Source organism: Culicoides brevitarsis, chromosome 3 (genome assembly GCF_036172545.1).
Source record: "Culicoides brevitarsis isolate CSIRO-B50_1 chromosome 3, AGI_CSIRO_Cbre_v1, whole genome shotgun sequence".
NCBI lineage: Eukaryota > Metazoa > Arthropoda > Insecta > Diptera > Ceratopogonidae > Culicoides > Culicoides brevitarsis.
The window spans coordinates 17,596,503-17,707,313 of record NC_087087.1 but is presented as its reverse complement, the minus strand read 5'-3'; the positions used below and the strand labels follow the sequence as shown (position 1 = coordinate 17,707,313).

Here is a 110,811-nt window from a genome sequence, read left to right as displayed (position 1 = left end):
TGTTTTTTTTTAATTTGAGAGAAGAAAATGTTTATTTATTGCGTCACACGAGTTAAATAGCAACAATTAGAGAATTATTTTGCATTAGATATGATTTCTCCTTGAGTTAATGCGAAATGATTTGATTTTGTGCAATATTTGATGTGCTTTGGAAGGTAACAATAAGAAAATCGATTTGAATATGAGAGTTTTTTAAAACTAAAAATGTTCTATTAATTATTAATTTGACATAGGCGGAGGAGAAAAAAATTCAGGAGGGGCAAACATTATGCAGGTAAGAAATATTACAAATTAAATTTTTTACAGTTATTGTTATTCTAAATTTAAGGTTTTTTTGTAGCTTTAAAGGCATTTGGTCACTTTTCTAATTTATACCACTGTAGGTAAGAAAAATCTAAAACAAACTGAAACTTTTGAATTTTACTTTTTAAATTTCACAGTCCAATAATGGTTTTCATCATGAAGTTAAAAGTGGATGTAGCTGGAAATTAAACTTTACACAAATAAACATTCATCATGGTTTAAGTCTGAATACATCCAATAAATGAAATTTTATCAAAGGAAGATTTGATTACTTTAAGTCAGTCCCAAATGTGTCAGTTAAATGTGTCGTTTGTTTGTCCTCTATGCAAGGACACAATTCACCCCTACTTTGCATTCCAAAGAGAAAAAACAATTTTCTCTAGATCTTCTGTAACATGCCATGTTAATCGAAAACATTGATTTTAAATAAAAATTTTGCTTTTCTGATCTTTATTTTGTGATTAAAGTGAGTATACCAAGATGTTCCAGAAATTTTTTGCAAACATATTCGATCAAGTTATTTAAAGTGGTTCCAAGGAATCAGCCTACACCACAGAGCGTAAGGTACTGTAGACCATTTACAATTGCGCTAGAGAACGAAAACAACATCAAAAAAGCGCACCAAAAACATTTACTTAGGATATATGTGAACAACGAGAAACAGTTGTACGCATTTTTTTATTTGACTTTATTGGATCTAATTAAGAGATTTAAGAAGACAAAAGACTTTAAATTTGCCTTTTAGACTTTTAATAAAATCATTCATACGAATCCTGTGTTTAAAGAAAGTAAGCAGTTATCATCCAATAGTTCTGATCTCGATTTGAGTGTTCTCACAAATAGATTGTCTTTACATAATGTGGTGCTTGCATCTCATTGTCAAGATGATTCTCGTTATGGGGAATACAGAAACAAGCAATGTACAGCAAATTCATGCGCTGCTATTATAAAATCACTTTTAACCCCATTAAATGCCTGGACAACGTCTGTAATGGACGAGGTTCTAGAATCTGGCAATCTGTTGTATATGCAAACATGTGAAAAACTGTGAAGCAACTCTTTTAATTCTGTTATATTTTTTTTGCCATACAAAAATTTATCAAACTGAATGTTGGCAACGGACACAGCCAGTGTCTTCAAGTTCTTAACTCTATGTATTATGTTATTTTAAATTCAAAGGTACACTTAAGCTAAAGCTCAACGACAAATAGTATAAAGTGAGATAACTAATTTCAGCACAAAATAATATATTTTTGATAAAAAAAAAATTATCAAATCACGTTTGACCCCCTTAGAATTTCTGTTCTTACTACGCCCATGAGTTCAGTTTTAAATTTACTTGAACTTTATTTTTTGTGAGTGGAACTCAAATAGATATTTAATCTGATTCTTTTTAAAATATATTTATAAGAGGAATTCGGAAGATGCAATAAAATTGTTTCAAAAACTCACCTCTCCTTCAACTTCTTTGCTGCCACCAATTGTCCATAACCCAATTTCGCATCGTTATCATGTTCATCATCGACTGGCGCCGAAAACTTTGCAAGCAACGCTCCCGGACTCTGATCATTCAAAACATTTCCTTTTTGAATGATTTCCTTCTCTTTCTTTTCATACAAATCGACAATTGCATTCAAACCTTCTTCTGCTGCTTTTCTCACAGCGAGTCTCATCTTCGTATTCTGTTGTTTCTTCTTATTGTTACTGCTGAGAGATTCATTTTTCTTCTTGTCCAAAAACCCACCCAAAAGCGTCTGTTTGATGTCAATAAAACGCGGTTGATCATCTCTGTTGTTGTTGTTGTTAATACTTGCATCTATTGGTGGGTTGTTAACTTGAACAACATCATTCGAAGTTGTTATTGTTGTTGTAAAATTAAGTAGAAAATAAATAATAAATATAATAATAGGTTGAATCATTCTGAAAAGAAATGAATATAAAAAAAAGTGAAATAAAAGGCGGTTATGAATTAATTTTTTTTTTGTTCGAAAGAAAGTAAAAGGAAAGAAAGTCTATCCATCTGCGATTAGCTCGATAGTATTTTTTTAAAACAACTTCATTAATGACCTAAATAATTTCAAGCTCACCTTTTCGAATGTTGTTGGACCATTGTTGGAACATGTAGTTTAACACCAATAACTTTCTATGTTTGATTAACTTTTAATTATCAATTTTCACTGAAAATATTACAACATACGGAAATAATTTTTATTTTTTTCTGATCTAATGCTACTTGTAATTAATTGGTGCAATGTAAGGCAAGTTGTAACAAGAATTTTTGAGTTATCCAACAACAAATTTTTTCATGCAATAAATTCCCTGAACTGAATCGCGATTTGTAGTGTAATTGACCCATTTTTCCCTAATCAGAAGAAAAAATTCGTAATTCATGTAAATGAAGTGCAAGAACTACTCGAGCGTTGCAATCAAAACCGGTCTGAATCTGAATCTCATGTATGAAGTGCACGAAAGAAAAACACAATTTTCTTAGTAGGTCACTTTGATTTACTTTCTGCGGCCATTTTATCAAATAAAACAAAAACAATGCCATTAATTGAACATTGAACGAAGACACAAATTGGGTTATCTAACGCAAATTTACGTGATCTAAAGTTCCATTATATTGCTTAATTAGCATGACATGACGCCAAAAAAAATTTTTGTTGTTCCTCGCACAACACTGGATGTTACAAAATGCTTTTCATTGCACATGCATGTGAACATGAACAATTGTAAATATATGAATGATTACAATTCAAAACAATAGAAATTAAAATAAAATTTCGCGCACTTTTCTGTTTGCTTCTTCTTCTTCACTCTGTTTTATTATTTATGTTTTTTTTTCACAAAATAATTGTGTCAACTGAATACTTGTTGTTATTATTATGAAACTCCACAAAAAATTAAACTTAGTGCTTAAAATTTAAAATAAATAAAAATAAATAAATAAATATGAGATTATCACAAAAATCGTTCTTATTTGTTTTGATGTTGAATCACAACTGAAACTGACCCAGTCTTCTAGTTTTCTTTCTTTCACCTTGACCGTCGCTCGATCGCGGTACAATGTACACTTTTACATATATGGAAGAAAGTATCTGCACCATCATCATGTTAGCGAGTGTGTGCGATGTTTTGTATCGATAGAAGTTCTTTCTTTTTTTCTTTTTACAATCAAACAGTTACAGTTTGTGATGTGAATGAATAAAGAGGAAATCGATTTTTTTTTGCATGCACAGTAAAATATGGTCAGTGTTTGATCAGTTTGATCTGTGGATACTTAAACTTATATAACTTGTGGATAAGAAGTGGATTGGACAAGTCATTGGTTGGCTTGAGATGCAAGAGGAGCTACTACTACTTAGTACTATTTAGCAAAGAGAATTGAAAAACTTGTTCTTTGGCTGAACATTATGGAATTTTCGAGATTTAGAAATACTTCTCTTGTGCAAAAAATAGGTTTTCGATATTTAAAATTTTTAGTTTATTTTTTAAGAAGGTGAAAATAGTAAATATAGTTGTAAAAATACCTTTACTCAACCTTAATAGCCTTTACTATCAATTCAAGATGAACTTTAGAAAACATAAACATTATTGGCTGTGCATTTTCCGAGTCTTTTCACAAATTTTTAAATAATGATTTTGCTCGGATTTTGCACAACTTTAAAAAAATTTTTTGTAATTCATTTGAAGATATAAATGTGTAACTTATTTTACTTACCAACTTACCAATAAATAATTACAATCATATATTTTTGACACCACATAAAATGTTAAATTCACAACTTTATAATAAATAAGTAATAATCGCCAACTATTTGAAGGAAAACCCGAAAACTATTTAATGTCGTCCCAAAAATTTTTATGTATTTGTTCTCGTCCTGTATCTAGACCAATTATGCCTTCCGCGAAAATGTTGATGTAAAAAATTCATTTTTTTTTATGAATAAGGCCGCTCCAAATTTTTTTTTAACTTTTTGTCCCATTTCAAAGCCGAAAATCCAATGGGGCAAAATAAAAAAAAATTAAAATTTCATCAAAAATTACCGTTTTTTGGTCTATTTTTATAATTTTTCAAAAAATTTAAAAAAAAATTTTTTTTTAATTAATAATTTTTTTAAACTTTTGTACTAAAAATTATATTTTTACAAGAATTTTCTTCTGTATTTTTTTTTCTAAAATCGTTTAATTTATTTTCTCAATTTTTTTTATTATTTTTCAATTTTTTAGGTCAATTGCTCTTAAATGAATTTTAAATAAAAAAATTCTCAATGTGAATTGCAAATTCATTAAAAATAACAAATATATTGATTAACGGTTCAAAATTCATTGAGTATTTGACATTTTGTATTAAAAAGTATTTCAAATCTTTTTTTTTACCCTCCCCCCCATTTTGAAAAAAAGTTTTTGGAACAAAAAGTTCGAAAAAAATTTGGAGCGGCCTAAAAAAGAAAAAAAAAATAAATAAAAAATAATAAATCTCCAAGTGTGAAACTTAAAATTATTGTTAAAAAAATTATTTATTATTTTTAAAATATTTTTTCAAAACCAATTTTTAACAAAAAACATGAAAAATAATTTTGAACGTTAAATTGAGCCCATTTTTTTTATTTAAAAATCTAAATAATTTTAGGTAATTATTTTTTTAAATAAAAGTAAAATTGAAGTTTATTTTTAAATGAATTTAATTATAACATTTTTAAATAATATAAACTTTAAATAAATTAAAAACTGTGAAATTTTACGGTTATCTTCAATTTAACGAGGTTTTAGGAAAAATCATACTTACCTTAGATTTTCATTTCAAGGAATATTAAAAACTATTTCTACACAACAAAAGATCGATTTATCAAGTAAAATATGACTTTAAAAAATAATTTTCCAAAATTAAAATAAAAATTTGATGATCTTTCTAAAATACATATTTAACGAAATAAAATAGAACATTATTTTTATTGAGATAAATATTTAACATCGAATAGTATTTAAAAAAATATTTTCAGTAAAATATCTAAAAAATAAAAAAAATCATCAAATTTCTCGAAAATAGCAAAAATTAAAAACAAAATAATTTCCCTTTTGAAACGAAACTCTCTGAAAAATTGTTGGCATGAAAAGCAAATGACCAAGTAACGCAACGACCATTTCTTTTATTTTATTCGGCACTAAAAATAAATGAAACACATCAAATTTCAAAATAAAATAATCACAATTACACTTTTATTCATATATAATAATAAAAAATATACTTTATAAATTGCTTACATTTTTTTCTTGTATTTAACTTTAAAGCTAATATAATTTGTTCATCTTCATTAAAATGTCATAAAAAATATTAATTAAAAAAATTACATAACATTTTTTTTGTTGTCTTAATATTTATTTATTTTTTTTCCAAAATTATGTATATTTAATTTTTTTTTATTTAAATATATATTTAATTCCTAAATTTTTTTTAATTATTTTTTTTTCTTAAAAATAATTGATTCAATTTTTTTTTGTTAATTTTTTTACGTATAAAAACTGTACTTATCATTCATATAATTTTTCTTTTAAAAATAATAAAAAAATATAACAAAACGTAATCAATAAATAAGAACCAAGCATAACCAATGAGTAACATATATATGACCGAAGAAGGCAATAAACTTTATTTTTTTATTTACTTAATTATCACATAATATAATAAAAATAATAATATAACCGGCAAAAACATGGAAAGTAAGTTCATTCACTGCACTTGTTCATTCCGAGAGCTTTCGTGTTATACATTGAACTTTTATAGCGGAATATTTTTTATAGCAAAGCTTTGTTCGAAACGAAGCGCGAGCGAGACAGCGAACATTCGTATTTTCATGAATGAAAAACTTTCACAACCGCACCAACAACGTAAAAAAGGTGTCTTGTGTGGCGAACATATGATCGCGCATTTCGAGTTCACGTACGTGTTGCATAGCGCGCGCTGCCACGGGAACGCTATTATGGGAGCGAATCTGATGTAAATTTGACTATTTTCTCAAATATTTATCGTACGAAAAAAAAAACTTTGATAGTTGTTGGCAATTCTCGATGAATTTTTTTTATGCAGGTGTGTGTGTGTCTTTTTTTTTATTTCGTAGTAGAAATAAAATAAAAATATAGGTTGAATAAATTAATAACACACAAAAAAAAGAGTTGATTTCAAGAGTTGAATACGTTTTGAAAGAAAAAAAAAGAGATAATTTGTGAAGTATGCGCGTGTCGTGGCAAAATATTTGTATTTTTTTTTTATGTTTTTAGGCCCGTTAGAGATGATTTTTTTTATTTTTGTGTTGTTCAGTGATCTTTCCGCGAATTTTGATTGGGCATCCGCTTCTTGTCGGCCTGCTCCTTTTCACGTAGCTCACTGATTGCACCCACGGTGCCCCACATGACCTTCGCGGTGCACGTTACGTTGATGCCATTGCTGCTGCTGTTGTTGTTATTGCGATTCGCTGCCATCGGACTCCTGTTGTTATTGTTGCTGTTGTTGTTATTGTTGTGAATTAAATTCAAATTTGTACTGAGATAATTGTTATTACTGTCTCGCATGTCACAATTTTTGCACTGATTTGACATTTTTAATTTTTTTTTATTATTTAATTATTTTTAAATAATTTTTATTTTTTTTTAAATAATTTTTCCACTTTAAAAATTCTTTTTCAAATTAAAAATATTTTTTTTTAAATTTTTTTGCGAATAACAAAGACTTTTAATAAAAAAATAAAAACAAATTTCACAATATTTTCCGGGAAAAAATGCAAACTGACTCTAACTTTGTGTATTTCTCAATTTCTACTACACGAAATATTAATATTATTTCTCTATATCGTCACTAAATAAGAAGTTGTTGGTACGATATGTACATACGCGCGCGTCTCTTTGTGAGCATTGGAATGTTCATACAGCTGTGTAGCACTAGGGTGGCCTTTTTTTCGCAGATGTTCGGTTATTTTGTAGAAATATCGAAGATCATGGTAGAATATTCCCGAAAAATCTGTAAAAATTTTTTTAAAATGGTCATCCTCGTTGTATTTCACCTATACATTTATTTTTCTCACTCACCTCTCTCTGTAGACAGTCAGAACGTAAGGCAGTAACATTGTAGTAAAGTAAGCATTGTCGGTGTTTAACTAACTTTAAACTCTTTTTTTTTCATCGTTATTATTTTATTTGCTCATTAATACACTTTACAAGCGATTCACTTGGGTGTATTTAAAATTACTCTATTTACGAGAGATAGATATGAGTTAAACTACGCATCGTGGAATTTTTTACAATTTTTTTTTAATTTTTATATTGCAGTTGATGTTTGAAATTTGTCGGTCTTTGGTCAAATGAAGAGTTTTCGAGAATATTTTCTTTAATTTTTTTTTAAATTTTAAAATTTTTTATTTTTTAAAAAAAATTTTTTTTTTTTTTCTTTCAAAAGTTTTAGAAAAAAATTTTTTATGCCTTTTATGTTTAAAATTTGAATTGCATTAAAAATTAAGAAAAAAATAATGAAAAATTTTTTTAAATTCAATATAATTTTAAAAATATATTTTATTATGCTAAAATTAATGAACTAAAATATTATTTAAAAATTTTCTTTAAAAAAAGTATAAAAAGTTGATAATAAAATAAAAATTGAATAAATAAATAAAATTTTAACATAAAAAAAGAAAAATTCGGGACCAATATTAAGTTCAGTTTAAGTTTTGGTCTTTTATGCTTTTTTTTTTGCTAAATTTTGATTTTTTATTTATTTTTGTCTTTTTAGGGCCTTTTAAAAGAATTTTAAATTTTATACTTCTCATTTTTCAGGAAGTTTGTCGATCTTTCATTAATTTTTTAGAGCATTCCAAGCTTTTTTCTGAACATTAAACTCTGATTCTCTAACAAATTTTTAAATTCTGACCTAATGCCCATTTTATAATTTTGTCCCATAGCACATTCTAAAAATTATCTTTGTTTATATTCTAAAATGTTGTCAAAAAAATTTTTTGTCCCAATGCGCAATTAAAAATTTTTCCCCAATGAAAATTTTGAAATTTTGCTCATCAATTCTCATTTTAGGATTTTGTCCTAAAGCAAATTCTGAAAAGTTGTCCGTATTCATATTCTGAAATTTTGCCCCAATGCTAATTTTGAAAATTTTACCTGATGTACATTTTAAGATTTTATCCCAAGGCAAATTCTGAAAAGTTTAAATTCTAAAAATTGTCCTAAAACACATTTTGAAACTTTCACCCAATGTTTTTTTAAAATATATTTCGCCCCAATGCACATTCTAAAATTTTGCCCCAATGCAAATTTTGAAAATTTTACCCAAAGTACATTTTAAGATTTTGCCCCAGAGCACATTTTGAATATTCTACTAAGTGCAAATTCTCAAATTTTATCCCCATAAATATTTAAAAATCCCTATGCCAATTTTTTTCTTTCGATAAATGAATTTTTTCCTCACATTTCTTGTTTTATACTTTTTAGTTTTTTATTTATTTTTAAATATTTGTTTTATTTCAAAATTTAAAATTTATTTTAGAAGTTTAAAACATTTAATTTTTTTATTTTATTTTTTCTCAGTAGTAATTTTTTATTGCATTAAAGTGAAAGGAATGCGAGTGATCTCACAAATCAAAAGGATGGAATTATGCATGATTGAAGGACGTTAGTCGTGTCATGTAGTACATATGTCGTGCACGTTGCATTCGCATGGTTCTTGTCATAACTCGCTCATAACCTTTTCTGTTCGCAAAAATTTTTCGTCTCAACAGGTGATTTCTTGTTTCATTTAATTAAGTAACAATTTTTACCACAACTGCAGGTTCAGCAACAGCAACAAAAAAAAATGAATAAAAAAGGAGTCCACCAAAACCTGAATCATGAATACAACGGCGTTCGGTTGCTTTGTGTGAGTGACATGCACATATATTTAAGAGAAAAAAAAAGTGCAGTTTCAATTAGTTTCTTATTCACAATTTATTAATTTCCATGCAATTTTATTCTATTAGCTCGAACGACGACGATCAAAGTAGGCGAACTCGCAGCATTAGATAAATAAATACGAGAAGAAAAAAAAACACAACAGAAGAAAAGATCGTACATAATAAAATGTAGGTAAAAAGTTTAAATTCTACGTAGGTTTTCAATTTTATTTAATACGAATTCTCACTTCAGACAACGCGGCATGACACGACACACACAGAGCAAAATGTGTGCTAACTCATTCAAGAGAGACCTACTTTTGCATAAATTCTCGCGTCCGTATGCGGCATAAAGTAGTTTCTTCTTATTATTTTGTTCTTTTTTTTTCTTTTCTTGTCTTGCCTGCCATATAGAGAGAGAGCGAGGTTCGAGATCGCAGTGCGTGTGACGTAAAAGTAGTTGGATTTCTTATTTTGGTAATTTAACGCTATGTAAGGGCAGGCAATGTTCTTATTTCGTAAATATTTGTGTCTTTCTTCTTGCTGTTCGCTTTTGGAGTTGTTCTTTGAGAAACTGTTTCGTTTAATTGATTTACCGTTGGACCTTTGGTCACCTTTGTCGGAGAAACGAGAAGAGACATGCGAATTAATATGTGGGACTATTTGCAAAAAAAAAAATTAATTAATTTTTAGTTGGTCAATAAGTTTTTTAGCTAATAGAACATTTTTCTTAATAAATTTTTTTTTTGCATATTTTAATTTTTTTTTAATTCTCAAAAAGATTTTTAAATAAATAAAAATTACTTTATTTTAAAAAAATTTTTAAAATAAAGGATTTTTTAAAAAAATTCTTTTGATTTTTTTTGCATCGAATAAGAGCCACTAATTAATATCAACTCGTTAGCTACGTGATCATTTTAAAAACTTGCATAATTTACTCACGTGACTTTTATGATCATCTGCTTTTAAAATTAATATTATTGCTACTCATTAATAAAATATCATTAATTTTTATTGAATCAATTATTAATGAATTTATTTATTTTTTTTAAATTTAATTTATTTTTATAAAAACTTATTTTTTAAATTTATAATTAGATTAAAAATCATGATTTTTTTTTATTTTTGTGTCACTAATTTATAAAGTCAGTACATTTAATGGAGCAAAAAAAATTTACGAAAAATTACTTTTTATATTTTCTCTTAATTTGAAAAAAAAAAAATAATTCTGAAAAATTTTTGAAATGCAAATTAAATTTACGTAAGAATTTTTTTATGTTTTTTTATAGAATTGTCTTGATTTTAATTTTAAATTATCAAATAACAAATTAAATATTTGTAAACAAAAATAAAAACAAGGATCAAATATTTCATATATAAATAAAAATCTTTAAAAAAAACTAAATTTTTTATTTAAAGTCAACTTTTTGACCGTTGTTTTTTTTCTGGTTTAAGTTTTTTTTCTGTATTGATATTTGTTTAAGTTTATTTAGGTAAAACTGATTTAAGAAAATTTTAATTAAAATTAAAAGCTTTCAAAATTAAAAAAAAAAATTATAGCAATTTTCATAAAAAATATTCTTTAGAAGAAAATCCATGCTAAAATACAATTTTTAATAAAAATTTTTTAAAAATTAAAAAAAAAATAAATTTTTTTTCAAAATTTCTTTAAATAATATGAAATAAGACCAAAAAACGGTAATATTTGGTGAAATATTTAACTTTTTTATTTTTTTATTGAATTTTGATATTTAAAATGGGACAACAAAACTTTTATTTCATTTGTCTTACCTTACTTATTTTTCTTAATTTTTAATTAAAATGTTTAAAATTTAGTTTTAAATTATTAAAAAACAAATTAAATATTTAAAAACAAAAATAAGAATAAAATATTTAATATATAAATATAAACCGTATAAAAAATATTTTAATTTAGTATTTTCCCATTAGAATGTGATAAATGCATCGATATTTATAAAAGAAATGTCAAAAATTGATCTTTTATGACAAATTTAAGCATTATTATGTTAAATAATATTTTATATTTATTTACTTTCAAATATTAAGAACTTATTTTTGTAGATTTTTATAAATTAACTTTTTTTTACATATATTTTGTTGTATTTTTTTTGAAAAAAATCTTTTAAAAGTATCGAAAAAATTTACAAAAAAAATTTTTTATCATTTAAATAATTTTTATTTAATTTTTTTCATTAAATTATAATTTAATTTTTAATACCTACCTATAATTTTTTAATTTAATCATTTTAATTTTTATCCTGTATAAAGCTACAAAACTAAAACCATTTAAACTGAATTTAAATTTTACCTGATCTTCAACGTTTTTTTCAACAATTAATTTTCAAATCTTCCACTTCCAACAACTTAACTCGCTTTTTGTTATACAAACCTGTCCATGCCATTCCAATTAGACAAGAAAGATATAACAAAACAAACGCCGATTACATTCTTTGAGAAATTCTCACACAGATTTGCGCGTGTGTTTGTGTGAAAGTGTTAGAAACAAACCAGAAACCAACCACAATCGACGTAAGCAAATTCGTTCTGACAAGAAAAAAATCATTTAAAAATAGTTTATTAATGAAAAAATAGTGAAAAATACGCTAAAATGGCAAAACCACCGGCAACAGGCACAAAATCATCAAAAAAATCGGAAAAATCATCGGAAGAATCGTCGTAAGTGACTTAGAACTGCCAATGACTTGTCGCTACTCGGTCATTGAACGACGAACTTCAAGTTCAAATGAAAAACATTTTTATCTTGCATTTTTTGACAGGTATCGCTGGCTTGTGTTTAGCATCGTGCTTGCATTGACAATTGCAACGAGATTTTACAAAGTTACGGAACCCGATCATGTTTGGTAAGAAATTTTTAACTTTTGTGATTTTTTGAAAGCAAGACCGTGACCGAGTGTTATACGCTTGTCTATGAATGGTTTGTTGGTATTTGTGTTGCCTATTAATGGAATCATCTGTTTTGTTGCGTTAATGTGTGTGTGTTGTTTTGTTTACTATTTTTTTTTGTTCACCGGTGAATTTTAAATTTTTTTTTGTAGTTGGGATGAAACTCACTTTGGAAAAATGGGCAGTTGGTACATAAATCGGACATTTTTCTTCGATGTTCATCCGCCACTGGGAAAAATGTTGATTGGACTGTCGGGATTGTTGACTGGATACAATGGAACTTATCCGTTCGAGAAGCCGGGTGATAAATATAATGGCACGAAGTACGAAGGAATGCGAATCGTAAGTTTTAATATTTTAGATTTTTTATGTTCTTCATTAAAAACTCGATTTTTCCTGCATTTTAATTTGATTTCTGAAAAAAATGTGGTTTTATGATGAAATGCCGATAGTAGGTACTTTTAAGAAAATTTTATAAAAAATTTTAAATGAATCCGATTTTTCAAAGTTTTCCCAAATTTTTTTTAAAATATTTTTCATTTTATACTCATTTTCTTCTCGTGAAAATTTAATGAAAATTTTGGGAAAACTTTAGAAAATCGGAAACACTTGAAATTTTTTTATAAAATCATCTAAGAATGTACTCATAGTATTTTAGAATTTTGAAAAGCTAATCACCGTGGAAACTCACAAAAATCTTTGTGAAAACTCGGGAAATTCGTGAAAATCTTTTGGAAAATTAACAAAAAAAAAAATACTTGAAAATTTTGTTTATAAAATTTATTCTTAGCACCGTTAAAAGACAAAAATTATAGACAACTTGTGAAAAATTAAATGCAAATCAATTATTCATCAAAAACTTGGAAAATTCTTGAAAAACTTTTAAAAAATCCGGAAAATTTGTGGAAAATCAAAAATACTTAAAAAATTTCTTTGAAATATTTTTCTTTATATGTTTGTGAGCTTTGTCAAAATTGAAAAGTCATAGAATATTTTGAAAAATTGGTGGAAAATTCGGGAAACTTGTGGAAAATTCGGAAAATTTTGATAAAAATTCAAAAATATGAATTTTCACAAAAAAAACTTTGAAAATATAAGTATTCCTTTTGAGTCTCACGAGTCCCAGAAAAAGTGTAAACTTGGAAAATTTGTGGAAAACTCATAATAATTTACGGAAAATCGGAAAAACTTAAGAATTTTCTTTATAAATTTTTATTAAAACCTTGGTGATAGATTTTTGAGCCTTAAAAAAATAAAAAATTATGAAAACCTCGGAAAATCGTGAAAAATTTTGGAAAAGTTAATTAAATTTCTGGAAACTTCGGAAAATTTGTGAAAAATCGAAAAAAAAGTGCGGAAATTTGTCTTGACCTTTTTTAAAATGCTCGTAGCAGACTCTTGAGCCCTGTGAAAAATGAAAAATCATGGAAAATTTTGTGGAAAACTTCGGAAAATTTTGAAATTATTAACGAAAAAGAATGAGAAATACTTGAGATTTTTTTAAATTTTCTCAAAATTTTCGTAACAGATTTTTGAGACTTGTAAAAAAATAAATAAACAAAATTATATAAAAAAAAAACTTGGAAAATTCGTGGAAATCTTCGGATAAACTTATAAAATTCATAAAATAATAATTTTTACCTTTAAAAAAAAATTTCTTAGAAACCCCATTAAGTAAAACTTTTCTTTTCAATTAGTTTTTTTCTTTTAATTACAGTTCTGCACAACTTTGGGTGCTTTGATCATTCCCATGTCCTACGACATTGTTTATGATTTGACACGGTCCGTTCAAGCTGCCGTAATTGCTTCTTCGTACATTTTGTTTGATGTCGGCATGCTAACTTTAAATCAATACATTTTGCTGGATCCCTTGCTTTTGTTTTTCATGACGGCATCAACGCTGGGCATGGTGAAGGTAACGAAGCACACGGAAAACGGGAACTCGTTCACGGTCAAATGGTGGCTGTGGCTCGTGTTCACCGGAACAATGCTGGCAAGCACAATTAGTGTCAAATTTGTGGGACTTTTTGTGGTGCTGCTTGTCGGCTTGCACACCATTAACGACTTGTGGAACGTTTTGAGTGACCTGAGTTTGCCCGTCATGCATACCGTGAAGCAACTTATTGCGCGCGCCATCACCTTGATTCTTTGGCCGATTTTTCTGTATTTGCTCTTTTTCTACATCCATTTGGCAGTGCTGAATCGCAGTGGGAACGGCGACGGATTTTATAGTTCGGCGTTTCAGTCGCAGCTGATCGGAAATTCGCTTCATAATGCCAGCATGCCGCGCAAAATGGCCTATGGGGCGGTGGTGACGATAAAAAATCACAAAACGGGCGGCGGGTATTTGCATTCGCATTTTCACTTGTACCCGAAAGGTGTGGGTGCCAGGCAACAACAAATCACCACGTATACGCACAAGGACGACAATAATAGGTGAGACATGCATACAAATGACCTCATGTTCATTTTTCAAATTTTTTTGTGGTTTTTTCAATTTTTTTTTCTTTCTTCTTCGCAGATGGCTTGTTAAGCCCTACAATAAGGATCCCGCTCAAGACACTGTGCAAATAGTAAAGCATGGTGATTTAATTCGCTTGGAACATGTCCAAACACGTAGAAATTTGCATGCACATAGGGAAGTGGCACCATTAACCAAAAAACATTTTCAAGTTACCGGATATGGTGAGGTAGAGTATTTTTCTTTTTTTCTATCTTTTTCTATTGTCTTTCGAGCATCGTCATTGCCGGCTGCTTGCCCGTATGTTGGAAAATTGGTTATTCTTTACGTAGCTACCTCAAATATGTGCAACGGAAAATTTATTTGTTCGTCTTTAAAATTTAAATTAAAGATTTTTTAGGCATTAGGCTGAAGCATTAGAGATTTTTTCTCATTTTAGCTGCAAAATTTTGTAATCAATTTATTCCTTTTAATTTTTTTTTATTCAAATTTGAAAATAAATTAAATTTGCGAGGGATTTATTTTTGAATTTAAACAACATTTTTTAACTTTGTGGAATTTTTGGTGAAGAAAAAAATTAAAAAAGTTAATTTAAATTAGTGAATTATTTATTTTTTTAAATTAAAAGTCTAAAAAGATGTCAAAATTTTTATTTTTTTAATTTAAAAATGTTATTTTTTATTTAAAAAAAAAAAAAAATTATTTTTAAAGGTGTCTATTTTTTAATTAGATCCTTTATGTTCTGTTTTGACTAGTGAAAAATCAAAAATTTAAATTTAAAAATTTATTAAATTTATCAATTTACTTAAATAATTTTTTTTATTATTTAATTATAATTTTATTTTCGAAATTATTAATTATTTTTAATTCAATTTTTTATTTTTAAAATTTTATTTATTAAAAATTTTAATTAATTTTTTAAAAATTTATTTAACTTTAAAATTTATTTTTTTTTTTAATTTTTAATTTTTGAAATTATTTTTTTTTTTTTAATTTCAAAATTTTTTAATTTAATTTTTAAATTTTTTAATTAAAAATAATAATTAAATTATTTCAAAAAAATTATTCGAATAAAAAAATTTTTCATTTCATTTATTTTAATAAAATTAATTAATAGTTAATTTAGTTTAAAACTTTATCTAAATTTTCATATTTAGGTATCTAAAATTTTTTATTTTAAATTTTTATTTAATTTATGTTTTTTCATTTAAAAATTTATTTTTAAAATTTTTATTTGATTAAAAAAATTTTCTTCTATTAATAATAAAAATTTATTAAAAAAAAATATTTTAGGCAACGAAATAGTTTTTAACGAAATGTTTAATTTTTAATGGATGGTGTTTCAGGCTCCATTATAAATAAAAATTTTATATTTTTTTTTTCTAAAGTTTCACAAAATTAAAATTTTCCAAAAATACTTTGATTAAATTTAAATAAAAAAATCTCTTTTACTTAAAACAAATATTTGAGTAAAAGTAAACTTTACACGGAAATTTCTTTTTGTGTTTCAACCTTTTAAAATAATTGCTGCCACTGCTCTCTCTGCAAATAGCACAATTCATTCGCATCTTTTAATTCAATGTTGTTTTTTGCTCATTCATTCTCATTCCTTTGAATTTTGTTGTTTTTTTCTCACAGAACGGCACCGGTGACGCAAACGATATTTGGAAAATAATGCTGGCGAACGGCAAGGATGGCGACGAAGTTGAAACAGTCACGAGTAAATTTACATTAGTGCATTACTTGCAAAGTTGCGCGTTGGTAGCGAGCGGTAAACAATTACCAAAATGGGGATTTGAACAACAGGAGGTGTCGTGCAACCCAAATATACGTGACAAAAATGCATATTGGAACATCGAGGATAACATTTTCGAGAAACGTAAGTACGGGAGAAAAAAAATTGAAAAAGAAAGTTTGTTCGCAGTTGTAATTGCACTTGTGCGATGCGATGCGAGATGAAGACGAAGACGAACATTTTTCCATTAAAATTGAGTTTGGCTTGTAATGTTAACGGATCGATCCAATTTCCGGCGTAATGTCGGTTTGATTGCAAATATTGCATGATGCTCAAATGTGATAATAGCTTCGTTTACGACACCCTCGTTGCTTCTTGATTTCTTCTAAAGACGAAGAAAAAAAAAATCAATTTATTACATTTGGGTAATTTTACCGGAAATTGTGTAATAAAATTGGGTCAGGGGAATTTAAAGATGTGAAGATTGAATTAACAATTTTTTTTTCTCTTTTTTCTCTTTAAAAATTTAGTTCCCAATGTCAGTTTTCAACTTTATGCTCCCGGATTCTTCTCTCGTTTCCTGGAATCGCATGCCGTGATGTTCCAAGGAAATGCAGGTTTGAAGCCGAAAGAGGGGGAAGTGACTAGTAGACCATGGCAGTGGCCTATTAACTATCGAGTAAGTATTATTTTTCTTTTGAAACGCTTTAAATTTATCAAAATTAAAAAATAACATAAATTTTGATAAAAATTGTCGGTTTTTAATTTTTTTTTTAATTTAAACTAAATTTTACTGAGTAAAAACTTTTAATTTTAAATTATTTCTATGAAATTTTTGATTTTTTTTTATTTATTTTTGTTAATTAATTCATTTTTTTTTCATTATTTTGAATAACTAATTTATGTAAAAAACTTATTCAAAAATTTTTTTGTGCAAAAACTTTGAAATATATTATAATTTGGATCAAAAATCATAAATTTCTTGAAAAAAATCAAAATTAATACTTTTATACTTGAAATTAATGTGTGAAAAAAAATTTAAAAAAACCTCAATTTGATAAAAATCTTCCTTTTCATCCAATTTTAGGGTCAATTTTTCTCCGGAAACTCCTACCGCGTTTATTTACTCGGCAATCCGATCATCTGGTGGAGCAATTTAGTCTTCCTCGGACTATTTCTCATCACTTTCTTGATTCAGGCAATCCGAATTCAACGAGGATACATTGATCAAAGTGACAGTCGCACGAATTGGAGATCGATTAATGCTGGCGCTTGGCTTTTTGCGGGATGGTTGTTGCATTATTTGCCGTTTTGGGCCATGGGACGCGTACTTTACTTCCATCATTACTTCCCGGCATTGATTTACAACTCCATGCTTACCGGTAAGTATTGTGGGGAAAAGCAATAATCCCCGTTGCTTAACAACACTTGTATTAAATATTGCTAAACAGGGACGAAAAAAATATTTTATTCAATGAGATTTAAAAAAAAAAATTAAAATTTAGTGACAAAAATATTTTCTTTTAATTTTTTTTTGTCCAAAAATAAAAAAAAAAATTCGAAAATTGTCCAAAATTTTCAATTTTCGACATTTGATAATTTTTTGGTTAGTTTTATAATTTTTTTTCATTTAAATGATTTCTAATGTTTAAAAAATACGATTTTTTATGATAAAGTTTCCAATAACATAAAAAAATATTAAATATTTTTACATATTTTTTTATTCTTAAAGTTTTGAACATTTTAATGATTTTTTGATAAAAAAATACTTTCAATTTGAATTGAAAAAATTTAAATTTCAACAAACTTAAAAACTTTAAAAATTCATGTAAATTTTAGAAAAAATTAGAAAATTATAAAAAAATTGCTTAAATTTAGTAAAAAAATTACATTAATAAAAACCTTTTTAAAAAATTTGTAAAATTTTTTTTTTAATTAAAAAAAAAAAACTTTGAAAGTCAAGTTATGAAAAAAAAGTTCAAAATTCATTTAAAAAAAAAAAATAAAATTAAAAAAAATATTTATATATTTTTTTCGTCCCTGATTATATTAATAAAAAAAATATCCGACACGCAACCGGCAACTTTGAAACTTTTGCGAGAGAAAAGGGAATTTTTTTTTCAGATTAATTTCAAGTATTTCCTCGCTTTATTATTTCCTTCCCATTCTACTCAATAACGAAAAAGTAACGATAAAGCGCAGAAAAAGTATTTATTTATTCCATTGAGCTAGCGCTGTATGCGATTTTTCTCTATTTTATGTTATTTATAAAACTTTTGAAAGCTTATTAAAACATTTTAAAAACTTTTTCATTTGCAATTCGCTTCAGTTAACTCCCTTTACTACGGTGCGCCGCACATCGAGTGCTATTCGGAGTAACTGACGTGGATTTGCTTTATGCACGGCAATAAATCGATTGTCAGACAGTTTTACTTAGATACGGCTTCCTGACAATCACTTTGACACACAAAGCGACGACGATTAACCTCTGTCACGAATCCCTGCCACATAATCAGTCAAAAAAAAAAAATAATGTAAAAAAATAACAGAATAATGGAATAATTCCTTCATTAAGTTTTCATAAAACCAATTAAACATTTTTTGGCCGCTCACACTCATCATGATAATGAAAATAATAATAATAATTCACAAAAGGAAAAAAAAATTGCACATGAACAGCGAACGGAGTAAAATAATAATTTTGTAATATAATGAAGAGAATGGAAAATATTTATTTTAATCATCATCGTATTAATAATTTGTGAAATAAAATAATGAACAGAAAAACACGAGTCCACCACAAAATTACAAATTCTTTCGAATAATGCCGAGTATGTGGTGTTGGATATGTGGATGGGGATAATTATTATTACGATGTTGATGAGTAAATTGAAAAACGCAATTATTATTATTATTATGTTCAACCAATTACAGATGAAACTTTAATGAATGTGGAGGTCTTTTTTTGTAATTAAATATTTTTCCTTCAAAGATTTTTTTAATTTTAAAATTAATTATTTAAAAATATTGATTTATAAAAAAAATGATTTTAGGTTTCAAAAAAGTTACAGTTTTAAAAAATGTTCAGTAAACGTTATTTGAAGAATTCATTTGAAGTTCAAGAAAATTAAAAAAAAAATTCTTGACTTATTTTGGAATTAAATACAAAATATAAATTTTGTGTTGTATTTGAGTAATTAAAAAAAAAAATTAAATTTTTTGAAAAATATTTTTTTTTATAATTTCGAAGCATTATCAACTTTTCATGTAATCAACCCATCCAGCTTCCTTACTAAATCAACAGCAAGACGAAACAAAAGCGGAAATTAAATTAATTTTCGATACATTCTCTTCCTTACACGAAATTCTGCCGAAAACTTTGAATAAAGCTAATTAAACCATCTATTAAAATCGCAATAGCAATCATTATCACCACGAACCAAACATCTATCAATTATATTGTTCGAAAACTATGATAATTAAGCATACAATTTCTCTCGCTGCTGCTCATGTCACGCTGTTATGCAAATGAAATGCGTCCTCCTGGAGTCATTATCGCGAAATAATGCATCTCTGCCGCTACTAATAAATACATTTAGTCGGCAAGGAAATTTATATTTTGTTCGCAAAAAAGTAGGCAAAAAGAGATCAAAAAAGCTTAGAACTGGAATATTATTATATTTACCAAGCAAACCGACCGAAAATATCTGTAGCAGAACAAAACTGCAGTGCAAGAGAATGAGAGACGAATCGCATTGTTTTCATCTGTTCCGTGGGCGAAAAACGAGTCAGATTAACCTTTCGGGAGTATATATTAATCCCTCATGAGTTAATTTAAGCCCTCGGAAGTTATTTTATGCCCTTGGGAGTTATTTTAAGTTCTCGTTAGTTAATTTAAGCTCTCGGGAGTAAATTTAAGCTCTTGGTAGTTAATTTAAGCTCTTGAGAGTTAATTTGAGGCTTCGGGAGTTAAATAAAATCCTCGGGAGTTAATTTTAGCTCTCAGGAGTTAATTTAAGCTCTTATGAGTTAATTTGAGACTTCGGGAGTTAAATAAAATCCTCGGGAGTTAATTTTAGCTCTCAGGAGCTAATTTAAGCTCTCGGGAGTTAAATTAAGCCCTCGAGAGTTAATTTAAGCCCTCAAGCGTTATTTTAAGCCTTCGGGAGTTAACTTAAGCTCTCGGAAATTAATTTAAGCCCTCGAAAGGTAATTTAAGCCCTCAGGAGTTAATTTAAGCCCCTGGGAGTTAATTTAAATCCTCGGGACTTAATTTAAACTCTCGGGACTTATTTTAAGCCCTCGAGAATTAATTTGAAACCTCGGGAGTAAGTTTAAGCCCTCGAGAGTAAATTTATGCCCTCGAAAGTTAATTTGAAATTTTGGGAGTAAATTTAAACTCTCGGGAGTAAATTTAAACGCTGGAGAGTAAATTTAAACTCTTGGGTGTAAATATAAACCCTCGGGAGTAAATTTATGCTCTCGGGACTTAATTTACGCCCTCGAGAGTTAATTTAACTCCTTTAGTTGGTAATCTGGTCCGTTCTCGCGCCCATAGGGTACTACAATGCATACAAGTTATGCTTTTTTGGCTTTTGTCTCGAGAATTGTACTGTTTTTGGGGTTCACTTCTCATATTCCAAAAGTGCACAAACACACACAATACAACTAGACATAACTTTAAAATGAAAATACTGTTGTTTATGTGTGGTTTTTTGTTTCAAAGTGCTTATGTTGTTGAACTGCACGAAACGAGAAAATTTTCCTGTTTTAAACAGTTTTTGTTTAAACAACGAACTAATTTCTGTCGGTGTTGGTGTGCCACTGAGCCGGAGCGTTATTTAAGGAAATGTACGATAAATGTTCGCATTAGCCAATCTTTTAAATTAAAACCGCATGTCCGAAACCGACCCGACTCGACGTACGTATCTCTGAGTTAATGTGTTTGTCTGTCGCTTTAAATTCCCTCCTCGCAAATTTCCTTTCTTCAATAATGATATCAATATAACATAATGTCATCGTATCTCTTTCTCACAACAAAAGATGTCACAAAAATTATGATATGAGACCCTTTTTAAGCAAAAATTACTACATGCAAGATATCGGATCTGCCGTTACATTGTTTGTTCGTGTCATACGGAATGTTTACTTTATGCATAGAGTCATGGATAGAAATTTTGCAAAATTACTTTTTTTTGGCAACAAGTACGTCTCTGATACTCACTCTCACTGGTATCTTGTGAAATAAATCTAAAAGTGCAATATAATGTACTTTTGGAAAACTGAGCGAGAGACGACTAGCTAGCAACAATGTCATAATTTAAGAGTATCAGATTTCACTAATGTTTCCCAACAACAATAACAAGAGAATTGTACACTGTGAAAAATCTAATTTTTTGATCTCCAAATATTTTGAATTGTTAAAAAATATTTTTTAATTTTTTAAATAATTTTTGAATGTGAAAATTAATTTTTTAATTAATTATTTCTTAATTTAAAATTTAATTTTTATTATTTTCATTAAAAATTATTTACTTGATTAGTTTACTTTATTTTTTAAATTATTCCAAATTAATTTTAATTTTTTTCCAATTTTTTTTAAGGAAACTTTTCCTTTATTTATTAATTTAATAATTATTTCTTAATTTAAACTTAAATATTTATTGTTTTTTTTTTTAATTTTATTATTTAAAATTATTTTTATTTTTTTTGTTTTATTAATTTTTAATTAATTAATAATAATAATTTAATTTCTTTTTTATTATTTTATTTTAATTTTTTTTTTAAACTGAAACCTTACAAATTTTGTAATTTTTTTTGAAAATGTTTTTTTAAACCTTGATTAAAATTATTTTTTTTTATTTCAATATTTTTTAAAAATAATTCTGATTGAAATTCTAAATTAAAAACTAGATTTTACAGTGTACGACCATATCATATAGATAAACAAAAGTAGAGAATAGTGTCAGACACCTTAAAAGGTTAAAATTTTCCAGATTTTATAAATAAATATTGCACATAAGCCGCCCCCCATTTTCCACATACCTTCCCATTAAAACCCAACATTATTTTATTTTTGCACACAGCCATACTCACACAATCACTTTCTCATTGCAGGTATCATGTTTGACTATATAATGAAACGCTTACCATTTGCTTGGTTAAAACACGTTTTGCTGGGAGCAACAATTTCCATCCTTGTGTACAGCTTTAAATTATTCTCACCACTGGCATACGGAATGCACGATGGCCCCGCTACCGAACCGAATTCAACGATGCACTCGTTACTCTGGATGAAAACATGGGAATTTTGATAACTATTAAAATTTTATTGACAGTCTGATATTTTGCATTTTCTCGTATTGCTTACTGTTTCACACACATATAAATGCCACATAAAAATCAAAATCAAATAAAATGTTCACTCCTGGGGATATTTTATTTTTGAATCTAAATTAAATATTATTGAAAGTTGAATCAATGAAAAGCAAAAACTAGACAAATATTGAGTTGTTTATTTTTATTTCTAAAACAAAACAGATTTATAGGGGAGAAAACTTTTTTTTCAGAATTTAATTTTTTTTTTCTTCGATCCAAAGTTTGTTCATTCATGAAGAATTAACGAACCATTACTGCTACTGCTGCTGCTGCTGTAGTTCTTTTGCTCGCTCCTCGCAATATTTATCGAGTCACGTGCTTTGATGGAATCAAGACAACTTTCAAACAACAACAACAGCAGCAGCAGCAACACAAAAGAAAAGCAATAAAACTAAAACAACAGATTTTATTCAAAACTTTCCTATTGATTTCGGTTTGTTAAGCATTTTCGACAAAAAAAGGCAGCAAAAAAATCAGCACAAAAAAATCTTATAAAGCAATAAAAGTTTATTTATTGAATATTGGATATCAAAGCGCAAGATGCTGTCAAACTAAACCATGAAAATGTAATAAAAGTTTCTTCCTTCACGCTATCAGGCTTCATCAAGTGCTTGCTTTTGGTTAAATGAGGACACACAAAAAGTCTTCGATTTATAAAAATGAGCGAAAATGTGAATTCGGTGGACTACAGGTAATGTTTAAGTTAGATTTAAGGTAAAAATTTAAACAAAATTAAATTTAAATACAATCGGTATGAAAATACTTTTTTTAATATTTAGAGATTGCAAGTTTCGGTCCATTTTGAAGTTCGAGCCAATCATTCGCAGTTTTATATGGTTCGATGGGAAGATACATTTAGAATCGATTCAGTCGAGTTTGTTAATAAAGCAACGAAAAACTATATTTTCTTACAAAGGACTTGTCTTTATAAATGAAGCAACTTTATGCTAAAGTACGCAAAGAATTCAGAGTAAGCCTTACTTAATAAATACCGATCCCAGCACTTTTTAGTCCCTTTATAATAAAGTCGCTGATGATGTTATTCTTTTTCTGATATTTAATCCAATAGAAAACATTTACAACCAAAATCGAACTTTTACCAAATGTAACCGAAAATTTATTCACAAAGCCTTTTTATCTTCGCCGCTCTCGGACCCGCATTTTTTTCTTTTGACGCCATCGTGCTATGTTACGTCTTCGTCTCACTATCGAATTGTTGCAATTTTTTACGTGGTGGCACCTACCCGCTTTAAACGCCGGTCCGTTATGGATGATCACTCTCAATTCGCGTGATGGGGCTTTTGTGGCGATTCTCGCGCGGACTGGAGTTGAACGTAGAATCAAAACAACCTTTTTCAATTTATTCCAGTTGACGATTGTAGTTTTTTTTCCTATAATTTAAATATTTTAGTTTCACATAGTTATCATTTTCTCATGAATTTCCTTTCTCAGTCCCTTTTTGTATTTCTTTTTTCCTTTTCCTTACAATTTCTTGCTGACCACGTGTCCTTTTCCCATATGTAAACTTTTTATCATAAATTTATTCTCTTAATTATTGCGTTGATGCTTCTTTCCTCCATTATTTTCCGGAGCTCTTTGAGAACCGAGTACCAATTGATTTGCATAGACGGTACTTTTGCAGACACTGAGTTTCTGTTTCATAAAGCCAATCTGTGCTGCACTGGCTTGCTCGCCATGTTCCGCCTTTAAGCCATTAAACACTTGGACCTTGGCTTCGAAGGCAGCCTTTCGTTCTTGTTGTGCTTCGAGAGCCTGGAGGTTTGCCAAATAAAATGCATCCGCGGCATCCCGCTTTGCTGAAAGGTCGTTTCCTACGGCGGATTTTCATGGTAAAAAGCCCAATCGGAGCCAAATTTTTTGAAATCAAAATTGCTAATTCAAAAAATTCGGTACCCATTTTATTGAGCTACGTGAATTTTTATCAAGCACAATTTTTTTTAAAAGTCAAATAAAATTTTTGCAGTAAATAGGAGGATCTTGCAAAATTCGCAAAGCCTTTTTTTTTTGATAATTTTTAAAATATTCAGCTTTCTTTTTTCTACTGTAGAATGGAAAACGAACGTACTTTTTACATTTTTATTCAGAAAGTCGTTCATACCCCCTTTTATAAAAGAAAAACTTAGATTTTCATATAATCTTTGATAATGGCATCCAGTAACTTAGTTTCCAAAAACACAAATCAAAAACAAAATTATTCAATTTAAGATTTTGAATAGTTTGGTATTAGTTTAAGTTCGAAACTCGAGAATTTAAAGCCCCGAGCTTTTGCAATCTCTATTTTTTCAATTTCAAAATAATTTATTATTTTTTTGTAAATTAATCTTTGGAAGTGAACTGAGAAAAAAAGTAAAATTCTAGAGAAGTTTGACAAAAATTGGATACAGTTAAATTATATTGATAATTTTAAAAAAATCTATTTCTGAGCTTTAAGAATAATTTTTCCTTCAAATATTTTTGATATTAAAAATTGAGCAAACCTTACAACATTTTTTCCTCACTTAAATTCTCATAAATCGTCATTGAATGAGACGCAACTCAAAATGTAAATTCCTTTCATTTCAACATATTTTTTATTCGAGCATAATTTTCATAATGGCATCAACAGTAACATAACGCCACAACAACAACCTACGAACACCCAAAAATAAAAACTGTAATTCAATTTGGCGTTCGAAGCAAATTTTTCATTCAAGGTAGAAGATACGCAAAAATTTCACCTGAATATAATGTAATGTTATTTATAATAAAAAAAAGAGCACCATCATCAGTAAAAAGTATGAATAGCGTCTTCACTTTTATTACATATTTTCCTCCGTTTTTTAATAGCCTCCTATACGTCTCGGAAGCCGCACATTGCTAGCTGTGTCGCGAAAAATCCACCAAAACCCGTGTCGAAAGCAATGCCAATGAAAATTTTCGGTACATGGCTAACATAAAATATGACTGTCTACAAAATATGGCTTGTTAATACAATCACCGCAGATTTTTGTGTATGAGTCTATACACGAGACTTAATGTAAAATATAACAACAGTAACAACAAAAATAATAACAAAAAGCTGGAGGTATACGGGTATGTACGAGCAAACGACGAAGATTTATTGCATGTTTTCAATTTAGCTTATGCAACCAATTTTAAAAGCTTCTCAGCTTTTCACGTACCGACATCGTCATTACATTATTTCCTTCTGGCTCTTTTTTGCGTCTTTTCGTTTTTCTTTCTTTGTTTTCCATTTCTTGTGTCGGTCGGATAAAGAGGCACATCTAAGGCCACCAACAAAAAAATGTCCACTGAATTTAATTTACTTCGTTCGTTTTTCTAGCTAGTTTTGGTAATTGGGATGAAATTGAGCAAAAATTAAGATGAAGTTGAGGTATTAAACTGTTGAACAAAAAACTACATGCAATCAACTGTGATTTAATTTATTGCAATATAGTGGAAAACTGGCTTTATATTAGGATTTTAATGTAATTTTTACTTAATTTATAGAACATATTTTGAAAATTTTTGACCACGTGACCAATTTTCGATACCACATCACCCGATTTTAGCATTTCATCGATAAAAAAAGGCATGAGATTTTTTGATGGTTTTGTGTTAGTTAGTCCTAAAGTAGTCCAAAAAACCTAAATTTAAAATTCTAGAATGAGCTTAAGTGTTTCTATGCATTTTTAGTGACACCAGGTATGTCAAAGAGGTACTTGAACATACCCAAATGCACTAAAAAATGTCTAAATTCTCAATAGCTCATTCCAGAATTTTGAATTTAGGTTTTTTGGACTACTTTAGGACTAACTAACACAAAACCATCAAAAAATCGCATGGCATTTTTTCCATGAAATGCTGAAATCGGGTGATTTGGAATCAATAATTGGTCACGTGGTCAAAATTTTTGAAAATATGTTCTATAAATTAGGTTAAAATTACATTTAAATCCAAATAAAAAGTCAGTTTTCTAATGCCTCAGCGTCCTTAAGGGATGTCATCTCAACACATGAAAAAAATTCAATAGACTTACCCAAGTACTTTACTATTTTATTTTAGTTTTTTTTTGTTTAAATTTAAGTTGAGTCCCTTCAACTCCAATTAAAAGAGTAAATGAAAAACTTTTAATTTTTTTTCAGGAAAAAAGTTTGTTCTGTGGCTCAAACTTCATATGCTCACTCAAGCCAAAATTAAATCATGGTTAATAATAACAAGGCTGTGAAGGACAGCACGTAGTACTCGAAAACTACCTTGAACCTCTTCAACTGCACTGCTCTCGTTTTCTTAGTTCTGCCATATTGTCATCGTCATTCATCACAAAACGCATACCCACACACACATGGTGCACTAAACTAACACGAGCAACATTTTTTAAACGCTCAGCAAACACTTTAATCACGAGGATACTTGAAATTATAAAACTAAACATACGTACCATGAACGGTAGTCACTTGGAGAAGTAGGTAGGTAGTGCATGTTCTTGCTTTCCTCTTTCTCCTGTCGGTAAGCACGCATGTGGTTGAAAACTTGAAGGAGCGTGTGTGTGAGTTGCTAAGGACTCGAAATGGGATTATATAACAAAAGGTTTCAGTTTGCCTTTGGAAATAAAATATACATTGCAATTTTTGTCACACTGTAACTTTACTCTTGCTTCAGATTCACGCTGCCATTAACAGCATTCTAGTATGGTGAAATAATAGGCTCGATTGATCAAAGCTCGAGCTTTGATTGTTGAGACCTTTGATCGTTCAAGCTTTAAAAAAACAAGAGGTTTTATTTCAAAAAAAAAAAAAAATAGTTAAAATGCAATCGAAAAAAAAATTTGATTAAATTTTACTCAAAATTGTTTTGTACATAAATTTGCAAAAATTCGTATTAAAAAACGGTAAAATATATTTTAAAAAAAATCTTTAAATTTGAGCAGCGGAACGAACTATAAATTTTAGGTAGATTTTTTACAATTTTTTCTTAAATATTTTTCATTTTTATTTTTGTTGCTCAAATTTAAAAATATTTTCATTGATTTACTATGTTTTTAACAAACAAAAATTTAATTTAAATTATTTTTTTTATTTAATTTTAATTTTAATTTAATTTAAAAATTGATAATTTTTTTAGAATAACATTTTTAAATTTAATGTAAAATTAAAAAAAAAAATTAAATTTAAAAAAAAATTTAAAATAAAAATTTAAATTTAATTCAAAAAATATATTGATAAAATTTTATTAAAAACTAATAAAATAATTAAGTAATTAAAATTAATAATTAAAAAAAAAAATTTCTTTTTTTTTTAAATTATTTTTTTCTAAATTTTTTCACAAATTATCATTTTCTACGATGTTTCAAAATTTTCAAAAATATTTGAAGTATTTGAAATTCTCCAATTTTTTTTGTCTATGTGGATGGTGCCATAAATAGGTAACGTTCTAAATGAATGGCGCCATATTTTGAATTAGCAAAGGCAATTTTAAATGTCGTTACGGATAGATTGCACATAACAGACAGACATAATGCCGAATTATTTTCAATATAAATTTTGACTAAAAAAATTAAAATAGAATCTTATGAATTTAATTTTAAATCACAAAATGGATATTTATTTTTGGATAACAAAAAAATTGTTAGGATTTTAAAAAAATTAATTCAATTTTTTATATCAAGAGAAACTAAAAAGGCATTAAATATTTTTAATCAAAAATGATAAAAAAAAATCTATAGAAAAAATTTTTTTGAAGTTAAAATTTAAAACTTAAAATATCTCACAAAGCTCGAGTTTTTAGACACACTGCTTCATATGACTTTTTCACATGTAAAACAACGACGACACAAACAAAGAAGACAAAGAAAAAGTTCAACGGGATTCATCATAAAAGTCAACACATGTACATTAAATTATACTCACCATTCAAAAAACACCAGGCGTCTCCACACAAATCTTCAAAATCTCCAATTTTTGACTCCCCAACTCCCCCAAATTGCCGAAAACCGTTCGCATTGTAACTCCATCGACGACATCAACTCTTCGATTCAATAAATCTACTCACTGCAAGTCTCGCAGCGACGACAATGACGACGAAGACACAAACAGAAATCTAACGCCTGCGCACATTCATTAGCAATTGTTGAACATCGTGCACAGAATCATCTGTCTCGTCGTGTGTTATCGACACACGGCAAAGCAACTCACTGAACCGAGCTCCGCGATGTCGTACAATAAAAGGCAAACATTGTGATTTTCTACTTTAGTCGTTTCGTGGATGAGTAACGCACCGGACGAAAAAACTCCCAAAAGAACTTGTTTATGTCTGTAAAATTTTTTGACATTTAATTTTGATTCCTTTCTTCAAAAGAGTTTTTGTTTGTTTGACAAAAACGAAACAACGGAAAGCAGGCGAAATAAAGGATTGCGAGTCCGGGCAACTTCCGTCCATGCAACAAAAAAAATATTTAAGTGAATAATTTTTGTGTGAGAGCACAGCAAATACCGAGAAATCCTTGAAACTTGCAAGCAAACAAGGAAAAAATATTTTTAAATAAATAAAAACAGAGTTTTTCGTGTGTGTATTTTCCGTATGCGACGCACAGCACAGGAGAGAAAAGTTAGTTCATAAAAAATCGAAGCTTGTCGTTGTCATTGTCGTCGTCGTCGTCGTTGGCGGCAGGCAACAATATAATCATATAAATATAACTAGAAAAAAAAATAAAATAAAATTGTTTCAAAAAAAAAAAATCATCAACAAAACATTTTTACATTTAACGGAGTGAAGCAGCGTCAATGTCTGTCTAAATCGCCACAGCAGAAATTTTAAAGGTACTTTCTTTTTATATTTCTTTAACGTTCTTTTTTTTATTGTTACGTACTTTATTGATTTTTTTTCGGTGTTTTGTTTGGTTGCAAAAATTTACAACGGACGATTTTTAATGAATGTAGAATGTAGAATAACCAGCGGGAGATTGCCGATAACAATATTCTCGCACATAAATAAATTTATAGGCAAGTAAACAACAACAAACCATACTTACCTACAAACAATTATTAGACGTTATTTACTTATTAAACATACGCGTTGATATTGTTATCAGTGCCGGTCTTTGTATGTATGTCTGACTATCGTATGGTGCGTTCAAAATAGTAACCATCGTGCCTAAATTTAAATGTATGTGAATTTTGTGAGGCAGAAACATTCATTCAGTGTAATTTAAAAGTCAGTCATTCTGATGCCAATTGTAAAATTTTTGTGTCTCGCAAGTTTTTGGACTATAAAAAATTTAAAACATGAAAAATTGGATTGAACTGAATTTAGACTTTATTATTTAGATTTACTGGCATATACTAAGGGGAAGTCAAAAATATATTTAATTATTGTTTTCTCAAACGCTCAACAGGCAAGAGCCCTTGGCAGTCAAAATTTTTTTTTGGTAAAAAAAAACCATTGAAAAACGCCTTCCGGCATAAAAACCCATCTTTTCAAATAAAATACAATAATTCAATAAATTCTCGTAGTTCAGGAGTTCTGCTTCTTTGGCCCAGTTTGGTGATGCGATTTGAGTTACAGTTGACATCACATAAAACATAAAAAGATACAAAAAGAACAAAAATTCACCAGCGATTGATCCAGCCAAATTAAATTTTTTTTCCCTTTCCTCAAAGGCGGTGGGATTCTGCCATTTAATTAATTATTAAGTAATTAATTAAATTATAAAATTTTTTTTTTTCATTAAAAAAAATTAAGATTTCGTGTGAGATTTAAAAAAATGTCTTAAAAATTAAAAAAAAAATATATTTGGATGTGATCATTTTGGTTTATTTTGAAACCAAAGGAAAGGGAAGCCAACTTATTCCCCAAAATAATATTTAGTAAATATTATTTACCCCAAGATAATGAAAAATCCTAAATTAAGTCAATTTTATACGTTTTTTAAGTGATTATACAAATTTAATTTCTAAATTAAATAATTCTCCATTTTTCTTTTAAAAATTCAAAATTTCTGTATTTATGTAAAATGATTTTGATTTTTTACCTTTAGGCCGCTCCATTTTTACAATTTTTTGAACTTTTTGTCCCATGCCCCATTTCAAAAGCCGAAAATCCAATGGGGCAAAATAAAAACAAAAAAGTTAAAATTTCATCAAAATTGACCATTTTTAGCCTTTTTCCATATTTTTCAAGAAATTTTCAAAAATTTTATAAAATATTTTCAATTTTCAAGAATTTTTGTATTGAAAAACGAAATTTTTCATTAATTTTCTTCTCTAAAAATATTTTCAAAAAATTATTTTTAAAAATTTTTTGACAGTTATTTTCATGAAATTTTTCTGTTTAAATTTTTAATTGGAAATACTCTCAAAGTAGATATCATAAAAACAACTAAATTATACCGAAATTTGTTAAAATTTTGTCATTTTTTATGAAAAAGTATTTCAAAAATTTTTTTTTTATTTTGCCCCCCCCCCCATTTTGAAAAAATCTGTGAAGTTTGAAAAAATGGAGCGGCCTTACTAAGGAATTTTTGAATATTTTGAAGTTTTATTTTTGTTTTTTCAATAAATTAAACTAAAATTGACGGAATTTAAAGAAATAAGCGATATTTTATAAAATAAATTAATTTTTTCAATATTTCGCAAAAATGTTTTAAATATGTTAATTAAATAGCTAAAAAAGACATATGTATTAAAATCCCGACAAATCCCGAAAAATCAATATTTTATTTTTCTTTTTCATTTGTATTTTTTATTTTTCCTAAAAAAATTATTTGAATAAAATTTCCAATTCTCATGTCTCGCATTTTATTTCTTTTGCAACACACCAATTTTCGCGAATTTCTATTTTTGCCAGAATGTTGATGATGTTGTTGCTCACTTTTTTTTGCATCGCATTCGCAAAATCACTGAAATTTTTCCGTTGTTTGCTGCGGATTCCAGTGTGTTTGGGTGGCGTTTAGAATGTTTTGAATTTTGCATTTAAATGGGCAGGAAACGTTTAGAGCACACTCACAATAAATCACCATTATTGAGCTTTGAATTTTCGCAAAATGTTGGAAAATTCACACAGCATGCCGAGAAATTTAAATATAATTTGTTTATGTCATTATTGCCATTTATTTGATATAATTGCATCATATTGCATTGATTCCACCTCAAACACACACGGATGAGAGAAAGAGCGAGAAGGACACGATATAATTTGCAAAATGCATAAAATCGAAACCAATTAATTACGAGAGATTTGTTTATGCTCCAAAAAATTTATTGATTTAATTCTACCTTGGCCACTTTCCTACAACCTTTTGCGGAGTGCATGTACAATAAAATAGCGACATATAAACTCATAAAACATTGTGTTATTGTGATTTCATGGTGCAAGATGATTTTGAATTATGTATACACAAAAGAATTGATTGGACGAGGTTAAATTTGATGGTGCGCGTGTTTGTGTTTGTTTAGATAACTAATGAGTTTCTTTCGGCTCTCAGCGATAAAAATAAATAAAATTGTTTAAAAAAAAATTATAAAGGATTTTTCGTGTGACTTAATTTTTTTTTTGCTATTTTTGAAATTAAAAAAATAATTTAAACGATTTTTTTTTTCAAAAATTCAAAATTATTAAATATCAATTGATCTAAAATAAATCTAAAAAAAAATCAATTGAAAAAATTAAAATAATTATTATTATTTTTTTATTTTTAGATAAATTTTGAAAAAAATATTCTAAAAAATTAATACTTTACATTTTTTTTTAAATAAAATAAAAAATTATTTATCTTTTTATTTGCGAAAATGGTAAAAATAAAATAAGATTAAAAAATTTTAAATAATATAAATTTAAAAAAAAATTGTTTACATTCTAGAAAATTTAATTATATTTTTAGCTCTTATTATTTTTTGAATTATTTACAATTTATTTATAAAAGACTTATAAAAATTTATTAAATTTTTACCTTTATAAATAACGGATTTTACTTCCATTCCTCTATCAAAATTGAATATTGTGTCACTTAATCCCAACCTTATCGCATGCCGCTATCCAGAAACCACCTAAAATTCCGTGCAAAATTTCAATCAAGTAAAATATATTCCAGAGAACGAGAGTCCCAGATGTGCTTGCACGCATGTTGTTAAATGTATTTATATTAGAAATTATATCCCAACAAATAGAGGCGCACAAAGCAAATTACTTGCATTTATTTTCGCTGGAAATTAATAGAATAAACATCATTATCCGAGTGTTGAATGTCTGTCGAAATGTTGCGTTGTCATGACACAGACACATGGTTTTGCGAGGGATTGCGGTTACGGTCAGAGAGAAAAAAGGGACACACTGCAGGCTTATGGAAACAAAAAAAAATGGCGAGGGTTATTTCGAAATGCTATTACCTGGATGATTGCCCTACGGATTGAAAAGGGGTGAAATTAACGATTTAGCTTTAAGAAGCTACTTTAATCACTTGAGAGGTTAATTTAATCCCTTTTGAAGCACATAAGGGATTAGAATAACCTCTCAATGGGTTAAAATAACCTCTTAAAGGCTTTTATTCATCTCTTAAGGGTTTAAATTAACTTTCTAGGGGATCAAGAGACGAAAAATGGTGAGATTGATCCCTTAAGGCATCAGTTGGACCCTTCAAGAGCTAAATTGACTCTTAAGTGAATTTTTCAATTCCTTAAACGAAAAATTTTTTCCCTTAAAGAATCATTTTGATCTCTTAAGGGTTTTTTCGGGTACTATCAACATTAGATTTAAGACCCCTGGACTTGTTTTAAGGGATTAGACTGATTCTTAAAGAAACAAATTGTTCGCTTAAGGAATCAAGAAATTCACTTAAAGGGTTAATTTGACTGTCGAGGGGTCTAACTGATCTCATAAGGGATCAATAACACCTTTTATCGTCCTTCATCAAGTTAATTTAAACCCTTAAGAGATTAATTAAAGCCCTTAAGAGGTTATTTTAACTACAATTGGAAGTTTATATGAGACAAATAAAAAGTTACTAATAAACTAGTAAAATTCAATAAATTTCTCGTGGAGTGAAAGGGATTAAAATAATCTCTCAATGGGTTAAAATAACCTCTTAAAGGGCTCTGATTGATCTCTTAAGGAATCAGTTGGACCCTTTGAGAAAACAAATTGAACCTCACTAAAAATCTTTGATTAAAAAAAAAAAGCAAAAGTTAAAATTCCTCAAAATTAAAAAAAAAAACAAAAAAAAAAGATTTTTTTTTTGATTTTTCATTTTTAATTTTTTTTGTCACACTTTAAAAATTTTTGAATTCAATCGAAAAAAAATGAAAATTGTAAAAGGATTACTAACCTGACATCACCTTTATTGGTAACCAAGTTCGAGATGAATTTCCTCTAATTTTTAACTAATAAATAGTAAAGTGTATTTTAAATTTTAAGATGATTTTTTTAAGAGGTCAAATACTGATAACTCTTTTTTTTGCGTGTACATACCTTTAGAGTTACTCCTCTGCAGACCCGAGAAATTTAAGCCCTTTAAGAGGTCAATCTGATCCCTTAAGGTTAAGAAGTCATTTTTTAAGGAATTAATTTGAATTCTTAAGGCTCAAGGGATCAAATTGACCTCTTAAAGGGCTTAAATTTCTCGGGTCTGCAAATTATCAGCATTAGGTTGACCTTTTTAAAGGAATCAGATTGATTTTTTATAAGAACAAATTGTTTCCTTGAGGAACCAAGGGTTTCGCTTTAGAGGTCAATTTGACTCTCGATTCCTTAAGGCATCAATCTCTCACTTTTTCTTCTGTTGGTCCTCCAGGAGGTTAATGAATGCCCTTAAGTGGTTATTTTAACCAATTGAGAGGTTATTCTAATCCCTTATGAGCTTCAAAAGGGATTAAATTAACCTTTCAAGTGATTAAAGTAACATCCTAAGCTAAAGGGTCAACATCACCCCTTTCCAATCCGTAGGATAGTTAGCCATAAAAAGAGATGAAAAGGCAGCATCATGCTCAAAAAAACATTTCGTTCCTTTGTTGGAATTAATTAATTCTTTGTGCATGCAGGAACTTTTCGTGTTAGCACAAGTTCAAATGACGTCGGAACATATTAAATTCCCTGTTGAAAAAAGCTTTTAACATGATAACGAACTGTTCTCTTCTCACATGTTCCACTGTTTAATGAGTTTATTTTTACAGAAAAAAAAACTTTTTACGCTGTTGCACTTACTACCGTCGTCATTTAATGCTTAGACAAACATACAGAGAATGCAAAAAAAAAGTTCAGCATTTCACTTCCGCGTCAATAACTTCACATCACGTGAACAGAGGACATCAAACAAATGCATTAATGCAGTTTATCCCAAACGAGCTTAGCTACTTGATACACTCTCGGAAAGTGCAACATGGGAAGTTTTTATCGACATAATGAACACGAGACGTTGCCGTTATAAGAGAAAGCGAGAAAGAAGGATTAGCAAGGATTTCAAACTCTCACTCGTCGATTCAACTTGATTCCTTGCCTGTTTAAATCCTCTGACAATCAAACGTCAGGCAAACTTTTTGCCGTGCAAATTAAAATTCTGTCAAAACCGTATGACAGCGAGATCCGACAAACATTAATCTAACTTTGAATCCTTCTTTGGCACAATCATTAATGCATCATGATATTTTAATATCTGTAAAAAGTTTTTTTTTCTCATCTTGTTGTTTCTCGTACCTCTTGCCAATGCCATGGAACAACGAGCAAAAGTATCATCGTTGTCGTTCGCAGTGTTATTGTTGTCACGTAATAGTTGAAATTACTTAGACATGTTAGTGAAGTCGAAGTCGTAACGAAAAAGTTAGACAAATGTCATAAAAAGGGTTTTGTGTGACATGACACGTGAAAACTAATGTATTTTTAAAGATTTTCTGCCTCTTTTTCTCTGTGTCGTCGCTTGATGCGGGGATAATGGACATCACATGGGCCAAGAAGCAGAGAAAACGAAAAATGGAGGGACGGGATCTAACTTGATCCATTTGACTTACTTCCGTCGATACGATATTCATTGTCACCTTCACCGAACAATGCGTTTCGTGAAGCAGAATAATTTTTCCTACACATTTTTCTTTATCTCTCATCTCACAGGTCGTTCTCATTCTTCATCGTTAGGAAGAAAAAAAATGTGTTACTTTTAGGATGTTAAGAAAAAAAAATGGATTGACAAGATTTTTTTCTGTCTGTCTGAGAGTAAAAATTTTTTTTTTGAAAAATAAGTGAAAATCGTAAAATTTGATCGATTTTGAAAAATCTGTGAAAAATTGGTTTTAATTGGTAAAAATGGTAAAAAAAAGTGGTAAGAAAAAAATTTAATTTAAAAATATAATTTTATTCAGGAAAATTAAATTTTAAAGTTTTTTTTTCATGAAAAAAAATTCATTAAAGCTTACAGAAAAAAATATGAAAAAATTTAAAATTTTAATTTAAATAAAAATATTTTAATTTTTATTTAAATAGATCATTTTTGATCAAAATTATCAAAAAAAATTCTTAAAATTCTTCTAGCAAAATTTATGATGAAAAAAATATTTTTTAAGAAATTTTCAATTTTTTTTTAATTTTTAGTAATTTTTTTTTATTAAAAATGGAATTTCAACATGAATTTCCTTCTCTACAAATATTTTCAAAAAAATTATTTTTCAAAATTTTTTGACAGTTATTTTTATGAAATTTTTTTTAATTAAAATTTTTTAAACTTTTTAAATTTTTATTTTTTTTTATCGATTTTAAATGATCAAATCTCAACCTAAACACCATAAAAACATCTAAAATATACATTAAACACAGAAATTTTGTCATTTTGTATGAAAAAGTATTTCAAAACTTTTTTTTTATTTTGCCCCTATTTAACGAAAAAAATTTGGAGCGGCCTAATTAGGTTTTAATTTGAATTTTATTAATCTCATTTTCTTTTTATTTTTTTTTCTTTTAATTTTTTTTTTAAATTTCGCTTTAAGTAATTTTTACCAAAAATTCTAAATGCGCTCAAAAAGGTTCTCAACCTAAAATTTTCAAAAAAATCCCTTTTTTTAATGGAGAGAACTGAAAGAAAAATTCACTGTTGAATAAAATTTCATAAAGCAAATCTCATGCCCAATGAACTGAATAATTTCTATATTTTTTTTAGAGCTTTCTCCATACCTATAACCGATTATGAGCAATGATAAACTCTTTTTCCTCGTATTTTTCTTGGGTAACGTGTTGAAACGCGTTGCATGACCATGACATTTTTCCTCGCATTTAATGGGATGCCGTGCAAGTGGCACAACTACCATCGACCGCAATGAAGTACAACGAAACCCAATGAATTGCCAACCATCCAAGTAGAAAGTAAGACAAAAGTTTTACCTTTATTATTGATGTTGTACTTGAGAACAACGAACAATGAAACCTGCACTCAAATGCAATTTAGAGAAGAAAAGTTTTCCACTCCCACACACAAAAACTTTGCATCTCTCCGCAAAATGTGAAAAGATAGAGAAGAAAAGAAACTAAGAAGGTTATTACAGCAAGGATAAAAATTTTTACATGAGCCAATAATGATCGTTGTCTTTTCTTCTTTTTCTCATGCTTTTTAATATTAATAGTGATGCTCATATTCTTTATTATTTTTATGTATGTGGCAATGGAGGTGCGCGCCCCGAAGAGTGATGCAGAGAAAACTATTATTATTATAATATAATGTTATTATAGCTTCAGTGTCGAGTTGAGTCGAGGCACAGCGAAAAATACACAAGAAAAAGACTATGCAAGAACATTAAAACCAGACGTCGTTAAAGTATTCCAATTATTCTTCTTACATCACTTTTCTACGATGCTTGGCTGCCAGCGCATGGGAGCGAGGTGCATAAGAGAGCAATATTGTTTAAAAAAAGGAGTATTATGTTCCCGAAATTAGATTATCTTGTGTCATTTTGCGGTGTCATTCTTAGTCGTTTCTTGCACGAAAAAACTAATAATGGAAAAAGCGAGAGATGGAGTTGTTCATGAACGAAAAAAAGCTATTATTTTTAGAAGAAAATTGAGAAAAAAATTAATGAAAAAATAATAAAAGTGAAATATAGTGAATTGTTGTCCATTTAGGCATGTAAAAAATGTGCATGGAGGAAAAAAAGGGGAAATGACATGACACACCATTGATAAAGTTAAGGCGATTAAAGGATGTGTTAGCAAACAAGCCTGCAGTGACTGCCAACAGACGGAGGGGTGATTCATGCTATTATGTAAAAGTTTGTGAAACTTTTCAAATGAGATCGAGTTATGTTTTATTAGTTCTTGATTGCCTTACTGCTGACTGATGTCACAGAACGATATTTGTCGTAATCTAATTTGAGGACTTCTATTCGAAGGTTTCCAGTTTCATGGTAGTTTGAATGCTCGAGCATTAGTTTTCGGTATGTAGAAATAAAAAAAAAGTATTTTATTCAGCTAACATCATAATGAATAGTTCTTTTAAGGTGACATTGGATATTTAAAATTGAGCCTGAAATAAAAATTTACAAATTGAATAATATATAGCAACTAACTCACGAAAATCACGAAAACAAGCATCAGAAAAAGATGAAAAGTTTTCTTCGGCATTTTTGGTTAAGCATAAGAATGGTTAAAAACATCCACAAACTTTTGTTATTGTATTCTTATTTCTCATAAATTTTAAGAATCGAAAGAAGAAAATATCCAGCAAATGAATTCGGCTAAAAAATGAAATCGAGTTCGCTAGAAGTAATCCTGAAAGAAAAATATAACAAATAGATCGATGGAAAGGTACTGACAGAAGTGACAGAAGTTTTTACAAAAAATGTTTGTTGTGTAGCAGCATTACGCCGAAATATGTCAAAAAGGAAAAGAAAATTAAAAACAGGTATCCCGTTAAAAGAGAAAACTTTATTTTTGGAGACAAGTCCCTGCATACCACTCTTTGTCTATTCCGACTTGTAATTAAATTGGAAAGCCAGGCAATAATTTTACAATACACGGTAATAAAATTTAAAAAGTATTATCACTTAGGGTTCTGCTATTAATTTTTGAAACTGTTCAATGGTTAACAAATTGGTAAGCGCGAACAACAAAAGCTTGGATTCTAAGTCTAACACGTCATTTTTTAATAACAAAATATTATATGTTCGGGCATAATTATCTGGCAGATGGTAGTTAAGTTTATCGTCAGATGACTTGAAATATCAAACCTAACTGAACCTGATGGAATTATAGACCTTTCAGTTCTGTGTTATTTTATTCATATTAATACAAATTTATCTAATGATAAAAACTTTTGAAAGTAATCCAAATGTAACCAAAATTTGTTAGTTATACTAGTTTACTTATTATGATAAATTAACTATAAAAAATACTTAAATTGATCTCAATAGTTGTCAGATCACGATGATACCATCCTTAAACCGAATATCTTTCATAACACTTTAAAAAAATACTCGAGCTTCAGCCATAAACTTAAATCTAGAATCCCCATTATGAAACTATCATTGATACGATGGAAACGAAACACAAAAGTCATTTCACGAGAATGGATGTTGAAAGTAAATATCCAAATGAGAAGCCGTTAAAAGATCCATTTGGTAAATTACAGGAAAAATAATCATCATCATCACTACTCGTCCGCCATCCAGCCAGTGTAAAATACCTTTTTTTTCTGCCAATCAAACAAATTGTAACCTAGTTTGCATTAGAGGAGAGACCATTAGAGAGTGAATATTCAAGCAACCGGTTGCTTTATTACAACGATTACTTTTTCCCTCTAATATGAAGGTCTGAGCTAAACTGAGGTAGCTATCTACCAGCAGAACGACCATAAAATAAAATCAAAGTTGCTTGTTTGCCTTTTTCATCATTCACCGACATATTTCCCCATGGAACTGAGGCAAGGTATGCGGCTCTTTTGCCATGTACATTATTACCTTTTTTTCCGATTCACCACAATAAATTTCCCGTAGATCGAAGAAGAGGCAGAGTACCGAGTAGTAACGATGTAAGCAAGCAAAAAAGGATCGTCGGTGATTTTCTTGTTTATCATCAACGTTAACATGGAGAAAAAAGAGCTAAATTTACTCGAACATCAACTTTAAAAGTTTTCCCTTTTCAGTGGTTTATGTTTTTTTTGTCCCCTTTTTCTCTGTTTTTGTATTTGCGAGCTGTATCAACTTTTTTTGTTCTGTGCCTCAAATAGCTCATCAAGTATTAAATAATGATAAAGCATTATGTCTTTTAAATATAATAAAACAATGTCGAAGGGAGCAACATGTGTGTGTGATAAGTGTTGAAATTGCTCGATAACTGGATTAAGGTCGCTCGTTGTTACTGGGGAAAATTGATGTAAAGATAATTTTTATGACGAAAAATTTGTTGTTGATGGAGAAAAGTGTAAATAAGAGTGTTATTAAATCTTGGAGATTGATTGATATTCTTTGTTGAAGTAACTTTTTGCTTGACAGAACGTGCTTACACTGCTTTTTACTTAAACTCAATCTGCTTTTAACACAATTTATTCTGGAAGTGAAATATATAAGCAGCAAATGTCAACTTTTGATGGATTCCAAGGCTCAAAAATACTTTTTCTACGAATTTGTTAAAAAGGATCATCTTTAAAATTTGTTAAAATCAGCATTTTTCTCAAACTCGTCTCATCAAACTTAACTTATAAGAAACTGTAAATCCCATTTTTTGCATCTGCAAGACAAAATCAGAATTTACAGACATTTTTCATTGTTTACACATCATAAAAAGTAAGGCAAACATGCATATATAATACATTTCTCAAATAGATTTATGGAAAAGAAAAACAAAAAGAAGGCATAGAAAAAACATGCGGAGAAGAAAAAAATGAGGGAAAAATAAAATGATATGGAACGTGAATATATTTCAGATTGAGGCATCAACTTCATTCACGTCAAATCCGAAAATAAATGCAAAAAACTGATAATGCAAAAGTACAGAGCGAAAGCAAAGCGTCGAGAAAATCCTTTCCATTATAACGACACACACACACACAGCAAAAGAAAAAAAATGTTGAAAAATAAAGAAAAAAAAAAATAAATTTTATATAGTCTTTTCCAGCTATATATTTCACATATCTTACACTGCTTAGCATACATCAGACAGGTATGCAGAAAAAGTTTTTTGTTTGAAATGCAATCAAACTTAATCTGAGTAGCTGCAGAAGAGAAGACAGAGTGATATTATTATTAATTTTTTTCGTCCAGAAATTGAATATTTTATAAGTTTCTATAAAAGTAGAGTTACCAGTAAACTTCGTTCTACTTGTCGAATATTTCACTGCAAACACTTAACCTCGACTTAACCAAAATCTTAATCTTACAAGTCTTATCTGTGAAATTTTCTACATTTTGCACAATTTTTTTTCATATTGTTCTAATTTTTCTGTTCGTAAAAATTCTCTTAGTTGAATTTGGTACAGTAGAAAAAACCACAAGGAGTATCGTAGAGCAAAATTTAAGTTATCTCGTTACAAATTTTTTTATGGATTTCAAGTCATTTTTTAAAAATAGCTTGAAACTTAAAAATCCTTATGAATTTTAAAACGAAATAATGGGTTTTTTTTTACAATGTTTAAGTTTATGGCGCCATCCATTTACGGCGTCGGATAAAAAGGAACATTTCTTGACCCCCACCTCTCCTATAATCGGAAACCGTCGGATTTTTTTATATGAAAAAAATGCGGAGAAGAAAAAAATGAGTTTGGAACGACCTAAAGACCCCCCCTAATTTACGACGTACTTTTGAGTAAAATACCCCCCCCCCCCTTTTTCAAAAAAAAATGTTAAAAATTACTTCAAATTTATATGGAAAATTGTACATGTTTACTCAGTAAGTCAAAAAACAGATCAAAAAAGTTTGAAGTTCTTAAATATTTCTGACAAATTGAAACAAAAAAATCTTAACTATAGAAAATTTATACGTTGTCGTATTTTTCTTTTACATTTCCTCCCCCTACGTCGAAATTCATCGGAAATTCATGGACCCATACCCCCCCTCAAACTTCCGCCGCCCTAAATGGATGGCGCCTTATCTAAGAGAAGGTTTAAGAACAGAAAATATTGAATAATTATTGAAAAAATTCGTGAGTTTTTTTTATATGAATAAGTTATTGAAAATAGCGGACCCGTGAATTTCGTTCTACCCCTTGAATGTTTTTTAAATTAAAAAAAAAATTTGAAAATTAAAAAATATTTAAATTATTTGTGAAAAATTATTTTTGTCGACTTTGTAAAGTAATTTTTCACATATCTAAAGATTTTCTTAATTTTCAATTTATTTTTATTAAAAAAAAAACATTCACTGGGTAGAACGAAGTTCACGGGTCCGCTAGTTTCAACAAAATTTTTCTAAAAAAAATTCAATAATTTTATTCACGTCAGATTATATTTTTTCCATAAAATCCCTTGATGTAAATTGAATCAAAAATTGACAATAATAACAAGGTCGAACCAAAAAACCATAAATTTCAGCAAAGCGACTTTTTTTCTATCAATATTTGTGCAAAATGTCAAGGTTAGGGAAAAAAATCCTCTAAAAACCAGTAAAAAACGAAAATTGTGTGTTTCTGTAAGATAAGCGAGTGGCAAAATTGATGTGAATTTAAGATGCTGAGTTGATTGTCGAGCTAGCGAAAAAACATCTCTCACAAACACTTTGCTAGAAAACGGAGAAAAAAAATCCCATCATAATATTTTATACAAACACTGTCACATGCACAAACAAAAGCACTACTAGATACTTATTCATAAAATATAATAGACTGAAAATGTTTTGATACTTTTTCCATTCTTCTTCATCATCGCAAACAGAACACACAAATCAAGACTTTTTTTTCCGCAGCACCAACACAACATGCGAACGGGAGATAAATAAGTCAAGTTATGGAGGTTTTGCTACTGTCACGTAGATGATTGATTATCCAAGATTTATGTCTTGTCACACTTGAAACGCGCGGCGCTTGTTACACGAAAAAAAAGAAAGAAAAGAAACTGTAGTTCTCTGTTCTGCATGCTCTTACGAACAATTGATCATGTACTTAAGTGTGATATTCATTTCCAGAAAAAAAAACTTCGTATTATGAAAGCAAAATCTGTAGCAATCAATTTTAAGTTGATGATGTCGCTTTGCCGTGCCAGCCTTTTTGTGATACAATTACATGTTCCCAGTGGGACGATGTGTCTTATTTTAGGACCCTCGAGGCTTTGAAAAGTAGACCCTTTTACTTTTTTTTACCCAGTGTAAAATTTGGGTCATTTTGAGACCCCTTAAGAGACCCTTAGGGTCTTAAATAAGGGTCTTACAAAGTTTTCTTTTAAGTTTGGTCAATTTTTTGTTGTTTTTTCAAGGAAAAAAAAATAAATTTTTGAATAAACAACAAAAAATTAAGAAAACTTTGGAAGACCCTAAGAGTTTTTTAAGGGGTCTCAAAAAGATCCAAATTTAATACTGGGTAAAAAATAAAAGGGTCTAATTTTCAAAGCGTCTAAAGCCTCTTAAAGGGTCTCTTAAGGGGTCTTTAAAAAATGCAAAATTTTCATTAGGTAGATATTTTTTATCATTTTTTCAATAAAAAAAAGTCTACCTAATGGAAAATTTGGAAAACTTTCAATATATAAAAATTGGGGCTTTATTTTAAAGCCTCAAGAGTCTTAAAAATATCTACATCCTCCCACTGGGCTCACAAGAAAGAAATCTCTTATTATTCACGTCAGTCACTCTCTGAATCACTACAACTACTCTACATTGTTCTCGTCTTCTAAGAACAACAATTCAACGATGAAAAAAAAAACACAAAATAAGGAAGAAAAATTGTTTAAATGACCAACTTTCATAACAATGTGCTGCGAAAAGGAAGTCCTAGTGCAGCACATCAATAGCCTCGGTATTGAAAAGAACAAAAAAAGGACAGAAAAAAATGTGCTGTGACATCTTATTCCACTTTTTTCTCTTTTTTTTCGTGCCTCGTTTTGGAGAATGACTACCACGATGATGACGACTATTAAATGACCTTTCGACCCAAACTTGCTGATGATGATAAAATTTTTCTGACCACAAGACTGTCAACAAAGCATCGTCGCCTCGAAAATCAATTTGAACATATTGCAACATTTTTATTCCTTGTGGGTGTTTTTTTCTAGCTTTTTTTTTTGAAGAAAAAAAAAATAGTTTAGTGTCTGTCTGTCGATAAAAAATTAATGATTGGTAAACAAAATTCGGAAACTTTTGAGCCATGTTCTCGGAAAATTGTCTAAAATAAAAAAATTAAAATAAAAAATTGATTTTTAAAGAAAATAGTTTTAAGCTTTTTAAATTTTATTTAATTTTTTTTCATATTTCAAATTTTCGGAGTGGAAAAATTAAATAATATTTTTTTTAAAGTTCTAATCTTGAGAAAAAAAATATTTTTTGTTCAATACGAAAATTTAATAATTTTTAAAATTTCAATTTAATTTTAAAATAAAATTGCTTTAAGAGTCTCTTAAAATTTTTAAAAGGACGAAAATATTTTAGTCATTTACAAAAATTTATTTATTAATCTGTCAATAAAAAATAATTTTTGAAAAATTTAAAAGTTTATTTATTTTTATAAAAAAAAAAAAAAAAAATAAAATAAAAATAAAAAAATAAAATTAATAATTAAAATTATAAAAAATTTAAAAAAATATTTTTTTTAGGGTCTCAAATACTAAAACTAAGGTTATTTGGACCAAAGAATATTTTTTATTAAATTTTCGTATATGGAAAAAAATATTTTTTTTCTCAGAATTAGAACTTAAAAAAAATATTATTTAATTTTCTCCACTCCAAAAATTTAAAATATAAAAAAAATATTTTTAAAATAATTTTAAAAAGCAAAGAATATTTTTTGCTGTTTAAATATTCTCTGCAAGGCATTTTATTAGGTCCTAAAACATTTCTGAGCGTTTCTAGAATTTCTTTATTTAAGCTTAGGTACAAGCTTTTTGACAAGTTTTTTCGATGAAGTTTGCTTTAAAAATTTTTACAAATAAAAAAATTAAAGAGTTCTCAATTAAAATTTTCTAAAGAAAATATTTCAGAGCCAGTTGTGAAAATAAATAAAAAAAAAACTTTTTTTTTAAACATACGAAATTCAATAAAAATAAGTTAAAAAGCGCTCCCTTAACTCGTATCAAAAAGTCTTTTCCAGTTATTTCGTCAATATGTTTGTGTGCCGACAAAAACTGCACAATCATTTTCCTTGTAAAACGATTCCTTACACTTTTTCGTTGTTTTCCGAATTTTTTAAAAGCATTGTTTGAAATACATTCTTTTTTTTTGGTACAAAAAATAAAATAAAAAGCAGAGAAAGGATACACACACCAGAAACAAAAAAAAACGACGACGACAAGGATACACGTTTCACTCCAGACGACAATCATCATGAATAAAAGAGACACTCAATATTTGAAGATATTGACATTTTTTTATACGAATTTGATTCCTTTTATATCCAATTGGATTTAAAAAAGTTTGTCGCGTTGTGGTTTGTGTTCTTCTATTCGTTTTTGTTCCTTCTCCAATTTTTTTGCTCAATGGTGTATTAAAATGAAAATGCTTGTTACAACCACTTGTGCGACAAAGACCGAGACAAAGCGACGTTGCACCGAACGAACGTTTTATCAATAAACTTTCATTTCCTTCAACAACGAAATTTTTTTTTTTTTATTTTTTGAAAAAAAAAAATTGTAATCGTTTGACGCGAAGAAAAGCGAAATAAAACGGCAAGAAGCAAATTAAAATTCTGTCTTAAACTCCAAAGGATGTCAGTTTGTCGTAAAACATTCATTAAATGCCGTTTCGAAAAGACAGGTAGGCGAACACGGATTTTTAATTTGTTTCTCCTTCAATAACAGGCAGCAGCTTGCGAAAACAAGTAGAACGAGGAAGAGAGAAAAAAAACAGAAATATAATCAACTGGATGTTTAATGAAATATAAAATAAGAGCAAAATGAAGGAATAAAAAACTTTTCATTTTATTTTTCCTTTCCATTTGGGCTTCGTTCGTTCGTTTTTCATCGTAAAAAAACGGTAAATAAATAAATAAATTCATTTCTCTTTTTTTTTCTCTCTCTCGTATCAATAGTTGCTGGTCCGTATTTCAAGATTTTTATTTTATGTATTTCCGTAGAATTAAAATCCTTACATTTTATTTAAGAGCTGAGCGAAAAAAAAAGAGGAAATGTGGTCGTAATCTATCTTTTGCCCATATTAGAGAATATTTATCAAGGAACGTTATCTAGTGAGTAAGTGAGTGAATGCACGTCAACACATTTTTTTTGCTGTTACAAACTTTCTGTAATGTTATTAATTTAAAAAAAATAAAAAGTTGTCGATGGTAGATGGTATCGGATTTAACTATTTGACCACGTGAGCTGAAAAAATCAAACTAAGTTGTTGGGAAAATAAAATTTAACTACGTTACCTGAAAGCTTTCTAAACCACGTGACCTAAGAAATTTTTAAGCCACGTGGCTTGAGAAGTTTTCAACCCACGTGACTTGAGAAATTTTCAAACCACGTGACCTGTAAAATTTTTCAAACCACGTGACCTTAAAAATTTTATCAAACTAAGTTGCTAGGAAAAAAAAATTTAACTACGTTACCTGAAAGCTTTCTAAACCACGTGACCTAAAAAATTTTCAAACCACGTGACCTGAGAAATTTTTAAAATCACGTGACTTAAAAAAATTCAAACCAAGTGTCTTCAAACCACGTGATGTTAAAAATTCTTCAAATCAAGTGACTTGTGAGATTTTTAAACGAAAAGATCGAAAAAAATTTCTAGCTACATGATCTAAAAATTTTAAAACCACGTGACTTGAAAAAGTGTTTAACTACGTGACTGATTTTTTTTAAATCACGTGACCTGAGAAGTTGTCAAACCACGTAATCTGGAAAAAAATTTAAACCACGTGACCTGAAAAAAAATTGAAAAATATTAAAACCACGTGACTTGAGAAAAATTCAAACCACGTGACCTCAAAATACGGGAAATACCACATTTTTTCTCCGAAATGCGGTAAAAAAAGATGTTTATCGAAAAAACTCTTCATCATCATCATTTTTCGAGCAAAGTAATAAATGTTTTTCTTTATTTCTCATTTCAGGTAAGAAGCATCTTCGATGACTGTATCGTAAGTAATGAATTGCGTAATGAACAAAAAAAGAATAAAAAAAAGTATAAATCCTTTGATCCAACTAATAAATCGATTCGATTCAACTCAATTCAACAAAAATCATATAAAATCGCGCATTTTTTTGTTCGAATGCGAAAAAGAGGATTAAACGTGCTTTCTAATACATTTTATTGGATGATGATATATTTTATCATCGAACATCGCAACGTTTCTCGCATTTATTCCCGTTTTTTTTTACTGTGATACAGAAAAATCGAGTTGATATCAAACGTGTGCAGATTTTTCCTTATTTTTTGGTAGACAGACGAGCAGTCTGTTCCAAAAAAATAAAGCAAAGAACAAAAAAAAAACACGAAATGACGACGAAGTACAGACATTCGACAAATAATGAAGCCAGAAAATCTGCTTTCTTTCGAGTTTTGCACGAAGAAACATGGAGAGGAGGAACAGATTTCGATCAGAGAGAAACGCAATGCAAGATATTTGTATTTCTTTTGTACTTTTTCTTTGTTGGCTGTTACATTACCTGTGCTGTTTTATTGTTATAGGACAGCTATTTGCTGCTTTGTTAGGTATTGCTGATATATTACTTTATTTTTTTATAAGCTTTTGAAAGGGAGGATTGAAAAAATTCAAATAAATTGGCATGTATAAATTGAAATTTGAAAATTTTGTTAAAAGAGATTTTGAAGTATGTTTTTTTATTCACTAAAAATTTTAAGAAGGAATTTAATTAATTAAAAAAAAGTTGAAAATCAATTAAGTTTTATTTATTTTCAAAATTTTTAAAGTTTTAATTATTTTATTAGGCCGAAAAAATTTAATTTCTTCATTTTTTGTCCCATGAGAATTTTTTCTTTGTAATTTTTTAACGTTTAACTTTCTAGCATTTTATCAATTAAACATATTATTTTTTTAATTTAAATTCAAAATTAGAGAAAAATTAAACAAAATCAAACAAAATTCAAATTTTTGAAAAAAAAAATTTTTTTTTGGTCACGTGACTTTAAAAATTTTTTCATCTGTATTTAATAGAAAACGTCTTGTTGAAGCACATTTACCTATTCTTTGGTATATTTCATTACACTTTATGATTTTTTTGTTCAAAAAGTTCCCAAAAATGTCAAAAATATTCTAATTTTTAATTAAATTTTTATTTTTTCTCCTGAATTTTTTAGAAAAATGGAAATATAAAATTTATTCGCCTAAAAAAATTAAAACTTAAAAAACTAAATTAAATTAAGGCGTCATCCATTAAAGGCGTCGGCAAAAAAGGGCATTTTTTGAACACCACCCGACGTGTTTTTAAACATGACCCCCCCCCCCCTCACTGAAAAGGAAATTTTTAGTATCAGTTCAAATTTCAATGAAAGCTCGTGAAAAATTTGAAAAGAAAAACTCAATTAAATGAAAATTTGAAAAAAAGATTACTAAGTCTGAAATACTTCAAAAATTATTTTAAATAATTCAAAACGAAAAATTTTTAAACTGTGAATATGGCAGATTTTTACGACGTCGTACATTTCTTTTTACCCCCCTCCCTTTGAAATACTTTTTTTTATATTAAAAACTTTTGATCGTTAATCAATATTATTGTTGTTTTGAGTTTATTTATATTGATATTTGTGTATTAAAAATTGATTTAAAAAATTTTAACTAAAATTGTAAAAAAAAATTATATCCTGAAAGTAACTTTCAAAATTTTTTTTGAAAAAGAATTCAATAATTTTGATGAATATTATTTTTTAAAGAAAATTTAATGTCGAAATAGGATTTTGAATACAAAAATTACTAAAGATTGAAGAATTTTCTTGAAAAATTATGAAAATACACCAAAAATTAGTAATTTTTGATGAAATTTTTAACTTTTTTTTTTATTTTGCCCCATTGGATTTTAAAATTTAAAATAGGGCATCAGACAAAACTATTGAGTTGCATTTGAAGCGACCTTAGGTATATTTAAAAAATTTTCGTTTTTTTTTTTGCAAAAAATAAAATATGATTAAAAAATAATTTTAATAAAAAATATTACCAACCACTTCAGGAAATTTCACTCGTTCATCAAAAACCTCTTGAAAAATGTCTTAAAATTACACATTTAATATTTTATTTAATTCAATTAGACAAAATATAATTATTTCATACTTTAACGAACGTCTGATTAAATTTACGCGGTTAAATCGACATCGTCTGCCGTTTCCTGGTAACGAACGTGTTACGTGTTGCGCGAAAACACGCGGCTTAAATGAAGAAAATATAATAATTTTACTAAATTTAATTAAGTTTATTTAAGATGACATCAGACGTAAATTCTCTCGTAAAAACATGCCACATACCAAAATGTGAGTAAACACATTAAATTATCAATTAAATTCAAATTTAACGTGGAAAAGTTTAAAAAAAAGTGCTTCACCTGAGTAAATTTAACTGAGTAATTATGTTCTCATGGAATGCATTAAAAAAAGACCAATTCAAGAATTTTTTCTCATTTATTTTTTTTTTTTAAAGCTTGAACATTTTCATTTGAGGATAAATTAAATTAGCTTAAAAAACTTGGAGCGTAATTCATGCAAGAAAATATCTTTCCATATATTTCAACTAATTAACAACATCAAAGTAGTAGTGCAGTAATTAGTGTGTTTCAGTGGAAACTTTGCTCGTTTTTTTTTTGTTCAAGTTGTCTCGTAATCGCACAACTTTTTGTCAAAATATTGTAATTATAAATTATTATTACGAATCTTTTTGTTACCCATGCGAAAACCGGTAACTAAATAGCAACCCCCGTCATCCGTGCCGCTGTCGTTAATTAATGTTTGTCTTGCGGCAACGAATGACGGGAATATAGAGATTTTATTATTATTATTTGTATTAAATAAATTAGTTTGGCAAGGAAACTTGTAGGAGGTGTCTCTCTTCATTCATTATTGTTATATTTTGATATTAAATGAGTTTCAATTAATTTCCATTGTGTTCGGTAGATGGCTAGAATTAATCAAGGCACAAGGTAGGATCATGAACGTGATTGGAATCACACAAAAACATAAATTATGCCTTTTCCTTACTCAATAATAAATTTCATAATAATATAATCGAGATAGGAAGTATTATCGTGTTTCTTCATCGGCATCATTCGGGATTGTTCATTTAATGAAAAAAAGGATAGAAAGGTATTGTTCTGCCGAAAGACAATGGATGTACTACGCAAGAAGATATCGGAAGCAAACGGATATGAAATTTATTCAAATTATAATTTTCTTTTCCTTCTCTCTCACCTGCCACTGGAATTCTTCGTTGTCAATGATTTTTTTAACGTACTTTTCTCACGAGAATTTAGTACTTATTTTTTTTTGTCGAAAAAAAGAAAATTTAAATTACAAAAAAAAAACATAAAAGTTTTTATGGAAGATTTTTTTTTTGTTAAATGCATACATATGTCATATTATGTGTTGGTGCGATTTTTTGAAAGAATTTGACAATAAATAAAAAAAAAATTATTTTAATTTTTAATTAGAAATTGTGTTTTTATAATGAAAATTTATTTTTTTAAAAAAAACACAACTTTTTATTAAAAATTAAAATAAAATATTTTTTTAAATACCTAAAAAAAAATTCCGTGCTAAAATTAATTTTTTTTTTTAATTTTTTAAATTACTTTTTTTTTGTTTTTTTTTTGTTAGTAATAAATGATTTTTTTCTGATTTTGTCCTTCTTGTCTTTTCAATTTTGGAAAAAAAATTACAATTCTATAAAATTTAGTAAAATTTATTAGAAACTAAAAATATTGAAAAATTATTTATTTTTAAAATTAAATTAATTTTTTAATTATTTTAAATTAATTTTTAATTTCGTAAAATTAAATTTAATTAATTTGTTGGCGTTCAAACCAAATTGTTAATTTTTTTATAATGATTTTTTAAAAACTGTTTTAAATTATTTTTTAACGAGTTCAAACTTTTTTTTAATCTGAATTTGAATTTTCTTCATTAATTCATAGTCTTCTTTAAAAAAAAAATAAAATAATATAAAATATTTTTGAAAAATTAAATTTGTATGTATGTATTTAATTTAAAAAAAAATGAATTAAAAAATAAACAAAAAATTTGTAACGTAAAAAATGAAAAAAATCATTATATTATAAATTTTTACTAGTTTGAATCCTTTTTAAGGAAAAAAATTAAAATTTTGTGAAATGTGAAAAATTTTTATAAATTGCAATTTTTTATTTAAAATTATTGATTTATTTATTTAAAATAAAAATGATTTATTAAATAAATGAAAAACAAAAATATAAATAAACTTAAAAATAAGGCCATTCAATTTTTTTTAAAAAACTTTTTGAACCCATTTCAAAAGCCGAAAATCCAATGGGGCAAAATAAAAAAAAAGTTAAAAATTTCATCAAAAATGACCGTTTTTTGGCCTATTTTCATGATTTTTCAAGAAAATTTCAAAAAATTTTTTAAAAAATTTTAATTTTTTTTTGTATTGAAAATGATATATTCACAAGAATTTTCTTCTTTAAAAATATTTTTTCAAAAATCAATGTTCGATTTTTTTAAAAGTTTTTTTTATACTATTTTCCAATTTTTTAGTTAAATTACTCTAAAATCATTTTTAAACATGAAATTCTCAATGTAGATACATTAAAAACAACAAAAATATTGATTAAATTTTTTCATTTTGTATGAAAAAGTATTTCAAAACTTTTTTTTTGCCCCTCCCATTTTGAAAAAAAGTTTTTGGGACAAAAAGTTAGAAAAAAATTTGGAGCGGCCTTATTTTAAAAAAATTAAAATAAAAAAAAATTAATGAAAAATTTATTATAACATTTTTTTATGGTAAATTCTTTCAAAAAACCGCTGATAACAGAATGACTGCGTTACAAAAAGTAAAAAGAGACTTTACTTCGTTGTTTCAATGCAAGAAGACGACGAAAACGACACACTCACACATTACGATTCAATGTTTTAAACATGATTTGCATATAAATGAAACACATATTATTTCAACTTACTCATCCTGATAATGTGTTCAATGATGATATGGTGAAAAATATATGTGGCATGTCTATCGATCCGACAGTCTGTGTATCTGACACAACCACAAAGCAGATCATGATGCGTCGTCGTCGGGTGTGTTTGTTTAACATAATAAAAGGTAATGCACGATAAATGAGAGAAAAGGTATTATTTTCATGCACGATCCGAATGTGTCAATTTATTGTATTAACTGTGGATCATGTCGTTTGAGGAGAGCTTATGAATAAATTATTATTAATTTCAACGAATCTCGTGCTCTTTCCCTGCTGCGATGTGACGATGCTACTGCTGTTTATGTGTGATGAATTTATTAAAATGCCGAACAACAGGTGGATGGAGGCGACTGGTATTTTTTCCGTTTTTTTTATTTGAACGTGCTCTTAATTGGATTTGATTTAATCCGTTTATTTGTTTATTGCGCGCGAATGAATTTTAAATGAAAAATTATCAAACAACAGCAAAAATAAACAAAAAAAAGTAGAGCTTCAAATTGATTGTCAATACATCACGATCAGACAGAGAGGATCAATTAAGTATTTAATTTGCTTTTATTTTTCCCTTTATGCAAATTATTTGCATAAAATTCACCTAAAAATACTTTTTTTATTCTGCCTTCGTTCGGCAGAATTCAGATCCAGAGAAAATTTATCGCCATAAAAAATATTTATATGGTTTATTAAATATTTTTTATTATTGCAACATTCTGACACAATATTTGTACAAGCAAAAAACACGCAAGAATAATCACAATACATGACAAAAAATGGGGAAACCAAGTACACAAGCAACGCAGAAGCCTGTGTAATAAAACTGTAATTGATAGACATACAAAAAAATGTTCCGATATTCAAATATTGGGAATTTTTTCATTTATTATTTTTAATATTTTTGATGATTCGGGATTTTACAGCGAAAAAAATGTTTTTGCAACTCAAAAAAATTCAATAATAATCTTTGATGTTCGTTATGTTGACATTCAATGTTAGAGTCGGGATATGTGTTTGTACAGAAATGAAAAAAAAAACGTAATAAAAGTTTTCGTTCTTAGAATAACCCATGATAATATTGCATTTCCATTTCGTGATATTAAAGTTTTAAGTAATTTAATTTTATTAAATTTTTAAACCACGTGATTTATTTGATTTTATTAAATTTTTAAAGTCACGTGGTTTACCAAATTTTATTAAATTTTCAAAGTCACGTGGTTTTCTTAATTTTATCAAATTTTCTTGAGCCGCGTGGTTTATTTAATTTTATAAAATTTTTGAAGCCACGTGATTTATCTAATTTTATAAAATTATTAAAGCCACTTGGTTTATTTAATTTTATTAAATTTTTGAAGCCACGTGGTTTATTTAATTTTTATCAAATTTTTGAAGCCACGTGGTTTATTTAATTTTATAAAATTTTTGAAGCCACGTGGTTTATTTAATTTTATAAAATTTTTGAAGCCACGTGGTTTATTTAATTTTATAAAATTTTTGAAGCCACGTGGTTTATTTAATTTTATAAAATTTTCAAAGCCACGTGGTTTATTCAATTTTATAAAATTTTTAAAGCCACGTGGTTTATTCAATTTTATAAAATTTTTAAAGCCACGTGGTTTATTTAATTTTATAAAATTTTCAAAGCCACGTGGTTTATTTAATTTTATAAAATTTTTGAAGCCACGTGGTTTATTTAATTTTATAAAATTTTCAAAGCCACGTGGTTTATTTAATTTAATAAAATTTTCAAAGCCACGAGGTTTATTTAATTTTATAAAATTTTTGAAGCCACGTGGTTTATTTAATTTTATAAAATTTTTAAAGCCACGTGGTTTATTTAATTTTATTAAATTTTTAAAGCCACGTGGTTTATTTTATAAAATTTTTAAAACCACGTGGTTTATTTAATTTTATAAAAAAATTTAAGCTACGTGGTTTATTTAATTTTAGTAAATTTTTCAATTGAATTTTTAAAGCCACGTGGTTTATTTAATTTTATAAAATTTTTGAAGCCACGTGGTTTATTTAATTTAATAAAATTTTTGAAGCCACCAGGTTTATTTAATTTGATTAAATTTATGAAACCACGTGGTTCATTTAACGTAAAAAAATTTTCAAAACGTGGTTTTTTTGTAAGCCACCATGTGGTTTATTTAATTTTATAAAATTTTCAAAGCCACGTGGTTTATTTAATTTAATAAAATTTTCAAAGCCACGTGGTTTATTTAATTTTATAAAATTTTCAAAGCCACGTGGTTTATTTAATTTTATAAAATTTTTGAAGCCACGTGGTTTATTTAATTTTATAAAATTTTTAAAGCCACGTGGTTTATTTAATTTTATAAAATTTTATTAAGCCACGTGGTTTATTTAATTTTATTGAATTTTCAAAGCCACGTGGTTTACTTAATTTTATCAAATTTTACTAAGCCACGTGGTTTATTTAATTTTATATTTAATTGTTCAAACCACGTGTTTTTTCACCACATAACTTCTTTAACTGACCCATACTTAATATTTTTTTCTTGGAAATGCGATAAAAAAAATTGCAACAAAAAAACTGACACTTTTTTATAGAAATTTATGTGGTGTAGTAGCAGTTGATCACTTTGTCATTGTTTGCCTACGAGTCGAGAATGTTCTTCGTCGCAGATGACCTCGTCTCATTTTACCAGAGAATAAATTCAGTCTCTCTCTCTCTGGCTGAACAAAAAAATATATATTTCCATTATTTCGCTTCTCGTAGCTTTTGTCGTTGTTGTTATTTAGACGATAGAAATTTATGTGAAAGTCAGAGACAATAAATGACAACACACCATACCTCCTAGCTCAGTACGTCTAAATGACTCGTCGTCGTCGTCGACATCAGCTTTCCTCTTGTCGGATAATAATAATCGGTACAGCAGGACATGATTTTGATAGTTGCGTTATAACGTGCGAGAGATGATGCTTTTAATGTATTATCTTGATTATCTATTGTTCTCCTCTCCTCGCAATTTGAACTCGAGATGAGGTTAAAAGTAGGCCAAGCGAAGGTGATGATGCAACGTTGGCGATTTGCGATCAAAGCAGTTTGTGCGGTGAGGAAATTTTTCATTAAACCAAACAAGATTATCATCTTTGTGGCGATGCTGCAAGATTACCTTAATCGTCAAACGTTAACGATGTGGCTGACCGACCTCTTGGTTAAGTTATATAAGCAAGACTTGGTGACGCCATGCCACTTTACTCCATCTAACGAGATATCAAAACATATGTTTCATTTTCTTTTTTTTTTGCTCTTTAATCGGATTAAAGACTCTTTTTTTTTTTGCTGTGAAATGAAAAACAATCTCGTGACAAGTCACAGATAATAAATCATGTAACATTGTCTTCGTTTTTTCTCTTTTTTTTTATCCCCATTATGATTATTAATTTCTTTTGTGCTACTTTCGTTAAGAGTTCTATTTTACAAGGATAAAAGTTACGTAATGAGTGTAAAAAAATGACAAAAGCTCTTTTTTAAGTTTATTAAAAATTTAAAAAAATATTTTAAGTTTAGGTTTTAATTTTTTAATAATTTTCAGTTTTTTCTAACGTTTGTAAAAAACGAAAAATGTTATAATTTTTAAATATATTTTAGAAAAAAATTAAAATAAATTAAATAAATAAATAAATAAATAAAAATAAAATAATAAAATAAACAAATATAAATTAAATTAAAACAATTAAATTAAAAAATAATGAAAAACATTTAAGTCAAATAAATTTAAATAATTTTTTAAAATTAAATTTTTGGAAAACTTTCCAAACTTTTAAGAATTCCGAGCAAAACTTGTATGGTTTAAATAAATTTTTATTAGAACATTTGCTCTAGAAATTATTTTTATTCAGAAAATTTATTGAAAAATGGAAATTTTGATTTTTTTTTAAATCTTCCATTAAATTAATAAATTCTTCGGAAAAAAACTAAAATAAAAAATCCTTCACAATAATATTAAAATTAATAAAGGATTTTTTTTATAAAAAATAAAAATTTTTGATAACATTTTAAAATGTTTTAAACATAGAAGATAAATTGAAAATCTCCTTTAAAATTAAAAATTTTTATCAATAATTCTCTAATTTTTATATTAATTTTAAAATTAAATATCAATAAATAAAAATAAATTAATTTTAAAATTTTCTATAAATTAAAATGAATTTTTAAAATGATATTATTTTTTTTTGTTCGAAAATAAATCTGATTAAATTTTATAATAATTAAAGCAATCTAAAATATTTATTTTTTTAAGGAAAAATTTCTAAAATAAAAATTTCGATTAAAGCTATTAAAATATTTAAAAAATTAAATAAAAAAATTTATGTTAAATTATAAAAATATTTATAAAATTTAGAAATAGAAAAACGTTTTAAAATCTAAACAAAAACAAAAAAAGAATTTTTTTTTCAAATATCTGAAAATTTATAAAAAATAATGTTTATGATAAAAATTAATTACCTAACTTTCCTTCCAATATCGCCAAGTTTTCAACTCCCTTTTTATGTAATGAAGCAATTTAACACACAACAACAACGAACGTCCTTCGCTCTGTTTATAACTTAATTAATTAAAAACAATATATAAAGGTCATATTTTAAAAAGAGAGACAGACTCCTGGAATGCAGCTTTTATTGCATTAACCAAACAATCTTTTATCTTTTTTTGCATTCCCGGAATACTTTTATCATTATTCCCTTTTCTCTCGCTGCCTTTTATATTATAAATTAGAATAGAAACGCCAACAACATGGTGGAAAATATTTTTGTGTCACTTCTGTGTGTTGTGCCTTCGTCGTTGTCGTCGTCGTCGCTCGTAAGAAAGTTTTAATTTAATTTTATTACGATGACAAACAACAAAAATTAATTTATCATTTCAAATTGTAAAATAAAACAAAAGCTAATTTATTTCATTATTGTTTAAGTTTTTGTTTTCGTTTTTTTCCCATTGCATTGCCTGGCATGGCGCAACGTTATCATTGCCTGCTGCACTTGCACTTGGGATAGAGTCGAGCTCGTTGTAATGCCATAACGAAAGCTTTAGTTTTCCTTCTGGAACGTATTTTCATGTTATTTATTTATCATTGCTCCGAAAAAAGATTGTGTTTGTGTGACTTTGTCGTCGTCGTCGTCGTCGACGTCTCACTCGACGCTCGTACACTTAATGAATAAAATATTTTCTACACGCTTCACTTTAAATGAATTATAAATTTTAAAAGTTTCCAACAGCATTTTATTATTATTTATTTTTGTTAAGACGACTTTTTGCTTGTGTTTACAGTGCACTCGGCAGCGTGCAAAGACGACGACGACGACGTTGGCACAAAGAAACTTGTTTGGAGCAATTTAGGAAACAAAATTCTACGTTTTGTTAAAAAATATGAGGAAATTAACAAACTTTTGCCTCCTACACAAAAGAAAAAGAAAAACGAAAACTTTCGCAAGATATTTTTGACATTTCACATAATAATGATGAAGCAAATTTCGCTACAAAGTTCCCTTACTAATTCACCCTTAACTACGATTTTTTTTTAAGAATTTTTTTTTTGTTACAATTTTTTTCAGGAAATGATTTTTTTGATTGGTCAAAATACCTTCTTGACCCTTAGATCATGAAAAAAATCGATACCATTGAGCAAAGATGGAACTTCAAATTTTTGTTATTTTAGGTCATTTTTGAGGTATTTTTGTATGAAAAAATTATTCAAAATTTATCGTTGGAAAAAAAATAAAATTTCTGATTTAATGAGACCATTCACAACATATTTTGGTTGAGATCTTGAGCTTATATGGTTAAATAAGTCCTATTTTTGACCTCTTTTAAAAACTTTCGGATAATTTTGTCCTAAAAAATTATCCGACATATTTTTAAAAAATCTTATAATGGTCAAAAATAGTATTTATTGAACCATAGAAGCTCAAGGTCTCAACTAAAATGATTTGATTTATTCAGAAATTTTATTTTCTTTCCAACGATATACTTTGTGGGCGAAAAACGGGTCAGATTGATCCCTTAAGGGATCAGGTTTACCCCTTAGGGAAATTTTTTGATCCCTTAAGGGATCAATTTGTACCGTTTAGGATTCAATCTGATCCCTTAAGAGATCAACCTGACCCCTTTCTTGAGTTGGTCAACCGCAGACCCAAAAAATTTAATCATTCAAGTGGTCAATTTAACCCCTCTAGGAGATCAATTTGATCTTTTAAGGGATAATATTGACGTCTAAAGGGATCAAAATGAGCTCTAGAATGATTAAATTTTTTGGGTCTGTGGTTGACCAACTCAAAAAGGGGTAAGGTTGATCTCCTAAGGGGTCAGGTTGATCTTTTAAGGGATCAGATTGAATCCTAAACGGTACAAATTGATACCTTAAGGGTTCGAAAAATACCCCTAAAGGATCAATCTCAGGTTTTTTCCCCATAGGGTTCAATGATTTAATTTAACTATTTGTGAGATTAATTTGACCCCTTTTAGTGGTTCGATTGATTTCTTGAAATTGGGATTAAAATAATCCCTCAAGGGATCAAATTGACCTCTGAAGGGGTCAACTTATCCGAAGGGTCAAAATAATTTTTTACAGAGTTTAATTAATTTTTTAAGGCGTTAAAAAACTAGCTTAAGATATCAAATTAACTTCCGAAGTACTTAATCTGACCCCTAGGTATATACAGATTAATTCGACCTCTCAAGGGGCAATTTGACCCGATTTTGACCCAGGATATAACACTTTGAATGAACCTCGAAAATGCCCTAGAATCACCATCCTTCAAAGCTCCGATGGTTTTAAATTTTTTTTCAATAGGGGTCAGTTGGGGTCCATTTTAACCAATAATAAAATCATTTCCAGAAAGAAAATCGTACAAAAAAAAATAAATTCTTAAAAAAACTCGAAATTTAACTAGAGAAAAAAATAACCTGACAAAAGTGATGTGAAAAGAAGCGCAACCAGTACGATGATTACGACGATCGAAAAAACTGATAATAAAAATAAATAACAATGGAAATGCCTACTTGCTGCTTTCATTTAGCTAGCAGGCTATTTTTTAATTAGATTTTAAAGTTTGATTGAATTTCAATTCAATTGGAACTCGCTCATGCGCAACCTATACGCAGTAACTGTATCCTGTTCGCAATTCCCTGAAGTCTATTCTATTTTATCTATTCATTCATCGAGCCACTCGTCCGTTCGTGTGTGCGTTGGAGCAACATGAGGAATAAAATTATTTAAATGGATGTTCCATGATTGTGTGATTATAAAATTATGCATTTCAATCAAATGCAGGAAATGAAAATGTATCTCCGCAATTGAGAGACGCACGAGAGGCGTTTCAGTGGATGACCGACGATGACGCCACCTTTCAAGAGAAACGTATGTGGCATATGTTAATTGAGTTATGTTTCATTGCTCGTTCTCCAAAGTACACGTGACTTATTATTTATTGACGAAAATTGGTTCCTAATAAAAGTCTCCGAAGACAGAGAGAGAGACTAACTAATGTGTCTTCATGTGAATTATCTCAAGTGAAACGGAAAAGTTTTCCCTTTGTGTCTTATTATTGTTGTGTGTTCGAGTTGTTTTGCTGTGAGGCAAGGCCGGAGCAGGATAAAATTGGGAAAGTGATAATTTTTTTTTTATTTTTTTTTTGTATCTAAAAAATAAATTTTAGTCAGAAAAAAGCAAATTTTGGGTAAAAAAAAAATATTTTTTTTTTGAAATTATATTTTTTCTAAATTTCTCAAATTTTTTTTTAAATTTAAATAAATTTTTAAATTTGAAAATTTTTATTGTAACTCAATAGAAATTTTTTTGTAAAATTTATTAAAGCAACTCTAAATTTTAAATTTTTATTCCAATTTTTTTTTCAAGTAAGGCCGCTCCAAATTTATTTCGAACTTTTTGTCCCAAAACTTTTTTTCAAAATAAAAAAAATAAAAAAAAAGTTTTGAAATACTTTTTCATACAAAATGACAAAATTTTAACCAATTTGGGCTCTTAATGAATATTTTAGTAGTTTTTGAGGTATTTACATTGAGATTTGATGATTTAAAATTGATCTCAGAGTATTTCAAGTTAAAAACTTAAACACAAAAATTTCATAAAAATAACTGTCCAAAAATTTAGAAAAATAATTTTTTTGAAAATATTTTTAGAGAAGGAATTTCATGTTAAATTTCGTTTTTCAATACAAAAATTCTTAAAAATTGAAAATATTTTTAAAAAATTTTGAAAAAATATGGAAAAAGGCTAAAAAAATGGTCAATTTTGATGACATTTTTAACTTTTTTTTTTATTTTGCCCCATTTACGGCTTTTTAAATGGGGCAAAAACATAGAAAAAAAATTGAAGCGGCCTCATTGTAATTTTAAAAACTAAATTGTTGTAAAGTTAATTTTTAATTTATAGGTCTTAACAAAAATTTAAAAAAAAATATTTAAGCTGCGGATAATATGCATATAATATAGAAAAAATTAATTTTGTCCGCCACATTAAAATTGAAAGCTTAATTTTTTAAATTTTATTTATCTTTTTTCATAAAAAAGTTAAAAAAAAAAATTAAATAAATATTTATTTAATTAATTTTTTTTTTATTTTATTTTTTTTTATGATTAATTGAATAGAATTTACCAATTGAACCCACATCCCTGCTTTAATGACACGAAGACGAAGAGGAATCAAGAAGCTGACAGAATACACATAGTTGAACTTTCTAGACGTAGGTACCTCGCATTGTGAGAGATACAGATGAAATTCGGTGCCTTTTGGGACTGATGATATACAAATATTATTCAAGAATAATGAAGTGATGTAAGCAAAACAAAAGAGATATAGAGTGGGAGACGAGCGACTGTGAAAGTGATACGAAAGGAGAAATATTCAAAAATTTATAGAAACATATTAAGACAAGTTGTAACAACAACAGCACCGAAGATGATGAAAAAACGTATTTCTGTGTGTGTTTGAGAGACTAATGACTGTTGTTCGCATTTCGTCGAGCAAACGAAGAAGGAGTAACAAAGGTCTCTTATTACAACGCATGGAATATTCACGACGATTGTCTAATGAATAAATGAATGAATTTTATTAGCACAAAAGAAGAAGGTTGTCGTAAAATTCATCTCACTATAAACTTTAAAAGAACATAAAGTAATTTGTTAAATTTCGTCTTGGTAATTTCTTGGCACTCTTGGTTCGGAGAGAATGTAATAAAGGAAATTAGCATCCAACTCACACTCCTGCAGTCGCTCTAAAAGCATTACCTTAATAAATGTAATGAAGGAAAAAGGTCGTCATGACGACGTGTTGCAGCCGACGAAGAGGATTAATCCTTGGAGATGTCGGAAAAGCCACAAAGAGTAATTAACAAGTTTAAATTTTTGCTCAAAAATTCTATTTCACTTCAATCAGCGACAACAAAAAATGCAGTCCTCTATCAATCAATCAAATAAATTTCAAATAAAGCACCTCCCGACAAAAAAAATATCGATTGATTGACATTTTATGCACTTCTCACACATAAATGTTGAAAATCTATTTGAAAAGAACCAATGAGAGATTAAAATTCACTCGCATTGCTCCAACACTCCGCACTCGGGTGAATGAATATAAAATTTGATTGTGTTTTTTTCGGCTTATAGCTACGAGTGGCAAAAAAAAATTGCGCGAGAAAAAAAATTGAGAATAAAATATTTGAATAAAGCGAAGTTGCGAAACGATTTAATCGGATTCCCTGATGCAATTCCAGCACAAGGTAATTTTTTTTTTGTTTTTTTTTGCGACGTATTTTTTTTAACGGTTTGTCCCATTTTAAGTGCATTACGATGCTTGGCTTGTTTAACGTTATAGAACGCTTGAAAAATAAGGGCGAATTGCCAATTAACGAAAATATCGCTTACAAAAAAACGTACAAGAGTAAGGATTTGAGGACTTTTGAATTTTTGAATTAAATTAACATGAATAAAAATGATTTGAATTAAAAACATTTTTTTAAAGATTTTTTAATTGAAATAAAAGCGTCTATTTGTCCAATTTTATTAAAAAAATATTTACAGCTATTTTAAAGATCTACTTGTGAAATACGTTTTTTTAATGAAAAAAAAATCAAATTTGTGGGTTTAAAAATGCAAGAGCACTTAATTCTTCATAAAAGCACTTTTTTTATATTCTGCTTTTTCAATATTGTTGTGTACTTAAAGTTTTGAGTCGAAAGTCTCTCACTGAAATCTGGACCATTTTTGATTCAATTGCCTCTATATCTATACTATACAGATTATTTTATTCGTTGTACATCAAGCAAAAGGCTTATATAAAGTCCATGCATTCATATCTATATTTAATTTTAAAAAAATATGGATTAAAAAGAGCCATCGACAGGTATCTTTCGGCATAAAACTCATCTTTTCTCAAAACAAAAAAATTATTAACATCACCCGATTTCAGCATTTCATCAAAAAAATGGCATGATTTTTTTATGGTTTTGGGTTAGTTAGGCCTAAAGTAGTCCAAAAAAATTTGAATTCAAAATTCTGGAATGAGCTATAAAGACTTTAGACATTTTTTATTGTATTTGGGTATGTTCAAGTACCTCTTTGACATACCCGATATCACTAAAAATACATAGCAACACTTAAGTTCATTCTAAAACTTTAATTTTGAGTTTTTTCGACTGCTTAAACCTAACTAACACAAAACCATCAAAAAATCATGCCATTTTTTTCGATGAAATTCTGATATCGGGTGATGTGTATTGGCTTGTGACTTTCATAGTTGGTTCTTCTGAATGGCAAAACAAACGTTTCTGTAAAGTGCGTCTCGGTTCAATGCAATCGCGGAATAAGTGTCCTGGCTAATGGCACCGAAAGCACGTGTTTTTCTCAAATTTCGATATTTTTGCGATATTTTTAAAAATTTTCAAAAATTTGCACTCGTGGAATGATATAAGAAACATTCCTCGGCTTATTTCCTCCAGTTTCACGTGACTTCTTGTAATTTCGTAGCACGTGTTTTTCTCCTAGGTTTTAGTGTTGCCAGTTCTCTACCCAACCTTTTTACGCCAAGATTAGTTCTTTTTTAATTTTTTCCTCCAGCTTTAATTTATTGAAATTTCTACTCACCATGTTGTTGATGTTTGCCAGAGATGCCATGTAACTTGTCCCAAACTTCTATCCAAGGTCGCTTAGTGCGCAGGTTTCTCAAAGGAAAGTCTCGTTTCGGATTTTCACTTAGGTTTTTATTGACTTCGCGGTCGGTTTTTTTTTTGATGTTGTGAATTTTTGTTTTTAACTTAAATTTGAGGATTTCCAAAACTCCTAGAGATGTTTAAAGAGAAATAAAATTAAATAAAACATTTTATAATTAATTTATAATATGTATTTTGACATTTTTTACCAAAATTGTTATAAATACAATAAATTTCTAATGTAATTTAAAAAAATTAAAATTTAAGTTTATAAATGCTGAAATTTAAAAATATTATTAAAAACAGTGTTCCAAAAAATTTTGTCTCACCCTTTTCCATTACTTTTTTTCATTACAAATAAGTACCCAAGTAATTGTAAATGTATCCTGCAATGTAAAAAATTTCCATCATTAGCAAACATCAAATATACAAAATTCAATCAAAAAAGTCCTTCGACAGACGGAAATCAATCTCATCTCATCATATGTAAAGTCCAAATACGCGTTCAATGACATGATTCAATTACACTTCAAATCTCTGGTTTCACATTTTGAAATTGCAATCAATCCAATACATATATGAATGTTGAAAATCAATCACATCACATCATGTTTTATCCATCGTCGTATTTATTTATCATTTTTTATTATTATTTTTATTGCAACATATGTTTCTGATACATTTCTGATATACCCCGCACAGCTTTACTTTGTATAAATATTTATGTTGCATAATATAGGATTTCTTCGTTTCACCCATCTTACTTACGATGACGACGATGATGCTGATGATGATGTTTCGATGCAGCAAAATAAATGAAAACTTTGGCATCGCTTGCAACAACCCTAAAAAGCAACGAAGCAAACACAAATCAATCAGCCATAAATACGAGATTTAGTTCGATGTCGATTGATAAATGACACATGTTTAATATTTAATTTGTCTCACAGGCATGAATTCTCTCGAGACATTTTTTGACCGAAAAGTCGCTAATTCATCTCTTTTTATTTGTTTTGTTGTAAAAAAAAAACTTACATGAAAAACTAGCATGGCTCCAACAAATGATCTAGAAATTTTCTCGCTCGAGGCAAGGTAAAAAAAAACAACAAAAAGAAAAAGCAAGAAGCTATAATAAATGTTTCGCAATACATTTGACACCACAGCCAGCATCATCGCGTCGATGTTCTAATGTTAGCATTACTCATATCTATTGTTACATTGTTACACTTTCACATATATATGTTTAGCAGCGGCAAACAGCGAGAGATACGTGGGATGAGAGTCACAATATTGTCGACTTGTGCGCACTTTCTATCTTTTTGAGACAATTCGTTATGCTAATGCTTGTAAACGAGGAATAAAAATTTAAAAAGATGTCGTTAAGGGAAGAAAAATCTATGGAAGCGCAATTTAATTTTTTTAACCACGTGGTCAATAAAATAAATTAAAATTTAAAATTGAATTTTTAAGTAGGTAAACTAATTATAAAAAATAAAATTAACCACGTGGTTTACTTAAAAATTTTATCCACGTGGTTGGTTAAATTTTGGAGCCGCCTGGTTTATTTCAAATTTAGTTTAGTAAAAAAAAAATTTAACCACGTGATTTATTTAATTATTTTTTAACCACGTGGTTAAGAAAATAAATTAAACACGTGGTTAATTAAATTTTATTTATTTTTTTTTAAATATTTAATTTCGAACCATTTGGTTTATTTCTATTTTTAAATCACGTGGAAAAAAAACCACGTGGCTAAAATATTTTTTAAATTAATTAGGCGGTTAAAAAGTGAAACCAACCTCGTGGGTAAAAAATTTAAATAATCACGTGGTTAAAATAAATTAAGTAAACTAAGTAGTTAAAAAAATAAAAGTGGTACTTAAATTTTTGTTATCCACGTGGTTAGTTAAATTTTTGAACCGCCTACTTTATTATAATTTTTTTTAATCACGTGGTTTAATAAATTTTTTTGACCGCGTGACTTATTTTTAAAAAAATTAACCACGTGGTTTATTTAAAAATTTTAAATCAAGTGATCTGGCTCGTTACCGTCAAAACCAGAATAAAACCGTAGTTTTTTCTCAGAAATGCGGTAAAAACAAACAAAAAAGTATTTCGCAAGGCAATAAAATGCGTTAGAAAACGAAGTTATGTGCAATAAATTATATAGGTTGAGCCTTCTTTTACTGTTTTCCCAGTTCTCTTGTTATCATCATCGGCAACGACGGCAAAACGGTGCGCAAATACAAATGTTTTGATATGTCATGATACGAGAAAATGTGCGTAGAATTACAAGTGAGCTCCGGTAACAAAGGTACATACGAGAAGTGTTGATTTGTGTTATCTTCGATAATAAAAGAATTTTCGCTTTTTCATGTTTCGTTATTTGTTTCAAAAAAAAAAAAAATTTCAGGCAGGTGAGATTTTGCAACGAAAATTTGTGAGATTGTCGCGCGGGCTTAAAGGATAAGCGAGCAATTTTGTGCAGCAACAAGCGTTCGAGGTCTAATAATTATGTGACATTTTTTTCAGTTCAAGCAAGAAAAAGAAGGAAAAGACAAAGTTTTGCTGTTTCAATCTTCTTTTTGAACGGCGGCGCAACCTCGGACAATGGCGCGTCGGGAAAATGAGAAAAATATAATCTTTTATGTTTCCCTGGAGTATGACAATAAAAGTTTAATGTTGATTGAGATGTAAATGATGAAGAAAGAATGAGAAAGAAGTTACAAGTGTCGTATAATAAAAAAAAGTTTCTCTATCCCATCTTTTTGCATTTAGTAGTCCTTTCGTGTTAGTCGTTCATTAAAAAATAATATAAAAATGTTTTAAGAACTAATTTGAACACTACGGTACACGCTATTTGGTGCTGCTTCTTAAACTTCTTTCAAATTAGCTTAATGTTTAATTTCAAAGTAAAAGAGTGGAAGGAAAATTTTATCAGTTACGGTTATTGGTTCGGGGTTTCAGGCATTTAAGTTTTTCTTGTAGAAAAATAGTTTTTTACAATTTAAAAATTAGTTTTTAACTTTGAAGGCATGCTTTAAAAGAAAAATATCGATTTATCCCATTTATTTAAAATTTAAAACTTATTTAAAAAAAATTAGGTATAAAAAAATAATTATTATAATTAAAAATAAAAAAAAAAAATATTAAAAAAAAACAAAAAAAAAATCTGATATTAAAACAAGTTTAAAAAATAAATTTATGAAAAATTTATTTTTTTTTTTGGGAATTTTTTTTTGCGTAAATTTAAGATTTTATTTTAAAGATTTTCTAAAAAGAATTTTAACGAAAAAAATATTTTTAAAAATCAATTTTCGTCCCAGTGCACATTAAGGAATTGAAAGTTTTATACTCGTGGCATTTGTCCCAGATGGCAATTTGCAGATTTAAGATTTTTGGCCCAATGCACATTTGATAATTTTGGCCCAATAAAAAAACAAGATTTTTGCCCCAGTTGACATTTTAATATAATTGACCTAATGCACATTTAATAACTGACCCAATGCATATTTGATAACTTTGGCTGAACATTCAAAATTTTTGCCCCAGTTGATATTTTAATATGATTGACATTAAAAAAATTTGACCCAATGCACATTTCAAAAAATTTTCGAAACACCAATTTTCCACATTTTGTTAATTATCCACTAAGAATCTGTACGAACAATGACAAAAATGTAAATATTTTGTTTTTTTTTTCAATTTTAAATAAAATTATATGTATAATTGCAAATGAGCCAGCCAGCCTGCATAATGATGCTCAAACAACGATAATGATTTTGTTATTTTCCAGTTATATATTTTTTTTGTGTGACGGAAACTTTTTTTTTTATAAATTCTTTTATGTGAAAGAGGACGAGGATGTGTGCGACAATTTAATTAAAATTCTATAAAAGTGTGTTTAATTATCATAAAAAGCGTAAATCCCGTAAAATTCTCGTGTTAGCATCGCAAAAACAACAGATGACAATCAATTAAGGAAGATGTTTATTTTTTGACATTGCAATTTTTTTTTATGATTTTTTAAGATTTTTCTCTGTCATTATCGCAAAATGATTATGATGATGATGATGATGAAAAAGGAGAGTTTCCCCCCCATGCTCGGGAGACATAATGGCGAGAATCACGAAAACGACGACGACCGTTTTTCATTAAAATTACATTTATCTAAATGGCAGCTAACTAACAATATGTTACAAGAAAAAGTTTTTCTTATCAAGTCACGACGTTGACAATGACGAAAAAAAATAAAAAAAAACTTGTCTTACGGGCAATATTTATAAAATAATAATAATAAAAGTCTTAATAATATATATTTACGATAACTTTTTTTTCTTCCTTTTTTCCATCACAATTCTACTTTTTTTTAGAACTTTATGAATAAACTTTTACTTTTGCTGTTCTTCGTATTTTTAAATTTTCGTGACATTTTTGTGATGGACTGTAACAAGCAAGCACAAGTTTAAAGCTCTTTTTTATTACAAGGTGGCTACACAACAGTAATACCCAGTGGTTAAAAAAAAAGTTTTTTCTTTCAAAATTTAAAACAATTTTAATTTTTGCAATTTTTGCAATTTTGCATTTGCAATTTTAATAATTTATTTATTTTTTATTTTTCTATTTAAATTATTTTAATTTTTTTTAAAATTAATTTTTTTAAAATTTATTGGATTTTTTAATTTTTTTTTTTTTTGTAAAAATAATTAATGTTCCTCTTTTCCGAGTTACAGGACCTAAAAACTTGACTTTTTCAAACCCATGCAATTTAAAACACGCTCATTTCCTTTTTATATTTCGCATGTAAGAAAATTATAATAATGTTGATGATGATGAAGGCGTTTTTGCAAAGAAAAAAGTATGAAGAAAAAATTAACAAACATATCTACGATCACCATTTAAAACTTTACTTTGTTCTCATTTAGTTCTTTGTTTTTACTTGAAGCATGTAACAATATGTATAATAATCATGAATATGTATGACACCGAGAAATATGTTGGAGGCACCCGGCAACGTACACTCACACGTAATAATCATTAATCCTAGTTTATTTTGAAATTTTCTTTATGGTTTTTCTTCTTTTGAGTGCAGTGTGTGTATGTTCGTGAGTAACTTTGGAAAAGTTAAAATTTTAAATATTTATGAATAATTTTTTTTTGTTTTGCAAAGTAAACCATGTTTTGAGGTTATCTTTGTTTGGAAACGATGAACTTTTTGATACTTTTCATATGGTTTTAGCGGTAAAAGGTCGAAAATGCAGTCGAAACAAACAATTTAAGCTTTTTTTGTTTGATTTTAAATTTGATTGAAAATTGTCTCGACTTTGATTTTTATTTAAAATGTAGATATTTTATAAATAATTAATAAAAAAAAAATCAATATTTTAAATATTTTTAAATTTTTAATTTTAAACCCCTATTTAATTTTATTTTTAAATATTTTTTCAGTTTTATGAAAATAATCAAAATACATGAAAGAGATCAAATAAATTTAAAAAAAAATTAATTAAAAAAAATTAATTTGAAAATAATTAGTTTTATTTAAATTTTAAAATATTTTTTAATTTTTTTTTTTAATAAAAATTTTAATTTTAAAAAATTTATAAATTTTAAGTTTTTCTTTAATTTTTTGAAAAATTTTGACGAAATAAAAATAATTATTTTGGATCAATTTCGAGACATTTACAAAAAATTTGTTTCACGAAATTCAAATAATTGATATTTATCTTACTTTTTTCTTTTTTCAATCCATTCAAAAAGAAAAATATCAATTTTTGTATCCAATCTAAAATATGATAGCCATGAAGATAAAATTTTCCCACAGAAAAAAAGCAACAGAATCGGAAAAGAATCCATCAAACAAACAAGAAAGAATTTATGACACTCAATATCTTTTTTTTTTGCAAAAAATAAAATAAAAACGTCCATAATCAATTATATTTATGTATTTTTCTTATTTTTCTCTCTTTTCAGCACACCAAAGTGGATGATCTCATAACATTATTAACGACAGACATAATGACACCATATGCTCCTTATTACATTTCAACGGCACCAAGCAAATCCAAAACAGCGACTCGTTGTCTGCAAAAGTGAACGAAGAATGTTTCTCACTTCATCAACCATCATCGTCGAAGTGAAAGGGGAAAATAATTAAAAAAAAAAAAAGTTGTCCTCCCCAAAAAAAACTTGAGTTTGAATCCATCAATTATTGGAATCCTTTTTGTTGTCCGGGGCAATTGAAAAATGTCTCCTCCGCAAAATGATTTATTGTCAATTGCGAAACGGAAGAAATTGTCGTCGTCACAAAGGGACAAATTCCGTCGCTTTCTCTCGACGTTATTAACGGCCGGTGCCACAATTTCGGTGACCCTTTATTTGTTACAACAACCCATGTTTGTTGCGTCCGAGGAGACATCTTCCATTACGACAAATCGCAGTAATAATTTAATACGAGAACAAATTAAGACAAACACAAATAGCAACCACAGCAGCAGTAGCAGCAACAGCAACTCCAATGATAGTAATAATAACATAACTAATGAAAAACAAATACCATTAGTACGACTGCCATCAAATACGTTACTCAAATATACAGCTTACAAGGATGTATCAATACTACATTTTCGCATTCCCGTGGACACACAAACGGCATTGTTTAGCTTTAAGGCGTACGAGGAATCCAAAAGTGCCTTTAGTAAGTATTATTTTTGCCGCTTTTCAAAATTATTTTGAAAAAAAATCAATTTTCTGTCTTTCTTTTTGGTCTGTCCGTTTGTCCGTAGCGATGTGTCTTTGTTCATTTTGCTAATTCAAACTTTTTTATAAAGAAGTATGAATTAGTTTTGTAGGCAAATTTTTTTTCAATAAAAATATGACAGCATGGTTGAATTAGCAGAAGACGAATTAAATATTTTAAAAAATTTAACCGTTGGAAATTTTTAAAAGAATTATTTTTTCTTGGAAAAATTGGAAAATCAAAGTTCGAAAAAAACTTGAAAAAAATTTTTATTAAAATTAAAATAATCAGGAGATTCTCTTGAGTAATGTGGAAAAATAAAATTTGAGAAAATTTTTGGGAAAAATCATGGAAAATTTAAATCCGGTTAAGCAATTCGGTTTAATGAGTCCCGTTAACTCTCGTTTCTTTATTTAAATTTTTCATAAAGATAATACGTCGTTTTATTGCTCACAGTAAATATTTCAGAGGTAATCAAAGCGCGTTAAATAAATAATTCAACAGTTACAGACATGTCAAGAAAAAAATTGGAATCCTTGTCGATCGGTGCTCAATTTTTATCATCATTTTTTTTTTTGTTATCGAGAAATCGTTTCACGGCAACCTTATCCTTTCATTCAGTTATTTTTTTTTTGCTTTACAAGACAAATAAATATTTACGTTCATGATAAGTGGCTTGAGCTTGTTGAAGAAAAAAAAATCTTGAGAATCGATGTTATAAAGCAAAAGAGTGGGAGAGATATTGATTTTCATTTCATTTTATTCAAACATACATCAAAATAAAAAATGAAAAAAAAAATGTTTTAAAATTGTTAAAGCGAGTTACGGGAGCGCTTTTATTTTTTCATGATATTTTTTTCTTTAACCCATTTGTGGCCATTTTGAGAAAACGTTGGAATTTTTTGATGAAATTTGGTATAGTGAGAGCCATTTAGACTACAAACAATACTGCATTGATAGCTGTGGCCTAACATAGAGAAACATGGTTTTCGGCCAAATTCATTATAATTTTTAAATTTTTAAAAACCAAATGTTTGCTCAAAAATTTAATTTTTAAATTTAATTAATATTTCTTGGATTTTTAATTTTTTGAGCTAAACCTAAATTTGCCAAAAACTTTTTAAAATAAAATAAATGAAATTCGGATACTTTTGAGGTCGTGTTAATTTAGTTTTCCTTATTTTTGAACAATTTTGATGTAATTTTTCTTTTTATGCCCCCCTCAGAGCATCGCTTTGTGAAGAAAAAAGTTCATGTCAATATTTGTTTGCACTTTTAAGCTCTTTTAAATTAGTTTAGAGGTGTTTTTAGACAATTAAACATCATAACCACTCTTTATTTGTGGAACTTTAATATTTCATATATTCTACCTTTAATACTGTCTATTGGCTGACGTTGCGTTTTCGCAACACCGATGTTTGCGAGCATATCTCAGTCAATAAAAGGGCAAATTTCACCAAATTTCCGCATGGATGTGTTAGTTTTAGTGCTAAATTATATCCCCAATGGATTTTTTTCTGAATTACTAAAAATTTTTCCTCCGAAAATTGCGTTTGAAAAACCATGCAAAAAACAACCCTTTTCTTATCATTGGCCAAATTGATAACGAATTCAAAAAGTTGGTCAAGTTTCAACAGAAATTGTTAAAAAAGGCTTAAACTTTCACATCCAATTCAAATTTTGAGCCAAACTTAAGAAATTCTAACAAATATCAATGCCTAAAAGTAGTGTTTGGGTTAATTAAAAATTATTTTTTTAATATTTATTTATTATTTTTTAATTAATAATATATTTAATAATTTATTAAAAACATTTAATAAATTTAATTAATATTTCTTGGATTTTTAATTTTTTCAACCTAAAATTGAAAAACTTAGTTAAAATAAAATTGATTTGAATAAAAAATTCCAATTTAATAAAAATAAAAATAAATAAAAAATCTCTAGAAAAAATATAAAATATTTTGATTGAAAACCATAAAATTTCCAGTTTTTGTTAAAATCACAAAAATATTGAACTAATTGTTTTTTATCAAGATTTTTAGATGAAAAAAAAAACAAAAAATTCCATATTGACAATTTTAATAACTTTTAGATTAAAAATTAAAATTTTAAATTAAAATAAAAAAGAATAAAATTTTATCTTTAAAAAAATATTAAAATTAATAATTAAAAAATATTTTTTTATGATAATTTTTAATGAAAAAAAAATCGGATGGACGAAAGAAAAAAAAACAGAAATATTTCATACGAAACGCATTAAAAAAAATGAAATAAAAGTTTAAGAAGATTTTTCAAGGGGATTGGATAAATATACAATTTTTGCGTACATGCCTGAAATGAAAAGTAAATAAATCAAATGAAATCCAGAGAACAAACAAATCAAAATCACTTTTTTTTGCTGCCTACTTTTTTTCTCTCGTCTTTTTTTCCTTTCGACAAATCAATAATAATTTATATTCGACTCGATTCGCTTTCATGCAAAGCAGGTTGTTGTTGACGTTGTCGTTAGATTTTCGACAATTTACACAAAATTCGTATAAAAGGAGAGATTTAAAATGATGGCATACCTTTTTTCTGCTCCTCGTTTGTCCCACGATGATGATGACGATGATGTAAGGATGTGAGGAATATTTTTTGATCGATTTCTGAATGACGACGAATTGATATTCAACTCTTGTCGTCATGCAAAATATCTGCTCAGGTACAAGAAAAGATTTTTTTTTGCTTACAAAAGACGTCTGAGAGCCATTGCGAAGACATTTTCCCATTAAAACGAGGAAAAATTATAAGAAAATCACATAATAATAACGAGCAGCACACTTACAATGGGAAGCAAAATAGGGAAAAAAGGTCTCGATATCACATACGCATGGTAATATATAAACCAATTTAGCTCATTATTATATTTATAAAATGTAATGTGAACACCTTTCTATAATGCGAGAGATTATAATGATGGTTTTTCTTTCGTAGAACCAGATTTTTCGCTCTTCCTCTTGCGAAAAAAGTGGAGACCAAATTTTTGTCAACTTTAATTTCACGAGTCATTTAATTCATTCGGGAAATGAGGCGGGCGTCAAACGGAAAATAGGAAATATAATTGCTTTGATCTTCATCGTCGCGTCTTTGTCATAAAAAAAAAGTGAAATAGAAAATAAATATAAAAGGAGGAAATTAATGAATATAATGAAAAGGCAAAGTCACACTTTGTCACACGACAAAAATTATACGTAAAAGTATTATTAAGACGGAGTGACAAGCCAATTTATCGAGTTTTAAGGCTCAATATTTCTCCATTGAATGAACATTTTTTTTTGGAAGAATGTGTTGTTCAGGAATTTTTTACATTTCTTCGATATAAAAATTTTATAAGTCTATAAAAATACCAAATATTGAAAAATATTTTCTATTTGATGTTTTTTTTATTTTTCAAAGTTTTTTCTCTTTTAGAAAATGTTTTTTAAAAAAATTAAAAAATTTAATTAAAAAAAAAAAAATTAAAAAATAGTCAAAAATTAATTGAATACAAAAAAGTGAAAAAAAATTAGTTCAAACCTTTTTGTTGCTAAAAAGTTTTAATTAAAAAATAAAATGAATAAAAACAAATATAAATATTTTTATTAAAAATTTAAAAATTCTTAAAATATAAATATTTAATTTTTATAAATAAAAGAAAAAAAAAGTATTTAAAATAATATTTAAAAAAATATTTTCTTTGTCTAAAGAACGACTTACTATACCGCATTCCGATATTAAATACCTACTCTTTATTGTAGTCCTCACTTTACAATTTCATAATCCTCATTTCAATTTTCCGAACTTTTTATCAACTACAGACTTTTTCCATTGAAATGCATATATTTCATAATTTTGTACCCCTAATTTCACATTTTCGTACTCCTCATGGCCCTTTCACAATTCCATACACCTCACAACCCAAGGGACTGCCCACAGACCTTCAGGATCCTCACACACACACAAATCGAGTTCAATACAGCATTTTTTCTTCAAATTGCGGTAAAAATTTTTTCATGACCGAATATTCGGAAAAGAAGAAAAACGGTCATGAGATTTTTCAAGTCAAGATCTAACAAACTTTTGATAAATTTCAAAGCTAAAATTGAATAAATATTCATTCTAAAGATGATTTTCATCGAAATCTCCTTGATTTTTGAAAAATTTTGGGGCACAGCGTTACTGACACACACACACTCACACATACGACAAGTCAAATTTAATACCGCATTTTTTCTTCGAAATGCGGTAAAAAGAACAAAAAACCCTTTTCAGAAAAAATATAAAAATCAAATTATTTTTTTTATATTAAAAATTCTCAATCTTGAACATTTTCTTTTATGCACATTATCAATTTTTTTTTTTAAATATTTTATTATAAATTTTATTTATTATAAATAACTCTCAAGAAGAAGTATTTAAAAAAAGATTTCTTTTAACAAAAAATCACTGAGCTAAAAAAATCACAATAATTTTCCTCTCACTTATCAAACAATAATTTTCTCGTGAACTTTACTTTCTCTTCCATTTAAATTTTCCACAAGAATTCAAACAAAAATGTAATAAAATGCTATAAAAAACAAAAAGTGAAAGTTTGTAAAAATATTTTATTAATAATAATAATTTTTTATTGTCTTCGAGCAAAGAATAGCAACCTGAAATCTTATTTCCATACAATTTTGTGTTACTCTAATTTTCTTGCGGTTATTTTCTTCCCTCCTTTCATTTTCCATTTTGTTCTACATTGAATGCGATGACATTGTTCTCATTCATTCTTTCGCACAATATTTGCCAACTTGCAAAAATTATTTGCAAAAGTAAGACTTTTTTGTCTTGCTTGTCGAATCAACCAGATTTATATCATCATTTTTTTCGTCTTTCTTTGTACCTCTTACGTTCGTTTACGAGATAAGGCCGTTTCTATTATCATCTCATACATAATTTGTGTGTTTTGTTTTTCTCCGTGACACGAAATAGGGTGAGACGAAATTTTTTGATATTTTGTTTTCGGAGGAAAATCATTATTTTGGTTATTTGTTGCAGTCTAGCAATTTTTGACATACACCAAGTCGAGATATAAAGACAAAGTTAACATTGGTCATAAAAGAAAATGGAAAAATTCCGTCTGTTTCGTCCCAACTTTACTTTTTGTCTGTGTTCGTGTGTGTGTGTGTGTTTTTTTTATAGTACATGAATGATGTTTTTCCACATCCTTCTATTTTTGTTACATTTTTAATATGTAGCCTTCAACAAAACTCGACTCAAATATTTAACATAAACCAAACATATTTTTCTTTGTTCAATCCGTGTGTCTGTGTGTCGTTTTGCCGTATGGGTCTTGCCAAATAAGTGACTGGCAAAAGGAGCGAGAGATGAGCAGACATATTGACTACAACTACATTCCACACAACAACAACAAGAATTTTATGTGTTTTCTTTTCAACTTTTTTTTGTTGGGTTTTTCTTTGTTCTGAAACTTTTGACGGCGGCATGTCATCAACTAAGGGCATTGTCGACACCTCATTACTTACATTATGACTTTTAGATCTCGTTAGCTTTTTGGGATATTCTCTATTACCCTACGGATTGAAATGGAGCGAGATTGACATCTTTAGTTATATGAGTTAACTTTCTTAGGAGTTATTCAATTTTAGCCACAAAAAAGAGGTTTCAAGGGATTGAAACAACCTTCAAAATATTAAAATAATCACTTGAAGGAATCATATTAACAACCTGAAGGACCAAAATGGTTGGACAAATGAGGTTCCATTTGGATATTTAATCCATTGAGGAGCTAAATAAATCTACTTCAGCAGATCCACCAAATATATCCGAAAGAATTCGTCAAATGGCTCATGTCTTTTTCAGTTTTTAGTTTTAGCTTTTCGTAAACCCATAAGTGGCATCTCAAGTGAAGTTACAAAGGTATTTTTTATTTGTGGATTAAACACTCATAGTGACATCTTCTCCCTTCAGCGTTTCCATTACCTTACGACAGAGAGCCTCCTCATATGAACATTTTCTTAGTACATTCATTTATTTATAGTTTTTTGAGAATAAGAAGGGAAATGAGAGGTGTTGGTAAGAGTCAATCGCTAGCCTTTACATCAACGATTCAACTGGCATGAAAAATAAAGTGATTTGTTTGTTTGATACGGAAAAATTCTCTTGTAGTTTCAATAGGACTTTTTTCTATCCTCAGCAACTTTGAGATAAATAAGCAGATGAGATGTAATAGCTTCGCGAAATAATGTTACAAAGCTTTCGATTGCCTTAAGGTTGGAAGGCAATCGCCCGAATATAAAGTTGGTCATCCAATAAATGAGTGAACGTTGGCTATCATTTGCCTTGTAGTACCGCTCTTTGAATGTTAGAACCTGGTTTATCCGATTGCAGTAGTTTTACCTTTTGCAAAAATAATTTTCCTTATATAGAATGACTCTATTCACGTATTTCAAAGAGTGTTAAAAATGTCTTTTAAGATGATAGTTAGATTGATCCCTTAAGATTCTCAAGTAAAGAAGTTTATTTCATCTCGTTTCAGAATTGTTCTGGCAAAATTGATTTGTTGGATATGCAGTTGATGAAACTTATGAACTTCGAAAAAAAATTTAAAAAAATAATTAAATTACAAGGAGTTAAAACTTTAAAGTCAATCTCATACCTTTTCAATCCGCAGGGCAAGTCACTTCATCACAATAAATTTAAGTCGAGTAATTGAGCTTAATGTCAATATTTCAAGGCATAATGGTGGTGTGTTGACTTTTAAAATTACTTTTTCGTGATTAATGTCTTCGCATCGCCCGAAAAATGTACATTTATTGCCTGCCGTTAATGGCGTTCAAGACGTATTCTATTGTGACGCGTACCACCGAAAATCCCTCGTAAATCACTTGATAATCGTTTATTGGGGCAGGAGTCCATCTTCGGTGTTGCCTCCTTTTTCCTCACTCACACACATCACATTTATTACGGTTCAAAACCGATAATGAGTGGTTTGCGCTAAAATTTGTAGCTCGGCGGTAAATTGACAAATATTAACATTCTCTCTTTTTTTTGTTTATTTGCAGCTCGCCAATGTACTCCACAAGACATAACTCTACATTTGAAAGCTGGCAGTTATCCTGTCATTAGTCCAGAAAATATTACCTTTCCGAAGCATTTTTTAGATGCCGATCAACGGTAAGTATGCGGAACAACTGAAAAAAAAAATACAAAAATAAAAGCGAATTGAAGCAATATGTTAAAAATGTCGACCGGTGCTCACTTGGCTGAGTGTATCGTTCCATTAAAACAATGAAATTTCTAACGTTAACACAGCAAAGCCAGAAAAAGCAGCCGGAAAACGTTTAAAAAATTATTTTTCAAGTCCGCCATTCTAATGCCTTCCTCGTGTATTCAGAAATTCTCTTTTGTTGTGTTGCTCCATTTTTTTTTATTTTTTTTCTCAATTACCTTGAATGAGAGCAAAAAATTAACAAGGAAAAAAAATTCCACGCACATTAAAAATTAAAATATAATTTCACTCAAATGTGATGCATAATTCAGGCATTTTTTCCATTTTATTGGAATGTATCGGAATGAATAGCAAATGGCATGCCGTGCGACCCGATATGTAAATGTTCGTCGGTCTTGTGCTTATTTCGCTTATCAGAAACCAGGAAAAAAACATACTCACAAAATGTTCGTGTTTGACTTAAATTTCTTCATTTAATGTTTTTTTTCTCTCTTTTATTTGCAGTTATGAGATCCATACGCTTCAGTTCAAGTCGGATGGGCAAATGCGGCGTTTGAGCATAGAGTAAGTGATGGTTTTTTTTCTAGGAAAAAATATTTTACGGGCAGAGGATTTTGTTCTATGAGTCCAATATTCTTATGAAAAGTACCTTTTGAAAATAAGTTCATCAAGTTCAGAAGAGAGCTTAGAGAAAATTTACATAGAGAATTTTAGCTCAAAAACGAGAATTAATGCAAAATTTTGATATGTTAAGAGGCATACCAGGTCAGAGAAGTTTTAGTGAAAAATCAAAATTTGAATTTTCAGTGCTTATGAGTAATTTCAAAATTAATTTAAAAATTTATTGTTCCTTAAAAAAAGTCAAATGAGGACGTACACTTTTCTCTATAAAAAAATTATTTTTTTTTAGAAAAAACCTTTTTATCTTATTTTTTATAGATTTTCGATAACTTAAAATTTTTGCACTAAAAATATTTCAAAAAAAAAAAGAAAAAATATTAAGTTAAGATTTATTTAAATTTTTGACATTTTTAATAATATTTAAGCGCAAAATAAAAAAATTTTAAAATAAATAAGATACATAGTTTTTTAATTAAAATTTATTTTTTAAAAATTAAAATATTTTTTTGATAAATTTTAAATTATTGCTAAAAATTACGTTAAATTAATTAAAATTTAATAAATAAAAAGTCGTAAATGGATGGCGCAACAATAAATTAAAAAAAATAAAATAAATAATTAATTAAAATTATTTTTTAAAAATTAAAAAATTTAAAGAAAAAAATTAAATTAATTTATATTTGAATAAATTAATTATAAAATTTTAAGTTTTAAATTTAATTTTAAATTGAATTTAATTTTTTAACATAAATTGTTTTAATTTGGTCATTTTATAAAAAAAAAAATAATTTTATTTAAATTTTTTTATTAAAACAAAAAAAACTATAAAACTCCCATTTTTGAATCTTAAAATTATTTTCAAGAACATAATTTAATATTTACTTTGTATGGATAATTTGACCAAATTTTAAAAATAAATAATATTTTTTTTTAATTGAATTTTTTCAATTTTTTTGCCAATATTTCAGGCAAGGCAATTTTAAATAAAAATTTTTTTTTGCATTAAACCTATCTTGGTTTAAAAATTTAGATTAAAAAAAGAGTCTAAATAAATTTTTAACTAATTTTTTTTACCTATAAACAGAGGTAGAAGCTCCATTAAAAGATTTTCCATTTTGTATTTCATACATTTCCTAAAACGGCATTAAGGTATTGAAAATGTACAAAATAATCCGAAGCAATTGCATTTCATTTGCATTTCACTCAAAGCAAAAAATTAGATTATATCCGTTTTGTGGGAAATTCTCTCTATTAACCTTTTGCAAATTCAATTATTTCCGAGACTCGTACTCATAACGAATGCAAAACGAATGAAAAAGCACATAATAATGATCGCATTAGGAATAAAAACGATAATTTCCTTGTCGTCTTGCATTGCCATGATTCTATTCAATATTCATAACGTTTTGTGTGCCGAACGTTTTGTAACACTCACATAAATATTTCTGTCTCTCTCGTCGATGTGACAAAAGCTTTTCCTCACACACACACACATTGTAGGCAAGCGGCAGCAGGAGCAACAGAGAGACACACATGCATAATAAAATAATGATATTGTTTTATGACACACTGGTACAAATGAAAATGTTCGCATTTCAAGAGAGAGAGTTGTTAACTGTTTTTTCTCGACTTCAACTTTGGATGTGAGTTGGACGCTCGCAAATGCCGTTCTCTCGGTGCCGGCAGAATCACAAAATATTACACATTTTTAGTCCACTTAACAAACAGATTTATGTATGATAAAAATTCAAAACACGCACTCAACTTAATTCTCATAGTGGTTCGATGAACAAAATCCTTCGCAATTTATTTTTAACAGTCACAGGCGAGGTACGCTACTTCTGAGAAAAATTCATGTCTCGAAATCGTTGAAAATTGATTTTAAAGGAGATTTTTAAGTTCTTTTGAAAAAAATATAGAAAGCTTAAACATGAATTTATTTTTTTCCAATTTTTTTTTAAATTTGATTTACAGAAATTTATAATTTAAAAAAAATCGAATAAATTTTTAATTAATTATTTTTAAAAAGTTTTTTTCGAACATTTAAAAAAAATAATAAAATTTTTTAAAATTTATTTTAATATATTTTCATTAAAAAAAATCTTTATAGAAAAAGATCTGAAATAATAATTTTTTTAAAAATAATTTTATTGAAAATATTTAAAAAAAAAATGATTTTTTGGGCATCATTTTGTTTTCTAAAAAAATTAAATGAATTAGAATTTTTTTTACTAAAAATTCAATTTTTTTAAAATATTTTTTTTATTAAAATTTTAAGTTATTTTCAATTTGATGAAAAATTTGTTAAAAAATATTTTGTTTTTTTTAAACTTTCAAAGAAAATTATAAAAAAAAATTTTTAATTTTTATTCGTTGTTTTTTTTTTAATTGAAAAAAATCAAAAGCTTTCTATCAAAATCAATTTCCGAAAATTTCTAAAAATTTTTGATAATTTTATTTGAAATTTTTAATAAATTTGACTAAATATTAAACTTTTTAGAATTGCAAAATTTTATTATTTTACTTTGATGCTTTATTACGATTTTTAAAAAATTAATAAAAAGCGTTTTTCTATTAAATTTCCGCATTTTTCAAATTTTTCATGACATACCGCACGAATTTTTAGGTTTCGAGACCCAAATTTTTCACAGTTGTATCCTGTCTCGACCGTTTTATTTAGCCAACACACACACACACTCACATGTTCGCTTCAGTTTAGAAATGAACATGTGTTGCATTTATTATGGTAATCGATAATTTATACCATTATTATTTTCTTCTCTCCTTATGTTTGCTGCGAATCTCCTCCACACACAAAAATGAACGAACGACACACGTGCGGCTTGTGGATAAAATAATATAACAATTGGATTTGACTTCATTGTCGTGCCTGCACGTTGCTGCCTCTTTTTGTCGACATTTTTGTTTTGCTGCTGCTGCTTCTGGTATTATTATTATTGTTATGTCGTGCCTGGCCGAGCAGTGGACCAAAGTTTGGAAATTGGTTTGGAATTGGCTTCATTTCGTGGACAGATCCCAATAATGAGCGCATCGAACAGCAAGGTGAGTACTTTTAATTCATGCAAAATGAAGTTTTTTTTTTCAGTTAAAAATGGAAATCTGAATAAAAAGTGGGAGAAAAGAGAAAAAAATTATTTTACACTTTTTATTTTCGTTTGAATAAATTTTTAAGTAGGCGAAAAAAAAGTTGATGATCATCATAATAATTGTAAAATATGATGTTTTTTTTCCGAGATTTTTTTTTGTATTTCATATATTTTTTTAAATTTTTCATTAAAAAGAAGTTGTCGTTGACTGTTTTTTTTTGTTTGTCGCCCTTGATTAAATTTAAAGAACTTTAAAAAATAAAAACGCTTAAAAGAGTCTCCCTAAAAATTAAATTGAAAAAAATGAAAATTTTTGGGCTTTTACGTTCAAAAACATTCGAAAATGACACAAAATTTCGAAAATCTGTTTTTATTAAATAGGTTCAACAATTTCAAGTTTTAAATTAAAAAAAAATCCAAAATATCTTTTTTTTATAGGTTAAAGTTAATTTAAATATTTGATAGGTGCAATGAAGTTAAAAGCTTTTGGAAATTTTCAGTAAGGCTGCTCAAAATGAAAATCAAAATAAAGTCCAAAATTTTTGAAAATTTTTGAAAAAAATTGAAATACTATTTTCATACAAAATGACAAAATTTTTAACTATTTTTTAGTGTTAAATATTTTTTATTAAATTTTTTTTATTACCTTTTTTGAGATTTGTTAATTTAAAATAGATTTCAAAATATTACATATTAAAAATTAAGGAAAAAAAAATTCATAAAAAATAAATACTGTCAAAAAAATTTGAAAAATAAATTCAGTAATTTTGTAAAAAAAAATTAAATAAGAAAGTTAAATTACGATTTTTTAAACAAAAATTATTAAAAATTTAAAACTTTTTAAAAAAAATTCTAAAAAAACCGCAATTTTTGATGAAATTTTTAACTTTTTTTTTGCCCCATTGGATTTTTGACTTTTAAAGTGGGGCGTCGGACTTTATTTTTGATTTTCATTTGGAGTGCCCTAAAGTTATTTAAATAAATGTTTTGATAGATGCAATGAAGTTAAAAACTTTTGAAAATTTTTGTAAAAATTAAACAAAAATTTTTTTTTTTGTATAAAAGAATTGTATAAAATTTTACGAATTTTATTTTCTTAATCTTAAATATTGAAAAAGTTTTCAAAAAATTATTGAATTGATATAATTTACTTCAAATATGTTGAATATTAATTTCAAGGATTTTAGGATTATTAGGATTTTCAAAAAATTTTAAAAACCTAAAACAAAATTTGTTTATAACCAAAAGCTTCAATTTTAGCCCGTTCCCGATTTTCCAGCTCAATACAGTATAATCTCCCAAAATGGGCACCCAAAATTCAAATAAGTGTACGAATTAGAGAATTTTTATTCTCAAATTGGGCACCTCCAAATTCATGAAAATATCATTTTTTTCGAGAAAATTTTTAATGTTTGGTCAGTTTTACCAAAAAAATTATTTAAATTAGCTGAATATATCATACTTAACAAAAAATTTCAACAAAAATAATAATTTTCTTTGAAAAATTAAAAAAAATTGTTTTCTTTGAATTCATTAAAACTTTGAGTGTTTTGTAGTATAAACTCTTTTTTATGACATTTTAGACAATTATAAACCATTTTTTATTGAAAATATTCTAAATAAACATAAAACTTGAATTTTTGGTTAAATTTTCATAGAAATTGGGGTGCCCAATTTCAGAATATGCCGAATCTCAGAATTGCCCATTTTGGGAGATTATACTGTATTTAAAAGTTCGTACGTGATTTTTAAATAAAAAAAAATTATAAAATTAACACGAACTTAGAGAACATAATAAAATCCGGGAACCGAATTAAAAAAAATAATTTTTGAGCATTCTTCAACAAAATTTTTTATTTTATTTTTTAAATTTATTTTTAATATTTTTTTTTAAATTTTATTAAAAAATATCTACTTTTTTGATCATAAATTTATAATAAATTTAAAAAATTAAAATTTATCTATCTTGATCTATCGTGACATTTAAAAAATTCCCAGGATTTAAGAACCCAAGAAAAAAAATTTCATAAAAACTATCATAGAATTGAAAAAAACGCGCTAATTACAATTTTAATTAAAACCATTTGAACCTACCTTTTTGAATAGTTAGCATCTCGCACTCTAAAAACGCAGTCAACGACACCACTTAAAAATCTGTCGCACGTTTAATGAGCTGCCTGCTTGCATTAAAAACTCGTTCAATGGCATAATCATCAAATTAACTGACACAATTTTCCACTTGCAGGTCTCTCGCCGTCCTGCGAAACGCTCTTGTTATCGGAAATGGCCGTCATTCAAATACAACCCATTATAATTCATCCCGAGTTGCTGCACACGAATCGTCTCTCGGTGAACAGCAGCGACGCCATGTGCTACAAATTCTATGTGCCGAGCAATGTTGCGATTGTAACGTGGCACATGCGAATAACAAAACCTTGTCAATCATGTCCAGACATGGGTTTCTACGTGCAATCAAATGGACTGCCGTCGCTCAAGTCCTACCTCCACAACACAATAATGGCTGTCAATCAGAGTGGCGAGGTGGCAATTGAATTTTATCCGCAAGAGAATGCCTGGCACTATGTCGACTTGGAATTCGTTCTAATTGACGGCAATGCGACTTCTTTCAATGGCGAAGTGGAATTTGCTGTTTCGCTGACATTCCATGAAGACACGGAAAATCTCGAAGAACCCGAAGAAGGCGAGGAGATTATCGAACGCGCTGGTCGCAAATTCGTTCATTATCCGTTGCTGCGACAAACGTACCGCGAATTTTTCATGTTTGACTACGACTTGTTGCCAGATGAGAATGGAACGGTTCCCGTTAGTCTCAATCTGACCGGAGGCATGCCAACTGCGATGAAATTCGATGTGGGCGATGTTTACGATATTGGAGGCACTTTAAGCTTCGCGATCGCTATGAAACTTGATATTAAGGGAAATTTCATCGAAAGTCCGCCACGGATTAAAGACGATGTCGATGACGGAGAATTGATTGCGGAGAAACTTGTCGATACGGAAGGCGGTTATGAGGAAACGAAAGTAATTTTGCACAGCAATCAAACAATTGTGATTTGTATGAGGCTGGAAGAGCCTGGGATTCCTCAATGGCCGGACAAATGCATTTATGGGAATTCAGTTTTTCCCGCGACGAGTGTCATTAACAATACGGACACAGATACAGGTGAGACCATTAATGCTAAGAAAATTATCTTCCAATTTTTTTGACAGAAAATTTCTTTAAGAAATCATTAAGAATTTGCATTGGGGCAAAATTTATGAATTTGCATTGGGGCAAACCTTAAAAATTTTATAATATCTAATGGGACGAAGTTCCGAATTGGGATAAAATTTAAAAATTTCCATTAGGGCAAAATTTATGAATTTGCATTGGGGCAAACTTAAAAATTTTAGAATGTTCAATGGGACAAAGTTTCAAATACGGACAAAATTAATAAATTTGCATTAGGGCAAAATTTATGAATTTGCACTGGGGCAAACCTTTAAAATTTTAGAATATCTAATGGGACAAAGTTTCAAATTGGGACAAAATTTAAAAATTTCCATTAGGGCAAAATTTATGAATTTGCATTGGGGCAAACTTTAAAATTTTAGAATGAACAATGGGACGAAGTTTCAAATTGGGACAAAATTTAAAAATTTCCATTATGAAGGGCAAAATTTATGAATTTGTGGGGCAAACCTTAAAATTTTAGAATATTAATACAAAGTTTCAAATTGGGGCAAACCTTTTAGAATGAACCATTTATAGAATTTCCAAATTGGGGCAAAATTTAAAAAATTGGGGCAAAATTTAAAATTTTAGAATGACAAAATTTAAAAATTTCCATTAGGGCAAAATTTATGAATTTGCATTGGGGCAAACTTTAAAATTTTAGAATGAACAATGGGACGAAGTTTCAAATTGGGACAAAATTTAAAAATTTCCATTAGGGCAAAATTTATGAATTTGCATTGGGGCAAACCTTAAAAGTATTTGAATGAACACTGGGACGAAGTTTCAAATAGGGACAAAAACTCTGAAATTTGCATTGGGGCTAAATTTTTAAATATGCATTAGGGTAAAATTTTAAAAATTTGGACAAAATTAAAAAATTAAGATGTTGCATTGGGGCAAAATTCTAGAAATTTCGTTTTTTTTTTAATTTTTAGGGCAATTGTTTCTTAAAAAAAACATTTTTATTTTTCTTTTAAACTTACAGGTACCGGCCTAATCCACGTCCCATTCCCCGAAAGTGGCAAATGGTGGGTAACTTTGGGCCTCTTTTGTCATGGCGCCGAAACCGCAGCTCGTGTCACCATAATCGACAGTGTCAAAGAGTTTATCAAGAAAAATATGGATTTATTATACGACATGGACCACTCTTGTTCCTGCGCAAAGGCAAAAACGCAGTATATCGACTGCTTATTACGCGAAAAATGCTTGGCAGCGCTAAATGAAACGGAAACGCTCAAAATTAAGGAATGCATGATGGACAGCAAATGCACAGATCGGTATCAAGAAGTTTCGCGCCTTTTCGAAGTGCATCAGAAATTTGTGACGGAACAAGGTGTTGCCACAGATCACACGTGCAACTCGACGGTCGTGTTCACGATCAGTTCGTCGCCATGCGTTGCTGGCAGATGCGGCAGGAACGGAAGGTGTTACCACTACATGTCGGGCGGATTTGTGTTCAGCACGTGTTTATGTCTCCGGAATTACCGCGGATGGGATTGCACGGAAGACAGTCAAGTGCCGTCCAGCTTGTCGCTCCTCGTGGCATCACTCATGTTGACACTCAGCAACTTACTTTTCATTCCGAGCATTTATTTTGCGATTCGTCGCGAGTACTACACCGAATCTGTGATTTATTTCTTTGCCATGTTCTTCTCGACGTTCTATCATGCCTGCGATTCGGGCGAGGAGGAATACAGTTTTTGTCTCGTCAAAATTGGCGTGTTGCAATTTTGCGATTTCTACTGTGGACTTCTTGCGATTTGGGTGACCTTGATTGCCATGTCGCACATTCGACAGACCCTTGTCTCACTTCTTCACATGTTTGGCGCCATTTTGCTGGCATTCGGCACGGAGTTGAATAAGCAATCTTTGTGGGTGTTTTTGGCGCCGGCACTCACGGGCGTTTGCATCATCTCGTTCAGTTGGGGCTTTCGGTGCCGCAAAACGAAGAAATGGTTTCCTTCCAAGAATTATCTGGCCTTGTATTTGCCGCTCGGTGCGATTCTTGTGATGATCGGACTCGTTTGCTACGCATTCCTCCAGACGAAGCAAAATTACCACATTGTTCACTCGATTTGGCACATGGTCATGGCACTGAGTCTCTTGTGTCTCCTGCCGAATCGCGAGACTTTTAAACCAAAGTGCTAGCATCCGGTCACCATTTATTTACTGGATTCAGACAATTCGTCCTCAAATAACTGTTAGGTTAAATGGTCATATTGCACGAAGAAAAAATAAATGCACTCTATAAAAATTATAAAAAAAAATAAAGAAAAAAATCAAAATTAATGTCATGAACAGCAAATGGACCGAATTTACTGATTTTGAAATATTAATTAAAATAAGTACCTATTTATTATGAAAGTTATTATCATTACAACAAAAAACAGTAAAAAGTTTCTCTACGAACGAAAAATTAAAAAAAAAAATAATTATGAAAAAAAAATAGAAAACTGTGAACAAAAATTGAGTGGAAATTTAGAACGTATTTAGATGTAAAATAAAAAAAAATATGACAAAAAAAAATAAAAAATAATTGTAATAAAACTGCACGATTAACTTGTAATAGGAAAAGTTAATAAAATGGAAAAATATTTTACAGAAAATGTGTTGCTGATTTTTAAATGGCTTCAGAGGATTATTTTTATTTTACTCCTTTGAATGAGGTAAATAATAATTTTTTAATGATTTTTTATTTTTTCTGTCGTTTGCTAAAAATTATAGCCTCTGATTTTTTTGCAAGTCATTTTTTGACCAGTTTTAAGCCTAAAATTGAATAAATATTCATTCTAAAGATGATTTCTGATCATATTGGGTCGATATTTGACGAAACAAAAAAATCAGAGTTTGGATGTAAAAACGCTGATTTTTTTACATGTCATTTTTTGATCAGTTTTAAGCCTAAAATTACATAAATATTCATTCTAAAGATGATTTCTGATCATATTGGGTCGATATTTGACGAAACAAAAAAATCAGCGATTGGAAGTAAAAACGCTGATTTTTTGCAAGTAATTTTTTGATCACTTTTAAGCCTAAAATTGAATAAATATTCATTCTAAAGATGATTTTTGTTCATATTGGGTCGATATTTGACGAAACAAAAAAATCAGCGATTGGAAGTAAAAACGCTGATTTTTTTGCAAGTCATTTTTTGATAACTTTTAAGCCTAAAATTGAATAAATATTCATTCTAAAGATGATTTTTGTTCATATTGGGTCGATATTTGACGAAACAAAAAAATCAGCGTTTGGAAGTAAAAACGCTGATTTTTTTACAAGTCATTTTTTGATAACTTTTAAGCCTAAAATTGAATAAATATTCATTCTAAAGATGATTTCTGATCATATTGGGTCGATATTTGACGAAACAAAAAAATCAGCGATTGGAAGTAAAAACGCTGATTTTTTTAAAAGTAATTTTTTGATCAGTTTTAAGCCTAAAATTGAATAAATATTCATTCTAAAGATGATTTCTGATCATATTGGGTCGATATTTGACGAAACAAAAAAATCAGCGATTGGAAGTAAAAACGCTGATTTTTTTACAAGTAATTTTTTGATCAGTAAACGCTGATTTTTTTGGGTCGATATTTGACGAAACAAAAAAATCAGCGATTGGAAGTAAAAACGCTGATTTTTTTGATCATTTTTTTTTAAGCCTAAAATTGAATAAATATTCATTCTAAATATGATTTTTGTTCATATTGGGTTGATATTTGACGAAACAAAAAAATCAGCATTTGGTAGTAAAAACGCTGATTTTTTTTACATGTCATTTTTTGATCAGTTTTAAGCCTAAAATTACATAAATATTCATTCTAAAGATGATTTCTGATCATATTGGGTCGATATTTGACGAAACAAAAAAATCAGCGTTTGGAAGTAAAAACGCTGATTTTTTTACAAGTCATTTTTTGATCAGCCTAAAATTTTAAGCCTAAAATTGAATAAATATTCATTCTAAAGATGATTTTTGTTCATATTGGGTCGATATTTGACGAAACAAAAAAATCAGCGATTGGAAGTAAAAACGCTGATTTTTTTACAAGTCATTTTTTGATCACTTTTAAGCCTAAAATTGAATAAATATTCATTCTAAAGATGATTTCTGATCATATTGGGTCGATATTTGACGAAACAAAAAAATCAGCGATTGGAAGTAAAAACGCTGATTTTTTTGCAAGTCATTTTTTGATCAGTTTTAAGCCTAAAATTGAATAAATATTCATTCTAAAGATGATTTTTGTTCATATTGGGTCGATATTTGACGAAACAAAAAAATCAGCGATTGGAAGTAAAAACGCTGATTTTTTTACAAGTCATTTTTTGATAACTTTTAAGCCTAAAATTGAATAAATATTCATTCTAAAGATGATTTCTGATCATATTGGGTCGATATTTGACGAAACAAAAAAATCAGCGTTTGGAAGTAAAAACGCTGATTTTTTTACAAGTCATTTTTTGATCAGTTTTAAGCCTAAAATTGAATAAATATTCATTCTAAAGATGATTTCTGTTCATATTGGGTCGATATTTGACGAAACAAAAAAATCAGCGATTGGAAGTAAAAACGCTGATTTTTTTAAAAGTAATTTTTTGATCAGTTTTAAGCTTAAAATTGAATAAATATTCATTCTAAAGATGATTTCTGTTCATATTGGGTCGATATTTGACGAAACAAAAAAATCAGCGATTGGAAGTAAAAACGCTGATTTTTTTAAAAGTAATTTTTTGATCAGTTTTAAGCTTAAAATTGAATAAATATTCATTCTAAAGATGATTTTTGTTTATATTGGGTCGATATTTGACGAAACAAAAAAATCAGCGATTGGAAGTAAAAACGCTGATTTTTTTAAAAGTAATTTTTTGATCACTTTTAAGCCTAAAATTGAATAAATATTCATAAAATGATTCATATTCTAAAAATGATTTCTGATCTTTTAAGCCTAAAATTGTTCTAAAGATGATTTTGATCGATTTTGATGAAACAAATTTCCAAATTTAATTCAAAATTGTTTGTTCACATTAAATGTCATCGACGATTTGATTTGACATTTGTCTCTAATTACAAAATGCGACGTTTTTCTCTAAATTCTTAATATTATAAAAATAAAAATTTCGAAAAATCTTCATGAATGAGTTTGAGGGCCTTATTTTCAAGATCCCAGGGTCTTAAAAAAAGCTAATTTTGTCCCATTGCGTGTGAAAACAAGAAATTATTAAAAAATAATTATTTCCCGAATTTATTTTTTTATTTATACAATAATAACGGTCCCCAGCTTCTGTGATAATTCAAAAAAATCTTTGCTGAACATGCGCTGAACACAAAAATTCAAACGTGCTGAAAATCCGTTCCGTTATTCGTCAAGTACAAGTCGCCTTCACTCGTCGGCAAAAAAAGAAACAAAAGCAGGAACAAAGGTGAACAGGAACATCTTTTGACCTTTCTCGATCTGGAAGTAAACTTTGCATAGGTAATTTTTCATTGATTTCTAAATAAAAACTACAACAATAATAATGTTAAGTGTTCTTTACGTCATTCAAAGCTAATAATTAATATCTGTTACACTGAAGATAAAGTACACTACAAACTGCTGGCGAATGATAGTGAACTTGAAGTAGACAGCCGCGCATCGCTCAATATACATTGTCGGCATGTGTACATAAGTTAAGTAAACATTGCCATGAACTTTTAGCATAATGCGTCCCAGTTTCGTGTCAAACAAAAATTCAAATGCGAAAATTCTGTTAACGGAATTCTGCACCGAAAATTCATTCAATCAATCGCTTCTTTCGTCATTGCCGTCGTATTTTGTCGATATTTTGTTTTAAATTACTTTATTTACATTCATTTGTGAATTTTGTGTTGTTATTATAACCAAAATAAATGAATAAATTTTCCCGCACACACAAAAAATATGGGGAAGCAAAATACTCACATGTTCGGCATAAAGTGATGATTTCCACGCCGAAAAGTAGTTCATTGACGTTCGTTGCACCGGATATTTGCGCTTTTGTCATCGTGGAGTGCATCCGTGACCACATCTCAATTTCAAATTAATTTCTAAATAAACACAATATTTATTCATACATGAAGAACATGCACAAAAATGCTAATTATAAAAGTATGTCTTAACGTTTTCCAGAGCGCCGTCAAGTAACGTGCGTTGTTAGGAGAGTGTCAGGGTTGCCAAAAAATTTTAAATTAAACTAGAAATAATTGGTTTAAAATAATTTTTGACTTAAATTAAAATTTTATTAAAATAATTTTAATTTTTTCGACTTAAACTTAAGTTAACTTAAGTCAAAACTAAGTCACTTAAGTCAAAATTAAGTCCCTTAAGTTAACATTAAGACATAATAAAGAAATTTATTTACAAAATTAATATTTTTTATGAAAAAAAAATTAAAACTCATATGATTTTATTCTTAAATTTCAGCTTTTAAGTCAAAACGTTTTTTGAAACTTTATTGAAGCTTAAGTTTTGAAAATTTTTAAGTACTTAAAATAAGATAATTTTTTTTTTAAATTAAAATTAAAAAAATTATTTTAAGGTTTGGGCCTCAATTAAAAATTAAGTGAAATAATAACATTTTTTTGACCTAAAGTCAAGTCAACTTAAGTAATTAAGTAAAAAAGTCAAAAATTAATCAACTTATTCATTAACTTAAGCTTAAGTCTCATAAATATTTTAAGATACAGTTTAAGTAATATTTTTTTCGTCTTTAAAACTTAAATCAAAAGCTTAGAAAAATAAATAAATCTTAAACTTTGACTTAAATTAAAAATTTAATAAAATTAGGTTTTGTAATTTTTTTGACTTGAACTTAAGTTAAAATTAAGTCACTTAAGTAAAAATCAAAAAATAAAGAATTTTTTTTAATTAAAATTAAAAAAATTTGTTGACTTAAATTTGAGTCACTTAAGTCAATTTAAGTCACTTAAGCCAACTTAAGTCAACTTAAGTCACTTAAGTGAAATTAAAGAACTAAATTTACAACAAATTTCAACAAAATCTGATATTCTTTGTCAAAATTTAAAACTTAATGGAATTATTTTTAAACTTAGGTCTAAGTCAGTTTAAATATTTTTCTTTCTTCTACTCAATCTGCTCAAATCTATAAGTTTTTAAGTACAATTTTTTTCGTCCCTAACTTAAACAAAAAAAAGGCTCAAATTAAAAATTTAGTAAAATAATTTAAAATTTTTACTTAAATTTAAAAAAAATGCAAACGCAGAGCTGCCAAACTTTTTAAGTAAAATATCAGCTTTTGACTTAAGCTAAGTAATAATTATTTCAACTAGACTTTAGTCAGAATAATTGACTTAATTCATTTAATTTACTAAATTTGGTCTTTTAGACAAATATTTTTTAAGTTTTTTAAACAAACAAATTTTTTTGAATAATTTATATTTTAAATTTTTTTTTTGACTTAAGTGACTTAAGCTTTCAAATGTTCTTCATTTTAGTAAATTTTAATCTTAATATTAAAAATAAAAAAAAAAAACAGAATTTTGTTGAAAAGCAAAAAATTTATTTCGATTTAAGTATTTTTAAGCTTAAGTCAAATTTAAAAATAAAAAAAATTCTTAAGTTTAATTTTTTGAATCTTCAAAGTATAAGTCATGAGCTTTTAAGCCCTGTTTAGTTAATTTTTGACTTGTAACAAATTTTGGAAAAAAATATAATTTATTTATTAATTTTTTTAAATTAAGTTTTTTTTTAAGTTTCACCTTAAGCAAGTTAAGCTTCCATAAAAAATCAATTATTTTTAATTAAAAAATTTTTAACAAAAATTTTTCCAAACCCTGAAGAGCGCGAGAGATAAATCGATCGATCGATAAGTGCATCAATAAATTTTTGCGGAAGCCACTACTACTACTATTAAACAAACAAAAAATTAGAAAATGAGTGAAAAACTAATTACTTCTAATTTTCATTCCCCACCTCGTAACTAAAATTTATTCAGTAAACATTCCTCCGCCTCTCCGCCGTTCTATTCTACAAGTGTAGCTACACGAGAAAAAAAAATTAAAAACAACATGAGACGATCAACGACAACCACCACAAACAACTACTACGACCACGACGACTAAGCTAAAAACAAAATTGATAAACCGCGAGAAACCAGTTGAATGTTGGAGATCAATGTGTAAACTTCGCGCGCGCAGACACAAAAATAAAATAAATTATTAAAATATTGTAGCGGTGTTTATATTTCATAATAATAATAAAATCCAATTTAATACAAGTGAATTGAAAGAAAAAAAAATCTGTCAGTCGGATTTGGTGAAAAGTGAAAAATAATTAGAAATGAATTAATTATAAAAATAAAATAGTGCAAAATTGACAGTGCAAAAAAAAATCGCCACATAGGAAATTTTCCGCATGTCGTCGCATGTTTTGTACAAAATTGAAATTTTTCATATTTTTTATAGAATAATAAATAATAAGCAACGAAAAATAAACAGCTATCAGTTGTGTAAACATCGATGCCTGTCTCGATGATGATATCTCGCACAAAGTAAGAGGAAAAGAGATCCGCATTAAAAAAATTATAATTAAAAAAAAAAGCGAAACATAAATATTAATTGATTAAAAAGTTTAATGGAATACAAATTTTTTACAACATAAACCAGAATTTACATATAAAATCAGCAGTTATAGCCGATTAATAAAAATTGTGATTAAAATTTATTGGAAAATATTTTCCATAGAGCGTTAGATCGGGCAGGCAGGCGGCAAGCGATGTATGTCAGTAAGTATCATTAGCTTTAAATTTATAATTATTTTAATTTATGACTGACATTGGACAAGAATTCTATGTCACAAAATTGCGTGTGATAATTTTTTTTCGTATGTTTTTGTCAAAAAGACTTTTTTTGTGACTAAAAAAAAATTAAAAGCCCAAAAAAACCAGACAGTTCAAGAAAACTGGTTTCGATGATGTTACAAAGATTCGATAATAAAACTTTTTTTTTTATTTAGAATGAGAAAATATAACTAAATAAAAACCGGCTTGCAGTTCTTTCAACTTGACACTTGCGAGGAATGTAGCTCATCATCCTGGTGGCACATGTTATCACCTGTTTTTTTTTGTTACGGTGTCAATTGCTGCGAAAAGTGTTGCAAAAATGCGGGATTTCCAATCGATTTGATTTCACTGCACTACTCATCTACATAAAAAATTTACTTGTTTTACTTTTTTTTTTGAGTTGCAACGATGCATGAAAAAAAAGGTTAAGTGAAGAGAACTACTAGCGAAAACAAAAAAATTCGAAAGGCATCCAATAAATGCGATAAATGCACGATAAATGGGGTAATATTGTGGTTTTGGGTGCGTTAATTGTTGGAGTTGTGAAAGATGATGTGAAATTATTTTTAGGGGTCTGTCTGTGAAAGGGGAAATAAAATTTTTTGATTGAAGGCCTTACGAAAATTATGAGATTTTTTTGCTTGGTTTGAATTAATTGGAATAGATTTTAAGTTTGAGAAGGGCTTTTAATAGAACTGATTCACAAAACCTGAGAATTCAACTTAACAATCTGAATCTGTAGCTGCGTTTGTGTCAGAATAATTTTGTTAATTTAAAATAATAAATTAAATAAATAAATTTTTTTATTTATTAAATTAATAGGGTATTAATTTAATTATTATTTTTGGGTTTAAAAAATAAATTAAAAAGTAATTTTTCAATCCAAAAATGAGTTTTTCCTTAAATTCTATTATTAAATGAAATTTTTATTAAATTAATTACCGTAACGTAGGTAATGCTAAAGGAAAAACCGTAGAAATTCAAATGAAATAGAAAAATGTACACAAATTTAGAAAAAAAGCAAAATTTGAAGAAAACATAAAATCTTTAAAATTTTTGAGGTTTTTTTTAATTTTATGTTTTATTTTTAAATTTTTTTGACAAGAAAATAATAATTTCAAAATAAAAATATATAAAAATACAGAATTAGTTAAAACTTCAAAATTTTAAATTAAAAATTTTCAAAATAAGAATTTTAAACAAAAAAAAAGGTGTGAGAACAAATTTGACCTCTATTTTCATTAAGAGAACAGATTTTTTCAAATTCTCATAGAATTATCTACGTTACGGTAATTTATTAAATTTAAATTTAAAATTCATTGAATTTTCATTCAAAAATATTCCGATACTTGTACTTAAAGATTTACATCGAAAATGTAAAATTTTATATCAATAATTTAATTTATTTCAAATTTTGCTGATTTTCTAAACAAAAATATTCTCAAAGTGTAAAAATTTAATTTAAATCACCATATTTTTGTTTCTATTTCGTTATTTCTGTATAACGGCTTTAAAAGTTGATCTACATTCGTAGCAAAACCTGAAAAATTGCCACATTGTAGCAAATATTTGTTTTGCATTCGTAGAATTTTTGAAATTTTTTGATGTTTTTAATCCATAAGGAAATTTTAAAATATTTATTTTGAAAAATTTTGTTTCATTAAGCTTAAGAATTAAAAAAATGTTCCTTAAATGACGTATTTTTTATTAAAATTAATTCTTTCAATTAAGTGACGAATGCATCGTTTGACGTACTATTGAAAAAAAACGTTAAAAAACAAACAAAAATTATAGTTATGTTTGAAAAAATTTACGTTTGAATCAAAACAAAAAAAAATATATTGATCAAAAACAACAAAACCAAGGCGATATTCGAGCCTGCATAAATTCAATAAATACAAATACTGATTTAACCAATTTGCATATTTTATTATTTGATTGTTGATCAATTTTGACGTAAATTTACCTGCAATCGCAATTTGGACTATCTCAACTTTTACAGGTTCAATTGCAAAAAGAAAAATTTAAAAGCCCTAATATAAAAAAAATAAAATAAAATAAAATAATAAATTAAAAATGACCAAAAAAATATTTAAAAATTTTTTTTTTTTTTTAAAAATTAATAAAATTTGAATTAATTTAAATTTAAAAAGTTAATAAAAAAATTTAATTAAAACAAATTAATTTTTTAAAATAAATTAACTTATTAATAATATTTGAAAAATATAAAAAAAAAAATTAAATAATTAAATAAAAATTTTTAGTTAATTTTTTGAGTTTTTGGAATTTTCAGGATTTTTTTAGTTAATTTGAGAAATAATTAATAAAAACTTTTTCTAAAAAATAACTAATTTAGAAAAATTCAATGAAAATTTAATTTTTAAATTATTAAAAAATAATAATAAATTTCATAAATATTTTTTTGATTAATTTAAAAATTTTTAACAGCCCTGTATAGAACAACCACCTCCTTTCTTTTAAAAAAAGTCAATTTAATTGTCAAGGTTTTTTTTTGTTTATTTTACTCCTTACCTTTCTAAAAAAATACAAAAAAAATACGCTTTTACTTTATTTTTACAACTTTACAAAAAAAATTACCAAAAATTACTTTCGTGTGGTTTATTGTCCGTATCGCGGCTCTCCGCATGAGTCATTAAATAACTTTTGTCTCTCTTTGAAACATGACCTTCATCACCAATTTCAAATTATCACTTTTTCTTCTGTGTACTTCATTTTCACTCTTATTTGTCTTAATCTCATTTATTTATTATTTACTGTCGAATTTGCCGGGGGAATTGCCAAAAGACACTTGTCACCGTTCTTTTTATTACATATTTCGCGTTTTTTTTTCTTACATGCAACAACACAAAAAATGAATGTCTCGTAACTTTTTAGTACAAGAAGAAGCAAAGCAGGAACAGGTTTTATATTAATTGCCTTATTATTTTAAGATACCTGAGATTGTAATGTTTTTTTTTATTCGCTAATTTGTAACTCATATCGTTAATACAACCATAAAAAAATAAAAAAAAAATCTTGTTATTCGGAGTCCGGTAGTAAAACATTAGGAAATTGAATAATAATTATTTTAATAATAGTTAAAAAAAATTTTGGGTGGCTTCTATTAATTTTTTTTAAAGTGTCTCGTTTTTGTGATGAGCACAAATAAAATTATAGAACTTGTTTATTTTTTCGGCATTTTTTGTTGTAAGACGATCATATAATAAAAGGGTGATTGATCTTTGTGACCCAAAGTAATGAGATAATTCCAAAAACCTTCACCTGGTTATTAAAAATGTTTGAATATCAAATGTTGATGTAACGTGAGACCTTTGTGCCACTGGCTATTTTGCGGGTGAGTAAACAGGTGAATTTTTAGGCATATTTTTCTACCGAAAGTCACCTTTCAACAGCATTTTTTGACATAATTTCACACGAATTATGTTTCTGTGATTCAACTTGTGAAAGGAAATTCTTTTTTTTTTATTTACTTTCAAAAACAGAAAAAAATAAAATAAACAGAATTAGGTCCTTGTCGCGTGCCGATTTTTTGTTTCGCTTGAGCGCGTTTTTTATGTAAAATGATTTTTTTTATTTAATTTATTTGAAGGAAAGTGAATTTGTCTTTTTAGAATGTACTTTCTAGATCGATTTGAAATTTAAATAGAAATTTCTACTTGATTTGAAATTCAAAATTACACAATTTCTGTCATTTTCTAGCAAATATCAGGAAACATTTTCGTATCTTCGTCTTTATTTTATTGTTCACTCTTGTTTAATTTTTAACCGAATTTATTACATTGCTTCTTATTTAAGTCGCAGTTGGAGATCTCATTTACATTTGTAGACAACAATAACATGAATTTCTGCCACCAGTGTGGGACATGATTTTTGTTGTTCTTGAGCGACTTGATTATTTCTTCTATTAGATTTGTTTTTTTTTTCTAAGCATCCTTTATATTGATACAAAAAGCTGGTATTTTTTTAATTCCTCACATTTTTACGAATAAAAAAAAATGTTTTTATTTTTTTTGCACCTATTTGTTGGAAAAAAACGTATTTTTTTAAAAATAAGGTAGTGAGAGTGGGATTTTGAAACTTTAAAATTCAGCAAGTGCATCAAGTAAATTTTTAAAATTTTTTTTTATAAAAATAAAAACATTTTTTATTACAAAAAAAAAATTATAAAAAATTGTAATTAATTTTTTTTTACAATTTTAAAGAAAAACACAAAAAATAAAATGAATAAAAATAAAATTTAACTAAAAAGTTGTAAATATATTTAATGATACCTACGTTAAATTCAAATTTTATTTTTTTTTACTTTTTTATTCTAAAAATTTTTCAATCAAAAATAAAAAAAAAATTTAAAAATTTTTTGTTTAAAAAATTAAATTAAAATTTTATGTTTAATAAAAAAAAAAATAATTTAAAAAATATTATCAAATAGCAGCTGATAGAAACGATATCCACAATTTTATTAATTAATTTATTATTTTTTTAAATTTAATTATTTAATATCTAATATTATTTAATTCAATCAAAAAATTTTAAAAATTCGTAAAAATTAAAAAAATATTTAAATTAAAAAAAATGTTAAAATATATAAAAGTACAACAAAAAATAATTTTTTTCAATAATTAAAAATAATAATTAATTTATTTTTATTTAAAAATAATTTTTTTAAATACTTCAAATATTTTAAATTCTCATACTTTTTTGTATAAAAAAAACTAAATAATAATCATAGAAATTTTTCACTTAAAAAAATAATTAAAAGTAAATTTATTAAGAAAAATTTTCTTTATTGTTTGTTATCAAAAACAATCATGTTGCAAAAAAAATTAACAAAATTGACCGCACAGCACCATATTTTCTCCCGCAACGCGTTAAAAAATGCAATAACAATCCAATAACAAGCTCATTTATTTACAATCGATGTCCAATTTTATTGAGTAACACACACGAAAAATATCGATACGTTACTATCCGAAAAATTTTTTAGCAAAAAAAAAAACTAGCAGATCATAAAAGAACAAATAAAAAGTGAGAAATATTTAGAATTTTTTTTTTCAAAAACATAATAAAATAAAATAAAATAAAACCTTACAGATCAAGTGTAAAATTTTGTAATCAGCTTTATTTTTAGCTGAAATCGCAATACTCTTAGCGGCATGTCACCGAAAATATCTGTAATAAAAATGCAGCAAAAAAACAGCAAGTTTGTCGCGACAAACAGTAAAGTTAGTTGTCCATTCATGGAATTAAACTATAACAGTAACATACGAGCAAATAAGAACTAAGATGGAAAATTTTTATAAAAGTTGTAGCTGTCGTCGTCATTTTTTATTGTTGCAGTCTCTCATTTGTCACGTTGTGTGTGGTAGCTCTTGTGAGTTGAATATTCTTAGTGATAAATTTTTTTACGCATTAAATAGATTGCAAGCGTTGATGACCTTGTCAAAAAAAAATTGTAATAATAAGTAAAAGAATTTTAACCAGGGTCGAAAATACTTAAGTTAAAATAAAAATTAGTGCTTTTGCTTGAAAAAAATGAAAATTAAATTAAAAATATTAATTAAAATTTAAAAAAAATAAATAAAAATTTTTAAAAAAAAAAAAAATTAAAAAAATAAATTTATTAATAAAAATTTTTCCCAAAAAAATTAAAATGGGGGGGCAAAAAAAAAATAAATAAATAAATTTTTTTAAAATTAAAATAAATTTTTAAATTAAAAAAAAAATTGTTAATTTATTAAATTAAAAAAATATTTTTTTAAGTCCACAAATTCAAAATAAATAATTTAATTTAAAAAAAAAATACTAAATGTATTCAAAAAAATATTAAATCTTGCCTTTGAGACTAGCTTTTTGTGAAAAATTTATTTTTTATAGAAAATTTATTTATTTTTTACATATTTATTTTATTTTAGGTATTTATTTATTTTTTAGAAGTTTTTTTATTAATTTTAAAATTAAATTAAATTTTATAAAAAAATAATTTTGACTTATTTTCAAACAATTTTTTTATTTTGACTTAAAATTTTTTCCAACCCTGATCATACTTTCATATAAAAAAAATGAAATAAATTGTAACACAGTATTTCCGCATTTTTTTCTGCCTCTCTTAGAAACACTTTTGCAAGTACAATGACTTACAACACAAATCGCAACCAGCAATTGTTGGCTATTTTGCAGCATCCGGCATTCGGGCACCTGGCAAACGACTCGCAGCACGCTCTTCTCATCAAAAGACTCGAAAACTGGACAATTTCCGATCAGCATGGCGACAATGCCCAACCACACATCAACTTGGAGAACATCATATCGACGATTCCGGAACTGGATGCCCAACCGCAGGCCGATCCCCTCAGTGTCGTCATCCCAATCACCATTTTCTATGCATTTATCTTCGTCGCCGGCATTTTGGGCAATGTTATGACATGCGTCATCATCTTTAAGAATAAACACATGCACACCGCAACAAATTACTATCTGTTTAATTTAGCTGTGTCGGATTTTCTGTTGCTCGTCTTAGGTGAGTTTATTATTTTTAAAAATTTTAATTAATGAAATTTTTTGGTGATTCATGAATTTTCTTTATTTTTAGGACTTCCATTGGATCTGTACAACATTTGGTATCCGAATTCCTTTCCCTTTAACGAGACCACGTGCATTTTTCAAGGTTTGCTGCTGGAAACCGTTACGAATGTCACGATATTGACCATCACGTCGTTCAGCGTGGAACGATATATTGCCATTTGTCATCCGTTTAGGTCGCATGCGATGTCAAAGTTGAGTCGGGCGATTAAATTTATTGTGGGAATTTGGATTGGGGCGTTTTCGTTGGCGACACCGCAGTCATTTTTGTTTGGGATTCTGGATGAAAATGGATCAAGGGTTTGCACGGTGAGTTGAAATAAGATTAATTTTTGTTAAATTTTATTTTTGATTAATTTAAACTGCGCTATATGAAATTTAATTTTTTTTTTTTTTGATTTAAAAAAAATAATTGTTGTTAATATTTTGTTTTTTTAATTTGTAAAAAAGAAAAATAAATTAAATAAAATTAAATTAAAAAAAAAAATGGGACGAAAATTTAAATTTTATAATTTAAAATTTTACTTAAAACGAAAAAAAAAATTCACTAATTTTCATTAATTTTAATTTTTTTATTTTTTATTATTTTTATATTTTTTTATAAAATTATTAATTTTGTTGAATAATTTATTTCATTTAATTTAAATTTAAATTTTTTTTAATTTTTTTTTAAACTTTTTAATTTTAGAACTTTTGAGTATTCTTAGATCTTAAGTTAATTATTTTTTTTAAATTAAATAATTTATTTTATCTTAAATTAATTTATTTCAATTCTTAAAAATTTTGTAAAATTGTATTTGATTTTTTTATTTATTTTTTTTTGTTTTTTCAACATAAAAAGATAAAAAAAAAATTTAGTGTGAAACTTCGAATAAATTAAATTAAGGATGTTGAATTATTTTTTTTTTAATTTGAAAAAGATTATTGAGATATATTTTTGCAGAGATTTAAAATTTAAAAAAAAATAATTATTTTTTATAAAATTTTTAATATTTTAGAAAATTAATATTTTTTAATTTCAGATCAAAACCTCAATTGTCAACGGCTACTTTTTCGAAATTTCCAGTTTTTTGTTTTTCATTGGGCCGCTCCTTGTGATATCCATCCTGTACATCCGTATCGGACTAAAGCTGAAAAACAACTCCATTTTTGAGGGATGCGCGCCCCAAGAGACCGAACGGACGCGCACCAGTGTGCGAGCTCAGACGCGTGTCGTGCGAATGTTGAGTAAGTTGCGCACATTCCAAGACGTCGCAATGCGTCTCGAGAGACTAATAACACGAATTTTTGCAGTTGCCGTTGTTGTTGCCTTCATGTTATGCTGGTTCCCATTCCATGCGCAACGTCTAATGGCCGTTTACGGCAAATCCATGAGCATCGACACACCATTTGAGCCGCATCAACTTTTTATGCGAATTTATGTGATATTGACTTACATTTCGGGTGTCATGTACTTTTTGTCCACATGCATCAATCCGCTGCTCTACAACATCATGAGCAAAAAATTTCGGGCAGCGTCAAAGGTAATTTTTGAAAAATTATTTTTTCTAAAAAAATTAATTGAAGAAACGGGATTTTATTAGAAATTTTATTTTTTTGAGCGGAAATAAAAAAAATTCTTTTGAAAATTTAAGAATTTTGATGATTATGGTCCCATTTTTTGCCATTTTTATCATTTTTTGACATAATTTTGTTTTACATAAAGAAAAATTTATTATTTAGGTATTTATAAAAACTTATTTAAAAAATTTATTTAATTAAAAATCATTTAAAGCTTTTGAACAAACTAGTCAAAACAAAATTTTCTGAGAAAAAAAAATAATTGAAATTTTTCAGTCAATAATTTAAAGAGCTTTTTGTCATTTTTTTTTATTCAGATTTTAACATTAAAAAATTTCAAGAATTTTCAAAGTTTTTTTTAAAATAAAAATTTTCCATTTTTTGTGTCAAATATGCTTAAAAATTAATAAAATGACACGAAATAAATTTAATAAAAAAAGGAAAATTTTGAATTTTAATCAATTTTTAATAAAAAAAAAATTGATTAAATTTTAACAAATTATTTTGGATTTCGGGGAAAAAATATTTTTTAATCTCATTCCTTGATTTTTTTGTTTCTAAAATTTTTAATTTTTTTTTTAAATTAACTCCTCTGAAAAATTGGGAGAATGTATTAAAATAAAATTAAATTAATTAAAAAATAGAATAAAAAAAATTTAAAAAATACGTCAAAGGCGAATATTATTTAATTAAAATAAAATTAAAAAAAAATAAAATTTAATTTTTTTACAAAATAATAACCAATTAATAATTTTAATTAAATTTATAACAAATAAATTAAATTAAAGTCAAAGTTGAAAAAAAATATTAAATTAATTTAAAATATTAAACTGTTTAATAAAACCGTTCTATTAACATTGAGACGACTAAAACTGATAAACCTACTCCAAAAACTATGCAATAAAATTTTTCCTTCAACTTCATTGCAGAAAACCTTGCAACCGTATTGCAACAAGTGTTTCTGTTGCACGCAACAACCCAAACACCATTACACGGGCATCTCCATCCACCAAAGCATGTTTCGCACGAAGAAGGAACCCCGACCAAAGCCACGTCGTCTCACCATTCCCTTCGTGAAACAGGACTCGAGTTCATCGATGACGACACAACTCACCTTCAATCTCGCCACACCCGTCGACCAGTTCAGTAACCAACTTACGCCGCCCCTCAACACCTTCCTGAGTCGCAATCCACCGAATTTCTTTCCGCCGCCGACGCCGCAGTCACCATCAAAAGCGAAATCCGCCTCAATTAGCGAATCCGTAGATGCCAAAGATGAATTACGAACAAAATTCGAACTGGTGAAAAGAGACACGAGTCTGCGAGAGTCAGAAGAAGATCGATATCTGTAAAAAATAAAAAAAATCACGATGAAAGAAACTGACTGATAAATTAAAATTATAATAATGAGCGAAAAAAATGCATTTTTAATTTTATTTAATTGACTGCGGTTGAGATACGTGATTCTAGCCAGGTATGTAATAAATGTTATTATTTTTTTAACAACTGCGTAACCTTTGTTTTGTCTTTTTAACGAAATTTTGCGAATTTTCACACAAAAACCGCACGTGAAGATGGCAAAAATTCATCAAAATCAGTTTTGTGCCGTTAACCACGACAAAAAATCGAAATCTGTAACATTTTTACTCGTTTTAAGATGTTGACATTGACTCTGTTCAATAAAATTCAATCTATTACTAGGTTAATATTTTACTCGTTCGCTACAGTTCGCACAGCGCCCGTTGTTATAAGTTTGCATTTAACCAGTTTTGTTTTTTTTTTCGGTGTATGTGAGTCTTTTGAACTTTGTTTTTATTTTTATATCGGTAAATTTATGCGATTAACGGTGGTTAAAATGTATCAACGAGCCTCCTTTTTTTTCCTTTTTTAAAAAATTTCACAAAAAAATTTTTTTTTATTTTTTTTACTTGAGTGCATTTTTTTAATTTTTTGAAAATTTAAAAAAAATTAATTAAACATTTTTTACCTAATGAAAAAAAAATAATTAAAAAATAAATTAATTTAATTATTTTTTAAGTTAAAATAATTTCTAGAAAAAATTTAAAAAATGCATTGTGACAGTTTGACACTGATCTAATTTACCTGAATTAATTTCGAAAATTTGTCAAAATCGACACAGTTATTTATTTATTTTCTTCATTAAATCAATGACTCAGACCGGTTTCATGCAAAAAATTATAATCGATGATCATCAAAAATTAATATCATGGCCTGCTTATCAATCAGGTGTTTTTTTTTTAATTAAAAAAATAATTTAATTATAAAATAAAACAAATATAAAATTAAATATTAAAATTAATTTAATTAATTAATTAATTAAAAAATTATTTTTTTTAATTTTTTTTATTAAAAAATTTTAATTATTTAATTATTAATTTAAATAAATTAAAAAATATATAAAAAAATAAACAAAAAAAATAAAAATTAGAAAATAAAAAGAAAATATTAAAAATAAAAAAAACATGATTAAGAAAAATTACGGAAAAAATAATAATAATAAATTAAAAATAATTTAAAAAAATAGTAAAGAAAAAAAAATTAATTAAAAATAACACCTAGAAAATTCTCAATTTAAAAAAAATAATTCCATATATAAAAATATTTTTTTCCGAGAATTTTAAGTGTTTATTTTGCTCCAAGTCAAATAAGCGCGCGCACGATAAAACGCCTGGTACTTGTTTATTAGTTTCGTTCATCAACGTTGTCGATCGTGGTCGTCGTCATCGTCGTGCATAAAACCTGTACATATAACAAACAGGCACCTTTATGTTTTTTTTTTCGTATGCGTAGAATTAAATGAATCTTACTTAATGTGCGAGCCTCGGAGGTAAGATCAGTTACGGCAGAGTCGTCAAGCTGAATAGACGTGAAAATAAAAAAATTAGTAGAATATTTTAAATTTAAATTAAACACATGAGAAAATAAATTTAAATACAAAAAAAAAATAAATTAAATAATTATCAGACAAAAAAAATAATAAATCAATAAAATTAATCCAGTGATCAAGATGATGTGGAAAATATCAGTATTTTTATCAGTTACCGTGTTTGCTTTTGCAAGTGCTGCTGTCTCAGATAATCGTAAGTGAAGTTAATTTATTAATAGAAAAAATTATTCAATTTAACATTGTTATCAAATTTATTCATGATTTTACAACAAAAAAAAATCATTAATTTTATTTGTTGAGTAATTGCGTGATGAGAAAGAATCTTGCTTCATACAAAAAAAGAAAATTTGGGTCATTGACATTTAATGATGAAAAAAAAAATTTTATTTAAATTTATTTTGTTTTAAAAATTTAATTTTAAAATTAATTACCTACCTAATTTATTTTAAAAATTAATTTTTAATTTTTTTCTTTAAAATAAATTTTGCAAAATTTTCGTAAAAAGTAAAAATTTATTTAAATACTTATTTTGAAAAAATATTTTTTTTTTGTTTAAAATAATAAATATTTTATTTATTTTTTTTTTGTTTTAAAAAATTTGTTTTAAAAATAATTTTTTTTTCTTTAAAATATTGATAAATTTCGTGAAATTAATAACAATTACGTTTCAACGTTTAATTAGTGATAAAAATGATTTTAAAAAATTATTTAGATTAGACAAATATTTTATCAAGTGTCAATTTTTTTGAATGAATAAAACATCTAAATTATTTTTTTATTATCAGTTAATTTTCCAAATTTAGTAAAAATTTCATTAAATCTCCTATTGACCTACAAAAAATTATCTAATTATTATTTTAATTAAAAAATATTAAATAAAAAAAATTAAAAATTAATTCAATAAAAAGTTAAAAAAGAAAAAATATATTTTTTTTTTGTTTAAAATAATTTATTTTTTTCATAAAATTTTTTATTTTTTTTTTAATTTAAAAAATGATTTATTTACTTTAATTTTTTTTATTTAAAATAATTTTTTGTTTAAAATATTTTATTCAATTTTATTTTAATATTTTTTATTTAAAAAAAAATAATTAATTTTTTTATTTTTTTCTAATTCAAACAAAAAAAAAACTCGAAATTTCTGATTTTTTTCGAAATCACCGATAAATTTCGCGAAATTAATAGAAATTTCTTTGAAATTAAAAAAAGTGAAACACACCACTGACACAATGAAGTGCATTCAACTAAATTCAGGTTAACCGGTATATTGCGTAATTTTCACTTGTAACTGCAATGTTGCGAGAAAAAAAAAATGATTTACATTGAGCATATATTCATTCATGTTTGCTTGCTTGCTCAATGAAGGAGTGTGTATTTATACAAAAAAAAAAAAAAAAAAAAAATGACGACGTCTTGATTTGCAATTTTTATTAATTTCTTCGTCGCATCAGCGATTTTTATCGCCCGCCAGACAAAACGGGTCTGACTGTGTTTCACCTTAATTTTAATTTTTTTACAGTTTTCGTTAAATTACCATTTCTTTGTTCGTTCATTAAAAGTATATTTTGTAAAAAAAAGTCATTGCCCAAAAAAATAATAATAAATTTTATTTTTGCTGCGTGCGGTAAAGAGATGCTGTCAATCAGTAAATTTTCAAGATCGTGACCTTCACATGTTTTTTACTCACATATTTCGTATAAATATATATTTTTTTTCGTAGAGAAATAGATTGAATGAAATTATTGCCATATATGTGAACTTTGTGTTCATTGACGAATTTTTTGACGAATATTTTGTGCGTATGTGCTTAATTAAAACGTGCACGAAAAAAAAGGAATATAACTGCATATTTATGAGGATGTGACAATGAATGGCTGTGAAGATGACACGTTTGAAGATTTTTTTTCGTTTTGATGACAGGAAATTAGCTGAGTGACGACACGTGAGAAGCCTTGGCGATGATGAGAGGTTTCTTTGTTTTGCGGTTTTTGAAGAGAGTCAATATCGTAAAATTCGAGAGACCTTCAATTTTTGAAGTGACAAATGACTGAGAAGCGATTCTAAGTGAATTATGTACATTTTTTAAATGTTTTGATTTTAATGAGTAATTATTATTTTAATTTAATGTACTTGCCTTCAAAGCCTTTTTTGAGTGTTTCCTATTGATTTATTTTTTTTTTTATTTTTCCATTACCTACTTAATTGTTAGAACTAGAATATTTTCTTTAATTTATTATTAAATCACTAAAATTGGATGAAGTTTTTAAAATTTTTTTGATAATTTTTAAATTTATTTTAATTTTAAAATAAAATAATTTAAATTATAAAATAAATAAATTTTAATTTTGAAATTTAATAATTTAAATTATAAAAAAAATTAATTTAAAATTTGAAATAAATTTATTTAAATTAAATTAATTAATTAAATTAAAAATGAATAAGAAATAAAATATTTTTTTTTAAATTAATATTCAATTTTTTCTAAATCAATTTTTAAGGGAATTTATTGAATTCAATTTAAAAAAATAGTTAGCTATAATATTAAAAATAAATATTTTGTTGAAGAAAATTTTAGAAAAATCATTTTAAAAATTTATCAATTTATTTTTTTATCAAAATTTAAATTTTTAAAAAATAAATAAAATCAAAATTAAAAAAAAAAATATTTTTTTTTAAATTTTGAAAATTTTTTGTTTTTGAGTTTGTTGAAAATTCAAGAGAAAAATTTAATAGAATTATTTTTATCATATTTTTTTTAATTAAAAAGTCATGAAAAAATACAACTTAATTACAATTTTACAAAATAATGTGTTTTTAATTTAAAAAAAAAATTTTTTTTTTAATATTTTGATTTTTTGTGAAATTTTTGGTTTTACCTTTAAATGTGAAAACCTAAAAATAATATTAAATTAAAATTAATTTATAAAATAAATAATCTTTTATTTTTATTTATGTATTTTATTCAATTTATTTTATTAATTATTATTTTATTTTATTTTATTATTTCCCCAAATTTTGTTGTTAACATGTCATTTTCTGATAAAAAACAAAAGTAAAAAATCATTCGATTAAATTATTAATTCGTCGTAATTATTAAAAATATTTTTATCAGTGTTTCAAAGTTGTCTCATAATTTTTTTCAGCTTCCGACTTAAAATTTCCAATAAAAAAAATAATTGAACGGAAAAAAACCACAAAATCTTATGAAACGAAATAATTTATCTTAAATAAATTAATAAATTGTCTTTTTAATCAGCAAAAAAAAACGCAAATAAATTAGCAGGTTCCTCGTCTGCAGCTTGCACAAGTCTTTAGAATTAAAACATTGTCGCTTTGAAAACCTTCGATTTTTGATTACTTTTTAACCAACAACTTCATAAATTTTTCATGTCAATGAACCACGCAATGACAGAAGTAATTATTAATGTTGTAACCTTCCGTTGAAATCGCGACCGACGCCATTTACTTTTTATTTTTTTTTCTATTTTTCTAACAAACGCAACAACATGCAACGATCGACGATAAGAAATTTACAAACAATTTCCAGTTTGCACGAAAAACGAGCGGAAATGCAAGAAAACCGGCAATCACGAACATTAATTATTTGCCATTTACGACCGAAACTTGCCACAAAACTTGGCGATTATAAAAAATATCAATATTTCATGTTTACCTTAATTTATTTATTTTTTCTTCATCATCCACCTTGGAACCGGTCGTCGTCGTCGTATGTGCAAACATTTTATTTCTTAATTGAGTTTTTAAGAAAAAAAAAAACGAGAGACAGGATTTCCCAATAATTTGCTTAAGAACGACTAGCCGGTAAACGTGTGTGGCAATTAGCGAGTATCTCTCGACTTGAATTAGGACAAACAAAAATTATTTGCAAGAACGACCAGTTTATGGGGGGGACAGACAAACTATGTCAAAACGCTACAAAAATATTACAAAATATTTGATTCTTGTGCAAAAAAAGACCAATTTAACATAAAATCGTAACTCAACGTTGTGTGGTTTGCAAAAAAAAAAATAGAATCTGTGTCAGACACGTGATTAACGACCAGATTGAACATTATTAACAAATATTTGACGAATTTTTCAATGATTCAATTGCTTTTGCATGTTTTCAGAATTGCTAATTGCGAGTGATGAAGGTTGTTGAGAAATTCTTAAGAGATTTTCAGTCTAATTTTTAAGTGCGTCAGCGATTAAATAATCTCATCGGGAAAAAAATTAACAATTGTTTTTTTTTTCGCAGCGGAATACATTTTACAATGCAGTCGATCAGATCCGCAACTGATACAATGTCTAACGAAGGCGTTGCATCATCTGAGGCCGTACCTGTCAAATGGAATTAAAGAAATTGAGGTAAGTTTCCGTGACATTTTACTTACATATAGTGTAACAATTGTTATACAAATTGATCTTTTTTTTTGCGTAGTTGCCCTCTGTTGAACCCTTTATAATGGACTCATTAAGTTTGCAATTGACGGGGGGACCTCAAGGTTATCGTATCAACTTGAAAAACTTGGAGGTGCTAGGTGCGAGTAATTTTACCGTCAAGAAAATCAAGTGAGTTAAAAATAATTAATTAAAATATTTTTTAATCAAAATTAAAATAAATATAAATTAAATTATTTAAATAAATAAATTTTTTATTTAAATAATAATTAATTATTCAAAATTAATAAAATAAATAAATTTAATTTAATTTTTTTAATTTATTAAATTTAAATTAAATTAATTTTATTAAAATTAATTAATAATAATAATTGAAGTTTTTATAATGAAAATTTTCATTTTGAATTCATTAGTTTTTTTTTTAATTATTAAAATTGAACTTAAAAAATAAATTATTAAAATAATAATTTTATTTTTAATTAAATAATAAAAGTTTTATAAATTTTTTAAAAAAATATTTAAAAATAATTTAATTAATAATTAATTAATAATTTAAAATTTATTTATGTATTTATTTTTTATTAATTAATTATTAATTTATTTAGTTTAATTAAATTTTTTTAATTCATGTAATTTATTTTTTAATTTAAATTTTGAATTATTTTTAAAAAAATTATTTCTTTGAAATTAAATTAATTTTTTTATAAAAATATTTTTTTTAATTAATTTGAAATTTTTCATTAAATTAAATTTATAATTAATTTTTTAAAACTTTATTTTTTTAAAACTAAAATTGAATTTAAAAATTCTTAAAATTATTTAAAAAATCATTTTAATTTATTGATTAATATTTTTTTAAAAGGTTTTTTCTTATTTAATATTTTTTTCTTTAATTAATTTAATAAAAATTATTTTTCTAAAATATTTTAATTAAAGTAAAAAAAAAATAACCAATGAAAAAATTATTATTTTCATTAATTAATTAAGTTTATAATTTTATAATTTATTTTAATTTTATAAAAATTATTTTAAAAAAATATTCAAATAATTTTTATTTATTTAATTGCCCTTTATTATATTTAATTTAATTTATTTACAAAAAAAGATATATTTTTTATTTAATCAAAATTTTTCAAAAATTACAACTTTAATTTTTTTCATTATTTTTTTCAGATTGAGTGAAAACGACGAGCCCTTTGAAGCCCGAATCTACATCCCACGATTGACGATTCAAGCCAAATACACCAGCAGTGGCGTGCTCATTATCATTCCCGCATCCGGTGGTGGAGAATTCCATGCTGTTTTCGATGGCGTGCACGCTGACTTAAGTGGCAAGGTCTCGACCGAGAAACGCAATGGCGAAACGTACATGCATGTCGACAAATTAGAGATGGTTTTGGATGTGAAGAAGCCAAAAATGAGCGTTGCCAAGATTTTCAACAATAACCGTATTTTAAGTAAGATTTTTTTTTTTAAATATTTTTTTTGTGATTTTTTTATTAATTTTATTTTTTTTTAGATCAAGCAACAAATCTCTTCCTCAAAGAAAACGGACACGAAATTCTTAAAGCTATGCAACCGCAATTGCACAAAAAACTTGCTTCGGAATTCGCTAAAATAGGAAATCAATTGTTGAAGCACGTGCCCATCGAGAAATTCTTGACTGATTAAATGAAACAAAATGGGTGTTTGATTGTTGATTTTAGTTTAGTTTGTAGGATTTTTTTTTATAATAGGAAAGATTTTTATTTAGAGTTATTTTTTGGTTAAGTAAATAAAAAAATTGTACCATCGAAAAAATGTCTTTTAATTAAAAAGAAATTTTTTAAAACTTTTTTTTATTAAAAATTAATTGAAAAAAATATTTTCAAAAAATAAAACGTAAGAAAAAAATATTTTTTAAGAATTTGAAAATTAAGAAATTGCGTTCAAAATATTTATTTTTAATTTCTCTATTTTTTAAATAGTTAAAATTTTTGATTTAAAAAAAATTGTTCGAAAATAATCATATTTTAGTAAAAAAAATTATAAAATATTTTTTTTAATTATTTTCAAAATTTAAAAATTTTTTTCAAGCTAAAAAAAATTAAATAAAATAAAAATTAATATTTTTTTTTATTTAGGCCGCACCAAATGAAAATCAAAAATAAAGTCCAAAATTTTTGAAAATAAAATGGTGGGGGGGAAAATAAAAAAAAAATTTGAAATACTTATTTTCATACAAAATGACAAAATTTTAGCAATTTTTGATCGTAGATCAAAATTTTTGTTTTTTTTTAATAATCTTCTTTGAAACTTTCAAATTAAAAATTGATTTAAGATCATTTTAAGTTAAAAATTTTATAACTGTAAATCAATAACTGTCAAAAAAATTTGAAAAATAAATTTAGTAATTTTATGAAAAATTTTTTTAGAGAAGAAAATTCAAGTTAAAATA

At 27.2% G+C, this 110,811-nt stretch overlaps 4 protein-coding genes across 5 annotated transcripts; all 4 read left to right on the top strand.

Annotated features, from left to right (window-relative positions):
* Positions 1-11,841: 11,841 nt before the first annotated feature.
* On the top strand, positions 11,842-22,665 carry LOC134835111 (protein O-mannosyl-transferase 2). Its single transcript, XM_063849976.1, has 9 exons — positions 11,842-11,927; positions 12,029-12,112; positions 12,308-12,497; positions 13,873-14,591; positions 14,677-14,845; positions 16,255-16,495; positions 16,882-17,030; positions 17,439-17,733; positions 22,469-22,665. Exons 1-9 carry the CDS (start codon positions 11,860-11,862, stop codon positions 22,663-22,665), a joined length of 2,112 nt encoding a protein of 703 aa, XP_063706046.1. The 5' UTR covers positions 11,842-11,859.
* A 6,336-nt stretch (positions 22,666-29,001) lies between these two features.
* LOC134833556 (post-GPI attachment to proteins factor 6) lies at positions 29,002-86,561 on the top strand. 2 transcript variants are annotated; one of them, XM_063847916.1, is made up of 7 exons: positions 29,002-29,547; positions 69,100-69,823; positions 76,953-77,064; positions 77,624-77,683; positions 80,724-80,803; positions 83,093-84,031; positions 85,071-86,561. In XM_063847916.1, exons 2-7 carry the CDS (start codon positions 69,373-69,375, stop codon positions 86,231-86,233), a joined length of 2,805 nt encoding a protein of 934 aa, XP_063703986.1. In that variant the 5' UTR covers positions 29,002-29,547; positions 69,100-69,372; the 3' UTR covers positions 86,234-86,561. The 2 variants fall into 2 exon arrangements, with proteins under 2 accessions (XP_063703986.1, XP_063703987.1); XM_063847917.1 differs by lacking the exon at positions 29,002-29,547 and adding an exon at positions 60,590-60,663.
* A 5,704-nt stretch (positions 86,562-92,265) lies between these two features.
* LOC134834917 (pyrokinin-1 receptor-like) lies at positions 92,266-102,469 on the top strand. Its single transcript, XM_063849723.1, has 7 exons — positions 92,266-92,365; positions 92,529-92,848; positions 99,037-99,443; positions 99,516-99,814; positions 100,528-100,732; positions 100,799-101,028; positions 101,995-102,469. The coding sequence occupies exons 3-7, from the start codon at positions 99,056-99,058 to the stop codon at positions 102,415-102,417; spliced, it is 1,545 nt and encodes a 514-aa protein (XP_063705793.1). The 5' UTR covers positions 92,266-92,365; positions 92,529-92,848; positions 99,037-99,055; the 3' UTR covers positions 102,418-102,469.
* Positions 102,470-103,947: 1,478 nt separating this feature from the next.
* On the top strand, positions 103,948-110,158 carry LOC134834948 (circadian clock-controlled protein daywake). The gene is made up of 5 exons (XM_063849781.1): positions 103,948-104,166; positions 108,232-108,341; positions 108,415-108,545; positions 109,548-109,831; positions 109,894-110,158. The coding sequence occupies exons 1-5, from the start codon at positions 104,094-104,096 to the stop codon at positions 110,043-110,045; spliced, it is 750 nt and encodes a 249-aa protein (XP_063705851.1). The 5' UTR covers positions 103,948-104,093; the 3' UTR covers positions 110,046-110,158.
* The last annotated feature ends 653 nt before the right edge of the window (positions 110,159-110,811 follow it).

Excerpts from the sequence above, each read along its gene's own strand:
- LOC134834948 (XM_063849781.1), top strand. The coding sequence starts at position 104,094 with ATGATGTGGAAAATATCAGTATTTTTATCAGTTACCGTGTTTGCTTTT. Across the intron at positions 104,167-108,231 it reads TGCTGCTGTCTCAGATAATC|CGGAATACATTTTACAATGC; the intron begins GTAAGTGAAGTT and ends TTTTTTTCGCAG. Across the intron at positions 108,342-108,414 it reads ATGGAATTAAAGAAATTGAG|TTGCCCTCTGTTGAACCCTT; the intron begins GTAAGTTTCCGT and ends TTTTTTGCGTAG.
- LOC134834917 (XM_063849723.1), top strand. The coding sequence starts at position 99,056 with ATGACTTACAACACAAATCGCAACCAGCAATTGTTGGCTATTTTGCAG. Across the intron at positions 99,444-99,515 it reads TTTTCTGTTGCTCGTCTTAG|GACTTCCATTGGATCTGTAC; the intron begins GTGAGTTTATTA and ends CTTTATTTTTAG. Across the intron at positions 101,029-101,994 it reads AATTTCGGGCAGCGTCAAAG|AAAACCTTGCAACCGTATTG; the intron begins GTAATTTTTGAA and ends ACTTCATTGCAG.
- LOC134835111 (XM_063849976.1), top strand. The coding sequence starts at position 11,860 with ATGGCAAAACCACCGGCAACAGGCACAAAATCATCAAAAAAATCGGAA. Across the intron at positions 12,113-12,307 it reads ACGGAACCCGATCATGTTTG|TTGGGATGAAACTCACTTTG; the intron begins GTAAGAAATTTT and ends TTTTTTTTGTAG. Across the intron at positions 14,592-14,676 it reads CACAAGGACGACAATAATAG|ATGGCTTGTTAAGCCCTACA; the intron begins GTGAGACATGCA and ends TCTTCTTCGCAG.
- LOC134833556 (XM_063847916.1), top strand. The coding sequence starts at position 69,373 with ATGTCTCCTCCGCAAAATGATTTATTGTCAATTGCGAAACGGAAGAAA. Across the intron at positions 77,684-80,723 it reads ATGCGGCGTTTGAGCATAGA|TGGACCAAAGTTTGGAAATT; the intron begins GTAAGTGATGGT and ends CTGGCCGAGCAG. Across the intron at positions 84,032-85,070 it reads CAATACGGACACAGATACAG|GTACCGGCCTAATCCACGTC; the intron begins GTGAGACCATTA and ends TTAAACTTACAG.